This window comes from Barbatula barbatula, assembly GCF_947034865.1.
Source record: "Barbatula barbatula genome assembly, chromosome: 1".
Taxonomy (NCBI): domain Eukaryota; kingdom Metazoa; phylum Chordata; class Actinopteri; order Cypriniformes; family Nemacheilidae; genus Barbatula; species Barbatula barbatula.
Window position 1 is genome coordinate 9,863,729 of NC_136766.1, and position 124,265 is coordinate 9,987,993.

Sequence of the window (124,265 nt, forward strand, 5' to 3'; positions counted from 1 at the left end):
AGAATGATAATTTCAGTATATATTGCATTTTCATTTAAGTATTTTTAGTATACGTTATGGGGAGCAAACCACACAGCTCATGCACAACTCAACCTTTAATGAGAGACAAACAGAAATGAAATGTCCAATTTGATGATGATCTTTAGATTGTTTGAATGAATTAAACAATTATCAGGTTCTTAAATATAACTCTCAATAAACTCAATAATCTTATGTTATTAGTAAGGAGCGCCCTAGAGGAAAATATTATTGTAAATAACCACATTAATTGTAATAAACACGGCAAAAAGGGGCAGATAACAATAAAAGTTATATTAGTTTGGAATGCAATGAGTTTAAGTACATGACGAAAGCATTTTTATTTTTTCTGTCCCTTTGTTTTCCTTCATTCGCACATTTTCTCTGCATGTCTCTCTCTCTTGCACACGCAAACATACAAATACAAACACATCTATACACTCGAATAATGACATGTCTCACATAGCGCAGACAGATTAATGCGGCATTGCTGGTAATTTTGATGCAAATATATTACAGGAGCGTTCTAATACAACCACACAGGTTGACAGGAATACAGGTGCGATACAGACAGCATCACCATCCCATGGGTGATGTGCTTCACTGAGGCGCATCACAGCCGTGCACTGCAGCCACAGAAAGAAAACTCCATAACAAAATTATAATTAATGAGCTAAATAGTTTTAGTTTGAAATGCTCCTGTTAGTAGTTTAACCTCTCCCACACACTACTTCTGCTATGCTGTTTTTACAGGTACACCGGGCAAGTTCAAATTAAGCTGTATATAATTGTATTCTCTTCTTCTGTGTGTTGTTGTTAACAATTTAAACATTCTCTACTCCCACAGAGAATTAAATCAAGACTTCCCACGTTGTATCAACACGCTTCTTATGTTCACTTGAAAATTTGATTGTGAGGTCAGAAGACATTTGCTTTTATAAGTAGACATTTGATAAACTTGTAAAAATCGAACACTTAATATTCGTTGCTTTATTAAAAGCAGGACCTATAAACATCAATAGTGTGAGTCAAATGCAAACATTAATAGCTCATTTCCAATTTAGTCAAAGCAGGCCATAATCATGACTGGTCATCTGTGTCAATTCATCGCTGGCAAATTTCGGCATTATTTTATGTTAATTAAAGAGATGAGATTTGGGATGTCACCATCTTAACTGAAGAGTGCAAGTGTGTAAAAAAGAGAAGTGCCAAAGATTCAGTCTGTTCAAACCGAAAACGCATGCATTAACAGCTGCTTTTTTGTGATGTTACTTTTCACACAGTAAAATTAAAGGGACAGTCCTCATTTACTCGCCCTCGAGTTGTTCCGAATCTGTACAGATGTCTTTGCTCTGATGATGAAGGAGAAAGATGTTTGGAAGAATGCTTGTAACCAAACAGTTCTTGGCCGATATTGACCACCATAGTATGAAATGTGCCTCAGAACTGTTTGTTTTCCTACATTCTTAAAAGATTGCTTTACTGATACTTTGCTGTTGAACACAAAAGAAGATATTTTACTGCTATAGTCAATAGTGGTCAAGATGTGTTTGCCTACAAGCATTCCTCCAAATATCATTCTCTGTCTTCTGCAGAACACAGACATTTTTACAGATTTGGAACAACCGGAGGCTGAGTAAATGAAGACAGAATTGATCACTTTTGGTAGAACTGTTCCTTTAAAAATAGTTACATTTTCACCTGCGAAACTGCAGGACTGCGTTCCTAACATTTCACCTTGACGTGTGCTGTTCCTTATGCCGGTGGAGCGAAGGTTCCGGGCACCCCCATGGTTCTTGTCAGCATTTTTTAGAATCTCACAGCTTAAATGTAAAGAGACATAATGAGGTTGAATTATGTTTCCGAAGTAAAGTTACAGGGTAAGCATATGTCACATAACTGTCTGTCAGCTGTCAAACAAGTACCAATACTACCGTGACTCAGTGTGTGAGCTCAATATGGACTTTGCTTAAAAACGATTACATTTTTAAGATGTATATTGAGAGTACTGTATTTGCTGGTGGATGTATTTGACGAAGCCTTGTCAATCTAATGACACATTTATTCAGTAATACAACATCTCTAGTAACATCGCTATTAGGCTATGCGACAGTCAATCATTTTCAAGCTATTTTCACCAGCTAGATTATTCAGAGGTGCAGGACAGGAAAAATGATAAATGGCAAAAGAAAGCGTCAGCATGCACCAGTGCCTGCGAGATGGGTTTGAAAATCCCTAAAAGTTGACTGAACAAACTCATTAGTACTCCAAATCTTCACCTAGCCCTGTGAAACTGCTAAATACAGCAGTTTCTAACACCCCCTGCCTCCTGCCTACAGTTGCTTCCCTACTTTCATATCTTTTTATTTCTGTTTTACTCTTAATAATCCATCAGCTCGAATGAAAACCAAGAGATGATAAATGACAATGTGAATAGGTTTAGTGATGACCTTTGGCATAGAGTCCAGTGGTATAGATGATAAAACTAACTGCTGATGGGTTGCAAAAAGCAAAGATTTAAAATGATATGAGTGATAAAAATAGATCTTCTGCAGTGATTCGCAAGCAGAGGCGTACAATTCTTTAGCAGTTTCCAGTGGATAGAGATTCAGATTTTTTCAAATGAATGAAACAAAAATATATCACAAATTAGGACTGTTACATTAAACCTATTTAAAAAACCATTCATATATTCAAATATTAATCATTAATAATGTTTTATATGTAAAAACCTTCTAAAACCTTGTATCTCTACATTTCATGATTTAAATTCAAAATAAATCATTATTGCTATCATGTTTTGCAAATATCGTACCAATAAAAAGTATTCAAAAGTGCTTTTCAACTTTGACAATGCATAATGTAATCATTTAAAAAGAACAGGGTAAAAGTACTTGTAATGTGCGGTTGTTTTTCTGTAATTTTCTTTACGGTTTTAAAATAAAATCCATGAAAAATTTTTAAAACATTTAATCAATTCTGTATAATTATATATTTTTACAGTAATGGATTTAATGTTGAAAATAACTTTGAAAATAGTACCATTGAATCAGAGTATTTTCCACACACAGTATTAAATGTTATTGCTTGTAACATTAATAATATTCATAAATAAGAATTCTGCTTCGCGTTGGTTCCTGATCACACTGTTGGGGCTTATTTCTGAGATAACAACCAGCTGGCTGTACATTATCCTGTTTATTACATGGTTACTTGGCACATGAAAAAGAATTGACATGAAATGTGAATTTGAAATATCTTTAGCAAATTTTTACAGAATGCAGACCTTCGGGGCGGAAAAGCTGTTTACTTTCGGTTTAAAGGTAAGAAACGACATTCAAATGTCACGAACAGGCAATTTGGTTGAAGCATTTGTAAATATTATGTCATATGTTATTAAAAGACATTCATATTTAATTCATCAAAACAACGGTCAAAATAAATTGCTGCATCTGGGTTACAGTGTGTTATTAGTTTTGAGAGTTTGTTATCTGGGAATAACAAACCTGCAAATGCCGCGACTGGCCAATCAGAATCAAGCATTCCAACGAACCATGTAATAAGATTATACAATCAGAGCTTTGTTACTGTATATATAAACAGCGGATGCTATATTGCCTAAGCACAGCACAACACAATTAGGAACCCAGGTCTCCCTCAATCCTAAACAAATATACTTCTTATACCTATCCTCCTTCGCTTTAACTCTCATTAGTGATCTGCCCTAACTCTACACTTAATATGGAAGTAATCTTGCTAGTTAAAGGGCAAGAACTATAAGAAGGGTCAAACAGTTAGTGAGATTTGTTGATGACAAGATCAAGCATTAGAGATTTACAGTTCAGCTCGAAAGCATTTATTGCCTTCAGTCAACTTAATTGGTTAACTCTGGAATTAAATAAATTATCCACAAACGTGGTCCTGCCTAGATATAAATCACTCAAAGTAATGAGATGTCAATAATGAATGGTAAATAAGATCATTTCATTTCGTCCTTAAATAAATCAATGAATAAATAAATAGAGGAAGCATGGGACCCCTTTTCATTTGGTCATTGGCATGTTTAGAATGGGTTCAGATGGACACATACCAACAAGCATAGTTGGGTAGTCATTCACTACGCATAATCTTTAATACATATTCGTATTACCAAAATTTTGTATTTGTAAATGTACTACATAATGTACACATTAAAATGCTGTTACACATTATCTTTCTGTTAAATTGTAGCCTTTTCTAACAAAATTATGTTCAATGAGTCTTTATAATGAAGACAGAAGTAAGGTGGCTGGAGATCAAATCCCATTCGGCTAGTCCTACTTCCACTAAATGCGTAATCATTTATCCTACCACAACATTGCAAACAAACTACTTAGGTCAACATCTTCAGCAGAGTTTTACTTTTTACACATTTAAATGATCTCCTAGCGTAAGGTGAACTTTGAAGACTCAAGCCATTGAAGACTAAAAATACTCCAGCATCTCAGAAGCAAAGCACACCTCAACCAGGGACCCTCCTTAATTCTCCACCGAGCAACCTGCTTGTCTTATGAACTTTTGAGGCCATTAACAACATCAAAGACAGAATCTGAAAATTAATTAGACGGCTCTCTCTTTCTTTTAGAGCATCCTCTCTTTGAGAAACCCATTAGCATGTGGAATCAATCCGTACCTGGGACATCTCAGCCTGTGCTAGTTAATGAGGTGCATTATGCTGCTATTTGCATCTCTCAATTAGCATGTATCTACTATTGTAACATTGAATACTGCATACAAAAACGAGTCCTAGATGTACGGTTATACAGCTAAATATTAAGAAGTCTGATGCGAATTAATACAGAAAGACCTGGTTACTAAACACAATTTGAGTTAACTATTAACTCAATGAATACTCAAGTATATCACCCTGATCGACCAAGTACCAAATCTCTGTTCTTAATCAAGTTTGTCCCATCAAAAGGATTAAGAGCACCTTGTAAAGTTTAATGCTGACATTATGTGCTTTCTGCAATCATTTGGCATTCGTCATTAAACTCTGCTATCTGACCAACTCTTGTGAAGTGACTTCAAAGGTACCAGCAAACGCACATTCTCTCTAATGAACTGTTATCTCGTTCACAAGCGCTGTAAAAACTACTGGCTTTAAATGTTAGATGAATTACATTAATTGGGGACATTTTTAAAGCCAATACATCAAGATAGTAGGATTGGACTGGACCCTAAAACTCTTTCTCACATCCCTATGAGTGATCAAGTTTAGCCAAGTAACGGTTCTTCTCGGTTTCATTTGATTGTTAATAGAAATAATTTTCAGGCACCTTATTGTTTGTGAATGTGTACCGGAAGTTCAGTTTGGGGTAATAAAGGTGCGCATGCGCAGTCTGATTTTTGATGATTACATTTAACCTTTCATTCAAGACATAGACAGTTATTGGTTAGTCAAAAAAATGCGTAATAGGTATGTTTTGAGTTGTTTTTTGAAAGTTGTGAAGGATGCTGTAGTTTGGGTGGAGGCTGGCACTTCATCACAGTGGAGTATGAGTAAAAGTTTTTGAAAGCGATTTGGTGACTCGCTGTGATGGAACACCCAAGCGTCACTCATTTTGAGACCGAAGATGACAGGAGGGGATGTAGACGAAGTGATTTAAGGTAAATGGGCAAATTTGCCCTTACAGTTCTGAAGGCCAGTGTCAGCGATTTAAACTTGATGCGGGCTGCGTATGTCACACTTATGAGTGCAAGTTGTGCCTTTTATTGACATTGATAGTTGTTAGCAATAGCAATCTATAATAATTAACAATGAACAGTTGTGCAGTTTTATCAAGCACCCATTGCACTTATAGATTGACCTTCACAAGGCTTGCCAGGAGTCCTCATCTCTTATCATCTTAAACAATTATGAACATTGTAGTATAAGTATTCTCTCCCTTTCTCCCTCATTTATTGATTCACCACACAACTTTGTGAAGTTGGCTAGTTGAGTACAATTTATTATGCCAACAATCCCTTTACAGTTATGTTAATGATAACAAATATGCTTATTTTATTAAAGAATAGGCAGTGGTGTTAAAAGTAGGGGTGAGTAATCAGCAAAAAGTATAATATTCCGTCAAACAGAGAAACGATTTCACGACCATTCGGTGCTATCGCGGCTGAGGGGGACCCCACATACACCGTAATATGAGCCTCATCAAGTTATTTTTCTGTAATACCTGTTGCAGCTTGACATTCCTTGACATTGGCAGCTAGGGATATGTCGATGTACCCCAGTTCAAGCACGCAGTCCCAGCACACCTGTGCCCACAGACAGCCGCCACCTGGAGGGACCGACCAACCCTTCCAAATCGTGTAAGTTGCCGAGTTGGCCGATGTCCATTCCGGTGGTCCAAGAGGGACACCTATGGCTCAGTCACGCAGGGTGGACTGTTTGGTGACACCGTTCTCGACGGTGAACAAGCGCGTGCTTCCCGTTGCGGTTCCGGTGCCCCCTCTTTAGCCCCCCCCATGTTAGGAGCGTTGAGGACGGCATTGACTCCTTGAAAAAAATCTGTCTCCGCTCTGGGATCGAGTTCGCCAGACGCCCGCCCAGTTTTCGGTGCATTCCATTACCGTGGTTCGATGCAAGAATGCTCCCGTGCTTCGGGTCGAGGTGCCACCCCTCTGGCGAAAGGAGCCCATGAGTTTTATACCCGTATGTACGGGGTGGAGACTGGCGTGCCGCACCATTCGCCAATTTCATTGGCCTTTTAAAAAGTACAATCAGAGTAGATAGGTTTTCATGATCAAACCCCATCTGTCAGTTCGACACAACGTCTCGTTCCCTCCATCAGGGAACTGAGGTTACATCCGTAACCAAGACGTTTTCCATATGTATTTATGCTTGCTTTTGTCAGAGGGCCCTGTGCACTCAAAGGCGGCCAGAGCTGCTGGGAGCCAGCTCTTAGGTGAGTGTCATCTTAGATACATATCAAACACAAAAGGATAGTTCTGGATTAGGGCCATGGACCAAAATCAATAGCCTGATAGTCAACTTCAACAGCAAAAAATAGCCCCTACTACCATTTGCATTCTTGGTTCCTCTAAACATACCCATTCTCCTGCAAATATACAGTATGAAGTCATCTTCAGTCATCTTCGAAACCGTGGTAGAAAAAGGATAGGACACGGTTTGTTCCATTGCCCTTTGCAAGAGTATTTCACATATATTATTACTCCAAGTAGAAATAATCACAATAACAGCTTGTTTGAACTAGTGGATGGGTGTCGTTTCAATATTTTTTAAGACCTTTTCAGCAAGATGAGCAACACATTAGGCTAGTTGTGCTACACGTGAATTGTGAAACCGTTGATAACTCCTGTAAAAAGAAGAAACATTACCATCCAGACCACTTTACTGTGTGTAACGTTGCTTTTATTGTTATTCAAAACTCAGACTAGGCTGCAGGCAATATTTTACAGCGAAATTAAACACGAAGCACCCTTTTGTTTCAGCCCGATCTCCTAATTACTAATACAAGTACATACGGTGAGAGAAGCTATCAATTTCAGGTAATGGAGGCGGCAAGGGTTTTTGGTATGCATGATCAGTACAGCCCATGGCAAAGAAACGTTGAAAAATCATCTAAGACGAAGTTCTAAAGCGAACCCGGTTTCATATAAAGTTATGAAGCTTTCTTGGAGAAAGCCCAGCAGCCATGGATTAAGCCAGTCCTTCTCTGCTCTTGACAAATGCCATGTCCCCACATCTCCCCAAAGCCTCCCCAGGAGACCAGGGTTAAACACAACTCCATTACTTGCTTCTAGGCAGGAGCAACGGATGGGGAGCACATCAATCAAGCCGTCTTCCACTGTTTAAAAATGTACTCGCCTCTCTCTTGCTCCAGCCTCCCTGCTCAAGGAGGTCGGCTATTGTTCAAACATCAATCGCTCAGACCTGTCAGCTCGGGTGCTCTACCTCATCTCAGCTGCCGTGGAGGAAGAGAAGGGAGCACCTGATGAAGAGGTATTTGATGGGATGGTGTGAGATGAGAGGATAAAGGGGTTTTTGAGTTGGAAGTGCCGCAGATGGGAGCTTTTTTAAGATCTCAGAGACTTGGAAGAGAAAGATTGATTGAAAGGACATACTAAAGTTTATCATGTTTATAAAACATATTCAATGGGCAGATCAGTGATATTAAAGACAAAAGACTTCATCAAGGCCATGATTTGATACATTGTATTACCATGCAGGTCTTTTCTGTCTCGAAAGAATTTGATTAAACAAATTCAGTGTAGATACTGTTCTACAGAATTCATCAATATTTTGATCTAAGATTGTCAATTTAAAATTAATATCTCCTAAACAATGCCTAGTATATTATAGATGATCACAGAGTTATCATAACATTTGAGTTTTTAGGGGATAAGATTGGTGTCAGGGATCAAATTAGCACATTAAATATTAGATATTAAATATCTAAAAATAAAAAATGTCCATAGGTGTAGAAGCCCATTTATCAACATTATTTTCAATGTTTTGCTATACTTAATCAGAACAATTGGCTTATAACTAAAAAAAGTGTAAAAACTTTTCTTTTCCTAAAATATTAAACGTGTGGAATATATTGGCTTGCGTTACACATTACAGAGATTTACAACACCATGAAATACTTTCATCTCACTCTAAAAGGGGAATGAAGTCTTCTTTTTTTCCAGTCTCCTGTGTCTACTGGTTTCAGGCAAGAGGAGACACTGTGTGCCTGCCATAAGGGCAAATCGTCAGGTGCATGCTGGGCCACTTAAGAGTACCGCTGATTCCCTCAGCATGAGGCAAGAGAGATCTACTCAGGGTCAGGTCAAAGAGCAGAGTGGAACGCTGGGATGAATTCGTTAGAGAGAGAGATAGACAGCAGAGGGAGGGGGAAAGGAAGGGGTAGAGAGAGAGAGAGAGAGAGAGAGAGAGGGGAGGCCAGAAAAATGGAACACTGTGGCAACCATCTGAAAGTCATGATTGTACTTGTCAAACAGGTCAGTGCATCCTGTTGAGCCAAAGTACTTGACCATTATTGTTTCTCGCTCTCCTTCCAGTTATACTGTAATAGAAAGACACACATATCATTGTAAAAAAGACTAGAATCTCTCAGCTTAGGGGGAGGTGAATGTTTTTAGCCCACATGAACTGAATTTTGACTGATGATTTGAAAAATCTTTACATTTACACATTTGGCAGACTCTTTTATAAAAGGGACTCAAAAACAAATGTGTGGTGTAATGCATTGAGAGTATGTGCAATCCCTGGGATCAAGCCCATGACCTTGGCATTGCTAGCGCCATTCTCTAACCTCTGAGCTATAGGAAAGCTTTAAATGGACAACATCCCCCTGTGAATAAATATAACTCGGACCAGAATTCCAGTAAGAAAACACTTGATGCTATAGAACAGTGGTTCTCGAACTGTGGCACGCGTACCACTAGTTGTACTTGAAGAGACCCCTGGTGGTGCATGACACAAGAGAAAATTTTTATTAAATTAAATTATTAAAATTTACATTTCGTGTTTTAAATACAATTTCAAATGTTTAATACATTTTAGATAACTACAGAAAAACATCTGAGACTATGCAATTTTAATATAGTTGAATGAATTATCATTTTTTATCATTGGTCGTTGGTCGATGTTTTTCAGGCGTGTGACAGACAGCTCAAACACAGAGCATGAGCAGACAGGTGCTTGTGAGTCTCTAACTCTCTCTCTTCCAATGAGCTGCATGTAAATTAAGTTTCTTATGGATTTCTGCACTTGAAACTCTGTTTAAAGCTGTTGTTATTGCTATAAAGAGCTAATTCAGCACTCGTCTGCATCAACTCAAGGTTAAATCGATGAAGCGCGCCGCGATTAAGTTTCGACGTGCCATTTTGACAAAAGCCACTGCAGTAAAGTGTGAGTCTCTGTTTGTCATATACAGCTGTTCTCTTGATATTGAAGTATACGTATATTTATTTATCATGCGTGTTAAATATTCTTTCCACATTGTTTGTCTTTACTATAGCGTTGTTGTCCTTCTGCAAGTCCCCCCAAAGCATAAAAGTTATAAACAGAGCCATGTTTACACTACAGAAAAATAATTTGTGTCCACTATTACTAGTAGCTGGTAAATAAAGATGTTTGTATTATTATTAATACTTTAGAATTGGAGGACGAGGTATAAAGATAAAGATTCAAAGCTCTACTATTAATTTGAGTGTTTATTCATTTGACATTTTCTACTTTGAACTTGATCTGAAAAGTTTGAGAACCACTGCTATAGAACACAACAGAATTCAGAGTGTTAAGGGAGAACTTGTTTTCTGTTTTAGCATGACAGTACCCTCGTGCACAAGGAGAGATTCATTGAATAATGATTTACAGTACTGGTCAGTGAAACGCCTCCTCAAAACCCAGACCCTAACCCCACCTTTGAGATGAATTGGAACGCCAGCTGTGAACAACCCAACATCAGTGCCTGACCCTATTGCCCGAAAGGGAAAAAAATCCCTGCAGACATGTACAATATAATAGATTGCCCTACTTAAATACTTAAAGCTGATTTTCCTCAAGTCTTTTCCAGAAGTGAGGTGTCAAGTCAGAAATTGCTACTTTTCGGTTTTGCTAATAATGGTATTTTTCAACATGGAAGGAATGATTGCATACAGTTATTTAGAGGTCCAAGGTTTCATTTTTTGGAGGATCTATTGACAGAAATGCAATAAAATATACATTACTATCTCTTCAGAGGTGTAGAACTTACTTAATAAAGCATTATGTTTTTATCAGCTTAGAATGAGCTATTTCTATCTACAAACACCACAGGTCCCCTTGCATAGAATTTGTCATGTTGTTTCTACAGTTGCCCTAAAAAGACAAACTGCACTACAGAGTGTGTTTCGTGAATAGGTTATCCTACCCTAGTTATTGCTATCCTGCAAAGAATAAAAAACGTGACGACATCTTCGTTCTGTGTCGAAACAGAGGGGTGGAGTGAGCCGTTGGTTACAATTCGCAACATTTGCCGCTATATTTCATACACTGGACCTTTAAGCAATTTAATTACATTTATAATATTAAGTAGCATAAGAGATATTCATCTTCATTCTAAGTTTTTTATAAATTTTTGCCATCACACCATAGGACACGTGTACAATTTGTTTGTCATCCACCCACATACAGTATTTACAGTGTACATATACAAACACACACACACACACACACACACACACACACACTTGCACATGCAGATGGTCACATACAAATAGTGTTAACAAACCATTAACTTCATTTTCCCTCAAATCCACTTTTCCTGCCTTATCTTTCCACAGTACAACACAGACCTCTTAATGCCATAAGCCAGTGAGAGATTGGAAGTTCATAAATGCATTTAAAAATAAAGAATAGGCATTCCATCTTTGCAGTTTGCCAAGTAATCGCAGCAGCCGGTACACTTTTGTTTTGTTAATAGGGTTCAATTAGGCCCATGGAGTGGTCTGTGCTGAGATAAGATGTCTCTAGAGCCTGGTGGGGGGGCTACGGCGGCACTTGTAATGAATGGATGGAGCCTCTGTTGATGTGCAGTGATCATTAAGTAGCTGATAATTACATTGGGTCTCTCAGTGGAGTGTGTGTGTGTTTGTATGTTAAATCCTGCTGGGTGAGGCAGTGGTACACTGATGAGTTTTGGAAGGGGAGTAATCTGTGTCTCTGCATCCCCCTGATCTTTTTTCTAAAATCTCTACTCTGATTTCGGAACGCTCCCTCATTTGCTTATTTTCACAATTACTCTCACACTCCTTTGTAGCAGGGATTATGCGACTTTCTTGTTTTTACTGATGAACTAGTTGTGAGGTCATGTAAATACCTAAAATACATTATTCAACATTTCTCTATTGACAGACATGCACCGGTCATCGTCCAAAACGTCCTTATAGCCTACTACTTCTGTCAGCCATGAGGCGGGTATACTCAGGATGTTTGCTTACATCTCTGTGCAAAGTCCAGTTTGAACTTTTATGTAACTTTCTAATTCTGAAAATGTTTGCCTTTTACAGTTTGCTTTGTGTGTCGACTGTGACACAAATGCAAATTCTGTGACAATTTTACCACCTGCTTTTTCCAAACTAGTCCACATAGACTCGATGCAACTTGTTAAAGCTGTGTTTTTTTTTTGGATTATCATCAAAAGCTACTGAACTCTCTCAACTAAGTAATCAAAAGGGTGCAACTTGAAGAATTCAAGCAATTGTTTGCTAGTTGCGGTGTGCATGTTCATACTATTTCCTGCTAAGGTACACACAGCTAATTGAATAGTGCTGGCTTAAGAGGTAAAGACACTCCTGCAGTGTGCTGAAGGGTTTCATCCAGCTACAATTAGACTGGGAAATGGTGCATGAAATGGAGGAGAGTGAATGGGGACGGGATAGAGAGTAAAAGGGCGAGAGAGAGAGAAAACCGAGGCCAGACTAACTAAGAAAAACTATGTTTTCAAAAGCAGGAGAAAGGAGCTCAAGCTAAAGTCAGAAAATGAGAAATCACCAAAGTTAAGAATCAAGGAAAGATAAAAGCACGTGTATTTGCCATAAACACAGCGGAAGTCAAGCTCGTTTTAAGTTTCTTCCCTATCATATTTCGTCCTACACTGTACATTGAAATTTCTCGAGTGATCTGTGAGGATTTCATCACAGCCCAACCCTGCAACATCAGAGACGTGTTTAGTCTTGTAGAGAGAAATAAACGAGTTGTCATTCGTCCTAATCGTGCATGTGAATCAATCTCCTGCTGTTCGCTGATGTTGTCGTACAAGTCATCCATGAGGAGATATATATTATTGTGACAGCTAAAATCACACTTTGAAATATATCAGCAGGAATGAATGCTGGCCAAGAGGCTTTACCAAACTGTACTTATTGCAAAATTTAGAGCAAATTAATAAATTTCATTAACAAAAGGGCATGAGAGACAATAACTACATATTATCCTGATGAGAGACTCACAAAAATAAAATCAAAAGTTTTAATGGAAGTATTTACAAAAATATTTAAGAGACAATGTTTATTAAAAAATGTTTTGCAGGTAGTTTAGTATAAAATGTATAATTCCAGAAACAGTAATGTTATAAACGGAAACAAATATTGCTTACGTCATAACCTTAAGAGTCATTTTGCATTATATTAACCTGAACAGCTGAAGAAATTACTATTTATTTATCTAAAGTAAATTAAAAAAATTACGTGACCGTGCGAATGGGCCTATATGATGAAGAGTGTCAAACGCAACAGCCAGCTTCTTAAAAGAATCTTGTGACCACACCACACAAAAGTAACGCAGCATTAAAGTCTGTGAAGTTTCCCTTTCCGTGAAAGAGGGAACAATATTTAAGGAAAACAATGAAAACCCAAAAGTAGTTCACACAACCTCTGGGTGCTTCAAGTGTTGATTAGTTCACAAAAATGTCACTTCACGAATAAAATAACATCAAATTTCTCTTGGAAAATAAAGTAAAGAAATAACCCCAAACAACGGTAGTGACTTGTATACTGTAAATAAAACAAAACACAAAAATGTTCAAATAAAAGGATAGGCCGCTCACATTTTTTATATCAAACATAAACCCAAACATAGCCAGTTACAGTTATGTTCATCTTTTTAGACAGACTTTAGGAACTTAAAACAACATCACTGCTCAAACACACTTTACACAGAGTACATGTTTTGTATGTGTATCAAATAAATTGCACTCCCTCTGTAATGCTAGCGCAATCCCCTTAACCGGAAACAGCTGCTGACTTCCGCGCACAATCACGTATCACTCTCGCCTCTAATATACTTTATAAATAGAAGAATATGATAGTTTATGATATAATATGATATAGAAACAATGGTAGTTTACAACACTTTTAACACCGCTTACATATTACGACAGTTTTAGCGTGCGAAAACTCTGTAAACACTCACGCGCAATCACCAAGACTGTGGCCCGTATACTCCACTTGGCGATCTACCACACGCACATGATCGGGAAATCAGAAGAAACTTACTTTAGCAAAACAGTTTTTATTATATCCGCCCAGTTCTCTGTTGCTCGCCAAAAGCATGGCTATACTAACGGCATGTCTCTCTCGCTCGCTGTCTTTTCCGTACACTGCAATCATACCTGCGCGCAAGAGCGCCCCCTACTGCAAAGGAGGAGCTGTAACCCATATGATACTGTTGCCCCGGTTACACTACATTACAAAATAGTTTCTTTCTGTGTAGAAGAGACAAAATTTCACCCAAATTCCAAATAAAATGTTTTTAATTTGCAGAGATTTGAAACAAGACAAACTGGTCCAAAAAACAACAAGATGCAACGTTTGTGTTTTCCAAAACTTTCATGCAGTCTTTCGCATTGCTGTTGGTTGACTTGATGTCATTCTTGAGGTTGGTTTTGGTTCATATTAAAAAGCCACAATACATGTAAAAGTCGGAGTGGGCCCTATTTTTCCATGGCTATTTACTCCATATATCATCCTAATGACCTACACAACATCTGTACACTTTGACAATGTCCTCCCTTGCCATTATTTTCAGCACATTCACTGCAGTGGTTCTGTTTGTGAATACCACAAAAGAATGCAATTTTTATCCTCCATACATACAGATGAATTATAATCATGCTTGAATTGACTCGCCATGTAGCTGCAAACAGTGGCCCTGACCAGTTGCATTGGTGAATAATTGCATGCCTTCGGGATGAGTTAGAAATTTGTCATGAAAGAAAGTGAGACTGTTCTGCCGTTTGAAGAATTCAGAGGTGTAAATTGATGCAGCAGGATGAATTGAATGACTGTGTGCTTCATTCAACAGTGCAACATGCCGGCCAGAGTGAGAAGGTTAAAATACAGGGGGCAACCTTGAGATGCTTTGTGCATGGAGGTTTACAATGACTGAGTGGGCGAAAATTATCCCATTTGTAGCAGTGTACAAAGGTTTATCCAGACGGTCAGTGACTAAAGATTAGATTAGTCTTAGAGCTTCCTTAAAAGGACAAGTTTACTTACAACTGAAAAATTCTGTCATTATTTTCTCACCTAGTCATTCTAAGTCATATAACCTATCCACACAATTCAAAAGAAGAAATTTGGAAGTATTGTACAGCTAGCTTTTCATACAATAGCATTGAAGGGGGCTGAATTTCTCAAACTTCAAAAGGACACAACTACAACAAAAGTAAAGCAACCAGTGAGTTGAATTTAAGAGCTTGATCAGTCCAAACTATTCAACCTGTTTTTTCAGTATCTCAATTAATTTCTATCATTTAACTTCAGAATGCTTAGAGTACACAGGCATTATAAACAACTTTTAAAGTGACCTCATTGAACTACAAGTAAAAGTTATTCGGTTCTAGAAGTTCTCTTTTGTTTTGAAAATTACACCGTTTTAGAATGAATGTATTTTAGAATGAATAGAATAAAATAATTTGAGGGTCAACTATTCTTTCTAGCAGGCTGAATGCCTGCTGTAGGAACCAACGCTGAGGGTGTAAACGTGCAATGCAAGAAGTGTGACTCCGTTAACTTTCTCTGGCGACAGCAGAGAGCTAAGTTGTTCAAACTCACTAGGTGCCAAAGAAGCCAACAGAGTCTCAGCAGGCTAACAATGAGAGGAGGGGAACTTGAAGAAACAGAACTGTTGCTTTTCACTCCATACCTGGAGCTTAATTGGTAGTTTGAGTAGGCACACAATTAGATGAGGTCATGGTGACTCTGGCACATGAGGAGCAGTAACCTGAAAGGCACGTGGAACACCAGGAGCTCGAAAGGGAGGGTTAGCGATATAAGTCCATTGGCAGTCTACTGGGATACAGAAGGAAAGGAAGGGCCTGAATTGGGATTCAGCCAAAGGAGCACCTGCTGTGAGCAACAGTGCACGACAAAGTTTGAAGGGAAGAAGCAGCGAAATGTTCTTGAGAGCAGAGGAAAGGCACCTGGAGCAATGCAGAGAAATGTCAGAGAATTGCTATCATGCTTGCGTCCCCGACCCTGAATAGGCGTGTCAGCTGCGTAACTGCGTGGGCTCTTTATACTGAGTTTTGAGTACTTCATCCTTAGATGTTTCGATTCCGAGCTCTACTATAGCAGACAGTTCCATACATGTGCGTGGGGACAATCCTAGACAAAATGTCAAAAGAATGAGGTAAGCAGCTGTTTATATACCCATAGCATTGTGACTGGCAGAAATATGTGGGCAGGTTTGAATGACGTTCCAAAACTTTTTTGTTTATATCTCCATGCAAAATCTCATTTAAAATGTTACCCATTTCACAAGAGGGCCGTTGATGCTTGTTTGGGTTCCCCAAGTTTATTTTTTTAAACTTTCGATAATTTAGCTGAAAACAACACAACTAAACAAGAGATGATGTGTGCACTTAAAGGCATTGTTCAGCCTAAAATAAAAATTCTGTCATCGTTTACTCACCCAGACGTTGTTCGAAAGCTGTATACATTTTCTAGTTGTGTTGAACACAAAGAAATATATTTGGAAGAATGTTTGTAACCAAACAGTTCTGGTGACCATTGACTACAATAGTAGGAAGAAAAACTATGGTAGTCAATAGTGCCCCAGAATTAATTGGTTTCCCCATTTTTCTATACCTTTTTATAGCTTTGGAACAACTTCTGGGTGAGTAAATGATGACAAAATTTATACGTTTGGGAGAACCATCCCTACACCACACAGCTAAAGTTAAAACCTCAAAATGTCAGTTTAAACCACCAGTGGCACGACCAAGTTTGACCTTTAAGGCGAAAACTATTAAAGGCATGACAACAAAGTAAAACCAATCATACTTGCACACAGGTTTGAACTACACCAAACATACTTTAAAACAGCTTTCACCAATAGCTTACACCAGGGATGGTGACAACACTTCTTAGCCTCGCCAGAAATGGTAGCTTTAAGTTGATAAAATAGCTTGGCGAGGATTTGGGACGGCGGGCTAGAGGATGTTTTGAAAGGATTCACTGAGCTGCCCTGTCAACGTCTGTCCAAGTGGCTGTGCAAGGAAAATGGCCTTTAAATGATCTCTAATAGAAGCCTGGTTCTGCTTGCTAATGTCCGCTCTATTTGAGTGTGGAGAATCAGTGCTGAATAGGCCTATAAGTGCAAAATGTGACATGATTGAAAAGGATTTGGACTCTAAATCAACTCAAGGCATTTTTACGGTGATTCCAGACCACTGCGAGCAACAGCAAATAGGCTTTAGAGTATAGAGAGGAAAGCTTGGGGCAAGATATTGTCGTCTGCATACGCTAAAGGTGTGCATTCGCACACGTAGACATTCATTCATTAATGTGTGTGTAATGACAATAAATTGAATCCAATCCAAAAATTTGCACATGTTCCACTATGGCAAAGAAATGGAAATATGCCCATGATTATTTATTTACATCACATTAGCATGAAAAATGCCCAACACGGAAATGAACATCGCTTCGAAAATATTTTTTTGTTCAACAAGTCAATTATACTTGCGCTTTATAAATACATAGGACACTCCTCCCTACCCTCCAGTGCCCATCTCATTTGCCTCCTTTATGACATCACATTAAACCCATATCAGCAACTTCCATCAACCGCCTTTCAATCGTTCCTGGTGTGTGGGATGTTACCACTCCCTTCCATCTTTTTCTCCATCTTTTCGTCCATATCCCACGTCCACCCCTCTCCTCCTCTTAATCTAATCCACTGCAGTTTAATATACTGCCCTCAGCGCTCTTCCACAATGCCTTTAAAAGTAGGTTTTATGAGACTGCAATTTCATTTCGGCAGAGGAGCCGGCAGAGTAAATCCTATTCGCCTGTCGTCACACGGCGATACATTAACATGACAAAAGTGGTGGCTGCTGTGGAGTCGTGTAGTGTGGCAATGAGTGCAGAGAGAGAGAATGAGAGAGAGAGACAGAGAGATGGAGTGGGAAGGAGGAAAAGGAAGCATTACTAAAGAGATTAATTTGAAACTGCAAGTTTTCCAATCTTTCTTCTGAACATAATGTTAGATTTTTACCCCCCTTAATAATTACTTAAGATAGACAGATGATGGATGATGTGTGTGTGAGAGAAACAGAAAGAGGAAGAGAGAGAGATAGAGAAACTTTTGAAGCATGGAAAAAATATTGCACACTATAGAAAAAAGTTTAACTAGCAAGCAAAAAACTTAATTTCAATTAGTCTCAGACAACACAGAGACGAGCCATAGTGTTGTATGCTTATTGATTAGAAATACTTTCTGATGTGGAATTGTTCGATTAATATTAATCTAACTTTATGACTACAGACAAAAATTGGCCATTTATTTGTTCCAAATAAAACACTCTTCCCATTTAAGGTGGTCACCTCTTCAGGTCTAGAAGTTCTTAAACAAACTAATTTTCATCAAAGATGACAGAATTTTGGCTGAAGTTTCCCTTTAACTACAAAAAGTGGGCAGAGGAACATTTTCTTCTTAAAGGAACAGTTCACCCAAAAAAGAATCAGTCATTGTTTACTCATCCTCAAGTTGTTCCAAATGTGTATAAATTTATTTGCTCTGATGAACACAGAGAAAGATATTTGGAAGAATGCTTGTAACAAAACAATTCTTGGCCACTACTGACTACCATTGTAGGAAAAACTAGTAGTCAAAGATGCACCCGAATTGTTTCTTTTCTACATTCTTCAAAATCTTCTTTTGTGTTCAACAGAACAAATAAATGTATAAAGCAATCTTTCCTACTATAGTAGTCAATGATGGCCAAGAACTGTTTGGAACAAACACATTTATACAGATTTTGAGGATGAGTAAATTACGGAATTTTCATTTTTGGGTGAGCTGTTCCTTTAACCTGAACTGGAGCTACAGTAACTGCTTTTAGAGTAATAAGTTCATGAGGATAAATGGGGGAAATCTTACTATACTACTATAGTACTTAAACATAACTAAACTGTACAAAAAGGTACTGCACTATTCTTCCATGCACTGTTATTATTGGTTATTAATAAATAAAGAAATGCATTTATACACTTACCAGGCCCGGTACTAGGCTGGCTCGACTTGCATGTATAACTTTGCAATTTTGCTGTGATTAAATTGACTGATCATTATTTAATAGTTTAATACAAATAAGAAGTGTTGTCTAGCCCGCTGATGTCACAATGAATTTTCTGTTTACACACATACTAAGAGCAGGAGTGAGAAAGATAAGAGAGAGCTTATTACTGGCATCACCCAAGTCACATCCCAAGACCACAGTGACCAAACCAGATGGCCTCTCCCTCGGAGGGCCTGCTCTACTGAATGTCACACAAACCACACAACGTTCAGGAAGACTGGTGTGTGTAAGCCGAGTGTGTGTTTGGAGGGAAGCCATATGTTAATGTGACAGTGTGTTGGCGCGTGTCACAAAGGTGCTGTCATTAATGGACTGTGATAGATATTTCACATCCTCAGGGTGTAGCGACGATCACCCATCCATTAGCTGCTAAACACACTGCTACTTTGATCTTTACTCTCTCTCTCTTTTCTTGTCTGTCCTGCACACACACACATAAACAATGATGGAATGACAAAACCGCAACTGAGCGATACTCTTGATGTGACCAGCGAGGCCATTCATCTTCCACTCCGATTCGTAACCTGCTGCGTAGGCAATTTTTGACGTTTGGATGAGCAAGGAGGTCTGCAATACCTAGGGAAAGCAGTTAGCGTTGCCTTTCATCTCAATAGCGGTTGCTTGACTGGCCGCCTGGAAGTGTGCAATTTGAAATCTGCCACACACTCCACTCATTTATTTTAAGGCAAACACCTGTGACTTAAAATCACTAATTTCTCCAAAGTTGTGGGGAAATGATATCACCCGACTGGTGAGGTGAAATATTTAGCATTTTTAGTGAAATGAGCTTGGTTTCACTAATTCACAGTACACGTTAGTGAAACAACTCGTTTCTTGGCCTTAATAAGCTGCAAAGTTGACTAGATTGATTGTAGTAGATCCAATAAAGAGCATTCCATGTTAAAATAAAAAAGGTTTACTCGGATTATGGTTAATAAACTGCTAACGTGTGAGGTCATGTAAACGCCTGAACGGTTTTCTTTTATCTGGAAAGGTCGGCAAGTAGTAATTTCTTACTCTTTTCGCCAATTTCGGGGTGCATGTATATGTAAACACGTTTAAAAAATAACAGTAATATAACGCTTTCGAATCATACAGTTTTCAAACGGCTACATGATTTGCAGTTGCATTTGCAGGTACTGCGGACATGAGAAGAGATATAAAAATACAGCTTCTGACCGATTTTCCGCAGCATTTTCAATTACTAGATGGACTATCAATGGTGACGTCACTGCATGCGACCTTACAAGTCTGAAATGTAATGAAATGTAAACTCGATTTTCTGCGTAGCCGGTTTGTTGATATGGATGTAAACATGTAAAAACATGGTGATTTTTGATAAATATTTGTTCATTTCATGTATGTAAATGCACTCAGTGATACAGATAAAGAAGATGTACGATCTACATCTGATATTGTTCCTCATTTTGTAAATTGCTATAAAGGCGTCTGCTACATACCTTAATGTAAATTATATATATCTGAAAATATCTCAAATATATCCAAATAACATTTAGTAAAATTAAGGAAATTGGCTTACGCCTTAACAAAAGCCATTTCATCTATTACAAATTATAGCAAAAAGTATATATGTGCGTAAGACAGAAGGCGCAAAACAAGATAAATCCACTTGGAGAGCAAGAATGACAGAGTGAGATACTGAGAGCATTCAAAGACAAATGGAAGTTCCTACAAATCTATAAAAGCGTCTATAGAAAATCTATAAAAGCTTTAACTAGCGGAGGGGAGAGACAGATAGAAGCAGTCAGAGATGGTTCATTTAAATAAACACTGAGACAAAGATTGAGCGAGAATGAGAAGAGAGGAAAGTTGGGACCACCGGAGCGACTGCGGAATTGTAAGCATACAATCGAAAGTTCAAAAGCTGCTGTTCTCGGCAGGTTTGCACTAGTAACCTTCCTATGAGTGACACTATTTACATAAAGGACCGGGGCTTCCGGGAATATTAATTATTGATGGTAGCCATAATGAATTATTTATTTAAGGAAAAAAAGCCAATCAAAAGCTCTCTCCTTTAGTGAAATGAGCTTGGTTTCACTAATTTACAGTATACGTCAGTAAAACAAATTATTTCTTGGCCTTAATAAACTGCAAACTTGACTAGACAGATTGTCGCAGATCCAATAAAAAGCATTCCATATTATAATAAAATTAGGTTTACTCAGATTATGGTTAATAAACTGCTAACGTGTGAGGTCATGTAAACGCCTGAAACTGATTTCTTTTAACACGGAAAGGTCAGCAATTAGCACACTTGTTGCATGTATATGTAAACACATTTACTAATATCTCAAACAGAAATAACAGTAAAATAACGCATAAAAGTATTTAGAATCATACAGTAAATGGCAGGTTTGCGCTAGTAACCTTCCTATGAGTGACACTATTTACATAAAGGACCGGGGCTTCCGGGAATATCAATTATTGATGATAGCCATAATGAATGATTTATTTAAGGAAAAAACGGCAATCAAGAGCAACTGTCTCCCGACACGACCTAGCTTGTATTATATATTAATAACTCAAGGACATTGTTCGGCTCTTCCTAACGCTTCAGGGGTACAGCAGAGAAGAGACAGCTTTTGTCCTCGCTATCACACTTTAATGTCACTTTCCAAGACTATGAAATAGCATTAGAAACGGTCCATGTGTGTGGAAAGACAGACATGTCCTTTTTATTAAGATTATAATTTGTTTCCTGACTTTGGTTAGATGTGACTCCACAATGTTGTCTTTAGTAGCCTTTAACCTGCATCTTTTACCTGGTTGAGCATTCTTAATATTTTTATAAAAGTATTTTCTATTCCTAAGACTGTCGCATTATAATTGTTGATGCTGCACACACGAGCTTGGAGCAGTTGTGCAAATTGCTTTCTCTTCTGTATTAATGACAGTATTCCTCGAGGACTTCTTGCTTACCCCTGTAATTTCGTTTAGGAACATAAGACGTAGCTCTATCCATTATTACCATCAATAAAAGAAGCTTAGGCCTTTTACTTTGAGTACTTTGAAACATTCGTAATAACATATAAGGCTTATAGGACTTTAAAGTACACGCAGTGCTGCTACTGTACTTATAACTCGTAGAGTTTTGAGTCAAGTTGCCCTTGACCATTTTTGTCAACTTCTCGAGTTGCTTTAGATTAGAATGTTTTGATCTTACTGTCTGGAATTGCGAAGTGGCCTTTAAGAAATGAAATGTTTTCATTTGAAGCACGCTCTGCCTTTGACTCAGCTCTAGTTACCAAAAACTTGACTTACTTAATCCAATTCAGTTCCGAACAATAAGGGCTGACATGAAATGAGTAGTTCCATCACGGTAATGACATCAGAAGGAGGAGGATCCAGCCAAGTATCTACTGCATGCTAATACACAGCAACACATGAATGAAAAAAGTGAGCAATCAAGTGTCCGCTTTGAATATTAGACTGGGATAATGACATGATAGATGCTAAATGGATGGAAGCGATACACCTAATCCAATAATGTCATAGCACCTAATGATAAGAAGTGAAAAGGCCTACAATGTTTTGCTTAATTATCTCATTTCAGCATACTGTGATTTTGGACGTAACAATTCTATTTCGAATACTATTTAGGATGGACAGTATGCGAATTGGGATGCACCGAATGACTGGTCTTGAGTTTATGTCAGAAGAAACAAAATGCATACTCTTGAAAGCATAGGTAAGTACATCGAGCAAGATGTTTTGATGAAGTCTATTTTATGGTTCAATTGATATGTTTTAAAGATCTACAGCAACCTGTGCTACCATATAAAATATAGAGCATGTGTCAGTTCTCCTGCCAGGAGCTGCAGTATTCCTCTGTTCATTCTGGCTTTTACGGGAGAATTTTACAGCTTACTGAGTCTCTGCCCTGACAGCGTTAACAATTGTTCAACATCTGAAACCCACCAGCCTGCATAAATCAGTGCAGCGTTGAACTTCTAATCTCTCATCCACAGTACGTAAGACACATAATAGACAACATGGTAAGGTTATAAGAACAAAATATTCCTCTGAATGCAAACACAATCTGAAATAAAGACACACAAAATACCATTCAACACAACCTGTAACAAATACTTAATGTATTCCAGTGATGCACATCATTGCTGGCCATAACAAAATCACACAGATATGTTTAATTGACATGTCATCAATGGAACCTCTCGACTGCGCTCTGACCTACAGAAATGTCTCTGCAATAGCCTTTGATAGCGTGGTATAACAGATGCATTGTGTATGCTAAAACCTGGGACCACTGCGATATGAACCCGGCACAGCTCAAACAGCCAATCCTCTCAATATACTCCAGCCAATCCATGTCTGGGCTCCCCTGTGCCAGGCCTTGCCTGGATGCTCTGTTTACTTTCCTTTCTCTTTTCTCTAACCCTTGCCAGACCTCTCCTCACACTCCCCAGACAGAGGGATTGGCAGGGCTGCATGCTGTGTCATTCCCCTATGCCCGCTCTGGTTAGGCCTTTGCCAGCCTGATCGTCTGTGGTGTTTGTTTGTTTATTTGTGCACATGTTTGTGGAGTTGCAGGCTGCGCCGAACGTTTGCTTGTGTGCCACTCTTTAGTGCCTAGACTAAACAGGTAATGGAGTATAGTTTCCTGTGCATGTACACATAGACACAATTGTTTTTTTTAATTAATTCACTGATCACAATATGATCAAAGTAGTCCCTAAATGTATTTATTTTTAATATTGTACATAAAAAAAATCATAATTTAAGATTTTTTTGTTGTTCTATCAGTTATTGGTAGAACAACAATCTGTGTGATTTTGTTATGGCCAGCAATGATGTGCATCACTGGAATACATTAACAATTTGTTACAGGTTGTGTTGAATGGTATTTTGTGAGTATGTATTTCAGATTGTGTTTGCATTCAGAGGAATATTTATTTACAAATTATTTTCAATTTAAGTCACGTTTCCAGAACAATTTAGTACATCAATCATCAGGATTTTATTATTTGATTCACAGAGAAAACAAAGAAATTTCGACATTCCTTCCGCATGAAAATCTACTTACATGTGAATAATAAAAACATGTATATCAGGGATCCCAACAATGTAAAGAACTTTTTGTTGCTATTGAAAGCATGTAGTTCTAAACTAATGCCAGCACATAATAGACAAGGCATAACACATAGTGATATAATGATATAATCTTATACACAAAACTCAAACACAACATCTAACCTCCTTAATGCGATCCTTGTTGATGTTCCAAAGTGTACACCAAATGTGAAAAGCAGCTCTGATAAGCCACTTTGCTTGTCGATAAGGCAACCTTCATTCAGACTGATGTGAATCCAATGGGATCGAGCAAAGCCAAACTGATTAAAGTGAATTAAGCTTTATTTGAGCTAACTTTCTAAAAACTTAAAGAAAAACACCTCAAATGCTGATAGAAGATTACCTGTATCAAATGATGTTTTTTCCAAAATGTTGTCTCTTTAAATAATATAAAGGGACAGATACGTATAAGTGACACAAATTTATATATATATATATATATAATATATATATATATATATATATATATATTGAATAATTTAATAATTAATCTAACAAATATACCGTATATATTAGACAACATTAAAAAACAATGTCATTTGATAGAGATAGTCAGCATTTGAAGAGTCCCTTTTATACTGTATATAGCTTTGAAAATAACTTAGTAAACAATATCCGTCTTTCAATAGGGTACAACTTCAACCTGCAGAGATTAAGGCAGACTTTTAGTATAATATAAATACACAGGCTTAGTCTAATGAATATATGCCCTAATGAAAGACATATATTGTCTTTTATATTATTATTTGGTGAGCCACAGTTAGAGAAAGACAGGAAGGTTGTAGACATTATTTGTGGACCTTGTGCTAAAAACAAGGTGCAAAAAAACACAAGAAATGACAGAGCATGAACGCACAGCAGAAAAAGGAACAGAATGGCAACCGCAGATTCGGGGTCTTTTGGGACCTAAGTTTACAAGACAGCAATTAGATATGATGAAGCGAAGCTTCTGCTAAGTGAGTCAGATCGCCTCCACTGGCAGTGCAGTGGATCTTTGTGCTCTCTGCGCTGCTCGGTGAGACCAGCTCATTAAGCAAAACACAGATGGGTCTTAGCTTATCACTGCTGAACACATGCAAACCTCAAAACTATTTTTCTCAGGCACCTTTTACTTTCATCGCCTCTGTTTATTTTGTTTTGCCAGCAGAATGCCATCTCTATTCAGATTGGTCGCTGACCTTGTTCGATTGCTCTCTCTCTCTCTCTCTCTCTTTATTTCAAAAGGGAATCAGGGATATTTGAAGTTTTCTTCATTATTAAGCAAAATGCTCGACTGGTTCAAAGGTGAGTTCAGAGAGCACAGCAAAGCCCCAGAACAATTTCATTGTAAATAATGTGATAATCGAGTCTAATTAAACTCTAGACTAAAAGGGCTAGAGACATTCAAGCCAATGCAATATGTGTGGAATCAAAAAAAACTATTATTACTTTCTCACAAATGTAGGACGTGAAGTAAGTAGGTTAAGCAGCCTTTACCTGACAGATTGTATTCTTGTTCTTAGGGATTCATCTATTTTAGATTTTAGTTCTAAATGAACCATACCAGAAGTACTAACAGATGAAGGTAAATAGAGAACTCAGCATAGCAGACACATGTAGACATGTACAGTACAGCCCATATTGTGTTCCACTGACAAAGAGCCAAAGGAAATCCTTCTTTATGAAGAAGAGTAAGGCCTGGAGGAAGACATTTCTGCGTAAAATGTGTTGAACTCCATAATGGAAAGATTTCGGTGTAATGTAGCGAAATTATGTATTATTGCAAAAAGATTTGCCTTTACAAAAACCCAAAAGTTCTTGTCAAATCTCAGAATTGATAATTGTCTCCTATTCACAATCCATGTGCGTCAATCTAACGCGCCGCTGGAAAATGTGAGAGAGATCGGGTTGTTGAATTGAACAAGCAGCTGTAGGGACTCCAGTGCAGGAGTGGAGTAGCATCCATAATGAACTCTGGGTTCATGATAAAAAAATATAATTTTCTTCAGCAGCTCTACATTACCCCAGTCAAACTTTATAAATATAACTCTGGGATCTCTCCATTTTGCTTCAGATCCAATGTGATTGAGGGCACATTTTTACACGGCACATGGCGATGCCCTAAAGCACCCTAAAGCAGTGCGTATGTGATGCACTATATGCTATCCACAGAGCTGTGGTCCCCCTGGACACAGAGCTACATCTGCTTTGCAATTTCACCAATTTCAATCTAAAAAGCAGTTACTCTTTAAAATCTTTGGAGATATCCCTGACTATTGCTTGAAAACGCATAGAAGAAATGGAAAGGGAAAACTTTTGTGTCACTAGATACAGTATGTGAACCTCAGTCCGTGCCAGGAGCTTACCCAGAGGCCTACATTTCTGGTGAAAAACAAGATTGATATTTTCGGGGAGATTTGGCAGTGTTATATAATATATAGTTTTATATCAAATCTGTTTGGAAATGGAAAAACCAACGCAGAACATATGGACTGCATTACGTCCAGTGATGATCATTGTAAACAGCAATCACTGATGTCATTTTGGTTTCTATGTGAACATGAGAAAGTCTGGGCTAGCTGCAACTGAAACTGGATAAAGCATGTATCACAGTAAATCGATTAGGGTGAAAAATGGCCTAGAATTATTAGTAACATATTTATTCTTTCCGCTTTGGCTAGAGAATATCACTTAATAATATAATTAAAAACAAAGTCTTGAATATTGTTGAATTTAAAGTAAGTAAAGATCATGTTCCATTAATGTATTTTGTAAATGTTTTGACGTAAATATATCAAAACTTTATATTTGTGAGTGGATGAAGCAAAATCTCAAAGAACATTGGGTCGGAAACATGGCTACAAACGCTCATTGCTGCCCGTTCTTTGGGAATTACCCATTCAATTTTGGTATCTATGTAAAGCTTAACATTTCTGATTTCAGGTTCATCTACAATACACAACACCATTACAGCATTAAGCCAACAGACAATTTTTTCTCAATATTTTGTTTTATTGCACCCTCATATTCACGGTTTTCATAGTTGTATCTCAGCCAAATATTGTTCTATCCTAACATACCATCAATGGAAAGCTTTTTTTTTATCTTTCAGATAAAAAGGCCCCAATGGCTGGTTTTGTGGTCCAGGGTTACATATTACAGTCTTGTACATGCTTAGTCAGCTGGGAGTAATGTATATCTCTAGCAGATCTCTTGTTGCTTTGGCCTGTTTGTGTTGAGGCAATTTGCCTTCACGCTGCCCTTCACAGCTCACTTGGCAAGTGCCCATTTGCAATGGAAAGAGAACATGAAACACACTGTCAGGAATGACACCTGTATGACTACATCACGCACGAACAGTCCCTACACATTAAAGTATGCACACACAAACTAGCCTAAAGTCACTCCTGCCTCGCAAATCATATTCACATTGAACATCATGCAAGTATACGGACAATATCCAGCTTCAGCACCAAAGCAAAGTCACTCAGGCAAGCAGAATTCCAAAGACACCTCTGGGAGAATTTGCATTTTGCCCCATGGAGAGGAGAAAAGAATGGAAGAAAAGAGGGAGAGGAAAGAAAGGAAGAAAAATGTCAGAGGAAAGCCTTTTCGGATTTCTCCTAACAGAAGCTTCAGTATCACTCCAAGGTTTCTTTCAAAGTTCAACGCCATTGAAGGGTATGGATGCCATAAAATCAATTGCACTGGACAGATAAAAAGCAGAGAAATGCATTGCAGCTGTGATCAAAGTGCACTGTTTTGCCTTTTTCCCCATGAGCCTAGGAGGTGTGTGGGTCATATATACATACTGTATGGGTCTTTGTCAGTACAGGCCTAATACAATGAACAAGGCCACTGGCACTTTACCACAGACTCTAAATCATGGCACGAATTAGTGTATAAAAGTGAAAACTCGAGCTAGACACATATACTAGGTTATTTTTTAATCTAAGTTATTTTTTAATCTTCCAGTGCTTCTCTTAAACACTACCATTTTCAAATAATTGTGCAGCAGTACTCAAATAAAAGATGAGAAGTGAAATTAAAGGAAAATATGCACCTGTGGCCGTTACACATACCACCCTCAAACTTACTGTACAGTTCAGTTCTCATTTCTTATATTCAAAGGATGAGTGGTCGATCAGACTTTCTGACTTGCCAATGTGCTATTGACACAATGAATGACGGCTTCTCTCTAAAATATCAAATACTGTTGCAGTTACACAACGTTAAATATTAACGAAATATGTATTTTTGTATTTTTGTAACTTGACTTTCTTGTTCAATATACTTTGAGTTTTAAAGGTCCAGTGTATGAAATTTAGCAGCATCTAGAAGCAAGGTTGCGAATTGCAACCCACGGCTCACTTCACACCTCCCTTTTGAAGCAAAACGTTGGCTGACACAGGACTAAGATGTCGTCACGTTTTTGTTCTTTGCCAAAGCAGATAACGTATTTATGAAACGTGCTCTGTGGAGCAGTTTGTCCGTTTAGGGCTACTGTAGAAACAACATGGTCAATTCCATGCAAGGGGACCCGCAGATAGAAATACACCTCTGAAGACATTGTTAAGTATAACATTACATTTCTGTCAATAGATCCTCCAAAAAATAACACATTGGACCTTTAAATCAAAACACGTGCAGCTGCATTGGATTAATGCAAAATTTAATTAGTTTAAAGAAGTATAAAATGTACAAATTTCTAAATGTAATTTAGGCATTGTTATAATGATAGGACTGTTGATTCTATTTCCAGGCAGCTTGACATTTTAGGTTGACACAAGCCTTTTGTTTAAGGTAATGAATTTAATAACTCCTCTGAAACAAAGCATGAAAACTGTTGCTGGTTAAAAACTGATCTGCTAGAACCTATTTTTACAGTGCATCAAAGTGAAGGGCCAATCAGGAGTGACCAGGCTGACCTTTCAGATGTGTGTCAGTGCTGGAGAACGCCATCGACAGGGCGTAAGCAAGCAAAAATAATGACACCCGTGGACTCCACAACAATTACACTTTGCACTGCTAAGTTAAAAATAGCATGACAGAAGCTGATAAGGCCACATTACTCTATGAAATCATTCCAAAAACGCATAATTTAGTTAAAAATCCCTGGAGTTAAAGTACGTCTTTAAAACAGCATTGCAATAATAAATAATTACATTGCAAAACATCTTATCCTAATGCAACAATGCAATTTGAAGTTTCAGCTAGTGGAATGTATACAGAGCCTTGGCCAACCCCTAAAATTCACCCACACAGATCAATAACCTATCGATACCCCTATGAAACTTGACTTGACTGACATCTCCAATCGATTTGACAGAGTTTATTCAGTATACAGAGCCTTGGCCAACCCCTATGGTTCTCAAAACCACATACACTAAACAGAAATACAGACCACAGCAACAGCACTCCGAAAAAACCAATCCAAACGACCGTTGCAGAGCATACAAAGCAATTTTATAAAGTGAAAACGTCCTCTCTTGAGTAATTTGGCAAACTTTCCATAGATTCAAAAACTTTCTGATCTTCGTTTATCAAAAAGGCTGAACAAAGGCAATGACTAAGAGAGGAAAGTGTCAAAGAATGATAAAAGGTAGAAGGTAAAATTAACAGTTTAAAAAAGAAGGGGGTAAAAAACACAGTTTCAAAGCAATTGAGGAGCCATTAACAGTGACAGAAAACATGACAGAAAGTGTAGTAGTGGGATTTCGTCATAATTATGGCACTCACGGTAAAGGTCAGGTGACCCTGCGGTGCTGTAATCACAGTACATCGGCACATAACAACCTGGGTGTGTTCAAGCATTGACACTTGCTAAAAAACATAAATAGAAGCTAAATATATTATACTGTTATTATGATTGCTGACGTTGCTGGACGTTCTGTTCACAATCAACATTTGGATTCATGTTCAAGTTTATTACATAAATACTGACTCACACTTCAGATATGTAGGTTATGTTAGAGAAAAGCATGTATATGCATTGCTATCGCTGCTGCTGTTGTAGTTATTTAATTAAAGATGCTCTTTAATACAAATGTTAAAATCAATAAATAGATATTTAAAGGCTCACTGAACTGCCTTGGAACGCACAGCCTTATTTGATGTGTTAACATCATGAAGAGTAGCCCCTCCCATTTTCAAATTACCTAGTCCGCTTTCTGCATGGAGCACTGGTCTATGAAAGTACAAGACATTTTAACGTATTGGGAACGGAGAAAGACAGTACCTCGGGTAGGACAATGTATTGTCAGCTCGTCGGAGAAGATGCTCGTGGTCACGGGCATGGCCGAAACAGTGCATCCCACCACCTGTCATCAATCATTTTAAACATTTTAATCATTTTAAAGGGATTCAACTTTGGTGACTTTGTTCACAAAGTCTATAACAACCTCTCACAAAGTATGCTTTTTTTTTTTACTTTTTTGTCTTTTTCCCCCACCTAGTTTGTGTAACACTTGTGGTGTTCCCGGGTCAAAATGACCCACCTACGAAAGATGGCTTATAAATCACACATAATGCTATTTTCTCACCAAATATTGGATTCAATATTTTTGTCAACTTCTTTTCTTCGGTTAAAACTGATTTTGTGTTTCTTTTTTTACTTGATTAATCGAACATATTTGACTGAGGTCCCAAAACTCTTAACTAGGCCTACGATTTATCCGTTTGAAAAAGTTTGGGAACACCACAGGTGTTATAGGGTTTTGAACACAGCACAAGGGTTAAAGGAAAAGTTAATCTAAAAATGAACATTCTTGCATTGTTTACTCACCCTCACGTCTTTCTGAACTTGCATGGCTTTTTTTCTTCTACAGAACACAAAAGAAGATATTTTGAAGAGCGTTGGGAACCAAATAACTTTGGGCCCCATTCCAATGTATGAACACAAAACCACTGAAAAATGTCTTTAAAGGTTTTAATTGGTGAAATATAAAGAGAATCTCTATTTTGGGTGAATTACTGCTTCGAATGGATGGTTCAAACAAACATATCTAAGTAATCTACTCACCCTCACTATGCTACAAACGCTGGATGACTTGATGTAAGTAAACACTGATATCGTTTTTATTTTGGGGTGAACTGCTTCTTTAAGAGGTAATTGAAAACATTTTTCCTTTCAGTCAAGATGTTGTTGTAATCACTCTCCCCTAATTAAAAAATATAAAATCTTTATAGCACATAATCATTGAGGGCTCCTGAGCCTATTCAACAGCAAACTGCAAACGTGTGTGTTTGTGTGCTAGTGGAGTGGAGTTCACATCTCCACTCTACATTACTCTGACGCATCCTCCTGTCAGACATCTACTCAATCACCGCCCTCTCACCAGGGGTGGGACAAGATGTCCAATCTCTCTTCGACCTCCAACCCCCTCCTGCATGCGTTGGTCAGGCCCTTCAGTGCTGCCCTGGCCCTCCTGAGAGAGTTCTGCTGCTGATGCAAACTTTACCAGGCTGTAGATCTCGCCGCCTTCCAGCAAAAAATAACACGATTAGCATTTGGACCCACCGCTCTGTCAGCAGAAGCCAAATCTCGCCCTCAATACCAATTAACATGCAACACATCAACAAGAGCCCAGTAACTAATTCTGAGAGGATAAAAGTGGGAAGGGTTCATGTTTCCTGCATCTACAAACGTTGTCATTAAATGCAAGTACGTGTCAATTGTGAATCGTTCAGTTGAGGAAAGCACCAACAGTAACGCATGAAATTAATGCTATTCGATTAACTTCCTTTATTAAGGTAATTGCTGATATGCGTAATAGTCTGATGTGCCTATGTTGATTATGCTTGCAAGGGAATAATTCAACATTGTAATAATTAGGCACATTTTAATCAGGGAGATTTTTGTATGCATAATGAGGTGTGCCAATTCTAACAGCTGAAATAAAATATGAAATAGATATAACCATACTGACCATTGTCAATTCACCTTATACTGACTAAATATTTCCAAAATGTGTCACTTCATTCAATTCTTTTCCCTTTTCTCTCCCACACCTCTCAGCAAACCTCACACTACAATGCAGTTCAATTATGTCAAGAGTAAACTTTTCTAGAAAACTGTCAAAGTTTCCTATGAAGGCCGTTTTCACTTCTCGACACAGTTTCAATCTGCCGAACAGGCATAGAGGAAATGGTATACAGCGCATGTTGAAGCTGGAGGAAGAGGGGATAAAAATGCAACTCCCTCCAAACATCCTATGCCAATGGCATCCTTTAAGAAGTTTCTTGTTGTTATACAAAACAGCATTGAAACTATGGACATCTGCGCAGAGCAGTTTAAGGAACTTTAAGGTGTTCAGTCGGGACCTTGTGTTTGACGAACAACTCATCATTCCAAATCACAGGTGGAAACGCGAGCATTTGATGGACGTACAAAGTTTGGCTGACTTTGATGTATTGTTGTCGCTTTGCTGGAGTGGATCTGCAGTCTCGTGGGAAGCTAAGCAGGAGGAAATGCATGTCGAACATGCTCGGCATTGGACAGTTGACAGCTGGCAGAAATAACAAAACAACCACTTCAATAGGACACGATCACATTCCAACACACCTTTCTCAGATCTGCCATGTTTGCCTTGTTATTTCTTTGTAGAGTCTGTATGCTCAGAGCGGTTGAGAATGGGGAGGAAATGTGAAGGATCCAACAACCCCTGAAGAACAGAATGTTAGTTAGAAGCTTCAGGTGGCCTTGGAGAAGATCAGAGTAAAGAGAAGAAAAGTGAACCAGAGGGAGCAAAAAATCTAAGTTTTTCAAATCTCTTTTTAAATACTTGGGAGCTAAAAAGATAAAAACACAGCTGAAATATTAATTCGCATCTAGAAAAAAGTGTATAACACCGTCCAATGAAACTTAAACGCAAGAATAATACCCGGAGAGCGTTTACTGTTAGCATTCTCCTTCATTTTAATAAACGCTGCTCAGTAGTCACGAGAAGTCCACGTGAACCCTAGGAAATGGACAAGAGTGATTGGCAACCAATTCAATAACAGTGACAAACCATAATCCAAAGTCAGCACACAATTCAAAAATGTTTTTTGTTCTCTTAAAAAAACATGGGAACTTGTAAATCATATACTGTAACATAATGAAATACAGTATATTAGCATTAGACTTACATGATTGTTGCTTAAAGCAAATCTGGCTTCAAAAACGCTTTTCTTTAAAAGCTCTAAATTTGGCATTCACTGCAGTCCCGTTCATTTAAAAAAATCTATTAGCAAGTGAAAGATTCAGATTTATTGAATGTAAGGACTTCTAATACCACTTTTTCTAATAATTGGTATAATTAAAGCATTATTTTTGATCTCTTTTCACCAAAATGAGCATTGGATTTTTCTGGTAACAGCAAATAAAATGTAAGACCTCAAACTAAATAGCTGGATGACTCACACCATCCTGTCATGTGGCTTTCTGCTCTCAGAAACGAAGAATTAAAGGCTGTCTCTGGACAGGTAATCCAGGGTCAACGTGACCAGTCAAACTGGAATCCTGGTCAGATTGCAAAGTAGTCTGAGAGATATGGTGCGGTCCACATTGTGGAGCCTGTGTGTGTCTGTGTGTGTTCATGTTTTAATCTTCTATTTTATTATGTTTTTTTTATTCACCATCCAGTTCAGATAATGGAGGGACTAAATGCGTCAAATGCTTTATCATTATTTTGTGCACAAACACGGCACCTTTCATTGTACATTAGGTCTATTAAGAATTCTGCCTAATTCAAAAAAGCTTGCTGCAGAAAGCATCCGGCAAACTCAACTTCCAAAAACATCCTTAAAAGGTATAATTATGTATATTATCTGTTGATAATGGCAATAATAATGAATCTAATAACACCGTAAAGATTAAAGAACAGCCTGATAACCAAGCATATTTTCAGGCATGATGTGCTCTGAAAAACACAAAGGGCTGATTTAAGTGTCTGGGTCAAAATATATATTGGTGAACTCTTCGTATACCTTTACTATCAGCACACTTTTTTTCTTTTAGTGTACTTACATTTTAATAAAGGCTCAAAACTTTAAGAGATTAGTCACTGTTTGGTCAGCATCTCTGAGTCTGTCTCTCTTTTGTTGACACAAGACCTCTGTTTTAACTTCTTTACTTTCCTCCAGCTGTGAGAACAATAAGATATTACAGGTCCATCGGGTTTCACCCTTAGCAAAGGAAAAAATCAGGTACGTGTGTCCCTTCTCGGAGGGGAAGCCCTCCCGCTGCTCGGCAACGACCTACGAGACAGTGGCAGTATTACAAAGTCACACTGAACACCTTTCTGTTTCTGCCTGTACCGAGTCATGACATTCTGACGAGCAACGCCAGGGGGGAACAAACAAGAGTGTATTGCCAATTCATTCATCAAATGTGGTTTACCCCTGTGGACTTCAGTGTGTATAAGTGGGTCTGCCTTTCTACGCCCTTCAGCCACACCAAACTACTTGCCGCCTCTTTGTGAATTTCATGCAAAGGCGTGTGCCGTAAAGGATGCAGGACTTGGCGGGTGTGCTTGTCCTTCAGCTAAGTTGGCTTAGTTTGGGGAGGGCAGAGCTGGATGACAACATTACTTCCCCTTTTTTGTGTGTGTGTGTGCGTGCGTGCATCCTCGACTCACTTCAACATCTGTCTGCTGACACAAACAACAAAGAAAGTCACTTTAGATCAAATCATTATGCAGAGATTCCTTTGCTCAATAGCAAGTACAGTACACGTTTGACATCTCAGACCCAACTTCACTGTTCTTACGTTGACCTTCAATATAAGTAAACCTTAACAGGAATTAAGAGTTAAAGTTGCCTACTTATTAAGTACTTACTGGGGTCTGGTGTAAGTTTTAAGTTTTTTCTAAAAGTACTATTCATTTCTTTATGTGCAAAACTTTTAATGAGACAATAATGACCAAGTGCACCTTTAAGAAACAAATACGATCACTTAACACCTTGGGTGATAAAACCCTCATTATCCTATATTTATAAAAAAAACACCCCATAATTTTGCAGATCACACAATTCTGTCTGATAAATGCTTCCACAGTACTTCACAAACATTAGTTAATTGCAGATCCATATAGCCTAAAGCAATGCAACTGTTTTAGCAAAGCCAAATTAAACCGATGTAAAAACAACTTAGAGGAGAGCAGTCAAGTGGACAATATTTAAACAGGAAAATAAATAGCCTGCTATCTTTAAAATATGTTGGAATGAGACTGTTATTGATCCCCAAGCCATTCTTGAAGAAATAATACCCTCATTATATGGCTTGACCCACTGTCTACAACTGTAATGTCTCAACCATTACGGATGATGAAATAATACATTTATAAATATTTGATTACATTTGTGTGTGTGTGTGTGTGCGTGTGTGTGTGTGTGTGTGTGTGTGTGTGTGTGTGGGTGCGTGCGTGTGAATGTGACAGTGAAGTGAAAAAGCCATGCCAAATTCGGGGCTTTGAACGACGTGAAATTCTGAAAACTACACAGCTAGTCACTTTTAAAGTTTGAGAGAGTTGCACAATGGAAAAGTTCCAGCAAATCTTTTCTGCAAAATTGCATGACTGAGCCAGTGTTCTTTCAAAATGAAATCAGAACAACTAGATTCAAAAAGATGCTCATCCCCACTTCTCATCCTCTTAAAATATACAATTATCTATGATATGGTGAAATCATCATTCTCACAGATTGATACTGTAAGTACACTGTCCTGTCCACATGGCTATTTACACCTGTTACTAGATATATAACATATAAAACTGATATGGATTTGCTTAAAAATGTAAGCTACCAAACAGAAAACTAAAATAAATACGCAGATATATTAGACTGTGTATATTAAAAGTGTTAGAATGAAGAATAAAACCCTTGAATTTTAACACCACAGCCTTCAGAGAGATAAAGAAACAGGGCGGCAGCTCTTCGAGTAAAACATTGTTTTCGAGTGAAGCGACTCAATTCTCCCATTACAACCATGATGTGCCAAAGAAAGAACAACTCGGAGCGTGTGCAAGAACGTCGAGTTTTGAAGTGGATGTGCAACAGCTGCAGAGGATCACTCCAGGTTTCACACCTGTCAATTTACACGAGGAAGATGGGCACATGAGCACCAAAACAAGACAGTCGAAGACAAAGAAAAACGTTGGCCAATGCTTTTTGCTGCAACACACAACTTCAATGTAGAAAAATTCAGAGTAAACAACATGAATCTATGGAGGTAGTTGCCTTGCATCAGTGGTGCTTGTGGTGTTATTGTGTGGGGGATGTTGAGGGTATTAAGAGGGCATAAGCAATACTGTGCCTCCCTTTACGACCAGTCTGTTTTCTGTTGGGATCTGTCTTTAAATTAAGCAATGAGCCACTTAAGGCACAACGTTGCTGTGATATTATCACGGTCAAGACAATACAAATAACACGGCGAATTGAAAGAGTGGCACTGGACAATTAAATTAATAAAATGCATCTGTGTAAAAAAGACACAAATGTTAAATTCATTCATAATAATCATAGCATTTATTAATAAAAAAGTACATTTTACACCAGTTTGAGGAATTTTACAACAGAAATTTGAGGTCAGCCGAGGTCGTAGAATAACCAAGAAATAAGTACTAGAATAAACTAGTTCTTCATGAAGTACATTAAAGGAGCGATGTGGAGATTTCGGCGGCATCTAGTGGTGAGGTTGCGAATTGCAACGAACGGCTCACTACACCTGCCCCTTTCGAAACAGTAGGATATAGCATAATTACATACCGGGCTCTTTAGAGCAGTTTGTATGTTGAGGTGAATTCATCATTATCCTGGCATGTAATGTGATTTTCATGCAATTTATTTCCCCAAACTCAATGTGTCGGGCCACTCAGACAGAGCAGAAATGAACTTGACTTTCAGAGAACAAATGTTCTTAACATAGAACAATTCAACAATAATCATCTTAGTTAGATTTACAATTGAATTTGACAAAGAACTGTTAAGAATACATCATTACTATTGGTCTCTTAGAGAACAGAGGAACGCACATGGTCACTGCGCATCATGTCCTGCCTGTTACTGTATTCTGACTGCTTCCTCTCTCTAGAACAGTCATAATCTCATTGTCTCACTATTGAACCTCTCAGCATGTCACTCTTCCACCGCTTGTAGACCTGCTTGTGTACGCTCGCGTGTGTGTGGTGCTAGTGGTGTTTATCATAGCTTGAGCTCTCTATTCAGTTTCCTGTCATGTCCCCTGTCCACCGTGCATAATGAGCTGGCTGTTATCCAATCACGTCTTTTATGTCATACACAGAATACAAACATCCTCACCGAATTTAAATAATTGGAAAAAGGTACTCTAATTAATTTATAATTTAGGTAATGTATTGGCCATGGGACGTTTTATTTCTCTACCGTATGTATATCACACTAATTTAATAAGCTGTTTCTTTTCTTTGCAACAAAAAATGCTGCAGTTGCTGCCTTGACATATTTACAGAGGAATAAGTGTGCTGTCATCACCCTCTGGTGGACATTTGAGCAACTGACGTAAACTTTAATCCGAGACAAATGGGTCACACCTGTCAGCTGCTTTTTTGCATAAATGCATTAATAGTTTTATTATACAAGAAAGATAAACACAACATCTTAGCTGTCAACACTTTTAAACCTTATCTAATAGTGCTTTTAATATTAGATCTACCAGGCATAGAACAGTCTATATACACCATTTTATTGTAGCTGAAACAATACGCAGGTTACATACTTGCTTCTAAAGCATGACAAATAAAACTGCATGCATGTGATTTCGGAAAAACAAGCCGTTCCAACACTATAGAGTCTAAAATGTTTTGTTTCCCTCCCCGTCACTATTTTTCAGTCTCTACTCCACCCGTCCATCATTCCATCCATGTTCTGCTGCACACACACTCTGAGAAAATCATCTGCAGGGTGTGTGTGAGTTATGGCATCCTCTCCCCAAGCGCTGTTATGCCCCGACACGGATGGCCACTTCCTCCCATCATGCATTATTTTGTGTTGAGCCTGTGGGCAGAACGTCCTGCTTCAGTATGAATGGGTCCAATCCCTCAATACTCACTACTTTTGTCTCTCTCTTTCTCCAACTTGTCTCACTGATTGATGCCACACGATTCGGGCAAATTGCCTGCACGCATCTTACCCAACCAGTCTGGCAAGATTGTGCATTTATGCGAGTGGGCAAAGGTTTGAAGGAGAGAAAAAGAGAACGGTGGAGGGGTGTGGTAACTTTGTGAAGGTACAGCCAGCATGACGATGCAATCTGGCCGGAGGGGAAGAGTGGTAGATGGACAGACACACAAAATGAGAGAAAGCGATGATGAGAAAGATCCATTGCTTTCTTCCTACTTGGCAACAAAGGATGCAGAGACCTCCGCCAATGAAGGCTGATTGAATTGCAAGACGGTGGTGAAGCGATGTTTTCACACCTGTGTCTGCTTGTGTGGGTATATGTCCGTCTGACAGAGCAGCGACATTGAGACAAAAGGTGTGTGTTTGCGTGCATGTGTGTGTGTGTGTGTGTGTGTACAACGTGTCTATAAAGGATTTTAGACCTATGCACTACAGATTCAAGTAGCCTGGCTAGAGTTGGAAATTGTATATGTGTGCACATAGGATTTTGGCTCTCCTCTGTAAAGAATGAGCGAGCCGTCCTGCTGGTGCTGAGGAAGCATTCCCATAATCCCACCGCTCAACTTCAAAAAGCTTTGTAAAATACTACACAGCACCCTGCACCACAGTAAAACCCTCCTCGTCTTTATTCTCTCTCCTTTCTTTCTCTCTTTCTCTCTCTTTCTCTCTCTCTCGCTCTCTCTCTCTCTCTTTCTTCTTCAGTCATCTCTGCTCCTTCTGCCATCTCCTGCATTCCAATCTCGCTTTTCAATGCCCTTCTCATCAATATTATATCACTGTTTTACTTCCCCTCATGCTGTGCTCTCCTCTTCCTCTGGCCCATCACTCTTTCAACTTTGATACGACACTATAGGATTATTTTCTTTAGGTACCATTAACTCTTATCTGACTGACTGGGGTAGACGGAGGAAAGCGCAGCCTTTGGGAAGTCAGAGGACAGGCACCCCTGTCAAGGGCACAAAGGAGGGGTTAAAAGAGGTGGCCCAAATGGGAATTGAGCCCACACCTTCCTGACTTTTCTTTATGGATCACCCATTATGTCATTTCCCGTAATCTAGAGAAATAAGCGAGTCTAAATGGGAGAGGAGACTGAGCTCTTAAGGGCATATTTCAGCAGTTTTGAAGGTACAGAGAAGAGAGGAACGTATCCGCTTAAGTGCCGTCTGACCTTGTGTTCTTTCTCCATTTAAAAAAAGTACAGAACTAAGCTTTACATGTAGCTGTGAAGAGCAGCAGACAAGAAATGCCAAAACAGACCTTTCAGTGATCGGTGTTGGCCTGTCGCTTTCAATTAGCCCCTGTTTTATTTCTTTCCCTCTCTTTATCGAGTATCGAGTGAGGCCCATCCCTTGCTTCAAATATTGATAAGGTTCTAACCAGCCTCAATGCCCTTCCTACATGACTGTTTTTTAACAGAAAAAGAAAATGTGTTTGTTTGTGGGCGCAATCATTACTGCTGAATATGGTGTTAAAGTTAGCTTCTGACACTTCTACCACACATTTTTATTTCTCCAGCAGTCCGAAATCCTCTGTAAATTTCCTTAAACTACAATCTCACCGGTTTCCCTCATACTGGCTGTGACTGCCTCCAACACGCTGTTCAATCTTTACAATATCTTCTCACAAAGGAGTAAATTTGATGCCACTAGCAGCGCCAAACAAACTGTGAAAATAGTTAGAGGGGCTAGCACTGCACAAAAATACACTTCACCTTTAAGTAAACAGAATGACATTAGAAATGTCCGTGTTCAGGAACAGCAATGAATTATAAAACACAATCACAATCATCTCACGACAGCCAACACAGCTGTCAGAAACCTCAAGATACGAACACGACAAATCCCGTCCTGGATGTTTACTGTTGAGTGATAAGCTTGGATTGGATTGCACATATTTTTTTCAATCTCTCATTTCACTGAACCCGCTTGCCATTTTCCCTTTCTTCATACGCTTCCACCCAGAGCTGTTTATAAAATATATTTATATGTATATACAATATATTCCTGCATGTACTCAACAACACATGTTAGTGCTGCACTGTTCTCGGCCTTTCTGGTAGCAAGCAAACAAGTTAACAGCTAAGGTTTGTACATTTGGAACTTTTTGCCTCACATTTTGGCATTTTAGCATGTCAGTTTTGCCCATTATAAGTTAGAGACAGTTACACGAGCAGATATATTTATACGACCAATTTCTGTATAATTGTAACATTTGTACAGTAAATGATTATATATGACTAAATGAAAAATGATATTTTATGAATAGAGACTGATGTTATTGAAAATACAATGGAACTCCAACGTCAAACACATGTTTAGATTGTGAAGGAACGACTTTTATAGTGACAACTGACAAATATACCTTACATGAGTCATGGTGTGACAGCAAAAACAATAAAATAACTTACAATGAAGTTAAATCTCTCTCATGATATTTTATATTATAAATATAAACATTCATCATATAAAATTTGTATTGTTAACAGTTTGTTTTCTACATTTGTGCCGTGTCAAACCACAGTATATTTGTCAACCACCTGTTTGCATACAGATGAAAAATATTTTGGCTATCCTCTACTACAGTATGTGCCCAATGTTGGGCTATGGATGGACTATACAGGCATCCTCATACAAAGAAACAAAACGCTTGAAAATAGTTCATACACAGCCCTGAAGCCTAAAAACACATGAAATATTTACTCATTTAATCGGCTGTCAACATTGTCATTCCTTTAAAGCATGACATTTGCTTGCAGTTTCCACTCATGCTTTCTCACGCACATTTTCTTTGAAATGAATTATTGATTTTAGTTTTGAGTTGGTCTTCCTCTTTTTGTTTTCATATTGAATATGAATATATATATATCACTTCTCACTCTCAAAGCTCCCTTTTTTAAAGAGGGCCGATCTATGAGTGTGTGCACGATCGTCCCTCTGGCCTCAAAATGCAACATCAGCATCTAGCCATTGATTTAGTTTCATCTTATTGAGTTTCTCTTTTCCTCTCTCTTATTGTCTCTCTACTCTCTCTGTCATCGCTTAGTCCCAGTCCATCCCGTTCAGCAAGGCAAATCCATTATAAATGCAAGTGATTGATCAACTTGACTTTATTGTTTTCAGAAATTCCGATTCATTCTTCTGAGACGGGATACATAAGAAATCAAACCCTAATTACAAGTGCTTTTTCATCAATAAAAAGGGAGAGAACAGAGAAAAATAAGGTCGTTTTAGTGATGCTTTGTCATTAAGTGACATCACTACATGCATTTGAGGGAATAATTATATCAATATAATGTCTTTATTATTATAAGATAACGTAGGTCTCTCTAAATAGAGACAAGGAAACACTACCGTGCAGTCTCTGCATAAAGACATCTATACACACACACTCTGCACATTGCTCAGTGCTGCTGAATTATCTGTGTTCCACAGGAAGATCCTAATATCTTCATCCACATCAATTCATTCATCTGCGAAAAGAGGAAGCAACAGCCACCCTGTTCTTCCCTGGCTTGTTTATACTGAACCTTCGAGGGAGAACTGAAATGCTCTGCACAGACGATCTCCTGCTATTGAGATTTGATTCGGAGTTTGTTTCCTGCCTGTCTGTTCAGTTTCCTCAGCATTTCTACAAGCTCATTGTGTCAAGGTTTCTTTAGGTTCATATATGAACCTAATAAGGTTAACTCATTTAAACTATAGTATACAATAGGCAGATGAGGCCAAGATTGACATATTTACCTCTTTAGTCATCAGAATGACATGTTTATGATATTACATGACTTGTAATATAAATTCAGGTGAGACATTATTTCAAGATGTGTTTACCTGTAAGTATTTTTGGTAGCTTTCAATGCATCACCTTATCGCTGTAAATAAATACATATGAAGCAATTCATCAAATCAACCATATTGTTGTAAATGTTGTTGTCATTTGACGCATTCGTGAGGGGAGTTGAAATCGTGTGTGGACTTGGAATACAATCATATGGTGTAATATCATGCATTAGGTTTGCTCTGTGTTCTAATTTTATAGTTATAAAATGATATGTTTTTTGTAGGCTAAACTGTTTTTTTCTGTTTACTTCAATAAAGCTGTTGTTTTGCATAAGCTCAAATAGGTACTCATAGTTATCACTTCCTTTACACTTTAGTTTTTATTTTCTTTCTTTGAGGATTGTAATTCCTTATGCATCGCCACTGTACTTACCACTGTAGTGAAAATCTTCAATCATATGTCAATCGTACCAGATTCTCTTCCAGTTTTTACCTGTAAGAGCTGTGAGGTACTTGCTTCAGGCTGAAGGGCTTGCTTGCCCAAATGCTCCAATTTCAGCACCATGGACACTTTCCATGCAAACGTGCTCACTATCATTCAATTACTCTGTCTCTGTGCTGCTGGAGGCGTTCTTTAAAATGGCTTAACACAGCTTATTTCATCACGTTTCTTTTAGCTGTTGCGTGCACAACCGGCAAGTGTCAGCCCAACATGACACTCGCTTTGGGAATTCTTTATTTTTATTTAAATTGTTTTGTAAACTATCAATAATAAACATGTCAATAAAACAGCATTGGTTCTTATTTTGCTATGTCAATATGCGGATTCATTTACCGATTCTTCAACATCACACACTAAATGCTAACACATTGATATTTTATCATTGCAAATGGCTTTTCAAGTGCTTGTTTGAGATTCAGCTGATATATCAAGGCAGTGAAGTGCACTCATTATTTTACATTTGGCGCACCAAAAACCTTTGTGCGGTGCATTGAGAAACACAGCTACACTGGACCTTTTCCCTCACCTTATTTATTTAGAAACAAAAGGCTTGCTCGCAGTCAAACGGCATCCCAAATGTAACTTTATTGGCCTCAAATCCTCTTTGAAATTGCAATTAGCCTTTGGGTTGTCTGGGTAGAACAATGCTTTATATTTGATGTTCTGGGAGGCTAACAAACTTAATGGACTTTAAAATTGGCAGAGCACACAGAATCACCCATTAATGGGGTACCTCGCTTTTCAAGCCCACTTTTTTTTAACATAAAGGTCAACCTGAAATGTCAACAGAACATTGTAAATGATTTACTTTCTAATATTGTTCACAAACAGACAAACACAAAGCCACGTGTTGTCGCTGGGAAGATGGAAAACACAGGTGGGAACGGTCTAACTCTGAAAACACTCGCCCAGGAGGAATCAATTCAGGTAAAGCATTATCGCATAGTTTCCATTCAAAAACTTCGCTTTTCAGTAGTTTACAGTGGCTCTTTTTCAATACAATATATAGAGATTTATGTGTGTATTTATAAACACACACACACGGATGGTATTTCTGCATCACAGAGGCCGAATATAAAATAAATGTTGCCTGGCTTTCAAAAAGAAACCATTTCTCCCTCAAGAACACACACCCACACATACACATCACAGTTAGGCTATAAGAAAAGTTTACCCGCACAAGCAGAAGAACTGAAGAAAATGTTGACAGATAGTGATGGTAGCTGCATAGAGAAAACTCGTGCCAAGCCCAAAACCCAACCACAATAAACGGAGGAATGGAATTCTCTGGAAGAAACAAAGAACAGAGGGAAGCTGGGGCAGTGACGGCTAGAAGAGCCCCTCGGGCAAACACACAGTTTCCGCCACTTTTCATTTGCTCATCTAATTGTTCAAAAACTGCCCTCATCTTCCAAAATCTCCCGTGAAAGACCTTCCAATCACACCAGGCCAACAGCCTAGCGTCCGCTGGCAAATTCGGTCTGACTGTTACTGGGACCAAATTGATCGCAGCAAGGAAGCCACTAAAAAGTCCCCATTAAGGGTAGGAGAGTGTTTATAGAGAGACTCGTTCAATAATCACTGTATGCTTGGCTCAGAGGCCGGGTCTGCATCTCCCCCTCTTTATTTGCTGGAACATGTATGAAAAGGGTCCAGATGTTTCACATGCAAATGTTCTATTATTCTATGTGAACAAAACGTTTCTTATTAAGCCTTCCACTGCCGCTATTTTTTAGAGGTGCTATTGAAAATGTGTTGACAGTAAAAAAGGCTTAGAGGGAGAGAGAGAGAGAGAGAGAGAGAGAGGGAGAGAGTGATAGGGAGGGTGGGAGAGTAGTTTGTGTTGTTAAAGGGAAATGTTTAAGTGGCAGCTGTGAACACATGTCAAAAGAAATTTGGGTCAGTCTCTCTTTAGCTCAAAGAGATATCATTTCAGTCTCTATCACTTTCACACTCTCAAACACACACTGTAACTTTCCCTAAGGCATGTTTTAAAATAAATTACCTTGACCAGCGTATGAACATTCCGTTTGTGCTTCAACTAATAAAATGTGCAGAATATAATGCAATACTACACAGACGTGTTGTAATACTATTTTCCCGAAATATCTGAGATGGATGTGACTTGTACTTATTTTCTCCTTTTCGTACTTCTAACAAGCAGTATACTTATCATTTATTACCATAAAAACAAAGAATATGCAACAAAAATAACAAATTTGGTGGTTAAATGTATAGTTCACCCAAAAATACAAGTTCTGTCATCATTTACTCACCTACGAGTTGTTCCAAATCTGAAAATTACTTTATTTATTATTCTGTTGAACACAAACAAAGAGATTTTGAAGAATGTAGGACAGTTCTGGGGCACTTTTGACTACCATTGAAATTGTTCCAACTATGGTAGTAAATGGGGTCCAAGAACTGTTCGGTTACAATCATTCTTCCAAATATCTTTCTCTGTGTTCAACCAAACAAAGACATTTACACAGGTTGGGAACAACTAGAGAGTAAATAATTCATGACAGAATTTCCATTTTTGGGTGAATTTATTAAACTATAATGGCAATTAAATTTGAGCACGCAATCTTCTTCAGAATATTTCATAGAATGCCTCTGCGCCTCAGTTTGAATTGCTTAGCCCTGGTTTAGTCGTTCCTGGCACACGCTTAAAATGGCTGACATAAACATACACATGACAAGAAAGAGAGATGTGTTTTAAAGTATGTAAACAGCCTGTGGCAAATGAGTTAAGATGGCGCACACTCAAAGAGATCAGAGAATATATACAATATCCTTAAAAAGACACCACAGTTTGTCATAGGATCTGACATGTAGGTCTTTGAGAGAGATTGCATGTTAAAGGACAAAAGGACAAAAGCACATGCAGCCCTGGGTGTAGACCTACATCACTTTCTCAGTCCCAGCTGTGTGAACATATCCATGCAGATGGCATCGCACAGATTTTCAATCTGCTTTAATGTGCATTGCATTGTTAATAGAGTGATGTTTGAGTGAGCACAGATCTGTCAATGCGCGCTAGATTTTTGCATGTCATCATCAATAATTTATATAGGTCTACCTGCTTTTTTATTCATCTGTCTTCTTTCTCTTTATGGTTACTTATCTGTTTCATCCCTACAAATGTTAGCACACATCTCTCTCCATCAATCTCCGCTTCTCTATAATGCAGAATTAGGAAGCTAAAAGCAGTCTGTCTGTGGGGTTCTGTGGAGTGATGCTTTAGAGTAAATACAAGTCAATACTTCAGTACTAACTCAATTTCCTGCTAGCGTGAGGCTACATAGACTGTTCCACTGAATTAAGAGAGTCGGACGGGATGTGCAATTGTAGCTAACGTCCTGTAATTGAAGGGAATATGGAGACCACGTCTGTTTACTTGAGCATGTAGCAAAAGATGCTAGGTTGCGAATGGAGACGATAGACTGTGACTGGCATTGCATTGAGACTATTAGCTTTAGATGCTTCGGTTGATTCAATCAAGCATGTGATTCACTCTTGAAAAACAGGGGAAAAAACAGGGGAAAATAAAGAACGAACCGAGGCTTGTATGCGACGTAGCATCGTGCTTAACATTTTAAAAGTTATTGTTCACTTTCTGCTATTCTGTTCAATATTTTAAACCTGTAACCTTCGAACATTTCTCTCTTCCTCTCGCATTGTCTCGCCCTTTCTTACTCTATGGCACATACAAAAGACAGCAATTTGTGAGCTCAGAGTTCCTCCGCACACAAGTACGTACTAATCTCAGTAATTAATCCTCATTTACTTAATTTCACGGCCGAGCCGGTCACCTCTGCTTTCTACATTCTCTCTCTCTCTCTCTAACTTAATCTATCATTGTAATCATATGCGCTTTCCCACCAAGAATAACTTGTTTTCTGCATCGTGCATATGTACGTGCATGTGAGTGTGTGAGCGTCTCAATCCACTCCCTGGTTCTATCGTAAACCGTTTTACTTGTTAGAGAACTAGGAGGAGATATAATGAAAAACAACCAAAGTGCGTGGGATTGTAAGTAACAGCGATTCTACACGCAGCGACATGTGCCATCCTCATTCATCAAACAATCAGAAACAACACGGCAGGACAAAGCCTGGTTGATTGCTCTTTGTGGCGCCGGTCGTCCGCGTCGTTTTTCAGCCCCAGACTTAAAGCTGATGTGACAAATTATGGAGGCAGTCTCACAGTAGGTTTCATTCTCAAACACATCCAGGTATGAGAAATGGTCCCACCACATCTCTTTCACGTGTGGATATCTGTTTGGTTCAGCTTTTCCAGTTTCATTTCTTTAAAGTATTTACTGTCGGAGGATTTGAGAGCTATGGAGTGCTCTGGATTAACATGGGTAGCCATGTGTAAACGCAATCCTTCATTAAGATAAATCCAGTCCAGTGTCTGTTGAATTTGAACACAATCATTCAACACCAATGTGTAAGACTGACAGCATGACAAGACATAACATTTTTTTACTTAAGATTCTAATTCTTAATACTAATATTACTGTTGTATTGCTTATAGGTTGTTTATCTGTTATTTTGACCAATTTCTCCAGTTTATATTTCCTGCAAATAAATGCAAATATAATTTTTCTTTAAAACATGAGATGAATATATTTGTAGTTTCATAGACTGATCATTTTACCTAAACACATAGCTATGGTAAATTAACATAAACTGCTAATTGTTTTGATTTGGTCTCTCATTGATTTCCTCTTTTGATTTCCTCGATTTTTATATAAATATGTAATTATGTTAAAAGAATTCTTTAAAATTCATTTTTTTCTCTTTATAAAGTCTCTGCAATATCATTAGAGCTCCAGGGCCCCGCCGGTTCAAAACCCTGGATATACAATAGACAGCATGTTGAATCTTTATTATGTTGACCCTTTTTGGGTTGGTTTCCTTTGTTCATTTATTATTTAGATGCAATTCTAGTGGACATCTGTCTGTGCCGTGTTCAAGTAGGAGATGGAGAAACACAAATCAGGCTGAAGTCTAAGGAGTTTAAAGATATCACCAGACAGGCTCATAGTGAGACTGTCCCATTAATTATTCACAATCATCTAGTCTTTCAGCATCCAATCAACAGCCACAATGAGAATTTATCCATCATCCCGCTCCTCAAGATTGGAAACAAATGCAGAAAAATAAGCAGGGACACCACTCCTGTCCTAGTTTGTCTATGACCTGAATCGCCTGCATTGTATAAACACTAGTAGATAAAGCTAATTAAGACTGGAGAGAAAGTCTTATTAGCCCCAAAACTGCTTTCCAAATAGCAGATCTGTGACTATAACAGGGAAGGTTACTGAAAGTCAACAAAGACTCAGCGGGATATCTCAGAAAATACTTCTTACTTTATTTTTTTCTCATAAAATAATGATTCCAATTTAATAGTTGACTCCCCAAAGAGTGTGACTGAAGGGCAGTCAAGTTCCCAGTAAGATCAACTTTTGGAAGAGGATTTAATTTGAACAAGGTTTAAGGGTTTGGTCACTGTGCCCTGTGATCAATTTGATCTTAAAAATAGCAATGTTTTTGAGTGCCTTTCCATCATGACCGGAAAAAAATCTTAGCCTTTAGAAGAGCTCGACGGTGTGCGAGCGAGACCGAGTGAGCGGGTAAAGAGATGATAAATGCCCTGACAAATTAGGTTAAAGTATTAGTCTGCCTTGCGATGGGTGTACCACTGGCAGCATAAAATTGACAGAATGAATGCAGCCAGAGTTTGTTATCTAAATGCAAGCACAGGGCATCAGTGATGCAGTCAGTGACAAATCGATGTCAGCGGCTACCATAATAAAATCATTTACTGTTGCCGTAGTTACCCAGCGCTCAGTCATGCATGCCACAATGACACTAATGACTGAACGATCAAAGCAAAGTTAAAGTGGGAGATATTGTATATGCATTCGGAGACGCGTTTATTTAGTGTTTACATATAAAATCCCAAAGGTCTGAGACAACTAGTTGAAATGCTTTTATAATTTATTGAAATGTTTCAGCAATCTAAAGAATGTGACATAAAGGTCAAGTGAAATTTAGTGCATCTTTCGAAGCACTACGGTGGCTGACACAGAACTAAGATTTCATATTCGCTTCTTTGCCGAAGGAACCAACGTATTTATGAAATGCACTCTGTAGAGCAGTTGGTGCGTTTAGATCTTCTGTAGAAACAACAACAGAGTGAATTCAATGCAAGGGGACCTGTGGTGCATGTAGATAGAAATAGATTATTCTAAGGTGATAAAAACGTCTCGATTACGTATGTAACCTCGGTTCCCTGATGGAGGGAACGAGACGTTGTGTCGAGATGACAGAATTAGGTTTGACTTTAAAACCTATCATCTCTGATTCTACTTTGAAAAGGCCAATGAACTTGGCGAATGGGACGGCACGCCAGACTCCACACCGTACATACGGGAATAAAAAGGGACTAATAAAACTTGGGAGGCACCCTTGTTCGCTTCATCGTGACCTTTATACACCTCTGAAGACATAGTTATGTTTATTATATTGCATTTCTGTCAATAGAGCCTCCAAAAAATTACACACTGGACCCTACGTGAAATTACGTGAATTTGATTAGTAAAACCGATGATTTGAGAATGTTCCAAAAAGCATATAGCACGCTTCACTGGAAGCCAGTAAATCTGACCTTGATAATAGAGTCAATGTCAATAATTCACTCATTTATTTAGTGTGTTCTAATTTTTATTTGTACGTCACACATGTTTAATTTACAGTAAATTTACTTTTTAATCACAGATTTTCAATGCAGTGCCAAACTTTTTGACCCCATCGCACAGAGTGTTTATACATCAATTGTATTCTATAATACTTCCCTGATTATCCCTCTTTGCTTTGATTGTTCTTTCTCTCCCATCTTTCCTCACTTACACTCCACGTTGAAGGAATCCTGGTTTTACGAACATGTTCACTTGTGTGGGTGCTGATATGATCTCCCATCAGTCCGACATTGTCTATCAGTTGCTAATTATCCACTATTGTTCTTCTGTGGCCAATCAGAAATCTTGCTGTCTGACGAGAGTTGTTTTATTTACATCAGATAAGAGACAGAGAAGGGATGGATTGTGGCGATGCACATTATGATACCGAATCTGTGGACTTGTGCCAAGGGAACAACTGGCGCAGTATCATTAGGGTTATTAATTTTGATAAGATAAGCCTTGTAATGATTCATAACCCCCTAAATCTCATTTCATCCGTGAATAATTTTGAGAGAATACCAGTTTATTATCTGTTAGCGGTACACATATGTTCACTGCCTTTCATTATGCTCGGGCTCTGTTGATTAGATGCACCGTATAACGTAACAATGGGTATTTAACCTCTGACCCCAGCGGAAGGCGCTGGAGAACACAGGAGGTGAATTTACTGAAGTGTGAATAATACAGGAAATTGCCGCAACAGTTTGTAATCGAAGTGCACAAACAAACAAGATGTGATGAATGCAATTTAGCCTCATTTTTAGATAAGATTGCAGTCTTTTATACGCATACATGTTGTCTACAGATTTCTCTTGGTTTTTCCATCATCATGGTAATTTCATCCCATCGCCACTCGGCAATATGACTGTGTGTCCAATTGGAGCGGCCAAAATCCAGTTTAGGATGAAGATCGGTGTCTGTGTTTATGCTGTGGGCACAATCGTCTCCGTTTGGAAGTGAAAGTCCACTTTCAGGTGACCAAACACACGCACAAGGGTTTATTTCACAATATTTGGGAGGACATACTGTACACTTTCACTGTTTTCAGATCAGGCCGTAAATGAAAATACTTTTAGCATTTACTGACCCACTTTGTGTAACACAAAAGAAGATGAGACAGGAAAAACTTAATAGCACCCGTTGACTTCCATGGTATGGAAACAAAACCATGGAAACATTTCTCAAAATATCCTCTTCTGTATTCCACATAAGAGTTTTACACTGGTTTTTTACGACATAAGGATGATAAAAATATGAAAGACTAAATTTTTTTAGGTGTTTATCCCCTAACCCACTGTACAAACAAGCACAGCACACCTTTTAGAACAACCTCAAATAACAACAAAATAAACTGCAAATAACATTACAATTTGCCACTCTTCCTAATCTAACCACTTATTTATCCCATAAAGCTCTTAAATCCATAACTTTAATAGTCTGACATTAATTGTCCCGTAAGAGACGCTTGGTTCCTGTGGTGTGCTTAAGTATACTGTCCCACCTTTCCTATTTGTTGCGTAAATTAATCTTTAACTTGCTTTATTGACTGTTCTAATCTCTCCGGACTGCTCAATGTTTACTGACTAATAGCATGGAGGGAAGGTTATGCATTAGTGATGAAATCTGAAAGCTTGGCGGTTGAGGGTCTTCGACGGCGCTTACTTTCCGGTCTTAAATAATAGTGAATAGGCTTTGTACTGATAAAACAAAAGCCCCGGAGAAATAACAGCCAAGGGTGACACACTACATCTTTTATGAGCAAATGTTTGTGTCATATTAGCTTAATCTCCTTTTAAATGGGTTTTTGGGAGGTTATTTCAGAAGCTTTGCCTGACGTGACTGCGGTGGCACAGCCAGTCCTGGGATGTTGGGTGTAAAGTTTGTTCAGGAGCATAAAGGTAAACATTAGCTAATGAAAATAAAGTAAAAATTACTTTAGATTGTATTTTGTTTGTAATAATAATGTACATATTAACTTATAATAATTTAATTGTTATTAGTAGTAGTAGTAGTATAGTATTGTTGTTGTAACTTTTTAATAAGCTTTCTTTGTTCTATTTTTTATTTTTCATTATTTTTATGATGCCTTTTAGGTGTTTTAGCTTCAGTTTTATTAATTTCAAGTGAATAATGTTAGTGCCTCAAACTTATTTCAGTTTACTTTGGTCAAGTTTTGTCATTTGGTTTACATTTTTCAAATACTTTTTAGACTTGTATTTGTGTTCATTGAAAGCTAATCTAATGTTTTAATCGTTTTAGTTACTGATAATAACCCTGAAATAAACAAAGCCAAAACATTCTAAACTAAAAAACCTTTTTCTAAAAACAGTGGGTAACAGCAGATGCAATCCTCGCAAATTCATTCATACAAACCTGGATTTCACCATTACACGGAGACCTTCCTTTGTGTGTCAATGTCACGCATAATGTTTTCAATTATTCGAGGCCCTTAACTTCCCACACTCTGCCATATGGTGACCTTCAAATGAGAGAAAAGCAACAGCACGAGCGGAACTGTAACGCAAAGCTGGAAGCGCGTTAAAGACAGGCGAGAACAAACCCACATACGCTGAGTGACAGGAGCACAGAAGCGACGTGTTTCAATCAAAACCATAACATGTGGCGGTGCTCAAGGTGTCAACATCTGACAGGTGTCATTTATAAAAACTCACTAAATGAATTCAGGCATAAAAACTTTAATGAGGGAGATGACACTGGTGTGTCACAGGTGTGTGACTGATCACAGGCAGTAAATCACATCAAACACAGACAATAAAACAAACAGAAATACAATACGATGAAGAGCAGCAGCATATTTTTATGACAAGACATGAAACATTTTTACAGAATATTTCTACAAACACTGAGGAGTTAAGATCAGTTTTACACAGAAAGAAAACTAAGTTCATTACAGCCCTGATGACATTAAAAACATATACAGCAACAGAAACATTCAATTTAAACAGTTTAACAACTGACATTTAGCTTTTTAGTCCTATGCTACAGTCCTTAGCATGTTAGAAGTTCTCAAGACAGGCACAAGTGCACGATTACAATTTAAAAAATAACATGAGATGCCAGCCATAAAATGTAAACTATAAATATTTAATATTGAACTGGGCGACAATATCCAGTGTGTACGCTCTCGTACTTGGATGTATTATTTAAGAATGTTGGCGGATTGGAATAGTGGGTTATTTTTGTATCCAACTAGAAAAGGACACAAGACACAGAATGATTCATTTGGCTCACCAAAAAAAAACGCTTTCATAAAACGGAGAAGGTGGAATCAATTCTAAGGAGATCAATGTTTTCTGGTAGTGTTTTCTAAAACCTTGAGAGATTACCATGCAAAACCTACAGCAATATCTAAAGTGCACTAATACTGAATTTTAAATATGGCTTGATGTCAAAATTTCCCCCAAAATCGTTCAGAGGATCCAGTCGATCTTTACATTGTATGATCAAATTTATCCCGACCAATGTATCTTTTAACATTTACCTATTCATCTCCTTGAGTAACCAATGAGCAACTTTAAAAGTGCATAAGGTACAAATACAACATTTTTAACAACAGAGCAATTTTATGGTTTGACGTCCAATTTAAGTTCCAAAATCCTCATGTCCTCCTGATCCTCTGAGAGCCGCAGACAAGACTCTGACGTCGTGACTCTTAGTCATTTTCTTTTGGACAGCGTCCTGTTTTATTGAGGACGGTACTTAGTTCATTAATGATGTTCTGAGGCAACTGCGCTACTCTGCTGGATGCCACAGCTTTCCTCTGAGATAGCTGGGTAAGAGCGCTGGGGTCCTGTTGAGGCGACGCTCCTTGCTTAGATTTCAGTGTGTCATCACTTACCATTTCCATCCTGGACTCAAACTGAGCATCCTCAGTGCCATCCAATTGATGTGTCGAGTCTGGTAGGTTGCTCATATTGGTGATCATTTTCTTTTGTGTAGTTGGAATTTCTATACTTGTACTAAGGACTGACTTCCCTTTAACCTACGATACGGTAGAAAGTGAATGATCGAGTTAAACGTTGTTGTGTTACATCTGCATTATGTTAATGCTTAACTCCAGGAGCTGTTTTGTGGACAAGCAGACAGGGATATGGTTTAAGTGTCAACTAAGATCGAGATCAATGTTGATAATGGCCAAACCTGCTGTCCTTTGGAAGTGTTCATTCGAGAAATTTATGTAGCAATGCTTAATGAAAGATCTGTTTTCAACATTCATGCGAGTGTAAATCGTGTTTAATTCTGACCTCTCTGTTGTGTTTGGTCTGAGCAGTGTTGTACGTGGATGTTCTTCCCCTGCTCAGGTTGTAAGGTAATGATGCACTCTGCTTCAGGTCTTTAGGCCATAAGTCGCCTCCATGCTGCAAAAACAAATGCTCTTCAATTATAAAGAAACTGTACCATATTTCACGATTCCTTCATGACTTTTCCAATCAATACTGGGTAATGATTTATAAAAATACGTTTTGATGTTTTATTTACAAAGAGAAATTACAAGCCAATTAAATTTTGGCGAGCCGAGCATAACTAGAAACTTTAGACTTGTTGTTTCCTAGAAGAAATATCAGCACTCGAGACCGTAAAAGAACAGTGTTGTAGATAAGATTAGGTTTTAGCTTTGGCTCCGTGTAAATTAAATGCTCCATCAGAGACACCTAAAGCATCTAGATTCCTGTTGGCTCTGCACAAGAATCAATGTGTATTTGCTGAAAGAAAGAAAAGACTGATCACACTTTCAATTGAGGAATATCAATACAGTGCTCCTTTGTGATTAAATGTGAACCTGTTTGTGAAATCCAGACTGAAGTCACATAATCAAATTATGATATTAGTAGCATCGAAGTAGTCATGGCCATATAAATAGGTTCATGTGTATTTATGTAGGTGATGTGTTATTTCATTCATTTTATAAAAAATACTTGAAGGGACAGTTCACCCAAAATTGTCAGTCGTCATTTACTCACTCTCAGGTTGTTCCAAATCTGTATAACTTTCTTTGTTCAGATATTTAGAAGAATGCTTGAAAGCAAACCGTTCTTGGCCTCCATTGACTACCATAGAAGGAAAAATGACTAATGGTAGTCAAAAGTACTCCAGAATTGTTTGCTTTCCTACATTCTTCAAAATATATTCTTTTGTGTTCAAAGAACAATTACATTTATAAAGCATTTTTCATTCTATAGTCGTCAACGGTGGCCAAGAACGGTTTGGTTTCAAGCATTCTTCCAAAAACGATATCTTTCTTTGTGTTCATCCGAACAAAGACGTTTATACAGATTTGGAACTATGCACTAAACTTACAGAATAAGTTGCTTTTCTAAATACTGATTTCAATGTTTGACATCACCCTACTAACAAAGATATCAATGTTATATTTTTACATTATGTTCTTTACATTACAGGTGGATTTATGTCCACAGACATGGTCACACATGTATCATATTTTTGCTCATTTCAAATGTCTTTTTCAGAACACTGGAAACCGCAGCTTTAAACCCGAGAAACAGATGCCTCATTTTTAAGTCTCAGGCAACCAAAAGACTCCTATAGATTCTCTTACACTAACTTGCTGACCTTAATGATGCCTGAACAAATGTGCTAGAACATTCTGAACCCATTCTTGAGCGGTGCGCTCACTAAGACAGCTCATACTTTCCACTGTGACTTTGTGGCCTTTGAGTTGTTCCGCACGTCTCCATCCTCATTTTGCAACAGAAGGTCTAATCTGCCTGTCCCTTTACCTACCCCGCAATCCTCTCCAGTTTCTATGGAAACCATGCCAAGCAGAATGTCGGGTGAAATGGAAGCGGTAAGAGGTTAGAAGAGTCTCAGTATCAATTAATCTACCTGTGCGGACTTCAGAACGACTTTCAGAGCATGTAATAATGATACACAACAATATGTGTAATGAATTATGGGACACGCCCACCTCTGTCCTTCTTTTACTCCACTGCTCGCAAGACAAAGAAACCCTTTTCCACCCCGTTCCTCCCAGAAGAGAGGGAAAATTATAAACTACAGTTCTTTGTTTTTCAGCCTCCTATCAGTTAAAAGGCACAAAAGCATGAATAAACCACCACAATGAAAATAGGGAACCTGTAAGAAGTAGATAAGGATGAGGCATTAGGACGAAAGAGAGGGGCAGGGAAAATCTGAGAGGGTAAGGGGATTGTAAAGAATGGCTAAATCATCTACTTCTTTTCTGCCGTCTCTTGCCTTTGGTTTCTGTTATTAATACTGAATAAGCTGAGTCAGGCCTCGAAAGAGGATGGTGCTGAAACCAGTGTTATTGTAGAGGTTCGACTGACCTTATTTCAGCTGAAAGACCTGGCGGATAATGTGATTTATACCTGTGGATGTGCATGACCTTGAAAACATTTTTAGGGCTAGCCGTGTTAGAACTTTATATGAGAAAGCAAATTGAACACTACAAATAAAGAGACGGTATCATATTGAAGTATGATGGTGTTAAATACAACGGTACATAATGGATGTCGGATTTATGCAGGGTACTCCAGAACATGTTAAAACTGTGCAACTTTTTATTAGCGATGCCTTGCATTGTTAGTTTTAGTCTGAAAAAGTAGGAAGCGGCATCAAGAGACAAAACTGTAAAGCATTTCAAAAAATAATTTAAAGAGATACTTCACCCCAAAAAAAATTATTTTCATCATTCACTCTTATATGCAGAACACAAAAGAAGATATTCTGAAGAAAGTTGGTAACCGAACAAAGGCAGTACCCATTCACTTCTAATGTACGGATACAAAACCAACACAGCCGTTGTTCGGTTACCACCATTCGTCAATATATATTCTTCCATGTTCTGCAAAAGAAAGCGAGTCATACAGGTTTGACATGACAAGAGGGTGAGTAAATGATGAGAGAATTTTCATTTTTGGGTGAGCAAACCCTTTAAATGCCCCCCTTTTTGAACCAATGTTAGCTCTGCACATTATCAACACTCAAAAAAAGCCTCACACTCACCTTCACTCTGATAATGGAGATGACCCAGTCTTGCTGAGAATCATTCCCCTTACAGCAGAAATACCTTTCCAGGAAAGACACAAACGCAGATATTCATAAAACCGAAGCACTCAAGTGTGCTATGTGACATTCAGTCATGGGCTTAAAGTACTAGGCTGAACAAAACCTTAGCAAGTTTCCACCTGAAATATTAAAAAGAGTGCATATTCATCTCCATTTCTAATTTTCAGCTCTAGCTGGGTCTTTTCTTACAAGACTGTAGTGCTGAAGTGTGTGATTGACTATGCAATTAGGAAGGGAGTTAATTGCACTTACCACTGCTGCTTTTCAGTATAAACAGTAAATCCCCAACTGTTGAGAATTAGACAGAAAAACACCAAAAATATTATTCCATTAGTTGAACAGCACTTCATTCAGGTTCCCCATATCAACATAATACTTTTTTTGTGACAGCGCCACAGTCTGACCCCTAAGGACCGCTAAAGTGCCAAGACACCATTAAATTCATCTTAACTTTCACAGCGAGCTGACAAGCATAATGGAAAGGAAGACCTTTTGCTCAGGTAGGAATTTATACAAATACATCCTCTTAAACTCCATAAAAAGTAAGGGACAGGTTCACCCAGAAATGAATAATTGATAATATCTTACGTTCCTCCAACCCTATCATGTTATTTCTTTTGTAAAATGGAAAACAGAAGAATTTTGATCACATACAGTTTAGATGGTTTGCTCAAAGTAGACTTCCAGTCATTGCAGCCTTTTCTATACAATGGAAGTGAAGAGTGACCAGTCTACACTCCACCTTTGCGTGTTTAACGCAAGTTATACAACATGTGTACGTAAATTAGGACAAAATGATCATTCAGAATGTTCAACTACCCATTCAATTTAATTTCATATATGAGGAACAGAGTCTCTTAAATTACATACTGCTTTTAGTGATAATGCCTTAAAATGTAGTTTTCCTAATGCATGTGGACAAACAATGATGGTTAATGATTGTAAACAAAGTACAGATATTTGGCATATTGAAGCCTTTCTTGCGATGCCTAAACGATCTTTTCCCACCAAAGATTTATTGGAAGGGAAAGGACATACGAATTCTATACGTACAATTATAACAACAATGAATCATCATTTGCAAAAAAAATGCTTACCATAATTTACTAAAATGCAACATTACTGAAATGAAACAAGTTCACCATTACCAATTTTCCCGGTAGGGATGAAGAAAACATCATACACTGTATTTGCTAAATTACATTTAATGAATTCTGTAATTGTGAGATATAAATCTGCTCTTAGATTGACTGTGATAGTCTTGTTTCCGAGGGAAGGGCATTTGGCACTCAGCCAAGCAAGCTATGCATATTTGGCACAGGAGATAAAAGTTAAGCTCATTTTAACATGGAGCAAGATATAATGCTGGACTAATTATAAATCCATCATAATTACACATTTATGATTATTAATATGTCTTTCAATGTGGCTACACTAATTTTGAATAATACGTTTCATAGCCCTGCTTGAAAAAATAATGGGGGTTTGGAGAAACCTGACGGAGTGTCTTTTTAAACGAGAGATTTTTACTCCGTGGTGGCGAAGCAAAAAATGCACGAGACCATTTACCTGCTTGTTGGTTTCAACTTCCTTCGTAGCCCTAAGTAACATTTCACAGATTTCAGATGTGCCTCTCTTTCAGGTTTGGTACTCTGAGGAAACAATTGCACGTGTTTTATAAATCAACACACAATGATGTGACTTTAATTCAAGTTTGCGCCAGCACAGTACACACAAGTGCATATCAATCTTATTTTACTGTAGGCAATAATGTCATTCAACTATAAAAGACATTTCCAAACCGTCAGCAGGTACTAAAACCCGGTTCACGCGTGCAGAGAAGAAGCGGAAAAGAAAGCATCACTGATTGCTTTATTTCCCCTGCTCATTCGGTTGAATCAAAGGGGGAAAAAAACAGCAATTTCCTGTTTACAGCTGTTAGGGGCCCAAGGGCATTGTGTAAACTAGCATGTGCCGACAACGCTGCGTTGTTGCCTGTAAGGGATGCGCTTCGTACGTAACGTGCTGCAAAACACGAGCAGCACAGGCACACATCAACCATCTAATCGAGGATCGTAACTTACAAAAAAACAAAGGCATCCGAATATCAATAAAATTTCTGCTTCACAGCCAATTCCCACCTTCTACACTTGATAATTAGTTGAATATTCGGCAGCAGACAGAAATTACACTAATTAAAGCGAGAACTGCCTTCATTCAGTGTCTTTGTCTCTCCTCCTCTCTCTCACACACACACACCTACATGTATCCTCACACTTTGCTCAAATATCAATTATTAACACATCCTGCACTCTTTAGAAGACTGCGTCCTAGTTCATGAAGTTTGTGCCCTAGAGGAAGCGCAGGCCAGCGTACACACTAGTGAATAAAGCGAGTATGAAGAGAGATTACAGAGAAAGAAATGAACAGACTAGAGTTGTTTAAATCGCCACGCTCATTTCAGGGGGTATGAGAAGCCCCCGCGTTACTTTAATTTAAAATGAAAATGGCCATTATGGATTTGTGCGTTTCCTTATTCCTCTCCATACTTATTGTGGCGATTTCCCCCGAGCAGGTCATTTTACATCCGCTGTGTTTTTAATTACTATTTCATCTGTAAATGCATGCAAAGAAAACAAACACGCTGGAAAATCTAAATTGGAAAACTGCCGCCGACCGCTGCAGGGCCGCTGGCGAACAGTGACATTGAACGGAGGCTCATCCTGATGGAACAGCGAGGATGAAGATATATTTCAGTATTACCAGGGGGAGATATACTTTGCAGAGTGTAAAAAATTACAATTAGAGACAATTAAGATAGAAAGAGAGAGAGAGAGAGAGAGAGAGAGAGGGAGAGAGACATACTTTTATGTCTTTGTATAACAGCAGTTTTTTGTCTTGAAGAACCAGGTATCGGTCCTGGAATTTATTCCCTGACAGCAATTTGGAGGAGCCGTCTTTGAACTTGAGTTGCTCGCCTTTAATGAAATCTTTCAGCTTATCTGTCACAAACACACAAATGTAGAGAAAAAAACACGGCACAATTAAATATATTGAGTCATAACATTAACTATTTATGAGAGAAAAACATACCGGCTATACATTCAGCAGCATCACATATACCCCCTCTGCTCCAAACTGTAGCAGGGTATCATACATTTTTAAAACCTCTAAAGTTGAATTGAAAAAGTCACTGAAAGCTGAACTTGAACACATTAACACATTTATGCATGCCGGCACATGAATGAACCTTTGGATCACGCCATTGCTTAATATATATTAATATGTTTAGTGAAGCATGTAGAGAAGACATTACGCAGGTACAAAAATAATTTTTTGGCTGCAGTTACTGATGGCTTCAATAATCGAAAAAGAGTTTAAGTGTGCTCTCTTTGAAAACTTTGCTTTTCTTTTCTATTCTGCACATTTCCATGAATCATCGAGAGGACATTGGCAGAGCTAGAAATTCAAAGAAAGAAATGCAATATAATTTATATTAAGTCTTCAGAGGTGTATAAAGACCTTACGTTTTATTACCTTAGAACAGGGGTCGGCAACCTTTGTGACCAAAAGAGCCATTTTGGGCCCTGTCCCACTGAAAAAAATTTGTCTGGAGCCGCAAAATATATGTAACCTTTAAATTACTATAACACAGGTTATACATGTAAGGAAGTAGTTACCCAGCTGCAACACTAGGTAGCAATATAGTGCGATTTGTATTGCATTTAGATGCTAGCAATTTATACATTATTGTCCCTGGCAATAAGTGGGAATGTTGCATGCGCTGCTTTAGTTAGACTTCAGCTTTTTTGTGAACTTTTGTGTTTTGTTTTGGTGGCTGTTCATCAAACGCCGCAAGAGACCACCTACTCTCCGCATACGGGCATCATGCATAAACATTAAGAGAAGCGCGCTACCCAGACAGGATTAAAACTATGCCGGCTAAAAACCTAAATGTTTGGTTTAAAGACGAAAACGTACCAACCAGAATGTTTTCACAACATTTAATTTCTAACATGCTTGCGGTGTTCGGCGCTGTCTCACATCTGTCAAAGCAGAGCAAACCGCTGCTCTCTGTATGTTTTTTTCTGTCATCATACGTACATTATTTCGTCCATTCGAAATGAAATATCTGAAAAAGAAAATACATTTTACCCAGCCAGGGTGTATGGCAGGGTAAATGTGTATGCTTTTTCAGATATTTCTTGAAGAAATCAGGACAGAAGTGCTAAAAAGTGGACAAAATAGACAGATTACATAAGGTGTAAACTGGTATGTGCCTCGTTCGTCCACTTGTGATCCGATCGACCAAAACGCATCTTAATACCAGGCATAAAGAGGGCCTTATAAAGACTGCAGGGAGGCACATGTGGCTCGAGAGCCACAGGCTGCCAACCCCTGCCTTAGAATGAGCTATTTCTAGATACATACACCGCAGGTCCAGTTACTGTACATGGAATTCACAATGTTGTTTCTACAGTAGCCCTAAACAGACAAAATGCTAAATATGTTATCTCCTTAGAACTAAGATCATGTTTTCGCTTCTTTGCCTGTGTCAGCCGTCATTGTGCCTAGAAAGGGGGGGGGGTGGATTGAGCCGTTGGTTGCAATTTGCAACCTCACTGCTAGATGCCGCTAAATTTCATACACTGGACCTTTAACAAGATTGGTCTCATTTAAAGCATCACCACTTATGTAACAAATTCACTGCCTTCATCTGCTCGGATCACCGTTTCTTTTATTACGCATGATGCGTTTATAGGTTTCCATTTGTTTGGGAGGATTTTAGACAAAGTATTGAGCTATATCTTTGTCAAATAAAGGAATGCAGGGCTTTATTGTCCTGCATATAGCCTGCACTTTGTTTTAAATTTGGTTTATTCACACATGCAAATTAAAAATTTCGGAGGTTGAGTCACACTTACATTTTTATCACCTCACAACTCATAGCAGATGTTTCACATGAAAAACAGATTTTAAAACTGAGAACCGGTCTTTAAACAAACACTGCATATATAACAGAACAACGTTCCTTTAATCTGTGTAGCCGTCTTAGATTTGGAGCAATCCGTTGGGTTGCACATCCAGTACCTGAATTGGAATCTGTCATTTTGCATCCAGAATATTCCTTAATAACCAGGAAGGCCGAGCTGGGATCCTCAAGAGTGCTCCACTCCAACACCTGCTCCAGAATCTTCTCTTTGTAGTGTAAAGGCCGCTCTGAGTATAGACATGACAGAAAAATATGCAAGAATAAGATTTGTTTTGAACTTCACTTGAACAGAAAGGCATGGAACATCTAATGTATTATATGAATAAGATTACTTCAAGCTATGCAGTAAAGCTATAGAAAACATGAGGCTTGTCTTTTAAATCCTTGTATTTATTATTTATTAACATCGATGTATAAAATGCATTTAGGTGGATCCCCAGATTTATCACCGGGGTACTGGGGCTAGTAAAACATAAAACATTAAAAATGAAAACGTATTCACACCAATATTTAACTGATTATTTGTGTGTGTGTTTGTGTACTTGTGCACGGATTCAAGAGGCTTCTGTACCAAAAATGTTTATATAAGAAAGGAAATGTCCTGGAATATATAAACATATTCCAACACAGATTCACTTTAAAATAACACGTTGTCTAAAAAAAACTCATCACCGCCAAACCCTAAAAAAAATGTGTGCTTTAAAGAACACAAGCGTAATTATGTGTAGTGCAAATTTGTAATTATCGCCAGCCAATCTGACTATGATTAGACAACACGCTCAAGTGCAAAATAGATCTATTATCAAGTTGTTATTTGTATAAAAGAAAACAATGCTCGCTATTGGCAAAAATCACTCTTACGCCACCTGTCTCCCCCCTCCCGCCGATCCCATCACAATCTGTTAATAGTTTCTCATATCCACCATGAAATAATGATGGTACTAATCATGTGCATTCATTCACTTATCTATTGAAGCATTTTAATGTGTTTGTAAGCCTTAGAGGAACATTATTAAATGCTCCAATAACTTGCCATGCACTTAAAAGCACACACTAGAGACGTTTCATGTCAAATTAAGTTAGTGCATAAAGTTTTACTTTTAATTATTTTTGATAGATTGCGATTTAACTGTAGCATGATCCCTACCCAGCTCTCCATTCTCGATGACCTCAAAGGTGGTCCAGAGGTCTTGAGCTCTGAGCCTCAAACCTTTCATCTCCAAAGTGCTGACAGCAAGTTCATCGGACCGCATGCTAGGAGAAACCTGGTGCAAAGAATTAAAGTCCCAATGAAATAAAAATGAAGTGTTGGTGGCTTCGAGTATGAATCTGTTAGCCTTTAAGGTATCTATATCTACATAACTAGTTTGCATCGAAAAGTTAATAAAATTCCGATTTAGAAAACACAAGCATTCAAAACGTACAGTCTCTCACATTCGCCAATATGGATCAACGATTTTTATTACATTATCTTGCACTTCAACTCATTAAAATACCATAAGAATAAAATATTTCATCAGTTTTCATGTGTCTTTTCATGCTGTCAGTCTTTCACAGTCTGTTGGATGACTTTGTCACTCCTGAGGTTTGATTTAGCTGAAATTCAACAGACACTGAACTGAAATTACTACAATACATCTATAAATGCATTTGGAATGATCTCTTAATTTTTTTCCATGGCTGTATTTGGCCTATGCATTGCATACATCGCTGACACATATACACTATATGAAAATAATTCCTCTATGCATGAAGACGTGAAGACATACTATTCTGAAAGAAAAGTGAACTGTCAAGAGAAAAGCCACGCGATTCTCTTATGACAACACACATCCACAAGTCTATTAACTGAGGTTTACCTTGACTACTGATAAAACACAATTACTCTCACAATTAAATCAAACGTTGCTTTGATTAACTGCAGTTTGATTTAGTCTGGGGCAGAAATCCCCTCCAGGTTCACACGCAGCCAGACACACGTGCACGCACACACTGCAGAGAGATGAAGAAAACAAACCTTGATTAAACAACACTTTTCTGGCTCCTTTTTTTCCAAGTAGACCTCAAATATCAGGTCACCAGCGGGGGAAAACTGCAAAGGCAGATACACAGAGATACACAAGCAACTGGTAAATATAAATAGACATTATTAAAGTCAAGGTCAAACAAAGAAAAAACTAAAGCAAGTATCTAAGCACCCAACTGTACAGCAGCCTTTGTGGACTTAACACAAAAGTAATCAGCAGCCCATTCAGATCAGGCCGGTGAATGTGTGTGTCTGACTAAATGACACACAGCTGGAGTTCCACACATCATTTAGCAGAATTACACTACAAGAGCTGGCAAACCTCTTTGCGAATGTAAACCACAGCTTAAAGCTCACCTCCTTCATACGATTAAAACTGCTAAAGCAAAATGTAGTTGAGTGAAAGAGACACCTACGCCATTCTCTAATGTGTAAAGCACCCAATCCATAATAAAAGTTCGTTTTGCTTTGAGAGACACTGGTTATATTTTTAACAAGGATAAACAAATGTATCAAGCCCCAAATGTAAGACTTTTTCCTTAAAATGAATGAGAGTGAGCAAAAGCATGGAAACTGAAAAGAAAAATCTGAGGGCTAAAGGGATACTTCACAAAACATACAAAATTAATTCAACAAAGGAAAACATTTGGAAAAATGTTGGCAACTGACATTTCTGGGACATCACTGACCACCATAGCAATAGTAGTCAAAGGTGACCTTGAACTGTTTGCTTTTTTTCTAAAGTTCTCATCTTGTGTTCAACAGAACAAACCAATTAAACAAATGTTTTCCTATGTTGGTCAATAATGTTCCTGAAATGTCAGTTGCTAACATTTTTACGAACATCTTCCCTTGTGTTTATCAGAACAAACTAATTTATACAAGATTGGAATTTTCATTTTTGGGAGGGGTATCCCTTTTACCTCAGGACGTTGCTTGAGATAATGCTCCAGACAAAATATAAGATTTGTTTAACATGCATACTTCCCATAGTTTCATTTGTTATTTAATAACAAAGCTATCAGTTTAATAGAATTTGTAACCCATTATTTTGTAGAAAAGAGAAATAATCAAGTAGGTCTGTCTGGTTTTTGAATGGTACTGCATGTGTCAGTGTGCAATTAAGCCCGGAGCAAAGATTTTAAGTATTTTTCACGGGTCACTTCCGAAACCTTGCTCCAATTTAAACACGCACGCTTAAAGTTTGAAAACTTGGACACCGGCTTTCCACACAAAGGAAGATTAATTTGTTTTTCAGCTTATCTGGACAAATTGTTCCTTGTGGTGCCAGTGAGGAAAAAAGCGTCTGACACTAAGGTTAGGTGGCAGAAAGATTGCTGTTTGCTCTAATTTGCTCTAAACAATAGCAAGACAGGTCAAAGTGATTTGGTGACCCGTAAAAATGCAGGACTTGTGAAATCTTACGGAGTTATATGCAAGAACAAGCAGGTTATGGTAGTAAACACGCACAGTTATATAAGCAGCAACACCGCAAGCTATAAAAGCGCCTCCCAATTGCCTTGTTTGGCAAATGCACACACACCTATTTAACGGAAAGGTTAAAACGGGGCGACTTACCGTGGTGTCCTTCCATCTGGTGATAAAGCTGTTTTCTTTCTCCATTTGCCTAACCTGCTCTTCGTTGACCTGTTTTAATAGACCCGCACAGATAAACAGAGATTAAAAGGCCTGTGTGAACGGTAAACATACCAGCTCATGTCCCCATCAGCAAAGTCAGGGCATCAAAACTCTTCAACAAGCACCCTATTAAAGGACCCGTTCGAATTGACATGTCAGAAAAACACTGGGTGGGTGACTTTGGCCAATGTAGGGGGGGGGGGGTGCAGTTAAAAAGGCACAATGGCATGCAACTCTCAAAGAAACATGGAGACATGATGTTATAATCTATATCTGCTTTATCAATGAGGAGCTTGTAGCTCAAAACCTCACGTTTTGGAAAGGACAAAAAAGGACACGTGTGCAAACTTTGCTGCCTTGCTTGAGCAGTGTGACAAAACAACTGCGCAATCTGTTTGAATATCGGTAAAAAACAAATGAGTCTGAATAGCAAACTTTTAATTTACACCTGCACGCTGGCACATTACTTCAGAGGATGATTTCCATCTCAAGCTCTGGCTATTTGTCACGCTAAACCTCATGTTTCACACACGCTCCCTCTCTTGTTCTCTCCAGGTACAAATGTGTGTATGTGTGAAGCTTGGGGCTCTATGAATGCATGAGAGAGCCGATGGGGAATAACACAGCCCAGCACTGTAAATCCCATTACAGAAACTCAAGTCGCACTCAGGAGTTCAACACGAATACGGTCCTTCACAGACTTTCAGCAGAGCTGCACATTTTGTGGCATTAGAGGGATATTTTTGAATGCAGTGGTTCTTAAACTGAGGGCCCCAATGTGGTCCACAGATTTTGTGGCATTTTATGAAATACAAAAAACGTATCATTAATTTATGCAATCAACCATCAGAAAAATAAGACCACCAACCAAAAAAACTAACTTCCACCATTGTGTACCTGAATATGTTTTTGAATTACAATAAAAAAGCTTAGATCAGTTATGCATTTTAATGAGCCATATTTAAAAGGAGTGGAAATATAAAATCAATATCATATTGTACTACACATTACAAAGAATTCTAAAGAAGAATATAGATTATGTTATAATTGGTAACACTTTACAGTAAGGTTGCATTTGTTTACATTGGTTAACCTATTAGCTAACATGAACGTTGAGTTATGAATATAACATCTGTTCCCAGAAGGAGGGAAACGAAGTAAAGCAAACGACTATGTGATATCACACTTTTGCGCCATCAACTGAAGACACCTATATTCACGCCTTAAAAAGGCAAATGACGCATGACGACCTGGGCGGGATTGCCTGCCCACAGCATGTAAATGCAGTCGCATGTGTCATTCCCTTTGTTCAGTCCATCTCTTCGCTGAGCATAAGACTGCGCGGGGCCAAGATGTTGTACCTCGTTTCCCTCATTCTGGGAACAGTAGTTGTATGCATAACTCAACGTTCCCATTCAGTCGGCCCACTCAGAACAACACATGACTATGGGAATTGTATTCAAACCCCGCCAAGTCGCCAAACTAACTGTAAGGTACCAGTACCGTCACGTAACCCATGCATCTCACGGAAGTTACAGCTACTGGCCTGAAAATCCTGCGGTGAGCACGGACCGAGCCACTGTCGCCGCTGTGACATCTGGTCGGTAAACCGAACAATCGTGTGCAGTGACGCCCAACTAGCTGCCTCACAAATGTCCTCTAAACAGTGCCAATTATGTCGCCATGCTCTTTGTTGAGTGTGCACGCACCCCCATAGGCAAGTCCAAACCCCTGCTCTTGTATCCAATAGATATCGCCTCCCTGATCCACTGTGAAAGGCGCTGTTTGGATAGTTCCCCCGAAATGGATTAGCAAAGCATACGAATAGCTGATCCGAGGAACATGTGGCTCCACATACCTGCGCAGAGCCCTTACCTTACACAAAACCTGATGATTCTCGTCCTCCCTGGAATCAGCCGAAAAGGTTGACAGAGTGAGCAGCTCAATAGGGAGTGTGTTATATGTCCCCGACAAGACTTTAGGTGTATACGCTGCGTTTGGGTACAGCATCACCTTCAACCCATCCAGAGCAAACTGCATACATGAGGAATGCATTCACAGTGGGTGCAGATCACCTACAGGTTTCGCCAATGCCAGCAGCAGCATATTCTCGTATGCATTGCACCGTTGATGCCAGGAGCAGGTCGTCCAAATAAGTGAACACTTTCATGACCTGACACCGGAACGGTGCCAGCGCTGCCTCCATGCATTTTGAAAACATTTCTAAAATGTTTTGTTTCTGCTGATTAGGCAAGACATGAGGCATTGTATGCTAAGGCATCTGGTCTTTGACAAGGTCCCTTTTGCACCGAGAGGAACACGACTGCCTTGAGATCGATAATCCTCTATCTCCTGCTGGTCAGGGATACGTCTCCCCTTGCGTTGCTTCAGCGGGGGTTCCGCTTTTCGCTGAGGCGCTTAGGCCTTCGCCGAAGAGTACCCAGGGAGGTCGGTGGGCCGAGGAACACACTCTAATCCAGACATGAGCTCCGCAAGACAGTCCGGGTATAGCGGCAAGCGGGTTCCAACCACTGTTTGTCCGCATGATCACCCCAGGTCCCAAGGACGGTCAAGGCTGCCTCTGGATTGGTCAGACAGGAGAGGAGCGGACCATCTCTACAATTCTACATGCTGCTCGATCTTGGAATGGCGGAGCCGCTGGCAATGTGCACATGCCCTGGGACAGCAAGCCTTGCATGGACTATCCCCAGACACACCTGGCAGTGGTCGTGAGTATCCCTTTCTGATAGATATTTTCTCTCAAAAGTAGTTTACTTAGCTGTTAAACTGAAGCTAAAAAACACACCCATTTTTATTACAGTTTCAACCAAATTACCACATGGGCTACGACTTGTGAAAACAGAGTAGCATGATGGTGTCCTAGCAGCACTGTAAATAGCTGAAGAACAAAGGCAATGACACATGCGACTGCATTTATATGCTGTGGGCATCCACGTCGTTACTCGTCATTTCCCTTTTTAAGGCGTGAATATAGGTGTCTTCAGTAGATGGCGCAAGACCGCAATATTCCATAGTTATGTGTTGAACCGAGTGGACCGACTGAATGGGAACAAACAATGTATTTACAGTGTTTACTAATCTTTGTTAATGTTAGGAAAAGTCCACCCAAAAAATTGTTTTACTCAAGTTTTTCCAAATCTGTGTACATTTCGTTGTTCTGATGAACAATTAACGTCAACAAATAAAACCTTTTTGTAAAGTGTTACGGGTAAACACTGACCATGTAAACACCGCTTTGTTGCTCAACACATGCATTACGGTCTTGAGGGAGTGTGCTGTTTAAAAACATAAATAAAATGCAATGCTGTCTCAGGTCGCTAATATTCCTTCAGAATAAACAAAATTAGCCGTCAGCACCCATGTTTCTTGTGCACAGCAGTGAGAAACCAAACGGGTTGCTATGGTTACCGTTATGCCAAACATCAGTGGTTCCGACATGACTCTCTTCTCTACACAGATGCACCGAATGATAATTTAGGGAAATAACTCCAGTATTTATATGCAGCGGTCAATCCTGAATCCTGTCGGCGTGTGCGTGATCATTGTAAAAACTCGTTTTGCCTCTGATATGCTGAATATGATTTTATCAGGGAACTTGGGCAGTAACTGAGACAGTTTAGAATCTTAAGCGAGGACACAAATCTAACTCACAGAGAAGAGCTGGGTGTAATTGTTGATGAGGTCCTCCACCACGCGAGTCTCCTGAGGAGTGCGTCCCTCTGTTTGAAACAGACACGGGGAGAAAACGCACGCCAGCTTTAGCGTACTCATCTGGTTCATGTGCGAGCACCTCTGGACCCTGTACAAATACATACACAAATCTTCAATGTCCGAATGTCTAGGACCACACTATTGTTTTCCATTTAAACTTGGAAAGATATTTTTGAGACACTTTCTTGATCACTAATGCAAAAGCGAATCTCCAATATTGACCATGTTATCTCATTTGCTTTACTGAAGCACGTAAGACGCCCTCTGAACATTCTCGAATCATACTGGGTTAACATGGATCGTCTGGTTTTGCAAAAACGTTTAGAGTGCATGCCAGATCGAGCGTGTGCTGTCATTTAATCAGAAGCGTGACGTAAGCAATACTAATAAACTGTGAAATGTGGAATTGTTTAATAAAAGTTCATTCAAATTGTTCTGCTAATAATATAATGAATAAAAAATGCTGGATAACTAGAAAAATGCTAAATTAGACACAAAGAAGCATTGCCACTAGAGAGACGGACTTTTAAACCCAAATCTATTATTAATAAATGCTTAATACAGTGTGGGCAACAGGGATATCACTCCATGGTGAATACAAAGTAGTATAGAAAATCAAAAATTAAACGTGTCTAAAATATGATTATATAACCCCAGTGTGATTACAAATATGTATTTGTAAAATAATTTTAAGTAAACACAACTACTCCACTGAATTACACATAAAGCCTCTATCTATATAACGTGGTAAATTACTACTGCTGAATCCTCATGAACACAAATTTAAAGTTGCTTTTTTTCAGAAAGCAAAGGAAGCAAGGGTGTTAAAATGTGTGTACATGTTAATTATAAACAAGCACAAATAACAACAAAGAACAAAAATCTGCAAAAACAAAACAAGCAAACTGCACAGACCTGGAGACAACACAACCATTATTGTACATCATGGGAGAAACTTTAGGCTACACTCCAAATTTGCCAAAAGGGCCAATTAAGCCTTCTTCAAACAAGTCAATACATAAATATTTCAAACAGTCTGACATACCCAGTCAGGGTTTGAGGTGCCCATGTTTACTGTGAGCTTTTAAACCAGGCTGCACATAACGTACATTTATGCATTTGGCAGATGCTTTTATCCAAAGCGACTTGCATAGCATTATACATTTGTTGCTAAGTATTTGCAATCCCCTGGGATCGAACCCTCGACCTTGGCGTAGTTAGAGCAACGCTCTTACCACCGAGCTACAGGAAAGCTACAGAAAACACACGTTGCAATGTTACTGTGTTATGAATGCGACAAACTACCTGTACAAATGTTGCAGTAGGGCACCAAGTGTTGACCTGTTGACCTTGGGTAAACTTTGAATGTAGAACTTATATTTTTGTACTCTGGCCATCTCATCCTCTTCATCTTAATACGAAAATTCAGCAAAATTAAAACACAGACCTGCTTACATATCAGACATAACTCACAAATTCAAATTGAACATAATATCAAATTGTGGTTGGCAGCACAAACCCAGAGCAGATATCCAAAAAGGGTAGAGCTCCTTAGCCAACAGCGCATCTTCACTGTGAGACAGGAAGCTCTTGAGTGTATCTGTTACATCTTCTAGCCGGTGGTCCTGCACCCGTAGCTTAACAACCCGGGCGTCCTTTGTAAACACCTCCAGGAGCTGGGACACACGCCCCGGGTCACCATTTTTCTGGTAGATTCCCTCACAACACAAACCTACAGGGACAGGTCAAGGGTAAAACAACAACAAACATTTTATTTCCCGAAGACTTTTAAAAGTGAAAGAAACATTTTATTAAATACAAAACTCAATATTCTGCATAATGAGGATTTAGTCTTCTTTGAGGTTTGAAAGGTTTATCTTTGAAAACCTAATTTTATTAAAAGTCACTTTCAAAGCCACACAAAATAATCTTCAAGGTTTTATGTCAAATTAAAGATAAATAATTAAAGCTAATAAACCATTAAATATAATCGAATTACCGTATTGGGTGACGAAAGCTATGCAGCTATCCACAATGATAGGAACATCATTTTTATTCATTTGCTGGTTACCGAGAGCCGTACCGTCCGTCCCAGCTGCTAACTGGATGGCAGAGTGCCACAGTGCAAAGTCCTGCTTGGTTATGCCATGAAGGTAGACAGTTCTGTATAAAAATGATTTTATTAATATAATAATTAATACAAATTGTATTATTTATTTATTGATTGATTTATTTGTTATTGTTTGTCATTCACAGCTTTTCTAAAGATAAGCACAGCTGTGTATATGATATATATTGAATATATATAATTTACAGACCTGCCCATGTCAGCAGTAAAGCCTGTTATGATGCATTATATTAAATAATTATATATTAAAGTGTACCGTACCTTCCACTCTCAACCATGAGTAAGACCTGGATTTTCTCGTCACCTTCCATATGAGTGGAAACAGCTGTAAAATAAATAGGAAAACCCTTGACTGAAGTACCCGTATGACTATTATCTCAACATAAAGATGAAAGGACTCTTAGACACACTAAAATGAAAGATACTAAGAATGAGGGGAGACAAGAAAGAGATGAACTGAAACAAATGATGAGAACTGCAGTGTTTTATAAACTTTCCAGCTGGAGTAAGTGGAGCAGAAAGTAGAATGTTGCTGGTCATTAGTTTCTACAGCAAGATAATGTTGCCTCACCATCACACACATAAACACTGAAAAACACAACTGTACTCTACTCACAATGTTGATAGTGACAGACTCTTATACTACTCTAAAACCTAATACAAATGTTTTGCTTGCTCTTCTTGCCAGATGTTCCAAATTCATGATTGGTCAATAAATCATATTCTGTTTCATCCTTGTTGTATGTAATTATACATGGCATGTGTTGATAAGCGTAATCATGTGTTAATAAATTCTGAAATTCATCAATTTAAGAGAAAAAAAACAAAAAACATGAAAAGTAACAAAATTGCTCAGTTATTCCAGAATTGTCATAGTCCACTAGAAATCAAATGAAATGGCGGGATTCAAGTGCTAAAAAAGGACTTTAATTGCTGCACTTTAGCTATTTTCAAGGCTGGCCAATTTTGTTCAGCAATGTTATTGAAAGTGATCTTAAAAAAAGAAATAGCCTTTTGGGTACACAAGCTTTATTAAAAGCCATTACTGAAAACAGCCAAACATTCACAGTTTGATAAAACAAACTCTTATCTCTTCATCCTTTTAACCTTTCTTAAACACTTACTGTTTTACGGAGGAATTAAAAAACTGAACTTAAAAGCACTGTGGTGGTGAATGGCTTTTGCATTGGGATTCCAATAACACCAAGGTCAAAAATCCTCACTTTAGAGGTAAACGGTTTAACTGTACAGAGGAATTGTTCCAACAAAAGAGACTCTATTTAAGGACTTCAAATTAAGAATGGTAAGCAAGTAAACCCTCCAATTAAGGAGGGGTTTAGACTCTTGCCATTTGGGAATGATGAAAACTCAGGTTAGGATTTCAGTAAAGTTATTGTGCTTGAAGTTTCTAATGGACAAAAATTAGGTACCTTTTCACCTTCATGTAAAAAACTGACTTCTTCAGTTTTAAAAGATGATTTTCACAAGATCAAAATAGGATTAGTTCACCTGGCTTCAGGACCACGGACAGCACCGCCGTACACAAACGCAACAGCGCCTTTGCTTGCAACAGACTGTGTGTATCACTTCTAAAAACCTCCCTGTACGCAAAATATAATGCATGACTGCGAGTTGTCATTTCTATACAGCGCTTTCCGACTGCTAAAGGGAGGAATTTGACATTGCTTCAGTGTTTGTAGAAACAGCGAAAAAAAACGGGTGAGAAAAGGCCAAGCTGTGAACTGCTGGTCTGCCAGTGTCTGTGTCCTAATCTAATTTCACAGAGTTCTAGCCCTTTGAGGCCCATATGTTCTGTCGCTATAGAGATCTTAAACCACTGGAGACGCTTCGTTAGCACGCCACGCTACATTTCAAGGCTCCGCAAACTGTTGAGGCATCACCCTCCTAATCTTGCCCTCAGTACGTTGGCTTTCTGGATTTGATCCCTTTTTTGGCCTTGAACGGATTAGGAAAAAAATAAGAGATTCATTGATTTTTCCCGCCTCGTTCTAGTGCAATTGATTGAAAATGTTGCAAATCTGGTCAATGGTTGCCAAGCTTATGTCAACTAGCTCCCTCCCGAACACGATTGCCATCAGCGACTGCCGTCTCTCTCGGAGACAGGCGAGACATGCGACCAGACGAGTCTTTAGAGACGTCTGAACAAAATCAAACATAAGTGCACTGGGAATGCCAATGAGGGAAACACAAGTGGAGGATCATGGATAATATCTCTGACGAGATTTAAAGTAAATGACCATGAGATTCAAGGTGTCTCTAACTATTACAGAGACACTTTATTGCAGACTTCACTGATGTAATCCATTGTAAGAGTTATATGTGTTAGAGAAGAGTAAGGTATGACCAGTCTTTTCAAACAGAGCATTGTAAAGGTCTATAATGCAATACTTCAACCCACCCCAAAATGCTGTCATTATTTATCCAACCTCATTTTGTTCCTAACCACCGTGATTGTGTTTATGTTCTTGTTTAACACAAAAGGAGATTTCTGGAAACTGTAGAGCTCACAATTGCAATAAACACTTGCATCAAAAAAGTCAAGGTTATTCAAATTAATTAAAAAAAATATATAATTTAGTTTAAAAAAAATTATTAAACATTTCTGTTAATTAAAATACTGAAATAATTAAAATACTGGAATTAATATTATTAGATTTTTCTTTTAATTAGAAAAAAATAAACGTTAGGAGACGTTACCTTGGCAATAAAATGATATAAGTTTAGACACTTAGATTAGTATATAGTATATATAAATGAAAATATATAAAAGGGCTGTCAATGTTAATGCGTTAACGCATGCGATACATTTTTTTAAATTAACGCGTGAAAAATATTCAACTCAATTAATAACGCAGCATCCTTTTGTTTTGACATCCTTTGTCTAGCGTTACATTATGTAATCACGCTCTTATTCGTGTACAGGCGTTTAAACCACTTAAGCACGATTTGAAACAGTTGCTTCGACGCGTTCAATGAAGCTTCAAAACGCAGCAAAAACCAGTTAATCTAATGAGAGAGATGCCCATCACCCTCTATAATTGAACTCACATTAAAAACTACTTTATTACACTATTTTATTTACTATAGTAAAGAGTGGTAAAGTTCTTAAAAGCTATACTGGTATCTATACGGTTTTAAACCAGGCTATAGTAAATATTATAGTAGGCAAGTACTGTACTATTGTTTTGTTTAATTTCAATTGTGTATTCAGTTTTGTTATGATTTATTATATTTATTTATATTTGATCATCTCTTTGCCTTCTTGATCACTTACAGTTGTTGCACTATAACAACATCGACATCCGTCAACACCTTTTTTTACTTAAAAACGTCTAATTTAGCTATGTATACAGTGGTAGACTATATGAGACCAGTTTTTGATTGCCCTTTTTGTTGTCCTTTTGTTGTCCCAATTGCTTCAATTGTTTTCCTCATCTGTAAGTTGCTTTGAATAAAAGCATCTGCTAAATGCAAAAAAGTGTAAATGTAAATTGTATTGAATATGTTGCACTTAATAAACATTTCTACACTTGTGTGTTTTTTTACTTTAATACCAGTGGGGCCCATTTTCATAGTCTCGCCTAGGGCCCCACTAGCCGGCCATACGAGGTCCAGTCTGGTGTGTACAGTAACGGGCTAAAGGCTAAGTCAGTGAATCTCTATCAGACAGCGCATCCGTGTTAAGTTCTCTTTCGTATGTTGAATAGATAAAACCACACAAGATTATGTCAGAAAGCCTGTGTTGTCTAGCATTTCCTTAAACACAGACTTCAAAGTGTCAAATAAAATCTTCTAAAACATTTTACAGTCTTATTTTATACATGAATGCTCTCAATTATACTGTTGAATGGCTACAATTAATGTAAAAATAATCCATTTAATAGAGACATCCGTTCCAATACTATCATAATTTTTGCTTTCATTCATAAAATGACGCTATTAAAGAAATATGTTGTTTCTACATCAATTTGAAGATTAAATGTGATATTAATATTTTAAAATATCCTTTTACATTTGAATATTGTCATGTGCGATAAATCGTGATTAATCACAGAAAAATGTGTGATTAAGCCGATTAATTATTTTAATCGATTGACAGCACTACTAAAGGTAAAACTGAAAAAAAAAAGAAATTAAATGTATATATCAGATAAAAATAAACAATAATATACAATAATATGACAAAAGCACATAACACCACAAAAACTAATAATATAAAATAAAAGCAACATATTCAAAATAGAAATAAACCTAAACAAACACTGAAAACCAAACTATAATAACGCTGGTCGGATGAATCATTTTTAATCTCCACATTAAACTGGATCAGTTTGATTTGAATTATTTTTATATTAAGACCCATTTTGTGAACTACGGCAGATCAACCAATTCACAGAAAATATTATACTTGTTCCCAAATGGGACATCACTTCTGTCTTCTTCTGTCAGGAACTCATAAATAACCAGGAACATAGTTGCAGTTATGGACCACAGGGTTAAATCATACATACAAACATGCATTCAGAGGTATTGTTTTGTTTCACTGTACATGCATGTATGTTTTGTTTGTTTGTGTGTGTGTTTTTCTTACTAAGCTCCTGAAGGCGTTTGAGTTGAAGCACTCCGTCCTCTTCATCTTCATCTCCAGAGCACAAATAGAGCTCCGAGCCCACCAGAGTGAACCATCCCATTCGCCAATGATAAAGGTCATGACCCTCTTTATAGTACAACCGGCCAATAAGCTCGCTGTCCTGCCTCAGCAGAACATCTGCCCTTGAGGGGACAAAACACTGAAGGAGACCAAGAGAATATTAGAAGAAGCAGAAGAGCGAGCGAAAGAACACTTAAAGTCAGCGGCTTGCACAGATCACACAAAGAAGTTTCTAGTGTTCTCAGGCAAACAGAAACTACAGCTAACCCTGGAGTTGCATTACATTAAACCGGCATATACAGCTAGAAGTACAAATACAAACAGGCTTTGAACATTCCCTAGCTGAGCTCTCAGCGCTACGCAAACACATCTGCTGAGACACTGGCACCTCCACACTTCACTTAAATGGAAATGCGTGTGTGTGTGTACGAACGAGCGAAAGATGAGAGGCGAGTGTGATGGATCTTTTTGAAGAAGTAATAGCAGAAACCCACTCAGAGAAGAAAAACTGACACGCACAGACACAACAGGGACAGACACGATCGAATGACCTTCAGGAATTGACGTACACTGGCATAAACACTGTGACGGAGGCATAGATTTAAGCACAGAAAGCGTGCACATATGGTGAACGCCCACAATGTTAAAGTTGCGATACATCTTGATTTTTATTGTGTTATTGTGCATGTATAACCTTGGCGATGGCGTATGTCCAATCTCTTTGGACGTCCGAGGACTCCGCTCCGAAAGCCAACACCTTCTGAGACTGCAGGTACAACTCAAAGGTGAACACTGGCCTGGGGGAAGTGTGGAAACACCACAATTAACACACACGAGCACTCGAAAGCACACAAACGTACACACGTGCCCTCATGGTTACAGCTGTGAAACAGAAAGGATGGCAATTAATCTCTGTTAGTCTTTTACTCGTACAATAAACAGCCGAACACTAGAGATTAATCCAGGGGAAAGGTTGCACTCTTAATAGCTTTAACAGCGCTGACTTGTGGCCCACATTTTCGGATGGGGAATATATTTGTTACAGTGAGAGCAAATGAATTGGAGGAAAACTGAGAGCGTGAACATTTCCCAGAGGGTCAGGCTAATCAGGTTAGGGGTTAGCGTGTCTGTTTCCACTCATGTTTTTTGTGTGTCCATTTCCTCTCGTTCCACTTGTGTATGTCTTCGCAGTTGTTTGTGTATGGAAACTAAAACGCTTTTCATAACCTCTAAACCACAAAAGGTGGTCACAAAAAGTTATGAGAGAGTATTTACAGTACATTTGGTCATTTAATGTGTTTGTTCTTAATGGATAGCCATAATCATCAAAAAGACTAAATGTAAATGCTCAACAACATCTGGTGTTAATGTGTTGTTTATGTAAACTATTCTTTTACCGTACCTATTTCAGAAAAGTTTTTGGTCACCTGCTGTTCTTTTAAATGTGCTGTGGAAATAAAATTGTATTGTATTTCAACACATCTCAGAAGGTGACCTGAGAGACATGCATGATGTTCACCCAGTTATTCTAGCCATGCACTTACGATAAACGCTACCACCCCCTAATAAATGAAAATTCCCCAAATCCCCCAAAATGAGAATCCTTTCATCATTTAATCATCCTCACGTCATTTAAAACCTGTGTGACTTTATTTCTTCTGCCCAACCCAGAAGAAGACATTTTGAAGAATGTTGTTAACCAAACAACACTGATTGTATGGACACAAAACCACAAAGACATTTCTCAGAATATCGATCAAACTATCAATTAAGTACAGAAATTGGAAGGAAAAAGTGTACAAAAAAACAGTGTACCCCGTTTCAGTGATGTTCTCAGTATGGTTGATGGCCAGGCTCACTACCTCACTAAAGTCAACCCGGCCTATGGGTGTGGCAATCTTCTCGTTGTCATAGAAACTGAGAAACCCTCCTTCCAACGTACACCAACGTCGAACTACATCTGAAACATACATAAAATATAGAAACATGAGATATATCTACTGAAAACTAAATTCAGTTGCATCATATTTTGTACTGCAAGCTTAAAGGGAAATTCGGCCATGAATTACTCACCATCAAATCGTCATAGGACAAAAACTCAGAACCTTGTTGTACAACTTGTGTGAATAATGCATGGCAGAAATTTCATTTTCCAAAAAAATTTTCATTTGGAGAGCTTAAAAACACTTCCATAAACTCAAAATTTCACAAAATGGCGACAGAGACAGGAAGTAGGGTAAAACTTTTTCCTGCTGCACTGCTGACATTCATTCAGCTTGTTTTCTCACAAGTATTCATTTTATTTACCAAAAGCAACAGTAGTCTAGTGGCTGTCCTGCATCATCAATAAACAAACTGCAATTAGTTCAGAATGAAGCTTTCCTTTCCAGGTCCATAAAATACGATCACATAACCCCAATGTTATCAACCCTTCACTGGCTACCCATTAAGTATCGTATTGACTTTAAAGTTCTCTTAATCACTTATAAAACCTTAAACGGCTTAGCCCCACCTACATAACGGAGCTTCTATCACACTACAAGCCATCACGCTCTCAAAGATCTCAAAACGGTGGACTTTTGATAACACCTAGAATAACTGAATCCACCAAAGGGCGTCGAGCTTTCTCATATGTAGCACCTAAACTCTGGAATAACCTTCCCGACATTATTCGAGGATCAGACACACTCACACAATTTAAATCTAGATTAAAGACGCATCTTTTCAGCCAAGCATTCACTTAATGCAAAATATGCTAAATAAACCACCGGTAGACTGCTAACATTAGATGTTATTTACTAGAATAATTTAACTTGTTATATGAAACACCATGTACTGTGTTTGACCTTTTTTGTGTTTTTGGTTTCTATTTTCCCCTGTAAAGCTGCTTCCGAACATTGCACATTGTGAAAAGCGCTATATAAATAAAACAAAAAATAATAATTGTTGTCCGATTTGTTTATGATTTACTGGGAGATGTAAAACAAACACATTGTTTTTTGAGCAATTTATTTATTATCAATGTCTGATATATGTTAGACAAATCAGCATGAAGTGAGAGCTACATGCCTAACTTCTAGTCCCCGCAACTGTTTGGTTTGAACACATCACGCTGTGAGATAGGTCTATGGAATGAACCGTATATAAATATAACGTTACACAAAATATAATACAGACTTGGATGGATGTCTTGAACTCAATAACCCATAGTCTTGTCAGTTATAAAAGTGCAGTTTAAAGATATAAAAAATACATCAAGGCATTTTTTGGATGTGATGGTATATCAGCCGAGATGTAATATACAGAAAATCCTCTAGATACTTCATAAAATCCAAGCGATCCCTCCCTGTTTAAGAAGGCTTCTGTTTATCATCAATATTTTATCTGCTGTTACATTTTTATTTCAGTTAGTTAAAGAACACTGTGCAGTCAAAATACTCTAAGCATAATCGACATTTGTCATTGAAAATCTCAATATCACATTTCACCATCTTTGTCCCATTCCATCATAAAGGCAACGAAAACACCACAAGTACACGTTGTTCATTCTCATCTTCATTTGTCTTGCGAAAAACGCTGAAGTTCCCCTTTCTCAACACTGCTGAGACAGGTTACGGTGTGTTTTTGGAGGGATGCTTTTACACAGAGCTGTGGATCTTAAGTGTAACCTCGTGTTCCATTGACACAATGTTTTGTTCCAACCTGGCAATGCCTCACCTGATTCAGCTACAATGCTGGCATTTCATTAATTCAGTTATCCGTTTTAGTTGTGTTGGGAGAACAAACGGTTCTGTCAGCAATGTCAGGACAGGAGATGCTAAATTATGGAGGGGCCATGTGACATGAGGTGCGATATCCAATGTTTGACTTCCTGACTGACTTTTAAAGTGACTGTACGAAGCAAAGTGTTGATCAGTAAGAAACTTCAGTTGACAGAGATGATATTTGGTGACCGATTAATCACAAAAGCACATTTGCGCTTTGTGTGCGTAGACATGCGCGCGGATCCACAGACAGCTGGCATTTATTATCAACGGCCAGTCGGTGTGATTGGTTGGTTGTGTATTCTAATACGATAAACTGCTGGTATTTATTTCCTTCAAACCTCTTCACCTCATCCGTCTGCACCTCTTTAGCTCAAATGCCTCCACGATGTGTTTACAAAAACCCTCTCGTCGCTCATTTTCTTTTGTATAAGGGCATGACTAAATAATCTATAAATTAGTGGTATCGTGAAGCTATGAAGATGTAGACAGCGGTTAAAAGAACAGTTCACCGAAAATTTTTAATTCTGTCAACATTTATCAGAGTCGTTTCATATCTGTGTGAGTTTCTTTGTTCTGATGAACACACAGATAGATATTTGGAAGAATGCTTGTAACCAAACAGTTCTTGGCCACTGACTACCATAGTAGGAAGAACTGCTATATAAATGTCATTGTTTTGTTGAACACAAAAGACAATTATTGAAGTATGTAGCAAACATTTCTGGGACACTTTTTAATACCGTAGTAATTTTGCCTACTTCAAAATATCTTTCTCTGTGCTCGTCAGAACGAAGACATTTAAAGAGATTTGGAACAACTCGAGGGTGAGTCAGTGAAGACTAAAGAATTTCAATTTTTGGGTGAACTGTCCCTTTAAAGAAGAGGTCCATTTTAATTTGTATTGCAGAGATCCAGATATACAGTATTTGTTCTGTTCCAGCACTTTGTACTTGCTTTGCAAAATACTAAAGAACCATATATCCATCACGAAGGATGTATTCCCAGAATGCACTGCAAAAGCTCGGTAAACACCTTAGATGGAGCTGACAAGAAAAATGTAATACATTCAAATAAACGTATATTTCATTTAATAAGGAAAAGTATAAACAAAAATATTTTTTTAGTTTGATAAAAAAAACGCATTCGTTTTTAAGAAGTTTGATAACTAAACATAATAATTCTAAAGTTATATATTTATGTTTTTTGAGGGGAAGGTAAAAATGTGTACAAAACATTTTGTCATGTAACAAATTAAAAACTCTTTCGACCACAAAATTCTAATAACATTTTACATTTACATTTAGTCATTTATGCTAACATACAAGTCGCATGTAAATACAAAATCATTGTTAGCATTCATGTATGGCATACAAGTAAAATGATTCATATGTACAGTATGTAGTGTCTACAGACCGGCACAGTAGATTTCAGAGGCAAAGTCATCAATGGAAGTGCCTCAAAATAATCTTGTTTCATCATTTACACAGACGAAACCTCATGGGGGACTTCCTTCATTCGCAGATGGACATTGTTGTCAATGAAAGGATCACAACATTGATCCAGATGAAAGAAATCGAGAAGTTACCCCTGCTCTAAGACACACAGCATCCAGCAGTGACAGGCAATGGGAGGTTGTTTTAGATACATTATCCACTTTAGAGCACACAGTGTTCCACAAACACACACGCACAGAGGAATTGCGCTACATGATTTATAAAGGGGCAGATGTGGTTGTTTTCTCTACTTCCCCTGAAAGCACAATTGCTCTGCGGGGTGTCAACGGAAACTCAATGAAGCTACGCACAAATGTTTTCACTTCCACAATCTATAACATCATGTCCAATGACATTCAATGTAATAATTTACTTACATAACCAAATACAGTTTTTGTGCAATGCTGTTTTTCAATCCTTTGTGCACTGAATTGTGATGTCAATGCCAAAGGAATGGGAGACATGCAGCTTTCTCTGGAATCTTTTTTGAAGAGTCAAGTAGAATTTAGAGAGATTAAGTACTTTAGGCTAGTCAAGTGGAGAAGAGATGTTTGGGTGACAAAGGGAGACGGTATATCACAGAGAAAATAATTCTGAACTTCTACAATACAGAAGAACAGATCTACTATAGACGGTTTATTCATACATACGCGCCTGGCCCGAGGTTAACTTCCGATCTGTGTTCGTATAACAAATGTATTTTATATTAAATGTAGTATTCATTTATATTAATATTTGATTGTATAGTAATTGTATTACATTAAATTAAAACTACTCAACAGTTTTTGTTTCTTTGGGAGGGTCTACCGGAAGTGAAGTTTGGGCTACATAACGTTTCTATATGATGTTGCCACTAAAACCATCTAGAAGTGAATAAATGCAAGTGTGCAGCGACTTAAAGTGCATTTAAGGTATGCATTTTATTAGGTTGTATGCACCCCGGGAATTGAACCTGTGACGTTGGCATTGTTCTGTTAATTTAACAGAACAGAAAGACTCGGGAACGCTAGTACAAACTTCAACACGCAACCATGCACACACAACTAAAAAACTAAAAGTTTAGAATTTTGAAAGCACATTTTTTAACCGAGAAATGATGTCAGTGAAACTGGCCAGTCTTGAATGTACAGTGCTTTTATTAAAATCCCCAGGATGAAACCATGAATTATTGACACTAGGTTTTATATAGAACATTTTAGACCATTAGCGTGAAAGCCTTTAAGGCAACCTGAATGGAAGAGCTTGGAAAAAATGTCCTTTATTGAAAAAGCACGAGCAGCATTTCCTGTTGAGCAAACAAGTTTAAATGCTCTGTTTAAGTAGTGCCTTTAAATTTTTCACAGGCAACTCTATTCTTACAACACCATTACTGTGGCCGCACGCTTTTATCTTTTATATAATAAATGAAATAACAGGGTATTTATTGGCTCTGCTATGACAATTCTTTACAGAGGCGTATAAGCCATTTTGTAAAATGCCTTCTTAAGGAGGGAAAATTACTAAATCGGTAAATAATAATAGGGAAGTTGGGGGTAGAAGAGCAATGCTCTAAAGCGGTAAATCAGCACAGACCTAAAAAGAAATGTAAAACAATTTGATTGTATTTGGTTGCTACTGTTTCTGAACGGTGTATAACCAAGAGACCCTCTGGCATCTCTATAGATGTAACCATAACACGGTACTGTGGTTTGCTGTCGTGCAACAAAACAAAGTTTGTTCTTGCACTAAACCCAATTTTTTTAAGTTTTACCTACTTTCCGAAAGTTATTTGATACAAAGAATTATGAGGCATTAATCTAATACAATACCAGACGTTCTTTAAACTTTCAAACGGCTCTCTCATTTACTTTTGATATACTTCGAGAATTCTAAAACACAGCTTGCTTATTATTTTCAGCCCTCAAAAGCGCACATGCTGGTATCAGGGAAAAACAGGCAGAAGACCAAAGCGGGCTACCACAGCTTGAGACAGATGTCCCTCGGGATACAAGATAGAAATGAGCAGAAAAAAATGAGACCCTACACTGGAACATGTGCTCCAGATGCTTATGTTACTCCACTAAGAGTCCGGCTTAATGTGGGGCCCTATCCTGGCCTCCTCCCCAGAGAGAACTCTTGTCTAACCACCAGCCGCCCACTCCAGATGTTTAGATTAGAACAGCAGGAGCACAGTGGGTGCCAGATAGATGATAGGGAGAAACACTGATTAAAATTTTTAAACATCCTTGAAAGAGTTGCATCTTTGTTGGGCTTTAATGTGAAGCATGGACTATGAGAAAGATGGTGTTATACAGTATTTGTAAGACAGGGCAACAATTTCCTTGCATGGTTGAGGTTAAACAGTAAGTACAGATGAATATTCATGAGCAATTATTTGGATGAATGGATAAATAAGGAGGTGGGAGGTTGGATGGACAGAGTTTGGAATGTGACAACGGATGGACTCACCAGGTCTTCCTTTCCGGTCCAAAGTGGACTTGCCTGAATTCACAGAACAGTAGAGAAATCCATCCATGAAAGAGGGAACATCAGCTGAAAAACCGCTGTCACAAAGTGCATCCAGTTTAGGAAAATCTATACAGAGAAATAAAAACAGAGCGAAAGAAAAAAGGCCTATTAGAAATAATCCAATAATGTATTGGAAACCGAAAATCTGTTATATGCAAACCCGGCTCGCTATTCTGGTTTGCTTTTAACTGAAATTTCCCAAAACTATTTACTGTACATCAGACACTTCTTCACAACCACAGCTTTAAATTTAAAACTTTAAACAGTGATTTTTTTATATTGTATTTTAACAACATCTCGCTCGCCAAGGTTATTTGTTCATAATACCCGCACAATTTCTAAACAAGGAAGCTCAAGGTTAGAAGATTACCTACTCATCTTCGTTTCCAATTTCTCTCGCTTGCTTTTAACTTCTTTTTTTCACCTGCTAGTCTGCTACCTTATCACATTCTGATTTAATTAGCCACTATGCTCAGTATCAATTTTCTTCGGGAAGGCCTGCAGTACCAGTGAGATTTTATCATGCGCTTGCAGTCTCCAACATGGAAAAGGTTCAAATAACTTTAATTGAAAAGCCTTTTAATTGAAGGATCTTCCATCCATCCATCTCTCCCCTCCAGCCACTGATACCTCTTTGTTCAAACCAGAAGGATTAAAAGGGATAATGAGATATAAGGGAGAGAAGTCAAATTTGGCAATTCCGGCACACATGCATCCAACATGCAAATAGAGAACCTGTGAAATATACGAAGGGGAGTCATTTAAAGACCAGTTCACACGAAAATGAAAATTCGTTCATCTTTTACTAGCCATCAAGTCGTTCGAAATCAATACATTACATCAATCAAACAATGACTTTGTTCTGATGAAAGAAATTCAGAAGAATTCTTGGAACCAAACTGTTCTTGGCTACCATTGACTACCATAGTAGGAAGAATTACTATTGAACACAAAAGAATATGTTTTAGAGAATGTAGGGGGAAAAACTGCTACAAGCATTCTTCCAAATATCTTTCTCTGTGTTCTTTGCAATTTATACAGATTTGGAACACCTCGAGGGTGAGTAAATCATGACAGAATTATTTTTGTTTTGGGGTGAGCTGTCCCTTTAATGGTTGGAAGTAACTGAGACCCTGCAGAGGATAAGCAAGGTTTTGAGAATAGGTAGTTGGGTTTTTGTGCTATGGTTAAATTTCCTTTAACACAGTATTATACAAATGTTGTGAAGAGTCTCCACTATTGAACAACAAAAGTGTGTGTTTGTGTGTGTGACATCGTAATTGAATAATCCGACTGAGAATCACATATCCAAGCCATAAGGTTAATGAGACTGCATCCCCACCCAGATTTAGAGGTTACACAAATGTTGTCGTGCTGTTGTTACGATGTTAGCAAGCTTAACAAAGCATTGACACAACGTTATAAAAACATTTGGGGTTGTAGAGATTGGAGGATTGCTTAATTAAGAGAGTTGGCACGCTTCCTATAAAGGCCCCAAATGAGCACTGTGATGACAGTTCAATGCAATTCAAGACACACGAAAACACGAATCACCGCTAATTATAGACACTTTTAGCTAAGATGTCTTAAGGTACAGATGTGTGTGTCCTGCATTAGCCTGTGAGGAATGCCAATTTGATTCAAAGCACCAATTAGGGCACCTCAGCGCTGACAGTGTCAACCAATCACCAGCGAGCATGCCTAAATGCAAAGCAGGTCCCCTAAACATTTCCCTTAAGGTAGCGTGTCATTTATTATCTATGTCTTCTCAAAATCTGCGCTGGTTTTTTTTAATGCAGCAGCTCTTTCAGACACTATTAAAACGGTTTACATGCTCTTGCTGTGAGACAAGCAAGAACTATGAAACTAGTCCAATGATGCGGTCTTGTAGAAACTTTTATGTGAAAATAAAAAAGCACTTATAACAATTATAACAATGTTTACAATGTAGCAAAATCATCACAAATATGTTGTGACTATTCAAGAAACGTTAACATAGCAAATGCTATTATCCAAAGCGACTAATAGTGCATTTATGGTACGATTGCCCAAATTTAGTCTTTTTATTCAGTATATTTCGTAGATTTTTCTAAGGCCGTCATCCAGGATTCATCATGACGAAGGATCACTTAAAGGGATTCACTTCTAGTCAATAGGTACCGCCATTGTTCGGTTACCAACATTCTTCAAAATATCTTCTTTTGTGTTCGGCAGAAGAAAGAAAGTCATACACATTTTAAATGACAATAGGGTGACCAAATGATGACAGAATTAAAACATTTTGGGCGAACAATCCCTATAATAAAGTAACATACCTGAAAGCTTATTGTGGTGGAGGAACTCCATCTGCAGTCTCTGGCCTGCTTTCTGTGCCAGGAGGTATGGAGTGGAGTACTCCGGGTCACCTGTTGCACACATCACGTCTGCCCCAGTAAAAACCAGGGTCATGGTCTCCAGGACGTCAGGAAGAAGCACCGCAGCACAAAGGGCCTTTAGACACAAAGAGTAGAACATAAGTAATAGGACCAGCCCCACAGCTGGTACAGCACATACAAAAGCAAGGCAGTCCTCTCTCCGGCCATATGCGTAAACAAAGAAAACATACAGCCACCATATTGTGTTTTGCGATTTCCCCCATTCAACTGTACACAAGTGGTCCGTCACCTCCATCCTGTAACTTCTCCGGCACACACAAAGTAAGCTTTAGCTCCCACACACATACTGTAAGCTTGCGCACAACTCACCTAACTTGACAGCACATGATGAATTAACTAACAACAGTGTCTACAGTATCAACATTGCACCTTTCCTTTAGTGGCCACGAAAAACAAACATTTACCGCATGCAGCAGAATGCTTTACTTGGAATCCTGGTAGAGAATAACATTGACAGGAAATAGGGCATCCACAGAAAGAATGCAGTCAGTCCAATTAAAAAGAGATGGAGGGGAAGGAGTCAATAAATACAATAGTGTGTGTCTCTCTGAAAGACGAGAGAGAGAGAGAGAGAGAGAGAGAGAGAGAGAGAGAGAGAGAGAGAGAGAGAGAAAGAGTGCGCGAGCGAGAGTAATGCAGTCGAATGCGGTTTTCTTCTGAAACAGTCCCATCCAGCCGAGCTATCGATCCTTCTCAAACAAGCCAGATCCGCTGGAGAACAAGGACATGGAGACAGTAAACCACACACCTACACAAACACACACATGTACTCTCATGCCAATACCTGTTGCTACCAAATACATCACATTGACGCGCACACACACACGTCTCATTTCCACCAGGCGGCAAAGCTCTATCCATTATCTAGAGATGCCCATTTAAGAAGCTAAAACTGAAGCACAATACACTAGTTCCCTTTCATGAATGACCTCAAAAATTTTCTTCTAATGACAATAACCCCTGGGGTTGTATGTGTGCGAGTGTGTACATGTGTTGTCTAGGTCAAATCTGCTGGAGACTTTCCGGAGGTCACTTACAAGTCTAATTGGAAGTTTGGACTGTTAATCCACAAAAAGAAACGTTGTGAGAAATCCAAGTATAGAAAATGCCGTATGTGTGTACTGTGCGTGCAAAATAAGAATGCATATATGCATATAATCATATTTTAAAAATATTTTATTTAATTTGAAAAACAAGTAACAACAAAGGATTTGATCAATAAAAATGTGTTTATGTTTGAACAAATAAACGGATGCGCTTAGGTTTACAGTAAATTGTTAGAAATTTTACAGCTACAATTTTACAACTCCATGGTATGCCATACACAAAAACAATGATTTGTTTACAATTCTTCCATCAGATGCTTCAAAGACAAACCATTATCTTTTTTTATTAAACTTAATGTCTGTTTACCAGCACAGCAGCTAGCTAGCTATTACAACATACAGTATTTTCATGACCAGAACATGCAAAGAAATAGTAAAAAACTAGGTAAAAATGCTTATAGCTAAATGCAAGGGTTAACACATGTACTGTTCATGTGACCCATACAGGCAAGTCACACTTTCATGAGTTGGCCCCAAACTCTGTCATACTGGCCCCAGGGCACCCTTACTGTTGAGCTCTGCTGTAGGATTACCATCTCAACCAACTCAAACCACTGCCAAATAACTACTGCTTCAAACTTCTATCTAAAAACTATCAGTCAAGAACTAAACGAAAACTTAAAGACACACATCACATTGGGGTTTGAACAAAAACTTGAGGAACGCGGTGGATTTTTCTGGAACATTCGGTTGGTTTGTTTCTTTCCCAAATGCACCACTCCATTTATGATCTAATCTCACCTCTGGATGTACCTAGACAGCTTCCTTTATCTCTTCCTCTCTTTCTACTTTGTCTCTCTCTCAGCTTATCGTACAGTTAAAGCTAGCTATTGTTCCACTTTTTCAGAGAAGTGCCAAAAACTCCCCAGTGTTGCTCTTGTCTCACACACTTAATCCAAAGCCTTCCAACCTTCCCTCCATCTCAGGAAAACGAAAGTAGATTTGATCTGTGTTAAGGCTGACGAGGAGAGAATCTTTGTGCTTTAGGAGTTAAATGGACACATTCAACAGAACAATATTTGACATTCAAATAAATATTTTTGAGCAATTTGACTAACTTTAACTGAAGCTGCAGTTTTTTAGGTTATGCAGAAAAGCTAAAAACTAAATCTTTTGTGTGGTTTTAGTGCAACCTTGGCAACATTCTCCAAAAAGCGGAAGGAGACAGTTACCATGGTAACTCTGATTTACACCTGGGCTACCAGGTGAGCCGAAGCAGCAACAGATGTACACGCGCACACACATAGCCCCCAACACTTTCTCTAAGCCTAATGGGCCTTTTAATGAGGCAGAAAAATAATAACATGAAGTCAAAGGCCAACATTAGCGTACGCACATGCAAACACTGAGACACACACACCTTGTTGAGTTCCTCCTGGGTGTTTAGACCTTCCAGAACTTTCTTGTACTTTCTCTCCTTGTACTTCCTGCGAATAAAGGATGCGCGCTGCTCTGGCGACGGCTGCTTGCAAAGCTTTTCCTCTGGGGGAAGATCTGCTGCCCAGAATCGGTTTGAATTTTTATTCCCAACCTCTAAACACAGCTAGAGAAAGAGAGAGCGACGTGAGCAAAATACATTTTGGATCAAATCAATGCATAAAAAAGGACTGTCACCTCGATGAGCTCATTGCTCCATATGCTGCTGTCTAACTTCATGCTGCGGACCTTGGAGATACCAGGACCCAAAAATCGATGCTGACCTGGATCACAATTTAAGTCTGTTACAGTTGTGAATAGTTTAATACAGTCAACTTGTTTCATTTATGCAGACATCACATTCTTGCTCTCATAAAAACGTTAAGTACAGATAGACTGGATGACAAACTTTTAGCAAATAACTATTTCGCTACGAACGTCACACACTCCCCCTCTGTCCTTCATTTTGTTGTTTAAGAATTTATTTCATTAAATAGAAATTATAGTAGGCCTATGCCTTCGGGTCATGTGCGTATTTACACATATACTATAATGTTTCTGATTAAGAACGTGCAGATCTCACGTCACCTCAAAACTAAACATGGCTTGAAACTAAATTGGTAAAAAAAAAATGACTCATTTGACATGTATACAGACTCACACTCATTATAAATTTCATCGAATCCTTCTACAGGCAATCTTTTCTCCAGCCTGCCACGGCAATAATTGCAAATGAAAGCATCGAAAAAGCCATTAATTGCTAATGAATCATAAGTAATTAATTGTGTTTGTTGGTCTGCGCATTTATTTTGCTGAACTCCGGGACCGTCGCCGCCATTGTTTATATGCAAGACACAGATGAATTAAACATGTCAGAGAGAAACACACATTTGAATATGGAGTGTGTGATTTTCCAGCATAATTAGCAGCATTTTAGGGTACCAGTTTGCCATCAAAGGTCATTAGAGCTGCCTGAAGCCAATGGGACTAAAAATGCTTTGTGTATGCGTGTATTATGGAGACTCGCAGTGAGTTTTGTACCATCTATGAAAATTCCCACTACCTCTATAAAACCTTATGTGAAGAATCAAAACGAAAACTCAAACCACCAGAAAGCTTTATCTCAAGTTCAACTTTTGGAGAAATATCTCTTATTTCAAAGTAATAATTGTGAGGGGAAACGTGAAAAATGTGCACACTGGGAGTTTCTATGGTAACAACAGGCTCACTTGAGAAATGTCTCCTATCACGGGCGTCGATTTAAAGAGCTTATTGCAATTACGTGTGTAAAGAAACAGACAAACCCAAATATCTGTCACAGAGCGACCAATCCTGATTGATATCAGATAGCGTGTGAAAGAGAGAGAAATGGTGTAAAGCGGGACAAAAATGAATGAGAAGGAACAAGCAGGAATCAGATAAGTATTACAAATGTGAAGACGGATCACAAGAAAAGGTAAATCATTTCACCAGTCTCTCTTTCACACAATCTCTGTCTCGTACAGAAGACAATTTGCTCTCATTTAATCATTAGCCGGTTCTGTATATTCTTTCTTTTCGTTTCTCTCTTGTTATTGTCAGAGGCAGAAAATCGGCTAATTAAAGTGTCTGCGCAAAACACATTCGATGAACGCTGCCGTGGACTTTTAAGAATTGTTTCTCCCCGCTCGATAGCTTATTCAGCAGCCGATGCACACGTTCAGCCAGTATTTCCTCTTGTACCACGACCTAATGTAAAATTAAATGGCCACATAACTGAAATAATGAGTTCATTTATGGTGTCGGAGGGTGGCTGGAATAAGGAATGCCAATTAAAGCCAAGAAAAGAGTTGGAGAAAGAGAGGAGGCGAAAGACAGAGGAAAATCTAGATTAAATACTGTATACTCAATAGAACAAGCAAAAATAATTTATGGATACATATGTGTGCGTGTGTGTGTGTGTGTGTCTTACCATACTGAGTAAAACAGAGGAAGGAGAGAAAAAGAGAAGAACCACAAGTAAAAAAGACAGCTGTGGAAGAATATTTGTGTGTCTCTGCCTGTGAATGGATTGAGATCTAAAGTATGAGGCCTGAAAGCCAGAGCCAAGATGTTGAGTTTTGTTTCCTATTATGTCCCTAATTCGTTCTTACCAGCACAATTCTTGCAGATGACCACACATAGATTAATGGACGCCCATTCTGGATCAGACGCCTGACAGTCTGCGCACTTCCTGTTGGACTTGTTGAACCAAACCTTCTCCAGCACCTCGTAATTGGACAAGGACTCTACGATAGATTCCTGAATCGCCTCAATCCATTCCTCCCTCTCACGCTCTGACTCTGCTGTAAAGCTGATACAAATGACACAACTCTTTATTAGAGTAAAATATTAAGAAAATATATAATGAATGCGCCAATGTGTAACTTTTTTCTGGTTAAATTACGGAAAACTGGTTAAAATCAGTTTTCAACATAGATTTATTTTTAACCAAAAAATGTTACATATTGCAGCATATTACAAATATGCAAAGTCATCCAACAGCCATGTGAAAGACTGAAAGCGTGACAAGACACATGGAGACGTTATAAAAATCCCGGTTATCATATAAAAAATGTATTTGAACTTTTCCTAAATACATGTACAAATAATAGCTTAGAAGTGAATATGAACTTGTTTTCTTTGCCGTATTTGAGTTCAGAAAACATGCAGAGCATCTTTTCTGCCATTTTGCCATTACAGTAAGTACAAATAAGTACAATTAGAAAATATTAGAATTTCAGGTAAAATATTGTTAGTGATGTTTAAACAAATCGACTACAGTTACTTTTTTATGGATGACATAATAACATATTATTCACAGAATGTTAGTAAATTGTTTGCAGTTTAGTGATTCTCCCATATTGTTCAATTTTTTCAGATGTTTTAATAAAAAACATAACTACTACTTATTATTATGTTTGTGATTCTTGAGTTTTTCCGGCAGAGAGGGAAGGGGTTTGGAATCGCACAAAGAGATGCAAAATGGAGCCTGTCTCAGCATTTGACCGCTGAATATATGAATCAAGAAATGTACCCCTCGAGATAAGACAAGATGAGACACAAGATTGGGTTAACAAGAACAAGATTTTAACACTATTTATAAGAAATCCGCAATGATGAAATATATTTTATACAACTCAAAATCACAAATTGCTTAATGTGGGCATTAAATCAGCTTTAATGAATGTCATTTTACGTCTATTTTTATGAATTAAAATGTGATTTAAAACTGGCATGGCATCTTAAATACTAATTTCACCATCAAAAAAGTTAGATTGCATACGTTTAGGTTCTCAAATTATAGAATAGCGTCCGGTGAGGCATCACTGAAGTCATGAGAACAGGACGCATCACTCTGCATGTGCACTCTTCAGCTGCAGCGCGAGAGGGTGTGTGGACCGACAAAAACTGTTCTGATTGACTGTGTTTTGTGATTGATTGTCATGTCCCGCCCCTTTTTCGCATTCAGTATGGACAAACAAATCACAGGAATCGCATCGCGTTTGGTTAGGATGCGGTGTTAGTGATAAAAAATGGAGTATATTTTATCCTGCTTCAATATATATATGTGACTTCAAATTTACTTTGGATTTAAATCAAAAGTAATCTAAATGTAATCCAAAAAGAGTCAGATTACGTTACCAAAATGTGTAATCAAGCGATTATATTACTAATTGACAAATGTTGTCATTTGAATTGTAATCCGTTACTAATTATGAATTACAAGTAATCTACCCAGCTCTCCACACACATATAGATAGTACATTCAGAAAAACTGAAAAATATTTTGATATGGTCTCTTTACTCTTTCCACTGCTATTTATAAAAAAAAAGAACATAAGCAAACCCTATGCATCACGTAATCTAACTTTAACCTGACTAAATTCACAATGGATCTCATTCAGCTTGAGTTAGGTAGCAAACGTATAGGGAAAAAAAACAGTTAAGACTTCTTAACTGCTCATTATTGCATTATGATTGGCAGTGCCATCTAAACATAAAATCTGTAAAGGCACTGAATCTTTCCATTTTAATTACGACCCCCTTTGCACCCATTATTTTAAATGAGCGCAGATAGCCCAATACCTCACCACTGAGAAATACATTTGAATTATTTTGGCAACAACTAATACTAAATAGTCCGCCAGCATCGCATCGCTCAACATTTAGAATGCAACTACAAACAGATCAATATTCTGTCCTGCCCAAAATAACAAAGCAAGGAGATAAAGAGGAAAAATCTTTACCAGTGCACCCCAGTCAAAGGAAGAGAGCGATGGCTTTTCATTGTTTGCTGTTGCTGTTGCTGTTGCTGTTATTGTTACTGGGGGTTTTTTTGCCGGGGAACGGCATCAACCGTAAAAGGATAATTAAAATATAAACACAAAAACATTGAATCGATTAGGCCTCTGCAAATGGCCACTTTGTTGGAAACGTCAGCTCGTGTGGGGTCACAGGTGAGCGACACCGGTACAGTACAGCCGTTACAACAGAGCTGATATTTATAACGGGGAAAAAGGAAGAAACAACAGATCAATAATGAGCGCGCTTTAGATGGATAGTATCAGAGAAGCTAGACAGCCGTAACAAGAGAGTGGCTGTACCAAAATAGCAGCAGACAACCATTTATGAAAACATTTTTAAATAAGAGTGCAAAAAGAAAATAACAGAAGTTTCTTTGCCTTTAATAAATCTAGTGCTGTCCATAAGCAAGCACTTAATTTAATTATACACGGGCAAAAAAGTTTCAATGATTTAAAATTTTTTCTTGTTTGGAACTTTTAATCACTTTTTAGTTAGTCGGTGTGCCACTAGACCAATTGTAGTAAGAGGTTAAACTCTAAAGTAGGAACGCTCCAATAAATGAAAGAGAAAATGTCACACCTTTCAAGAAATGTTACAAACTAGGTAGTGAAAAAAATACCTGCAGGAAATATGTTATAATTAGAAACTTTTCTGTTCACTTGCTGGGGGTTTTGCTAAACCCAGCAGAGCACAAAGTTGGTCCAAGTGCGGTCCAGATAAAGCAGTGAGAAAAAGGTTCTACTGCATTCTATAAATCTGGATGTACGTTTCTGCATCTGGGATTTATTTCTTCAGTATTGTTCCTAAATTGTATCTGATGTTTATCTATACTCTTAACTATAAATAAGCCCAATTAAAAAAGAAATATGTTATTTTTCTCTTTCCTGTATAGCTGCTGATTTGATGTTCAGCATTCAGAGTTATCTGCAGTTACAAAGTCATTCATTTTGATACAGTAGGCGATTCGAGGCAACATGACTGACAGAAGCCATCAGCAATGCAGCAAAGTTATAGAGTTCAACTTCAACAAATCAATGCAACCAGCTACCAACGCACCGACGGTGCAGTACATGTAATCCAACATTTGATAGAAGTCGGATGCAAAAGTAAAGCAAGAACGCCTACAGTACTTGCAACAGAACACTGATCTGGCAGAGCTCAGACCGAAGAGGGTCATATGGCGCGAATACGTGTTTTTCTGTGTTTTTGGTGTGTTATAAGTTGCCCATGCGTGTATTAGACACACTGATTAACTGGCCAATCATAGCACACCTCGCTATTCAGAGTGATGAGCTTTGTAAAAAATCTGTGCATTTTAGTGAGGCGAAGAGCAGATTCAAACATGTAAGGTATGTGGAAAATACAGCATTTTTTTACCTTAAAACGTGTATACACATTTCATTACATCTAAAACAAACGATACTATTGGTTTTAAGCGTATCATATGACCCCATTAAGCATTTCGGAGATATTATATTTCCATTCCCTGCACCTTTGGCGTCTTGCTTGATTCGTAAGCTTCCGCCTTTTAAATTGAACTGATTTGAGAATCTGTATTCTATGAGGGTTTTCCTTTGACAGGACATCTCCACTTGATGTTTGTTTCAGTTGACTGTGGCATGTCTACTCAAGGCTTAAACAATCTGTGGTAAAACGCTCAGGAAGCCACTTGGAATTCATTGGTCCCAAAACAACTACAAGTTCCAGAACCTAAGACACCACCATAACAGTATATCCCCTCCAGCACGGTTTAACATTAGAACATTATTTTGAGGTAGATATGCCGCATTTCCCTTTCCAAACACACATTTGAAAGTCGCAGTGAGTTGTCTGGTAACTTTCATGATCGCCCCCTCTTGTTGAGTTTTCTTAAGAGTAGTCTGACGAACGCAGCTGTTATCAGATGATTCGTAGCTATCGCTTTTAAGTTATGTGTATGTTGTTCGAGGACTTTTCGGCATACTCTTGCAGGGAGATTTGCAGCACGCCCACTTGTGGGAAAGTGACAATTTTGTGGAGTTTCTTCCAGGAGAAAACTCTCTTACTTTGGACTACAAGCTTTTTTAACTCTTACCAATCTTAAACAACTCGAATCTGGTTTGATATGGCCATATTATCCTTTTACAGTTTTTTATATGGCATGGCAGGTCAACAACAACACCAGACTCCAATTACTCCGGTTTCATAAAGCATCAGTTATTTTACAGTATGGCTCTGTTTAAATTCATAGTGCTCCACCTTGCATTCTTTATAGGCAGCTACGTTTTTAAGATAAAAAAACCTCACAAGTGACTCACAGACCTCCTAGCAAGGGTGCAAAAAAGAATAATACACCCTGCGCATGCCACAAAAATAGCTCTCCTCACACTGCAACCTGTTGAAATCTCTGGAGGCATTTGAATAAATAAATGAATGTTTACACTGAGAACACTTAATCTTCCAACTGTATCCCTGGGTGAAATTCTGATTATTAGGTTATTTTTCAAGACACAAGCACAAGGTTATATTAAAAAAGTCAAGGTAAGAAGCTTAGCTCTGTTTGAAGGTCACCATTTGAAAATAATTATTGATGTGATTTTTTATTTTCATAAGATCTTCTGATTTTCTAGGCTCATGTGCTTATATATATTACATTTTGTCAGCTCACCAGAAGGATTTGAAAGGTGTAGTGATCTCGAAGCCTTTCCTCTCAACATGTTTCACACTTGCAGCAGTCAAATCCACCACAGAAATAGCCAGTCCAGCATTAAAGTCCTGTAAAGAACGGATATTAACAGAAGAATAAGATTACATTTTCAGGTCCACTTTTTAAAACCAACATTAGCACATGACAATCTATGAATTATTATCCTGGATCAGTTGTTGCCATGTGAACAGATAAACAAATTCCATTCAGGCATTCAAGACGTCTGTTTAGAGTGTTATGGCCTCAAGTAAATTACTTCAAATGCTAACTTCTAAAATCAACTATTAAACAATCTTAAAAATGCAAGGAAACCGGTTTGTGAGAAGGGTCACAGAGAACACCAGACGTTGAACTCACTGGAGGGTAAATACCTGCTGAGCCATTGATCAGAGTGTGAATGAATGACAGAGTTTATTTCACACAAGAACAAACAAGAAATACACAGGACATTTTTTACCAAACTTTACCCATTCCCTCAAGGGAGATGCCAATACGAGAACCTCTCAGAGGAACGCGGGTTGTTTCTGGGAGGGAAGGACAAGAGAAAAGGAGCCAAAAAACGGCCACACGTCCACTATTTCGTCCTTCTCAAGACAGTGTTTGTACAAACCACATTGTGTTAAAAGAGTGAATTTTTTCGCAACTCAAAACTGATTTTAATAGTAGCTAATAACACAATATACAAGGTTTAGTTAATAACACAATATACAATGCGTCATACTAACACAAGAAATGCATAAACTTATACTACTAGGTAAAACTGTATACTCTTAAATGTAAAATAATTTTTGAATTTTGAATATGTTTATGCGTGTTTTGCGTGATTTAAAAAACAAGTGATTAATACGCTATATTCCCTCCAATTTGAGTCAAAACAGGCCTCTGCATTGGGAGCACCTATGGTGCCATAAAGGGATCGTTCACCCAAAACTGAAAATTCAGTCCTCATTTACTTGCCCTCAAGTTGTTTTAAAACCATATAAATGTATTTCTTCACAAAGAAAGATATTTGGAAAATGGTTAGCGACTGACAGTTCTGGGGTATCAGTGACTACCATGGTAGGAAAACAGAATGCGTTTTTTAATAAGATATTTTCAAGCATTTAGGAAAGCAAACAGTTCCAGCACCATCATTTTAGTTTTTTATACGGCCGTCAAGGATGCCTCAGAACTGTCATTTGCTAACTTTCTTCCAAATATCCTTTAACTTGAGGGTGAGTAAATAATGACAGAATTTTCATTTTTGGGTGAACTGTCTCTTAAAAAAAATTGCTCTGTAGATTTTATACATAGAAAAAAACTTAATTGTGCAGCCCGGTCTAAAATTCTAAAAATGACATTTAACATCATCTAATTGCTTTTGGACTTCACAGGTTGACCATTAAAGCGTTTGTACTTTATTACACTACCCTCGTGTTTGGGCTTTTCTCCTTTGTTATGGAACAAGTAGTTTAAGTAAGGAAATAAAATTTGATGTGGTGCTAAACTGTAGCGTGGTCACGTGACTGTGGCCTGCCGGTTAGGTTGACTTTCATTACCTTAGGGAAACATCACGCCCTGACCTCAGAGGAGTTAAGGGCACCAAACTTCATCCTCACCACAAGGGGAAAAAGGAGAAAAAAACAGCGTTCTGGGCAGCTCGTTCATCTTGTTAAATTAAATACTCCACTTCAGTGAACATGAACCGAGTTACACATCACACCTTTCTCCTCTCTCCCTCTCTGCCTCCTCCTCTCCATCTTTCTGCTCCTTTGTGTTTTCTTCATCCCTCAACAGCTAGTGCTTTCTTCACCTCCCTCCACTGTCACTCCATTATTTTCTTTCTGCCCGGTTCCTCTCGTCTTTTTCCTTCACTTCCTCTTGCCTTTACTTTTCATCACTCTATCTGTTTCCCTAATCCTTCTATTATCCCTCATTCCTGCCCTGTTGTCCATCATACCCTGTTTTTTTCTCTTCTCCTTTCTGCTTATTCCTTTTTTCCATCTCTCTTTAATCGTCCCTCGTTTCTCCTTTGCCCATTCACTACACTCCCCTTTTCTTTTTTTCTCCTAAATTCCAGTTTTCTTCATTCCCTCTTTTCCCCATGTCGGAGAATTTGCCACAGAGAGGATTTAACGTAAAAACAATACAATCAATTTCCATTTTCCCTCCTCTCTTTCTTGCATGCTAAATCGGCTGACGGAAAACAATTTCCTTGCAGAATGAAGACAAAGATGTTTGCTTGTGCTAATAAGGAAAATAATGAAAGACAAACAGAGATGATAAAGTGTGTGTGAGCGTGTGCGTTGACTCTTCACAATGAATAACGTTCTCAGCTTAATCTAATTTAAAACTGAGACCAATTGGGTATAGATCAAATCCGTATGCATGTGAGGTGTCATGGTTTGGGCATGCATTGTAATAGCTACGTTCTCAGCATATTGGCTGCTTCACATGAGAGGAACGTTACAAACTTCACACTTTCTGTGAAAGTTTCGGATCTTTTACTCCCATGAGAAAACGGTTTATTCCAAATTGCTTCAGTCTGTATAATTAGATCCATACAAATAAACCTGATGGGGCCGAGAGAAAATCTATTATTTAAATAATAAATTGATGTTTACAAACAGACAGACAACATGACCCAGAACACGCTCCTTAACGTTGAACGGTGTTGCTCAGTGTTTTTCTAAATAATTGTGAGGTCAAAAAGGAGAAAGGAACTCAGAGAATTGCTTCATCCCAGTCTATCAAGATGTTCCTTACAGCAACACTATGTAATTTTTCGACCTTAAAAATAATGTTTTTTAAATTATTTCAGTGGTAGAACAACTCTTAACGTGACAGATTCTACTGCCGCTGCTATCTGAGGGCTGACACTCCACTCTGTAAGTTTGGTGTTCGGGTCGGTACACAGAGCATGCTTCATCTCGTGGTGCCGAGTATAAAGGAATGAGAATATAAAATAAATGTAACTTAACAAGTTAGGGAACTTTTGGCTGGTAGCCAATCTCCAAAGTCACTAGCAAATAGACATGCATTTGTGCAACGAACACCATCACAGAGAGTCGTCAAAACGTCCACCATCTTTACACTTTAAATGTTTTTACACCGGTCCGTGTTCATTTTGTGGGGCTTTTGTATTGATACATTTATTGGCTTTATGTAATTATATTATTGTTTTAATTATGCAGTATCATATTATTTTCATTAAACATTAGGACTTTAGAAACATTTATTTATTTGCATGGCTGCATTCTTTTCTATTTTGTATGCTAACTTCAGTTATTTGATAACAGACAGATTGAAAAGACCATTATACAGTACTGCAGGTCTTTTTTACATTTGTTTTATGTATTATTATTGAATAATGTATCGTCTTTTATTATTCGTTTATTAGTTTGTTACAAGTCTTCGTGTATTTATTATGTGTTTCATAAGTTCATATAACATAAACATTTAACTTTTAAGAAAGTGTTTACAACAACATTCCCATCTTCTGTTAGATATAAATAGACTAGGTCAAAGTGAATTGATATAAAATGTCCCTCGATTAGTTGGAAGGCGGTGGGGGCCCACATCAATATTTTTTCAGGGGGCCCAGAATTCTCTGGCTACGGCCCTGGCGGATTAAATGTGGTTTCCAGTTTAACGCCCCTTTCTTCAAATACTTTCCATAACAGACAGACAGATGAATAGATAGATAGAGGCACAATGAAAACAACCTGATCTGTTTTGGAGATTCTGAGGCTGGTTCTCATGAGGCTGAGAAAGACTCTTCCTTTGAGGCCACGCAGCTCAACGTAGCCACTCTTGTTTGTGTTACTGTTGCGAGGCTGATGGGAAATGGAGGACTGGGAGCTCACTGCAGACTGCAGAACCTCTAGCCAATCGTGACGTTCTCCTTAGAGAAAAAACAGAGCATGGAAGGTAAGAAAAAGTGTGCGTTCCTGTGAAGGTACACTGCATCCTATTTGATGTATGTTAGCAAATGTGCAGATATGAGTATAAGCGTGTATGGAGAGATGTGGCACTGTGGGAATACAAGGGAAGGAAGAAGCGTCTAATATTATTGTTATACTTTATAAACTTCCAAATCTGCAAACAAAGCAGGTATGCAAAAGCCCCTGTGTCTCATTGAATTGTGCCAGCCTGCCTGGCTGCGTGTGTGTGTGTATGTGGGGAATGAAGCCGGAGAGGTTTCTCTTGTGCTGTGTTTAAATAGGACAACTGGGGCTTGCACAAATTCACTTGCACACACACCCAGGCTAGCCAAAAAACATTAACAGCTGGATACTCTTATCCTCAGCAGGTCTACAGCACCTGCCACATCCACTGAGGAAAGGTAAAAGAAACCAAAAGAGAGAGAAAGTGAGGTCTAATTGTATTAAAGGTGAGTGTTTCAGCATACAGTGTCTTTTGGACAAGGTTCAAATTGCTTAGTGTAGTCAGTTAAAGAGTTTTCAAGGTGTGCTGGCGTATCGGATATATAATCGCATTTGATTCCTTAACTGAGTTCTGTTCTTTTAGCTACAGTACATCTATTTCAGTCTGACAGTGTTCAATTCAATTGATTCAATTGATTCAATATTGTGTGGCTATAGATGTAAAGGTAAATCTGTTAGGATGCTTATAAAACAGTACAACCAAGTCCTGCCTCAAAGAATGTTCAGCCAAAAATGGCAATTCTTGTATCATCTACTCACCCTCGTGTCATTGACATGACTTTCTTTATTCTGCAGAACACAAAAGAAGATATTTGGAAGAGCATTGGTAACCAAACAACATTGGCCCCAATTGACTTCCATTGTTAAGACACAAAACATATTTTATGTTTCACAGAAGAAAGAGTCACGCAAATTATATACAACAAGAGACTGAATAAATGACGAAAAAATCTAGGTGAAATGTTCCTTAAAAATGTAATAAAGTTTATGGGTTTCTACAAATTGCATACGAAAATTGCATTCTGTCATAAGCTACAAAATCACAAACCTTAAAAATGAGAAACATCCTTTCTCTTATCCATACAAATAAATCTAATCACAAAATAATCTCTCTTACAGAAGAGACTTTGAACACACAGCCTCACGCGCTCACACTAAATGCTTCACAACTTGCTCAATGTCCAACCCTAATTCTCTTTCTTGCCTTTTCTGCTCATCCCACCTCAACACCCACTTCTGGATCTTTCATTCACTTTCCATCTCCACCTCTCCAGTGTTTGCCTTAAGATTGATGACTCTTTCAGACTGCTGTAAAGCCGTTTAAAGATGCATGAGCAGATCTGACCAGCTCTCCCCCTCTCGGTTCTTCTAATGGTGGAAAGTCAAGTTAAATGCATCCCTAAACTTACTTCCCTCAGAATAATTCACTTATCATGGGTCAGAGGTCATCGCTCAAGAGCCGGGGCGGAAGGAGCTACTGGAAGGCCATTATCAGCGGATATTCTGGGACGACGTGGCACGCGACACTGCTATTAGCCCTTAGATTTAACGCGGTAATTACAGCGAGGAAGCGCAGGCCATGTCAATAATGTGGTAATTGATTGGCTCGTGACAAACCTCTCGCTCCTTCACTGTCTCGTTTACTTCGAGGTGTCTCTGAGAGGTGAATAATCTGGGAGGTTCTAATGCCCCCATAATAGTTGCGTTTGTTCATGTACAAATAATACAAGATAATATATGACATATATAGTTTACGCTAAAAAATCGAAGCAAACATCCCTTAAAAACTATTTTAGTTTTAAATTGAAACCATCGTACTAAATGATTAGATAAAAGTCAGGAACACAAAATGCTATTACCACTTAAACCGATGCCATGAGAAAGTTAATACACTCAATAAACTCCAACTACACTTAAACTTAGTAGTCGGTAAACTTCCAAAATGCTTACATAAATTTAATTCTAATATAACAGTGCTTACATAATTTCGCTTTTCGTCTGAATTACATCTAAAGCGCCAGACCACACTCTGATCTCTTCACCCCATTAAACCCAGAAACTGGAATAGAACCAAACAAAATGAAATACTTTTTGGAATATTTCAGCTTTTCTTTATGAATATTAAGAAACGAAAGCCTAATAAAATGCACAGAGAATTATGTGAGAGCAATATGCACCAATAGCGTGTCTCATTATTAAATCTAAAGCTATCACCTTGATTCTATCAGCGCTGTGCCAAAATATTTTGAGTTTTGTCACTGAATCAGTGTGCTTAAGATTTACTTTGAGCGGAATTCACATGAATTATGTTTTATATATCATAGGAGATATGATAAAGAGATATAAATACAAGATCAAGCGTGAGCGAGGTGGTGAATTGCTTTAAAAGAGATTAATGGAAAGAGATCGAAAAGCAAAAGGAAAAAGGCAAAGAGGCTTACCTTCTTTCTCTGTCCGGAACACGAAGGTTCTGACGGAGGTGATCACCTCGAACTTATTCTCACCCAGAGGACGAACTTGTTTAATTGCTGAAATGGGGATCAGGCCCTTGGAGTACATCTCCTGCAGAGAATGAGAGAGAGACAGTAAAAGGATTCATTATACATGGTGAATATCAACAGACTCTGAGATTCATTATTGACAAAAGTTTAGACACTGTATTTATGCCTCTTATAAACCTTTTGATATAAAGGCCTATGTTTCTTTTCAAATCTAAAATGTTTTTGTTGTTCCTGTGAGAGAAAAGTGTAGTCTAGTATCCGTACGAACTACTTTAAAACAGTTTATTTACTGTTCAGCACAGTATTACAAGCAAAGCATGGATGCTTAAAATGAACCGTGATTGTTGTATTTTAGATTCTTTAATTACATAGTTCCCATAATGTCTATTTCATACATTTGCCAAATACAATTCTAAAATGTGTTAAAAAGTAATAAAGAATGAGTAGTTGTGTTTGCAGGTTTGACTGGCACCATACAAAAACACAAATACAACAAACGCTTTCATCCAAAAGCTACTCAAATTCAATGTTTATATCAGTTCATGTATTCAGTCGATCTGAACCCATGACCTTGTCAATAATGCCATGTTCTACCAGCTGAGCTACAGGAACCACTAGAGCTGAAATGATGTACGAGTACATTGTTTATATTGCGACATCACTCTCATACACGCCTTGCAACAGAGACCTCAATTCATCCCTAATACGTCAGCTCACCATAAAAAGGGTATTGCGCCAAACACAAATTCACACACTCAACCAGGCCCAATTCCGAATACCAGTCCCCAGCATACAGGCTTGGCACTCCAGTATTTATAGTCTGATGTGTTGTGGAGAGAGATGAAGGAAAGCGGGCTAGTTCTTTAGAAAAAGAAGTGTTTGGTCTCTCTGTGTGCTTCAAACCAACGTAAACCTCCAAAGCGGCAGCGGAGCTCATGCGCAACACTCATACGCACCACTCCAGCCGCTCAGGAACAACGGAGAGTGATGGATAGAAAATGCCAAGCAATGTGGAGGAAGAGAGACACGTGGAGAAAGAGAGAAAAGCGAATGTACAGACTGCTGTGCTGAAATTGCATTCATGCATTTCAAAGCGATTTACAATACATGAACATTTTATCAAGACAGTGTGAATCAAATCCATGACCTTGCCATTGCGTTTTCATTTTATGTCTTTTTTTGTGCCTTTACGATTCCTTCATTTTTGTCTTGGTAAACAGATACGCATATACTGTAACGCTTTGGCACAAAAAATATAGATTTTGTCATGGCAGCAAAGCACACTTAAATTAAACTGAAAGAATGTAAGAAAGACAGAGAGATTAATTTCAGCCATTTCGGCTGGATGTTAATTATTCTGATGACCTTGCACTATTTCTAGACACCGTCCAACCAGAAATAGAAGATTTAGTAAGGGACTTCCTCCTTAGTTAGCTTCAATAAAAGAAGTAAAACCAAATTCAAATAGCGAGCATATGAGACAGCAGGTGAGACGGACAGATCATGAAAAGAAGATAGCTTGGGGATTACTTGATGGAGGGCCTATGACTGAAGAACTGCGAGATCAAAAAAGAATAGCAAGGAGTGCAAGGAACATCATGAGCGGAGGGAAAGAGAAAGAGCGAGAAAGTGGGGTCAGAGGGAGCGCCATCGTCTCAAATTAAAGCAGCATGTTAACAACGACGGCTCGGGCTAACCCTAATTATGGTAGGGGGCAGCCGTCACCCCTCTCAGGGATTTGGCTCCTCTCTCGCTCTTCAATTTTGCATCCCGCAGTAGCTGCAGTATGGCCGTGAACTCTGCGGAGTTTTAATGAGACTTCCTCCATCTAAATCTGGATAGCGGCAGACGAGAGAGAGAGAGAGAGAGAGAGAGAGAGAGAGAGAGAGAGAGAAAGAGAGAGGGGGATGAAAGTGAAGAGGTGTGCGTGTTTATAGGAAGCTAAGTGGCAATAATGAGGCGCTCTCTAAGCTGGCGTTAATTATTCATTGTAATTATGATTTTCAGGGTTGGAACGTTGAAGGGGGCTTAAAAGTAGATGTGCAAACAGGGGCATCCATTAAGAGTTTAGAGATGGTTTAAGTACTTCGGTGTATGCTTATGCAAACACACGCGTGGACAAAAAGAGACGTTGTAGGAAAGAGTTTTTTTCTGTATCCTTATGCAGTTTAGAGTGAATTAGTGGCTTTGCGCTCCAAGCGGACTGTCCTTTATATGCATTTTGATGCTCATAAAGACATCCATTTAAATGTTCTATTTAGCCAAAGGAACTTATTGATAAAGAACAAATTCGTTCAGAGATCCGGGGAGCGCCACAGCGCTATGTGTTTATACCGGTGCTGGGTTACTTCTACAGTGAAGCCATGGGGACACCAACTGGCCGAAAAGAGCTAATGCACAATTCTGATATGAAGAGCTCAATGCGAACGTGTGGGCTGACTTAAATGCGCTGCATGGAGTAAACATCAATAGCGAATTAAAGTTGCATTTTAGCATTCTCCTACACAAGCGGAGACCACAGAGCTCAATGTGGTATTCTGAAAGATCTACCGCCGTTTAAGTTGTGGGTCCTGGGAATCTCACATTCACCCTAAACTGGATGATTACGTGCCATCAAATCCAGAGTGGGTGGTGAGAAAGCTTTACATTGGTGCTCCCAGGGGACTCCGGAGCTTTTTCTGGAGCTTTTCTGGTTAAAGAGGCATTAGTTGTACTTCAGATTTGAGGAAAGAAATTCTTACCCGAACATCTCCACGCACCCTGCCGACTGACAGGTGACATTCTAAACCCCTCTCACACACACACGCAACTCTGTGAAACTGCTACTTAGATCCACTGATGTTGCCAACGTGGTCGCGAGGTTGATGAAACATAAGGTAAGAGAGACCATGACACTTGATCCCGAGGGTCCCGTGGAGAACCAGTGGGAATGTGGGGCTTGATTCTCTCCCACGCTTCAGAAGCTGCTCTGTGATTGATAACATCATTATGTGATGTCAAGAAGTGAACAGTAATTAAGATCCATCCAGTTCTATCAGATAAGAAAAAAGAATATGAGATAGAAAGTGCCCGTTGAGGACAGCGAGTTCCTTTCAAACTTTTATTAGTTTTCTTTATTGATGTTGAACAGTGTTGGGTGTTACTAGTTATGAATAAGTTGCTGTAATTTCATTACTTTTCCCTTGAAAAAGTAAAGTAAGGGATTACTCTTATTTTTTCTGTAATTTAATTACAGTTACTTCTGATGTAATTAAACTAAATACTTTGTGATTGTTAATAGGACTAGGTGTTATAATCCCACTATTTTAGTTCATTTGAATTGCCCAATAGGCCATTTCCCACGCCTTATGCATGACAGTGAGCAGTCACTTTTCGTAGTTTTATATTATTAATTTGAATGAATTAAAAGGAGCTGTTTCATGTCTATCCTTGAATCACTTGACTAATCAAGGTTGATGTAGGTCATAGAAAGTAATTCGTAATAAGTAACACAAAAAAGGGCAATGGACATTTTCTAGAGCCGGGGACGATGTATGGTGATTCACACCATACATAATAATAATACTGTCTAGAATCGATTCTGACACATACTCAGAAACAAATGTAAAGTATAATGCAATGTAAGTTGCTTTGGATAAAAGCGTCCGCCAAATGCGTAAATGTAAAAACTCTTGTTACTGCAAAACTTCTGACGCATAATCAGATTGCAGAGGATTCTCTTCAGCACTGAAACTAAAATGAATAGTTGACCCAAAAATAAAAGTCCGTCATCATTTGTTTCCTCCTTACGTCATTCAAATCGCTCCATGACTTTCTTCTGTGGAACATAAAAGATGATAATTTTGAAAAAATTACTCATTGTTTTTTCTCACAATGGATTTCATCGGGGTCGTTTGGTTACCAAAGAATTTCATAATATCTTCCATTGTGTTCAGTTGAAGAAAGTAATATAGGATTAAAATGACTGTACTAAAATGGCCTATTGTGTATACTCATATATACTCAATAGGCAAAAAGACAACAGATTTGTTTGTAACTGTAAATGCAAAGTTGATATACTCTGGCAGCCAAAATTCAATTGTTCATATCTTTACTGTAGTGAATAATCTGATGCTATCTATCTTTCAAGCCCCGTCTTCAAAACAACCGCTGTGTATGCAGTCTTGCAGAGATAAATCGGTGCATAAACATCAGCTTTTAGATGATCCACAAGTAAAATACATGAAGTCTTCCACTTCTGTTCAGTGTTTTTTCTTTATACTTGCGAAAAACTATTGTAAGTAAAGAAGAGATAAGACAGAACTAAGAATAGAACAGAAAAAAGAGGTGTGAGTGACACTGTTACAGTTAAAGCTCGCACAGGAAGTCTTGATTGGGTTCAAAGGACTATAAAAAACAACAAGTGCGATTCGCAATTCACGCAATGCCTATTCTTCTATCGCTGTAGGGTGTTCTCTACATACCCTCCCTTTGATGATATCAACTCATTCCTGCACCCAGCCTGTTTCAGTCAAACTATACTAATACCATATCTGCAAAAAGAGTTTGAGTGAATGTCGACAGTTGGGAGAATCCTTTAATTCTATGAGAAGTGAAAATAAAGAGAGGGATTTGCAGGTGTTTGGTGGCATGTAAATACACTAAGTTTACATACATGTGCACTTTGACTGGCTTCGGCCATTTGCTCTCAAACATAAACATGACCCGACAATGTCTTGCTCTGTTCTAGAAATGTACAAACGTGGGGGCATCACCTTATCGCTGTTGTAGTAGGTGAGATTTCCTCCTTCAAGCTTCGCCCATCGTCTCTGAAACATACAGTTCCTACAAATACAAAAATGTTTAGGATCGTCATTATGTCATAATGACCAAACACAGAACTCATGTAAAAAAATGTAACAAGATTAAAATGACTACTGCTAAGGTTTTGAAATAAATTGGCTCTTTCTGGTCAATTCTCTGTATGGCCAGTGCTACCAATCAACCGCCACTGTGGTTTTTGACAACTGACGATTTGCAAACACAAAGAGGAAGTGAGAAAAAAAATAGAACAGGAAGGTAGTTTTAGCATGTTGTTTTTTTTAAAGGAATTGTTAACTTTCAACATACATTTTCATGATAATTTATTCACCCCTGTTGTCATCCAAGATGTTTATGTATTTTTTTTCTTTAGTCGAAAAGACATTAAGGTTTTTGATGAAAACATTTCAGGATTATTCTCTATGTAGTGGACTTCAATGGATTTACACAAATGCACGCCTTGCTCTGTTCTGCACAGCACGCTCACGTCTTCATGTAATACGTAATTGGGTGTCTAAGGTCACCCTTGGCGTATCGGAAGTACAGAGTCAGTGTTTACAAGTTGAACATGCAAATACTAACTCAAAGTAGTTTAAAACAAAAACGGGAGTTAAAAGGTAAAACAACGATTTCGGACGATCTGGGAGGAGAAGATTAGATAATTTTTTTCGCCCTACCCTACCACACCAAGCATGACCTTTTCAATGTAATTACGTATTAAGTGAAGTCGTGAGCACACGTTGCAGAACAGAGCAAGGCGAATATGTGTGCTTATAAAGCATATACATTTTTTTTTTAAATGAATGTTCGCTAGATAAGACCCTTATTCATCATCTGGTATCATTTAAAGCAGCACTGAAACTGTAATTTTGACCTTCAACCATTTCGAGTCCATTGAAGTCCACTATATGGAGAATAATCCTGGAATGTTTTCATCAAAAACCTTAATTTCTTTTCGACTAAAGAAAAAAATACATAAACATCTTGAATGACAACAGGGGTGAGTAAATTATCATGAAAATGTATGTTGAAAGCGAACAATTCCTTTAAGTACGGAAACCAATACAACAATGTTCTGAAGGTGTAAAATAGCATGCTGATCTCAGATCTGTGGGTGTGTGTGGGGTCTTCAAGTGAATTATCTTATGCTTGATAAGATCACATTTACTTTTACACTTGAAAGCACGTAGATACTTCTATAACAGCGCACACACAAATGGGAAAAGAAAAAAGAAGAAAACAGAGACGCTGTAATAAAGTAGTCTAAATGTGATGATGTATATATTAAGAGCAATTAGTGATTCATTTGAGAAAGTTAATAAGAAGAATTAGGCCACAACTACAGTCCAATGTGATTACGTGTTGATTTACTTAAAAAAGTTTAACTTTAAATAGTGTGATTCTTCTAGATCTGAAAAACAAAGTCATTTAAAATCAACCTGGAGCCAGAAAGATTTTTTTTAAGTTTAAGTTTGTTCTTTAGAGAAAAGTTCATGAGGGTGAGTAATTAATAAAATAATTTTTGTTTCTGAAACTTTGATATTTGCTTTAGTGTTTCGATCAGAGTGCATGGCCTTTACCCTTGTGGAGAGAGTTTGTCCAGCCAGCCTGCTTTGACAGCAGTTTTGGGAGCTCCATAAAAGCAGGCGTAGGGAGAAATGGAAATATCTTTTTTAAGGGAAGCTGGATCTAGGGCTGGCATGTCCTCCATTAGCACACTATATATGTCATTCCCATCTGTTTGTCTCCCAACTGCTTGACCAAGGCCGGTGAGAGGGTTCGTAGGTTGTTTAGAAGAGCTTTCATTGGGGGATCCCTTGCTGACAGTAAATGGTTGAACAGTGGAGTAATCATCATCGTCATCGATGTAATGCTTAGAATATTCTGGCTTGTTATTGTACAGTTTTTCTTTGGATGTTGTCTCCTTCCTGAAAAGATAAAGGATTAGAAGTGATTTCAGATTGCTTTTGAGCATAAACAAGGAATGTAACCAAATTTGTGTTTATATATAGACTGTAAAATAAAATGTTGAGTCAACTTAAAAAAATAATAATTAGGCAAACTATCAGGTTAAGTTGACTCTACAAACAGAGACTGAAGTCCACCCAACTTAAAAAACACGTTTAAGTCATCACTCACAACATAGACAAGTTTACCTAATGTATTTGTCTTTTACTACAATTGTACGTGTTTTCTGCCTCTGACAACTTTGATCAAACTTTGGCAAACTTTCTGACACACTTTGGCCAAAAACTTGAGAATCTAAGTCCAGTCAACAAAATAATCTTTGTTAGAAACCTGTTTAGGCAAATTTGGTTTGATATATACACTCTTAAAAATAAAGGTGCTTAAAAGGTTCTTAACAGTGATGCCATTGAAGAACCATTTTTGGTTCCACAAAGAACCATTCGGTCAAAGGTTCTTTAAAGAACCATCTCCTTTTTACTTTTCATAATCAGATTAACCTTTTTTCACCAGAAAGAAACGTTTGTAAAACTGAAAGGTTCTTCAGATGTTAATGATTCTTTATGGAAATGACGCAAATTACACTTTTTAAAGAGTATACAAAACAATAATTTGACTCCTTTAACAAAAAATTATATGCTCAAGTTACTTTATTATCTTTGTAGGGAGAACATTAAATGTAAAATGTAAAAGTAAACATTTAGCAAGTTGGAAGTAACATTTATAAAGATGAGGTAAAAAGTAATGTTGCATAATTTCCATTACTTTATCATGTGGTCTGTAGTTTGTTTTTAATCACAATTAGATTTACAATTTGACATTAATTATCATAACAACAGACATTAATGATCATGAAAATTAAATATAGCTGAAAACAAACTGTTAAATTATTGAAATTCAGTGCACAAACAACATTGAAAATGTTGAGTTGCAGTTGTAAAGAAGGCATAAACTGCTTAGACTAGTCTTAGAAGTTAGTCATCTATACTTTTTCTTCAAGACTGGTCATACCATCTTTAAATGAGTTACATAAATGGGTAGATTGGGCTAATTGAAATATGAAAAGTAAGACTGATTAGCTCTAACTAATTGCTAGTAAGTGAGACTAGTTGTTAAGACGCTGTCTTAACCTAGTGGCTAAGTTTATGCACTGGGCCCAGGTGTCAGGAAACGTGTCTAAAATGCTGAAGGAGACTGAGGTTAAAACATTGGTTACCTCAACTCCAGGTTCTCGTTTATTTCTTGATTGGGCATTGCGTCTTTGTCCATATCCTCAAAAACAAACAAAAACAATCATTACAAATTGCACAATACACTTCTGAACATGTATTTTTTGGTGAACAGTCCCTTTAAATATTGCACATAGACAAGTTCTGCCATAACTTAGTCACCCTTAAGTTGTTTCAAACTTGTATACATTTCTGTGTTCGGATGAACACAGAGGGAGATTATTTGAAGAATGCTTGTAACCAAACAGTTCTCGGACACCATTGACTACCATGGTAGGAAAAAATACAATGTTAGTCAAAAGTGCCCCAGAACTGTTTAATTTCCTACATTCTTCAAAATATTTTGTTTTGTGTTCAACAGAACAAAGCAAATAAATTCAGCCATTTTGTCCTACTATGGAAGTCAATGGTGGCAAGAACTTTTTGGTTACATTATTGCAAATATATTTTTCTGCATTCATCAGAACAAATAAATGTACACAAATTTGGAACAACTTGAGGGCGAGTAGACAATGAATTGTTCTTTTTTGGTGAACAGTTCCTTTAAATAAATGCAGACCTGCGATAACCCTATTGAAACTGCTGTTTATTGTTTCTGAAACAAGTACCATGTTTGTAGTGCTAGCATATGTGCTAAAGCATGCTATTAACGCAACAAAAGCGGGAAGTTGTTGTATCTCAAACATGCATGTCTGTCGCACATTTCACATGTTTGGGTCCCAGCCTAAAGACGTACTTCAGTTTCACCTACAGGCAACAGGAAGTGACTTGTTTCGCCCTGTGGTGAATTTTTATGATTTCTCATGAAACAGGAAAAACTTGTTCAGGGGCCTGGGATATCTTAAAGTTAACTACAGTTTTATTTAAAAAAAAAAGATGACAGTAGTGACAACATCTACTATTTGAAACAATATAAAGTTTAAATTGTCCCATCTGCTTGCAACAGGAAATTACATGTTTTACATTGTGATGCACTCATACTAGTGTGCTGGCAAGTGCTAAACATGATGTAGAAATTTGTAGTTTTTTTTGTAGAAAACCACGTTTTCGGGCCCCACAGGATCCCCACCACCTTCACCTACATAAAGACAATCTTATTAAACATCCTTTACCTTCAAATTCATATAGCATTAAGCCTATTGAATTATAATGGTTGGATATCCAATATAATAGCATTTTGTTTGTATATGCAGAGGAAGTAACAGGTGAGTTGGAAAACACTGCTGACAATACCTAACCCTCTTGTAATGACCTCACACCACCTCTAGGGGTCCCGCCCCCCAGTTTGGGAACCACTGCGTGTTAGCAACATTTTAATGTAGGCCTACACCACGAAACAGTAAGTTATTGTAACTCAAACTTTACATGAATTACAAAAAAAAAGAATTTTGGTGTTTAACATAAAACTAACGTTTTTTTTTACTTCAAATAGTTAAAGCGGTCGTGCAACGGTGTTTCAAAAGCATTTAAACACCTTAACCTCAATTTTGGGCCCGATCAACGCTGCTTGTAGCTTTACGTTTTTCACATACCATCCATTCTCAAAGTGAAACACTTTGCTGAAACTATAAATAAACAGGAAGCTGCACAAACGTCAATACATCAACCCGGGCAGGATTTAATAACAGGTTAGTGCAAATGCTCACCAGTTTGGTTTCTGCTGAATTGTACAAAAAAAGCTCTCCATAGGGGGCAATGGGAGACAAGGTCCTTTGAAGTGAAGCTGCAATTAACACAACAGAAATTAATCATTATGACAAACATGTTTTGGAGTCATGGTTATAGTCAAGAGAAGAGGGTAAGAAGACGCGAGTAAGACAAAGAGAGACAAAGGCAAAAAAGAGCAAACAATAAATGTACAAGCATAAAATAAGATCCCACACATTGTCCTTTAGTGCAGCCGGCTTGGAAAATGTACCAAAGAGGATGCAGCTTGGGTGACTGGTTGTCAAGGTGACAAATGACCGCCATATCTCTGCGGAGACACTAAGGGGCAGCATGAATTCAAAATCGTTCCCTCTGGACAGACACACACATAGATATATAGCTATAGACATGGCCCCCCGCTAGATTAGATCGTATATTGTAGGCTGTTTGAGATAGACAGCAGTATGTTATCTATGATAGAACTCTACTGTATTGTATCACATCTTAACCCAGTAGTAATGGTGTCATTTTATATCAGCATCATCATTTATCATTATCAAGGGTTGACCTTCTAAGTACAGATGATACACTTTCTCTTTCTTTTTTGATCTTTTGGCCCTGATCGGTGCTTTGCAACCTCTCTTGTAAAATAATGTGTTACCGGCTGATTATGTCAATTGCTTCCTTGAGTATTTCTCCACAATCCCTTAATGCAAAGATGCTAAAACAATATCTTTTTTCAAGCATGACATTGATTTTTCGCAAGAAATAATATTGTACCATTCCCGTTTTCTTCCTTAACAAACTAATTCTCAGGTTCCCAGCTCACTTTTTGTGTGGAACTTTAATCTTTCTCTAAAACTTCATCTACCTTTCCATTACATCCTATTCTCTAGAGAGTAAAAACAGAATTAGGTTGTAGACGTAGTAGATATAGGCATTTATTAAACCACTTTCGCACCCAAGTCGGGCTTCTGCCTTCAGTCCCAATTCCCGGCAACACACACCGTGTCCCACGCAAACAATTTCCCAACTATTCCTCTAGGATTCCTCTCGGATACAATTACACACACAGGAGCGCTTGAAACAGGGACACCATGGAACATTTCAAAGCCAGAGGCTGTATCAAAGGCAAACACAACTCTTCGCGGTATCAACTTTGGAAAACTAGGCCTCTCCGTATGCATGCATGATGAGTAAGAGAACACTTCATACTAAGATTCAGTATCAACTTTCACCCATTGTACATTTGAGATCTTATAACGTATACTGGTTAGATATCACATGGCATAAATATTATAAACCATCAAAGTTAAATTTACCTTTATGAATGTTTGTGGGGCAAGCAGGACCCTCTGGTTCAGTGCTGTTGTTTGCCGTCACACTCCTGCACACACAAATTAGTTCATTCGTTTTTCTGAATAAGTCCAAATATTTCATTACTGATTCTTTAAAGTACAATTAATAAAGACTTTTACGGTCCAATATTTCACTGTTTGCCCAAGCACTGTCCATTAATGCATACTCTACATAAATCCTTAATTTATAGGTACTAATAAGGTTAATGTGTCTCCGTTGGTTAACTGATCACAGAGCACTGAGGTAGCAAAGCCGAGGGCGCGGGATCAATTCCCAGGGAACACAGTTAATGATAGAATGTATAGCTTAAATTAACGATTGGGCTTTTTGGTTCTCTGTAAATGAAATGCAGCAAAGCAGTGCACATATTACCCACTTCAAGTTCAATGGGCTATAGAGGGTATTGGACGTGTTGTCCTTGTACCACATGAACACCACGTGATTAGGCGAGGAGCGCACCCCTGTGTGCAATGTACAGCATCTTCTAAATTTAACTATTTTCTCAGTTTCCCATTTTTCTCTGCTTTAAGTCTCCCCAACCGGAAACTGCCTAGGGTTCTGGGGTTCTTCATGTGAAACGCGGAAGTCACGCATGCATAGAGCCCACTGCGTAAAGCGTACATAAAAGTAAATGTCATATTAAAGGAACAGTTCACACAAAAATTAAGATTGTGTCTTCATTTACTCACCCTTAAATGTCTTTATTCTGATTAAAACAGAGAAAGATATTTGGAAGAATGCTTGTAACCAAACAGTTACCATAGTAGGAAAAATGGCTTTATACATTTCTTTGTTCTGTTGAACACAAAACAGTTTTGGGGCACTTTTGACTACCACTGTTGTCCCAAGTATGGTAGTCAATGGGGTCCAAGAACTGTTTGGTAACAAGCATTCTTCCAAATATCTTTCTTTGTGTTCATCAGAACAAAGAAATTTATGCAGATTTGGAACAACTCAAAAGTGAGTAAATTGTGACAGAATTTTTATTTTAGGGTAAACTGTCCCGTTAAATCTTCTTGAGACATTCAATCCCATGAGTTCTGTCACATACCAAATAACGTTAGAATCTACTGGTGTCTGTTCTATACTGGTATATACAGACAATTCGGCACAAAAAAATGGAGCATATAGCTATTTGCTTTTTAACTTACCAGTCATAAGGAGGTAAAAAGGTATGTTCAGGGATGTCTGGTACAGGTCTGTGTCGTAGCCTAAAGGAACGTGTGGACCTCGGTTCTAAACCTGCTCTTACATCCAAAGGGCATTCCTGGTATATTTCATTCTCAACCATTTCTACCTGAAACCTTTCATTGGCCACATTAGGTTCTTCCCCAAAGTAGGGCTCTTCTGAGAAGTTCTCCAATGATTCGTTGCTGCTGTTGGCAGAGGCTGAGCTAGAGCTGGAGGACGGCCCATGACCCCTGGTTGTCCCCTTCGACTCACCCCAAGTCCCCGAACCCTTACAAGTCCTAGCTGAAAGATTTTGTCTTTCCATCTGGAGGTTTTCCGCTGTATTTCTCTGAGGATGCTGACTAGGCGTTTCTCTCTGTCCATCCTTGGAAAACACCTGTCTAGGCCTTGGGATTGGCTTTCGCCTCACAGGTACTTTAACAGAACTTCCATCTATCTCAATCATGAGGTTCTCCAGGCTGCTTAAGATCCTTCTTCGATGTCCTGTAGGGATATTATCGATCTTAACAAGCTTCTCCTCGGTTAGGCTCCTGAGGTCCTTAAGACAATGGTAGCCAGCCTGGGTGAAGCTGGAGGCATATTGGGGCAGGTGCAGATTGGATAACCACTGAGTAATCTCCTGGTCGGGCTCCATAGAAGACAAGAAAGAGTAATTTTCGGTGATCATGAAGTGTGTGATATGGCATTGGGTGACAAGGATACTTTGAGGCAGGGACTGTTGCAAAGATGTGGGAACACACCCTGGGGAGAACAAATGATCATGAATAATAATCTTCACATTAATTCACATTCATATATGCATAGATTACCGTTCACAGGTTTGGGTCACTGGACTGAAATGTTTGAGATTATTTTTTGGCAATAATATTTTCACGAGTCTACTATTATTATACAATGGGAAAAGCATAATAAAAGAGAAACGTTTGAATGGTAGTGAACAGTATGTGTGTGGGAAACCTGTATAACCACTTTTCACAATGTTCCTTAAACTCAAAAAAAGTTATGTGAGCAACACAAAGGTCTGAATCCAGTATAGCCAGATATCAGGCTTTACATTTAACAGTAGTATAAATGTATTTAGGTTGACAGAAGCATTGGCATGACAAACGACTAGATGTTCTCTTCATATTGTACATATCAAATTAACCCCCCCTCAAAATTCTCTTTTCACCCAGCAAATTTCGGATAGTCCCTTTTGTTTAACAATGCAGCTGACACTCTCCTTCATAACCTAATTGTGTGTGAACATAACACGTTTAGTTATTTTCAGGTATAAAAGTAGTTTTATCCTGAAAATGAATTGAAAAACTTTTCGCATTTCATCACATAATCTTCATGGTTTGTAAATGGTTGATGGTTACAATTATTTCACCACGCACAACATTTTGGGATCAGGAAATGACACAAGATTCCGAACCGTTTCTCCCACATCAGTTTCAGTAACAACATCAGTAACTAGTTTGTGGGTAAATCGATTTGCACTGCTTTTATACTTAGAAACTGAAAGACATACAGGCTGACCGTGCACTTACATGCAATAGCAATAATAATAAAAAAAACATTCATAACACTAAAATCTTAATGAGATGTCACAACATTAACATAACTCGATCTTGAACGATGACTTGACGTGCCTTTAGTGCAATTACTCTGACGAACTGAGAGGATCTCTACAACTCTCGATAACTTTCTAGAAAACACCTAGAAATCAACACTACTCTCCTGTCACAATTTTATGTTGACAAAATCTAAAAACTAAATTACATTGAACTTGCAAGAACACCCAAATTAAAATTATATAACACTTAGTTGCGAACCACGCAAACACAGAAGTATTGTGGTTTATAAAACCATATTCAATATACAAGTCACTCAATAGGTCACACATCTTTCTTAACCAATCATCTAGAAATCCAAACCACTCTTGGTTTCATCCAGAGGATTTGGATTTGTGCTATTTTGGATTTTTTACAGTTATATCCGTTTACGTAGCATTCTGGGTAAATGATGAAATCTATATGAAAGATTTGAAGTGCATGTAGTGAAATCTTGGTTTAAAAAAAGCTGTGAAAGAAGAATTTAAGGAATTCAATTTCAATTACCATTTTATCAATTCAAAAACAGAATATAACATTTAAATAGTTTCACACCCATTGTCAGTTCTGTGAATGTTCTCCCCACAGAACTTAAAGAGCTTTTTCAGTACATTTTAGCGGTCTCTGCTTCTCTTTTCCTACAGATGACTTCTTCTTTTAGGTAAAAGCAAACCTCAACCTTTTAAACACAACCCTTCATATATTTAAAGATAAGAAAGAAAACTTTTCTTTAAGGCTGTTTAACTGACAGAGTAGAGTTCAATAAAATCGCAAAAGCAAGATGGACGGTAAAAGTTTTAGGGAAGCAGAAAGTCTTCACCGCAAGAGCGTGGGATGATTCATTCCATCATGTACCTTTCCATTCCTGCCGAAACACTGCTATATAGTTAAAGGTTATTTCTGCTGTGGTCACGCTAGTCCTGGTATTCCACCAATCACAATAAATAGACTAGAATCTGCGCTGCAGGATGGGGGGTAACCGAATACATGTAACCATGGTAAGAATACAAAAAATAAGTAACTGTATTTCACTACAGCCCCAGATATTAATATTGTACGAGTCATATTACAGTTTGTGAAAATGTTACCGATGGAATTTACTAGCAGGATTGCCTTACAGAAAAGCAACATTGATATGAAAAACTACTCCACACACAACCATATCACAGACAAAATTAATGCAAACAAACTCAACATGCAGCAAAACTGACACACTGGGATTTGATAGATTACAGTGTATGAAGGTCATAAAAATGAGGTGAAAGAGCATACATTTTGTTTATAATGTATATTTATGCTGACTAGCAGTGGTCCACTTTTGGGACTGGGACAATCTGGTGACCTGGCCGGTGACCTTACTTCTTAACAAGAGAGCTTACTGAGATTGAATAGCATGTCTTTAAAAGGTTATTTTAATGTAAAAGATAATCTAATTACATTACAGCAATATAACCCTCAACCGGATTAATTTTACCACTTTAATTTCTAAAACATTTTACAATCATTTATCTAATCCATAGCATTTCTTAAAAGGAACCCTGAGCCATGTTGCATTAAGCAAAATGATTGTACACTAAATAAACAGATTTGAACAGAGCAGCGTTTTACTGTATATGTTTTATTTAAGCATATCACATTTAAAAATTTCTGTAATCTCTATAAGTAAAAAGCTATTAAAGGGATAGTTAACCCAAAAATGTATATTATGTCATAGTTAACTCACCCTATTGTCAACTGTACAACTGTCCTTCTTCAGAACACAAAAGAAGATATTTTAAAGAATTTGGAAAACTGAACCACGGCAGTACCCACTTATTGCATAGACACAAAACCAATGCAAGTCGATGGGTGCTGCCGATGTTCGATTATCAGCATTCTTCAAAATATATTTTTTGTGTCATACAGCAAAGTCACACAGTTTTGGAATGACAGGGAGTGAGAAAATTATAATAGATTTTTTTGTGTTGTGAACTATCCCTTTAAATCATCACAGCATTTGGCACAAACCAACACTTTCCCAACCTCGGCTCAAACCTGCACTGACATGCATTTATGTTTTACCAGTTCAGATATGGGGACATACAGTTCACCGCCAAAAAAGGTCTATACTTAATATTCTGTTGCCTCATTTCACTGTTTTGAAATAATGTTGCAAAATCTAGACCTATATTTCCGTCTAGAATCTGACTCTGAAGGTCATTTTGCTCAGATCTCAGATAGACAATGGGAGACAATTGAACAATTGAACGACTCTTTTAATTCCTCCCTAAGGGGGTTAGGGACAGGAATCGGGGTGCCCAATTGATGTGTGAAAATGGCATGTTGCTATGTTAGATACAAGAAAATAACTTTAACCATTTTCTGACATGGCTGTTTAGAAAAATTAGAAGCTACACACATGTAGGGTTAAGAAACAGGTGCTATTCTAATCATGAAAACAGTGAACAGTAAATGTTTTGGTCAGGCGGCATGGTATTTTCTATTTTCTTTTTTAAACACAGAGCAACACATCGTCCCATCCCAATGCAAAGTTGTATGGTTCTACGCCAAAAAAGAAAACCTAGAAACACAAATGTTTTTAGATTACATTATGGAGATCTTGAATAATGTCATTCTCTCACTATTATTGCAATATTCTTGATAACAAGCATAAGCATGTACTGTAGGCCCGTGCCTGACAACACCCGCAGTAAACCAGTAAGTGATTATAGTATGAAAAGAATGAATACAAAGCATGAGGACATTTTTCTTCCTTACACTGTCCTAGTGCACATTGAGTCCCGCATGCCTGGCATTTCTCACCCATAAACTCCAACACTAAGAAGCAAAGTTCAACTATTTCAAATGACACAACCCCAACGTATAAATAAATCATTGAAAAGGCATACTGTATCGTAAAGAAAACTTTATCATATTATAATAGTATTACTACAAATACGGTCACTAGAGTAAGAACATGGCACATGTGTGGTTCCTGTAGTTGTCGAATACCATAGCTGGTAACTATATTAAACATTTTAATTTCCACTAGAGTTAAGAATCACAGTGCATTGGTGATAGCCTCTTCAAATAGGTTAGGTTTGGTCAAACCAATTAAAAACTGTAATAGTAGCTGTCTGTATTTGTAAGCCCGTCCCTGTGATGCAGAAGCAGAACACGAATGTGTTTTAAAGCTTAATGTTCACGATGAACTCAAGAGAGATTAACAGGTGTGGAAACCAGGTCAAGTTAAGAGATGATTGCGTGAGTGTTTACACAAGGAGTGTCTGAATATTTAACGGTGTGACTGCAACTCGTTCATCGAGAGCTTACAAGTTTCGCCAAATAGTTTAATGTTTGTCATTAAAAACCCATGTCTGTCTCTTGACACTACCTGATCGCAGCGGCAGTACCTGCGTTCTCCGGAGAAACTGAAAACAACATCTCGAAGCAACTATTTGATTTTGAAAAGAAAGAAAGTAAGTGTTCTCTTGAAACGTACCTCACGGAGCGCCCACCAACAAACACCCTCCCGGCTAGGGTTGTTTCTCTGGTATCCCCCTGTCGCTGTAACTTTGGCACTGCGTGTTTGTTTAGTTAGTTAGACCATTTAGTTAGTTGGTTAGACAAACGAAGCTTCTACCAAACGCATCCGTTCCGCCTTTCGAGTCTCGGCGCGCAGCTCTCCACGCCTACCTGTTCGCATTGAGTCACAGTCACTCACCCCACCTGAACCGGCCCTTTAATGCACACGCGGGCACGTCGACAACGGTCCAATGTAAGCGTGCAGACTAAAGAAAAACGCAGGTAACATCACAAATGATAGCTTTGGGAAAGTATGTCACTTATATTTATTTTGTCTATCTGACACCCAGATCTCTCTCGCTCTTTCTATGGCGTGTTGAAACTTGCTTGGCCCTCAGGTTACAGATTCTGCAGGGTGGTATGTGTACATACCAAAGACGGGTATGGCTATGGCAAGCCATTTTGTCATTTAATCCTTGACGTTTACTAGTATCTATTTATAGGCTACTAGTACTTATTGTTTAGTTACTAGTGTGGTGATCCACAAGGAAAGAGACATTCACCAAGGGACTGTTCCTTTAAGGGGGTGTGTTTTTGTGTTGTTTATGAAGTTCCGGGTTTACCGGTGTGTAGTAGTTTTACTCTGACTCGCTGTTCGTTTTATTGTTTTAAGTGGAGTAAAGTTGACTCGACGCATCTCCGTCTCCCGTCTCCTTATTTATCACACTCCACAATTGGTGACCCCTGATGCGAGTTGGATACGGCGGAATTATGTCCCACAACGACGGCAGTGAAAACGCCGTGGCTAGCGGCGCGGCTAATGGGGGTTTCGTCTACGCTACCACCATCAAATTACCAGACTTTTGGCAGCAAAACCGACGGCCGTGGTTTAAACACATCGAAGCGCAGTTCCAGCTGAGAGGAATAACTCAGGACGTGACGAAGTATTTCCACGTAGTAGCGGCTTTAGATGCCTCGACGACGGCCAGGGCTATGGCGCTGTTAGAGGCACCTCCGGTTGACGGCAAGTACGACGCACTCAAAGCTTTCCTGTTGCAACTGTTTGAACTGTCGGAGCTGGAAAAAGCAGATCGCCTGCTGTCCCTGAATGGCCTTGGCGACGGCAAGCCGTCCGAGTTGATGGAGAGAATGCTGGCTGTGCTGGGCACGGCGGATCCCTCATTCCTTTTCGCCCACATATTCCTGCGGCAGCTTCCAGCACCTGTGCGCACTGCGCTGGCCAGTTCCTCCCTCCCTTCCTCCAGAAACTACCGGGCGCTGGCTGTGGAGGCAGACAGGATTTTCCTCGCCAACCGGCAGCAGTTTGTCCATTCGCTGCTACCCCACCACCACACGTCTACCCCCTTTCCCCCCCCAGAGGACGACCCGGACACCGCAGCCGCTGTGACAGCTCGCCAACAGCGTGAGGATGGGTTGTGTTATTACCATTCTAGGTTTGGGGCCAAGGCCAAGCAGTGTCGCCAACCTTGCAGTTTTGCAGCCCAGGGAAAAGCCAGGGCCGGCGCTCATTAGCAGCTATGGGCGCTGGCCGTGACTGTAAGCTGCTATTCATCACCGACACCTTCGCAGGTCGACTCTGCCAAGCTTGCGATCGCCAGGGAGGAGTTCACTACCATGGAGCACCTCGGCATCGTGCGCCGCTCCAACAGCCCGTGGGCCTCCCCCCTACACATGGTGAGCAAGGCTGCTGGTGGTTGGCGTCCCTGTGGCGATTTCCGTCGCCTGAACAATGCCACTGCCCCCGACCGGTACCCTGTGCCACACATACAGGATTTCTCTGCCCACCTAGCCGGTGCTACTATCTTTTCGAAGGTTGACCTGGTGCGTGGTTACCATCAGGTGCCAGTCCACATGCAGGATGTCCCCAAGACCGCAGTCATCACCCCCTTTGGCCTTTTCGAATTCCTCCGGATGCCTTTCGGCTTCAAGGGTGCAGCGCAGACGTTTCAGCGCCTCATGGACTCTGTGTTGCGGGATATGCCGTTCCTGTTTGTTTACCTGGACGACATTCTGGTGGCAAGCGCGTCAGTGGACGACCACCGGGCGCATCTTCGACAGCTGTTCGGCCGGCTCGAGGAGCACGGTCTCATCATCAACCCAGCCAAGTGCGAGTTTGGCCGGTCCTCCATCACCTTCCTCGGCCACCATGTCACCCCCCAGGGGGCCGTTCCCCTCCCTGCCAAGGTGGAAGCCGTCGCCAGTTTTCCATGCCCGCGCACAGTGAAGTCCCTGCAGGAGTTCCTGGGTATGGTGAACTTCTACAACCGTTTCCTCCCCCATGCGGCCCAACTTATGCGACCCTTGTACGCCGCCTTGCGGGGTGGGAGGCCTGCCGACGTGTTGGCTTGGTCCCCAGAGATGATGGAGGCTTTTGATGCTGCCAAAACCGCGCTGGCCAACGCTGCTCTGCTGGCGCATCCCTCTCCAACTGCCCCAGTTGCACTTACTACAGACGCCTCTGATTATGCCGTGGGGGCTGTGTGTGAACAGTGGGTGGGCGGAGCCTGGCAGCCGCTGGCCTTTTTCAGCAGGAAGCTCCGTGACAACGAGAGGAAGTACAGTGCCTTCGACAGGGAGCTCCTGGGGCTTTTCCTCGCCACCCGTCATTTCTGTTTCCTGTTGGAGGGCCGGCGTTTCACGGCATTCGTTGACCACAAACCACTGACGTTTGCTATGGCCAAGTCTTCTGAAACATGGTCTGGTCGACAACAGCGTCAGCTCTCTGCTATCTCGGAGTTCACTACGGACATTCAGCACGTGGCCGGTAAAGACAATTTTGTTGCCGACTGCCTCTCCCGGGCAGTTGCTGGGTCTGTCCACTTGGGCCTTGACTATGCTGCTATGGCTGCGGACCAGACTGCGGACTCAGAGGTGCAAGCCTACAGGACGACCCCTACAGCGTTGCTCCTGGAAGATGTGGTTTTTGACGCTGCCAACTCTACACTCCTCTGCGACGTCTCTACTGGCCAACCACGCCCTATAGTACCTGCTGGCTGGAAGCGTAAGGTTTTTGATGCCATCCACGGCCTCTCCCACCCGGGGGTGAAGTCCTCTACTAGGCTGGTGGGGGCTAAGTTCGTTTGGCCGGGTCTGCGGAGGGATGTCAGGGCCTGGGCTGCTGCCTGTGTGGCGTGCCAGCGCGCGAAGGTGACTCGTCATACCAAGGCCCCCTTGGCGACCTTCAAAGTGCCGGAGCGGCGTTTTGATCATGTGCATGTGGACCTAGTGGGCCCACTTTCCCCCTCTCGTGGTAACACCTACCTCCTCACCATGGTGGACAGGACCACCAGGTGGCCTGAGGTGGTTCCCCTGTCCTCCACTACCTCAGCTAACGTGGCTCGGGCGTTCGTTATGGCTTGGGTGGCCCGTTTCTTTACACCATCTGACCTCTCCTCGGATCGAGGTCCTCAGTTTACTTACATCGGAGCTTTGGACGGCGGTCGCTGAGGTCCTGGGGGTGAAAGTCCACCGTACCACGGCTTATAACCCACAGAGCAACGGCCTTTGCGAGCGGTTTCAACGTGACATGAAGGCCGAATTACGGGCCAGCCTTACGGGTTGCGACTGGGCTGTCCGCCTCCCCTGGGTGATGCTTGGCCTTCGCTCCGCCCCCAAGGAAGATCTTCAAGCCTCGTCCGCTGAGCTGGTGTATGGCCTCTGCGAGTTCCAGGGGAGTTTCTTCCAGATGCCACGGCCCCTTGGTCAGTGGCCTCTCATCGGGCGGTGTCCCGGGGCATTGCCGAGGCCTTCGTGCCTATTCCTACGTCTCGCCATGGCCTTCCCCAGTCCTACGTCCCCAACCTCTTGGTTTCGGGCCTGTTCTGTCTGTGTTTGTATGGGTGAATTCTGGGGGGGCCTGTGTGGTGATCCACAAGGAAAGAGACATTCACCAAGGGACTGTTCCTTTAAGGGGGTGTGTTTTTGTGTTGTTTATGAAGTTCCGGGTTTACCGGTGTGTAGTAGTTTTACTCTGACTCGCTGTTCGTTTTATTGTTTTAAGTGGAGTAAAGTTGACTCGACTCATCTCCGTCTCCCGTCTCCTTATTTATCACACTCCACACTAGTATCTATTCCGTTAGATACTTATTTAGATACTAGTGCTTATTTATTAGATACTAGTGCTTATTCAGTAGATACTAGTACTTATTCATTAGATACTAGTACCTAAATGTAGATACTAGTGCTTATTTATTAGATACTAGTACTTATTCAATAGATACTAGTACTTACTCATTAGATACTAGTACTTATTCTTTCAGTTACTAGTGGTTTTGTGGACCAAAGATATCCTTAACATAATAGATACTAGTTTACGTTTATGATCAGTATGCAAATAACATGTTGAATGTTAATAAGACTATGTAATATATAAGGGAGATCGGGCAGGAGAGTATTGAAGAATGTGAAAAATGGAGGTTCTGGAGCAAATACAGAGAAAATGCAGCGTTATTGAAAGAACTTTTCAACATGGTCACTTCAGCAGCCCACAGCTTAGGGCCATTCATTCGTGTTTAGTGAATTTAAGAATAATCGATGGCACGCTTTCCGGTGAAACAATGGACAATCTTTTTAGTAGTCTGACAGATCTCAGAGCTGTTATTAGACAGTCTGTGTAGGAGGTGAGGGAAGAAGCTTACACTGTCCCTCGAATTTGCTCAGGTATGTAGCCTACGGCAGTGTCATTTCTTTATTGTTTATTTTTTTGACATGCACAGTCGTTTTCTTGTGGATTTTACATTAAAACATTTAAAAATCTTTTTTTACATTTAACGTTACAGCTATTAAACGAGCCTCGTTCAAATTGCGGATCTTGTTTTTTGCACTTCTGTATTTGTACAGCAAATTTTTGCACTTCCTGCTTCCTGCTGCTGACCAACTTTATGGAGATGCAGATTTCCTTTTCCAACAGGACTTTGCACCTGCACATAGTGCCAAAGCAACCAGTACCTGTTTAAGGACCATGGTATCCCTGTTCTTAATTGGCCAGCAAACTCGCCTGACCTTTACCCCATAGAAAATCTATGGGGTATTGTGAAGAGGAAGATGCGGTATGCCAGACCCAACAATGCAGAAGAGCCGAAGGCCACTATCAGAGCAACCTGGGATCTCATAACACC

General features: G+C 38.7%; 1 protein-coding gene across 1 annotated transcript; it reads right to left on the reverse strand.

Annotated features, from left to right (window-relative positions):
- Positions 1-52,093: 52,093 nt before the first annotated feature.
- Positions 52,094-119,516, reverse strand: arap2 (ArfGAP with RhoGAP domain, ankyrin repeat and PH domain 2). Its single transcript, XM_079469076.1, has 33 exons — positions 119,105-119,516; positions 113,989-114,769; positions 112,801-112,865; positions 111,478-111,554; positions 109,819-109,874; positions 108,218-108,565; positions 106,592-106,661; positions 101,778-101,898; positions 99,115-99,293; positions 95,372-95,478; positions 90,531-90,730; positions 88,597-88,682; positions 88,343-88,525; positions 85,757-85,931; positions 83,382-83,507; positions 77,489-77,633; positions 76,368-76,470; positions 75,614-75,812; positions 71,263-71,326; positions 70,873-71,036; positions 70,393-70,605; positions 70,179-70,284; positions 68,814-68,961; positions 65,082-65,150; positions 63,495-63,569; positions 62,625-62,742; positions 61,576-61,704; positions 59,350-59,486; positions 58,054-58,136; positions 56,737-56,772; positions 56,422-56,485; positions 53,682-53,795; positions 52,094-53,419 (listed from the first exon to the last, which is right to left on the reverse strand). The coding sequence occupies exons 2-33, from the start codon at positions 114,693-114,695 to the stop codon at positions 53,090-53,092; spliced, it is 4,797 nt and encodes a 1,598-aa protein (XP_079325202.1). The 5' UTR covers positions 114,696-114,769; positions 119,105-119,516; the 3' UTR covers positions 52,094-53,089.
- Between the last annotated feature and the right edge of the window lie 4,749 nt (positions 119,517-124,265).

Bases quoted from the DNA above. Each gene is read 5' to 3' on its own strand.
- arap2 (XM_079469076.1), bottom strand. From the start codon at position 114,695: ATGATCACCGAAAATTACTCTTTCTTGTCTTCTATGGAGCCCGACCAG. The intron at 112,866-113,988 runs GTAAGTTAAAAA...TTGTGTGTGCAG, and splicing joins TTTTTACCTCCTTATGACTG to GAGTGTGACGGCAAACAACA. The intron at 90,731-95,371 runs GTGAGCTGACAA...CATTTGTATCAG, and splicing joins ACACCTTTCAAATCCTTCTG to CTTTACAGCAGAGTCAGAGC.